General features: G+C 43.1%; 3 protein-coding genes across 4 annotated transcripts; 1 reads left to right on the top strand and 2 right to left on the bottom strand.

The window, feature by feature from the left end:
* Positions 1 to 18,043: 18,043 nt before the first annotated feature.
* On the top strand, positions 18,044 to 57,305 carry ap5z1 (adaptor related protein complex 5 subunit zeta 1). Of its 2 annotated transcripts, none has more exons than XM_055651035.1 (17): positions 18,044 to 18,185; positions 20,456 to 20,593; positions 20,996 to 21,182; positions 21,638 to 21,782; positions 23,772 to 23,881; positions 25,305 to 25,473; positions 27,978 to 28,118; positions 30,904 to 30,941; positions 31,879 to 32,041; positions 32,781 to 32,959; positions 33,948 to 34,090; positions 35,603 to 35,752; positions 37,338 to 37,449; positions 39,620 to 39,717; positions 40,276 to 40,408; positions 42,284 to 42,498; positions 57,010 to 57,305. In XM_055651035.1, exons 1-17 carry the CDS (start codon positions 18,142 to 18,144, stop codon positions 57,083 to 57,085), a joined length of 2,241 nt encoding a protein of 746 aa, XP_055507010.1. In that variant the 5' UTR covers positions 18,044 to 18,141; the 3' UTR covers positions 57,086 to 57,305. The 2 variants fall into 2 exon arrangements, with proteins under 2 accessions (XP_055507010.1, XP_055507009.1); XM_055651034.1 differs by lacking the exon at positions 57,010 to 57,305 and adding an exon at positions 43,879 to 44,571.
* Positions 45,809 to 92,426, bottom strand: LOC129706651 (ras-associating and dilute domain-containing protein-like). The gene is given in 16 exon segments (XM_055651033.1): positions 45,809 to 50,286; positions 50,794 to 50,933; positions 53,274 to 53,413; positions 54,515 to 54,914; positions 56,254 to 56,444; positions 58,336 to 58,486; positions 59,030 to 59,202; positions 62,232 to 62,469; positions 64,419 to 64,531; positions 70,396 to 70,553; positions 73,106 to 73,143; positions 73,986 to 74,675; positions 76,999 to 77,330; positions 85,827 to 86,182; positions 86,184 to 86,282; positions 92,284 to 92,426. Coding segments are annotated over 16 exon segments (3,324 nt in total). The 5' UTR covers positions 92,289 to 92,426; the 3' UTR covers positions 45,809 to 50,186.
* Positions 92,427 to 97,151: 4,725 nt separating this feature from the next.
* Positions 97,152 to 132,033, bottom strand: mmd2a (monocyte to macrophage differentiation-associated 2a). The gene is made up of 7 exons (XM_055651036.1): positions 131,903 to 132,033; positions 119,839 to 119,920; positions 112,991 to 113,151; positions 108,925 to 108,999; positions 106,399 to 106,500; positions 101,373 to 101,442; positions 97,152 to 99,113 (listed from the first exon to the last, which is right to left on the bottom strand). The coding sequence occupies exons 1-7, from the start codon at positions 131,977 to 131,979 to the stop codon at positions 98,925 to 98,927; spliced, it is 756 nt and encodes a 251-aa protein (XP_055507011.1). The 5' UTR covers positions 131,980 to 132,033; the 3' UTR covers positions 97,152 to 98,924.
* Positions 132,034 to 140,528: the final 8,495 nt, after the last annotated feature.

Raw genomic sequence — 140,528 nt, forward strand, 5'->3', positions numbered from 1 at the left:
AAACTGCATCCTCAGAGTGTGGCTCACTTGGTGAAGACTGCGTCCATTCTAACCAAGAAACATGGTTGTTTGGAGGTATAGACTGCAGTGGCTCTGTAAGATTGAAATTTATTTTAAAATGGGATAATTCCTACTACTGTTAAAGCCTACCTTTTGAGGGGGGTTTAAGTGGTCCTGACTCCCTGCACTTCGTGTCATTAACACAAAGATAATTATCACATCTTGTTGTTGTCAAAATGATATTGTTTCCCCACACTGAAACTGTTTTTTAAGTGCTTGCTTGCACCAAACTCTGAGAATTGTGCTTCACGAATCACTTTGTCAAACTTGGCAATGATGTTTTAAAACATTTTCAAACCATGTCATAGCCCACAAATGACTAGCAAAGCTAAATCTTAATTATTGATATTAAGTAGTGGCTCGTAAAATCAATGCTGTAATTGGGATCAGTGTCAATAGATGCGTTAGTTACCCATTGACATGAATATATTCTCAACGTTTCATTTGCTGAAAATGACCAAGATACCTAGCAGTGATTAGGTTTTAAAAAAAATGTGTAATAACAAATTATAGCAAACACAATCAAGTTATTTATATTGTTTGATTAAGTCTGGATTTAATCCCCGTATCAAATCTAATGGACATCTGTAATTGATCCAGATTCTTCATGAGATTAATTGGCTTTCAAATATGCATCATTGTGTGTTTTAAAAAAAAATTAAATATTCTGCTCTGTGGAAAGAAATCATATGGAAATATCTGAAGCCTTGAAATAGGTGTAACAAATTAGTTTGGACCCAATTGATCACAGTTTACTCTGCTCTGAGAACTTCTTGAGACCATAACTTGCTTACCATGTCAGAACCATTAATATTGTTGCCTAACAATGGCAAGCTGATCATTCGACCCAAGTTTGTGTTTATCCACTAAATTTCTTTTATACTCTTTTCTAAAGGTCGCATTTCAAAAAAAAAAAAGAATCTTGTTTTTACCCACTTTATACACCACATAATGTACTTTGTGCTACTGTTTATCCAGATCTGGGGCAAATTTGTAGGCATTTGTAATGTTGCCTGGAAAAGCATAACAAATGTAAATACGCAAGAGAAAATGATCTGTCAGAGACTTGTGCAGTAAATATTATAATTTGCTTTGGCAGACTGGAGCAACATTTGAAAGTAGTGAACATTTGCACCGTACCACCTCTCTGAAACTGCAGAAGCAAAGCTGCTTTTTATAGAAATTAAGTTTTATAAAACATTTTTATAAACTAGCCTTTTGTCAATTTTGAGGTATAATCTAAAACCAAATGGACTTGTTGTTCATCAGTCTGAAGAAGGGTCTCGAACCAAAACGACACCCATTCCTTCTCTCCTGAGATGCTGCCTGTCCCGCTGAGTTACTACAGCACTTTGTGTTTACCTTGCTGTTCATCTTCTCCATTTCTTCGTTCTTACGCAGTCACCTTGGTATCAAGGGTAACTTGCTGCCACTCTGGTTCTGTGGGTTGTGAGGGGGCTAATCAGGCTAATGTTGGAACCACAGACACGGCAGAAAATGCTTATGGGACAGGTAGGTAGGTAGGTAATTTCTAATGCAATATGCAGCTTCTGATGTTTTGCTGGGGGTTTGTGTACATCCAATCCATGGAGATACGGTTCTTAGTATCATCCTAATTGTTTTTTCCACATTGACCATAAGCTAGGCATTTCTTGAGTCAGTGGAGACATTGCATTTCTTCAAAGAGGCCTATTCCAACCTGTAAAATATTTTTATCCTACATCCTCCACCCATAATGGGGATGTGAACGACTCGGTAAAGTTTGATCCGACAGAAGTGGTCAAAATTAAAATTCCTTCGGGCCAGAACTGAGTAAATTTAAAACAAGTGGTTTAGGCAAACAGTGTCTTTGCAGGGCCTCCGTGGAGTTGCAATATATAAAGAAAACTATATGAAGGGTGCAGTGGAAATCTGTAATCCAAAGTGTAATACCTAATTTCAGAAATGTCCTTGTTCAAGTGAGCGGTGTTTGCATGTTTTACAGATGTACATAGAGGTTTGCCTTGTGTTAAAGTCCGATCCTTGTAATAGTTCTCCACTGTACGTGTGATGCCGGGCCTTTTTCCAAGGATTTTTCCTCTTTAAAACTAGTCATCCCAGAGAAGAACTTCTATAGATGTGTGGAGGGAGGGGAGGGAGGTGGGGGGAGGGGGTTAAAATCCTTTTCCCCATCAAAACATCTGGATCTGCAATATTTTTATTACCTCATTGAACTAGCGTCTTTTGCTCCTGTGCGATGCGACTTGATATGTCCATCCCCCAACTCTAATATCTTCATTAAATTCTGGAATTCCCATCTAAATCCTCTGGTTGTAAAGATATTTCAGAACATTGAATTAAATAAAGTTGATTAGAGGGATTTTAAAATCATTTAAAATTCATTGTCATCTTTTATCTGGGATTCATCAACTTTCAGAATACAAAATCAAAATTATTATTGGCCTATTTTTATTTTAAAACATTTATGTTGTAGCACTGCAGATTATACTTTAAATATCGATATGAATCATTAATATCATTTGTGAGAAATATGCAATGAAAATTAATAATACAAAACGATTAATGGAAGGAATGCTGTGTGTGCTTAAAATGTTGCAAATCAAAAGTGATGAGGTGAAATATTTTTCCTGAGTGTCCATTTTTGTTTATTCATACGAACTCCCTATAATCTCCACACGGTGCTCATCATTAGAGCTCCCATTTTGGTTTTGTAACCCTGTCGTTGCCAGTAATCATGCCCCCATCTTAATGTTTCAGTCAGCAAGCAGATTACTCTGACTGAACATCATGTTAATTTTTTAATATTCAGAATTCTAAATTCTTGCACCAGTCTGTTGGTTGCTATTCTTTAGGAAGATCATTTGTCTTTGCTACTAATACCTTTGGATAATACCAAGTCCAGTCATGCTATAGTAAAGAGCACAAAGTGCTGGAGTACCTCAGCGGGTCAGGTAGCATCTCTAGAGGATAGGTGACGTTTCAGGTCAGGACCCTATTTCAGATTGATTGTGATGGGGATGGTGGAGAAGGTACAGGAGAACTGGGATAATCTTGAGGTGACAGAGCCACTGCCAGCTCTTTAATATCTGTCGAGTTCCGTTCCCACTTGATGGTTCTTGGTCAGAATTCAGTACATTGAATGTACACCTAGTCCTACGAGGTGTACTCGTGAGAAGTGGAGAGAATGGGTGCCGAGGTCTAATCCTTTGAAGATGACGGGAGGAAGAAATTGTTGGGAGTATGCTTTTTTCAATCATTTTTATTGAATGTTTGAAATCAATATGGAAGAAAAATTTAATTCTGATTATTGCTCCACCACACCTCCACAGTCCCAGTTTTGTATTTTTGAGCTGGGGGAGGGAGCTGTTGTAGATATCTCACCATCCTGAGGAAGGCTTGGGCTTTTTGGCCTTATAAACTTCAGTCAAGCCCGCTCCATGGAATGGCAGCAGGGGAGTCCTCTGCTCTCTGTCCCCATGCATTTTCAAGGTCACTATATATATTTTTTTAAATCTGATATTTGATTTTTAAATCACAATAGGCATAATTTACGTATTAACTGATTTTCTCCATACACATTGTTAATGGTTGGAAAATAACTGACTTTTGTTAGTATGACTCCTTTGGTTCTTTTTATAAATCTTCATAATCGATCTCTTTCCTAACTAAACATTGCAGCTCATGCCGTGGTCTCATAGAAACATAGAAAATAGGTGCAGGAGTAGGCCATTCGGCCTTTTGAGCCTGCACCACCATTCAATATGATCATGGCTGATCATCCAACTCAGTATCCTGTACCTGCCTTCTCTCCATACCCCCTGATCCCTTTAGCCACAAGGGCCACATCTAACTCCCTCTTAAATATAGCCAATGAACTGTGGCAGAGAATTCCAGAGATTCACCACTCTCTGTGTGAAAAATGTTTTCCTCATCTCGGTCCTAAAAGATTTCCCCCTTATCCTTAAACTGGACTCCTTGTTCTGGACTTCCCCAACATCGGGAACAATCTACCCAAGTCTCATTGTGCTTCAGTCACTAAAGGTAAAAAAACTGGCAGTAGAGAAACATTTGTGAACAGTATCGCCCAGAAAAAATCCATGTGCTTTATCCTGTGGGCAAAATGGTAAACTTTGATGAATCATTTTCTATTGGTCTTTGTGCTCTGTCTCATGTTGCATCAGCTTAGTGTTGCAGATGTGTTGTGCAGTGCTGCAGTTTTCAAAGCGAGGATTGGGGCAGCACAGTGGTGCAGCAGTGGAGTTGCTGTCTTACAGCGTCAGAGACCCGGGTTCGATCCTGCTCACGGGTATAGAGTCTGTACGTTCTCCCTTTGACCATGTGGGGTTTTCTCCAGGTGCTCCGGTTTCCTCCCACACTCCAAAGACATCCAGATATATAGATTAATTGGCTCCCGTAAAATTGTCCCGAGAGTGTAGGATAGTGTTAGTGTACGGGGTGATCGCTGGTCTGTGCAAACTCGGTGGACTGAAGGGCCTGTCTCCCTAAAGTCAAAAAATTGGTGTCGGCTTTTTTCCTAGTATCTGATGGGGCAACGTGACCTTATGCATAACTAAAAGGCAACAGTTTTGCAGCAAAAAAGGGTACAGATGTAACTCAGCAGATCAGGCAGCATCTCTGCAGAACATGGAGAGGTGACATTTTGGGTCACATTTCTAAAGAAGGATCCTGCTCCAAAATGTCACCCATCCACATTCTCCAGAGATACTGCCTGATCTGCTGAGCTACTCCAGCACTTTGTATCTTTTTTTTTTGTAAACAGGCATCTGCAGTTCCTTGTGTCTCTGTTTTACAACCAAATACTTTGGACAATGTATCATGTTTCTGTTCATTTTGTCTTTGCTGTGTCGTCGAGCCATATATTGCCAGCAAGCTCCAAGGCAGAAGACAGGCTTGGTTCTATTTTTATGGCAAACTATTTCATTACCCTGGCATGAAATATCTCAGGAACACCTTACAATATTTATGTTGAGAAGAAGCAAATGGAGAAATGAGCTTGAGTAAAATATTGAAATCTTAAATTATGCATTAAAATTTGCAAGAAATCTTTTTTTTTTTAATTGTAATTGTTTAAAAGTTCTTAAATATCATTAAATTTGTTGCTGAAATGAGAAAGATACAATAAAACTGTAATAATCTAGCACCTTTAGACTAGCAAATTTACTAGACTATTGAATGTTACTCATAATAATACCCAAACATTTATTTTATTTCCTTTACATATTGTGCGGTTATGATCTCTGGTTTGCTTAAAGAGAGCTGGAAAGATGCCAGCAGCCGGACCCCAGTTCCGGCAACAAGCCTACCCAAGTTACTGACCCCTAATGTTCCATAACCCAGGCTGAGTCACTGCCGATCCCAGCCTCTGCCCAATATTCCCACTTGCATTGAGGGCCCTTGGCTGGAGTTTGGAACTAGTGAGTGAGGCAGAGGCTGGATTGTCGATATCTCTAAACAATTGGATGCCAGATTGTCAGAATCTGTCCCAAGGTGATCTTATGCAGTAGGAGAGAGGAACGGTTCTATCTCTCTCATCCTGTCGTTAAGGTAGAGTTACTCTGCCAAAATCGATCAATTGTGACAGGATTTTTAGAGGAGACATTTTGAAATGAGGTCACAGGAGTTCTATTAATAGGTGTCCTTGATATTACCATGAGCTTGGATATTTGAATTGTCTAGGAAAATAACTCTTCAAATTGGTTTCGATGTCAAAATTAAATATTGGACATTTGAACAGCAGCAGCATTTTGTAGCTGCAGAAAGAGCACTTTTTGTCAACCTCTTTGCTTCAAATCATATTAATGTCATTTCTCAATGTAGGAATATCCTCTGGCAATTCTGATTAAGAATTTTTTGTCAATGGAAATGTGTAACAGTTTGTGTTCCCCACTTGAACAGTTGGAAAGAAAATGTTCTGACGTTTTAGACACCAAATGTCCAGTAGAGCAGAATATTTGGCCTCTTGTTTGAAAGGCAATTAAATTAAATGGCAATCTCATCAAACCCATAAGCAACATGGTCTTCATCTGCACTAATCGGTTTATTATAAGTATAAAGCTGAAATAAAGTCAGAGGTTTTTCTTCAAATTTGCTGATTTGTTTTCAAAACAATGCCGTGGTTTAAAATTTGGTAGGAACTTGACATCAGTCAAAGGTACAGTTCTAAAGATTTGCAAATTCTTTAATAGCACGTAGCATTATTTTAGGATCATTGTATAATTGTAACATATAAAGCGTATACTAAATTTTCATAAATGCTAGGTAATGAAAGTAGAGATTGCCATCCAAAGAAGCAGCCTCTGCAAAATGGGTTAAAAGTTACCTGCTGGACAGTAATTATTATATGGTCACTTAATTATAGGTTTATTAAATGTAAAGTGATCTAAACTCCTTTGCTCACTGTGTGGGTCACCTTCAAGCATTTAATATAGTGCCGTAATGTGTGGAACTATAGATACAAATTTCTTTGAAGAATCTTTCATAGTATTTTTCTAAATAAAAATCCAAAATTAATGTATCTTCATTTCACGTTTGAAGGACAATAATATAAAAATAAATGTTTCGTTTTTTTTATGATTTAGTCCTTTCATAGCTGTGTGAAATGGAAAAGTAAATGCAAAACGTTCATTGCTGCTCTGACATCTGCCACAGACATTCTTACACAGATATTAAAAAGCTTTAAGGAAAAGACATCTTTCCATTGAGATTAAACCTGTCAAGTCTGTACTTTTAACATGGTGCTAGGGGCGTGGAATAAACAGCTGTAAAATCCAGTTGCAGAACCAGCCCCAGTTTAAATAATGCCGGGTAGAAAACTCAATATGAAAATACCTTTCAGTCTTGGAATTTCTCACAATTCTGCTGCTTAGTATATTTACAGCTGCTTTTAATGTACATTTCTGATTAGCTGATTGGAATTTTAGAACAATAGCAACCAGTTGTGGGCAATGCAGAAATACCGAGAGATCTTTATGCATGCATGTGTGTGTGTGTGTGTGTGAAAGAAACACATTAATGCAACTGAAGATGCAATGACACTCGAGTCTGAATTCGAAAACATTATTCGACTGGGTGGGCTAGTTTTAGGATCAGATACCTGGGTTGAAATTTCAGGTGAAATTTATTACCATTGCCTTCATAACTATGATGGAATGTAAAATAAAATTATAATTTCAGGTTGGATTGAAATTACATTATTTTTTACTGAATGCTGCTTTGGAGGATCCTTTAACAAATTGCCACAATGTAGTAGTAGTAGTAGTAGTAGTAGTAGTAGTAGTAATAATAGTAGTTAGCAGTAGTAATAATAGTAGAAGCAGTCAATGTTATGTACCAATGAAAAAGAATGTGATCCAAGATGTGGATATACTACACAAAAGTATTTAATTTTGTTTTTGACATAGGACACAATATTTTGCTCTCTCTCGTTCCCCCTCACCATATTCCCACAACTGCCGCCCACCCTCTACACCACCTTTACCAACTTCTATTAAAATTGTAATAACATTATGAATGAATTACATTCTTCTCATCCTGATCTGCTTTCTTCAGAATTCAAAGCTTTTACTTTGAACCTTATTTGTGGAACTTCGATTCAAAAGATCTGGAAGACTGAAAGTGAGCTATTAATTTTCTTTGCATGATTTGCATTCATGTATTTTACTGTAGGGACACTGTTTGTGACTCAATACTATTACACATATACAAGCGCACACTTTGTGATCTAAAAATGAAGCATTTCTCTGGGTTGTTTTTCTTTAAATAGTGGATTCAACAGCATCACCCATGTGCATTACTAATTCATGTTATGTGCACTATTCTGTACAAATAAATGCCCACATGCATTATCTACCTCCCAGTCACATATCATCCAACAATCAACAACCAGTTTTATTCGTCACATTGCACATAAAGTGCAAGTGAAATTAATTTGCCAGCAGCGGTACAACGATAAAGAACACACAAAAACACACGAAAAATTGAACACAAACATCCACCACAGCATTCATCACTGTGGTGGGAGGCACAAAATTTGGCCAGTCCTCCTCCATTTTCCCCCGTGGTCGAGACCTCAACCCTCCCCAGTACCTTCTTATCTGCAGAGAAGGCAGAACTACGCCACAGTTATGCTTTTCCACAATAAACTCTCTTTCAACTCCTTAATCATAGGTTATCGGGTAAATTCAGTTGAACCTCGCGTGCTTCAAGCATGGAATGAGACTGGGGACTTCTTGCTTTGCTGTTTAGTTCACCTCCTGGAAATGCAACGTTGCTGAATTTGTCTGGTTTTCCTGATTGTTTTCCACACACTATAAAATCTTACAATAGTTCATTCTCTCCTTTTCATCTCTCCGTATAGTATCAGCATATCTCATGTCACTTGAAGACAACATTAATTGGCATATTATTCCTCATCTTTTAACTGCAAACATCTTTTAACCCTATGAAAGGCAATGGTCAAATACAATCAGAATGAAGTAAAAACACAAAATAAATTAAACCTGGAAATGTGCAATAATTAAGACAAATGTTATTAAGAAAGAACAATGACTCAATTGGATGTAGCTTTTACAGGTTTCTGACCAAAAATTACAACCACGGTGAATTTTTTTGTATTGATAGACTGAAATAAAGAATGCTGAACAAGATAGAATGCAAAATGTTGATTATATAGCTTCATTTACGGTATTTCATTTCTGATTTCTAGCATCTGCAGTCTTTTGCTTTTGGTTGCTGAATGAAATATTTTGCAGGTTGTAAAACATGCTGAAAGTTAGTTTTCTTACATTAGAGGGAGAGAGAGGGGGTGGGGCAGGTTACAGCAAATAACTGCAAAATGGGTGAGGAATCCAGTCAAACTGTTGTCATAACCTTATTGTAAAACGTCTTAACTTATTTTAACCGATACTTTGTAGTCCAGTTATGATATGATGATCCCTTGCCTTTCACCAATGTATGTTTTTAGTAGTTCACAACAAATTAGAAGGCTTTAAACTATTTCCTTTATACAAGATCTCGAAGCTGCTAAATCCGAGTGATAGAATGGGATCACTATTTACCTTCTTTCCTTCCTCCTGTGCCACACAATGCAATAGCCACCGGACGGATATTAAACCAGTTTCATTATAGTTGTTGCAAATAATTGATTAAAGATGAGGCCATCTCTGTATGTATTTTATCAGACAGAATAGCTGCGAATAAAAATGCTTCTGTGTACCTCCAAGGGTTTAGAATATTCACAATTCCAGCTTGGATTTGTACTTGGCATCTTAATTTGAAATGTAATGTTTATCAGTATTGCACGGTTAATGCAATTCAGTAATAAAACAAAGGCCATTACAGGTTCTTAATGGGCCTCTTAGTGTCTGATTATAATTGTGGCATCCAGTAATCCCAATGTCTCTGGTAGGTGAATGAATCTCCCAAAGTGAAATTGACTCCAAAAGACACCCTCAACCCCTTTTCCGGTAAATGTGGACTGTATTTAGTTCCAGGTGGCATCTGGACCAGGTGCTGCTATCATGCTCCATATCTTAAAATAAATCATCAGTGATTGTCATATGTAGTGTACATAAAGAATGGCCATTTAGCCAGGCCACTGGAGAGTAGCCCCGACCTGTGGATCTATAGCCTAGTGGAGTCCCCACGAGAAGAGTAGCTACAACTGATGGGAGCAATACTAGTGAAGTAACCGGGAAGGAAGCAGTGCTTTCGTTACATGTAGAATCTGTAATCTAAGTTAAGAATGCGTTTATGTGGATGCTACACATAGCAATCGGGGAATATCCGTGCATTGTGTAAAAATCAAATTACACAGCTGAATGTAGTGATTAATTATGTGTAAAGCCTTTAAAAGTCTCAAGAAGTTGCACATGTTGTTTAGCAATTATCTGGTGAGGTGGAAATGTCTGAAATTCATACTTTGAATAATCATTTGCTTCGCTTCAATGGTATCATTTCATGCCCTGAAGTTATGGTGATATCCCAGAGTTTGCACAATGCACATTTAAATATTAGATTTAATTTTTGGAGAAATACCAAAATAATCATGAGATTGGCGTGAGGGTATCAGATCTCAAAAGTTGTGTCAAACTGGATAAAAATGTTGGGTTCTAGAGATTTCTCATTTCTTTTGGGGCAAGTCAGTAAAAACACTCTGCCTCCCCTTTCCATTCAGTTATTAAGGAAGCACATTCCCAACTATGCTTTTATATCAAGGGCTTGCGCAAGAACTTCACGAAATATTTTTACTTTATCTTGTACAGACTGAATATTATGAACTGCGTTAGAATTTTACTCTCTTCTCTGCAGCCTCTTTTAATTTGAAGAGATGAGGAATTTCACTTTGATGTAGGTAGCCAATAGCACTGACTTCTTACGTGGCACCTCAATGTGCAGCACTGTGGAAACGTATGGGGAAATCGAAGCAGCATTAACGGCAGGTAACAGTCACCTACCTGCATGTGGAACAATGGTCCGTGCAGGAGAGACACTACCAAACGTCAGAGGATCCCACTGACACAGCTTGGCACTTATTCCTCAACCATGTTTGAATTTAAGAATCCAATGGATCTATGGACGTGACAAGTAAAACTTTTTTTTTTAAAGAAAAACTTTCCGTGGATATATCTACATTTTACTCTGGATGTATGTTTAACTCGACTAAAGAAAGAGGAGCTATTCTGCTTTTTATCAACAACAATCTGAATGTGATTTTAATGTAACTGCGAGATGTTAATGACTGACGAAGTTTGAACATTTATTATTTTACGGAAAAACAAGCACTCTTTTTTTTCTTTTGAATATCATGTTTCTGTTCATGGTTATCCACAATATGAAAAAAAAATTGACTGCAAGACTGGAGGAGAAGTTTCCTGAGAGTCCCCTCAGCATCGGTTTTTAATGACCATTTAAAAAAAATATGTATTAAAGAGTAATCTTTACATGCCTTTTCTGTGGTTTGATTTCCTTTCTGTGGCACCAGGCATTTTGATGAACAAGGTTTGAATTGGCTGCTTAAGTGTAAGTGATGAACTAGTCTGAAATGTTGCAGTACCTCTAAAAAAAAAAACAACAAAAAACGGTAAAGAAAGCACTGTTTATGTCAGCAAGAGTAAATGCTGGGTTGATGTAATAATAAGTTGATTAACAGTTGACACCATTAAAGCTTTCTTGTTAAATAAAGCATTATTTTCATAGAATCATTGCAATATGGAGCCTAGATGGAGTATTTTCAGCCCCTTGTGTCCAAGTCAGTGATAAAGGACAAATGAGACAATATTACTTTGCAATACACGATTCCCCACTAAAATATGACAGCACAGATGCTCAGCAGGTGTGTTTCATGTCACCTTTACTGCCCTCTCAGGCAGTGAGTTCCAACCCTCAATCCTTGTCTTTCCACTGTGTCGGTGAAAAACTCCCTAACTGCACCCATTTCCTCAAATGCCTCTTGCCTTGCCAAGGAAAATGCACTTCCCAGCCTTTCAACCTCCTCTAGCTTATGGAAGGACTGTTCAGAAGCCTGACAACAGAAGAGAAGAGCTCACTGCTATTTTCCTATAATGGGATGACCACGATTGTACCATTTAATTATTTAGCTTTTGCTTTATACACTTGTAGCATGGTATCTCAATATGTTACGGCCTTGACCAAGAAGTTGTAATATTTATTATCCCCTCCTCATCTTGCCCTGATGCCTTGATGATTCTGGAGATCCAATTCTTTTAATATTATATGTAATTCTGCCTTGTTTGCCTGCCTCAAATCTATTTCCACGTGATCTTCACTTGACTTGCCTGACTAATCCATTGGTACTTCTTGCATTCTACTTCCTTCATCCGCTTCAACCACATAACCCTTTTGTTATATTAGATTTAAAAAATATCTTTTTAACCTAAATTATTGATATACAACCATGTGTAAAAATAAATCTCTGGTTTTGTCATTGAAGTATCTTCTATGCTTTGATACTATTTAACTTTGAAGCCCACATTTGTTAAATCCAATCTATAAATTGGCCTCGCCCTATTTAAGGATTTTCACGGCTAGTCAACTTTGTTCATTTGTCATAACTGTGCTAGATCTATGAATTATCACCCACAAAAAAAATGCTCTTCCATTGACACATTTCCGGTTACCTGGCTTCATTCCCTTAGACTGTTCCCTCCTTTATGGAGCTTGATGTGTACTGATGTTTTTAAAATGTTCTCTTGAATGTACTTCAAGAATTCTACACTCTGCCATTTATATTATTGCCAACATGAGTTTTATGTTAGAGTGGTGACATTCAATGTGTAGGAAGGAACTGCAGATGCTGGTTTACACTGACGATAGACACAAAATGCTGGAGAAACTCGGCGGAGCGGGCAGCATCTCTGGCGGGAAGGATTGGGTGACGTTTCGGGTCTCGACCTGACGCTTCACCTATTTCTTCTCTCCAAAGATGTTGCCTGTCCTGCCGAGTGACATTTTAATGCCCCATAGAATTCCCCTGTACACTTCCATGTCTGGCTGGGAATCAGTAAGCAGTACACTCCTGATAACGTGATATTGTGGCGGCTCCTAAGGGTCGTGCCATTATACTGCCGAACCCCTCGGCACAGGAGTGGTGCAGTCCGGAGGCGGCCCTCAGCCGGAGGGTTTAAAAGGCAGGGTTTGGGTGCCATCTTCCTCTGGTTTCGTCTTCCCTTCAACCGGGAGGAATACAATAAATGTGCTTCTCAAACACTGGACCTCGTGCCTCCTTTTGAGACCCACGCACCACAATATTTTTGTTTCTTGATTTAACTCAAATGGCCTCTTTCTAACAACCCCTCCTCATAAATCTAGTTATTTCTTTAACGAACACTAATACAATGTTGTAATTTGTCCTGCTATATAAAATCCCACATAAAAGCCCATTTTATTCTCATCAACTCCCCCCCCAAATTCCAACAGTCACCTGCATGTAAGGAGCCATTTACATGGTCCAATTAACCCCTACCAACCTGCACATCTTTGGGTTGTGGTAGGAGACTGGAGAACCCAGAGGAAACCATAGCTTTAAGGTGAGAGGCAAAGTTTAAACGAAATGTGTGGGGCATTTTTTATTTTTACACATAAGAGGGTGGTGGGTGCCTGTAACATACTGCCAGGGTTGGCTGTTGAAGGAGGTACATTAGTGGCATTTAAAAAACTTTTGGATAGGCACCTAGATATGGAGGGATATTGGTAATGTGCAGGTAAATAAGTGATGGTCTTGGCATCATGCTCGGCACTGACATTGTGGGCTGAATGACCTGTTCTTGTGCTGTACCGTTCTATGAAACCCACCCAGTCACAGGCAAAATGTGCAAACTCCACACAGACAGCACCTGAGGTCAGGGTCGAGAGGAACTGAGGCTGCACTTTGTCTCCAACACACACTTTACCGTTCTCCTTGCGACATCCACGTTAAGAGTGGCCCTTGCAGAAACTCACTGCAGCTGAGGAATCCTTATGCAACACACTCACAAATCAAAACATTATTGTACTTAGTGGTTTCCTGACTCAACTGAAATGTGTTGTGCAATCATGAATATGGACGTATCAATGAACCAAAGCACCACTATTATGCCCCTTCAAATATGTGGCAGCATTGAATAGGATCACAGTGTAGTTTATCTTCAATTATTTATATTTTACATTCTATCCTGATATCTAAAATTGCCAAAGACATTATTTCTATTTCTGTATGAACTTGACAATATGTGTAACATTGAAATTTCATTTCCCCCTTCCTTTGATAGCCTACTACACATTTGTTATTGCAGTCATAGACTCACACTTCCCCAAATATTTGTGGTTTTAACGTTAATTCGTTAATTTTTTTTCTTAGCTTTGAGCCTTTTGTAATAATTGTGAAGCGGTGAAGCCTCGCGGAAGAACTATGGAGGACCCGGCATGGGGGGGGGGGGGGGGACGACGACAAAAGGGGGAGCAGGTGTACTTTGTAACTTTGTCAGGGCCTTTGGTGTCTGCTATTTGTACACATTGGGTATGCAAGCAAAGAATTTCACTGCCTAGTCACATGTGACAATAAAGTATTCCTATTTTAATTATGGTCCACCCCAACAATTTTCTCAATCTTTCTCACCTCAATGCTGTAACACTCCCATCAAAAAAACTGCGCTTCAAGTTTAACTTTGAAGAACGTTGAAGTCTCCAATTTTACATTCCTTCCTCTGGCTTCACAATTTGCAACTGTTCAGCCTGTTTTAACCTCTGGCTTTTGTTCCAAGCATCTGCCTATCAACTCCCCCCCCCCCCGCCTGTATCTTACCGATTACCTGGAACACTTTGGCCCAATGCGTTACTGCAGCATTTTGGTTCCATCTTTGGTTTAAACCAGCATCTGCAGTCCCTTCCTACACAATTTGTCCTGCCTCGCCTCTCCCAGCTTTCTTCCCTCTCCCACTACAATCAATCTAAAGACGGGTTCCCACCTGAAACATTACCTATCCATGTTCTCTAGAGATGCAGCCTGACCTGCAGAATTACTCCAGCACTTTGAGTCCTTTTAGTTTGAAGAAGTTGACCATATGAGGATGGGTCTTGCACTCGATATTTGCAAGACGACAATGCACTGCCCTCTAACAATAAAGCCTCAGCACGAGACCTTAAGAAAGAGCATTTGAAGATCAACATAAAACTTGTCTTCTACTAGCCTCTCGTATAGAACTCTATATGAGAATTACAGCAGCATCTCAAGGCACTGATAATAAATCACCACTGCTAAATCTACAGGCTTCCCCAAATTTGCAGTAAGGATATTATTGTCTTCTCCCAAGCCAACATCCCCAGCATTATGGCCACAGTTCCCTCCGTTACATTGGAGGGTTCACTTCATTCACACGCAGCACAACTGCTCCTGAAACAGTTGCTTTATTGTGGGAGGTGAAAACTAGCCGACAAATAAAATAAATTCAAGGATCTACTTAAAACTTTTTTGAAGAAGTAACTCAGCAGGACTTCGGCCCAACGCAAATTGGAGGAACAGCACTTCATATTTTGCCTGGGCAGCTTACACCCCAGCGGTATGAATATTGACTTCTCTAATGTCAAGTAATCCTTGCTTTCCCTCTCTCCATCCCTCCCCCTTCCTAGTTCTCCAACCAATCTGACTGTTCCTCTGATTGAATGTTATCTCTATCTGCTTCGTTGTCACCTTCTCCTAACTACAAATGATCTATTTTACATTTTCCTTCATCACCATCCCTTTTGATGTCTCATTTTCACATCTAACACTTCCTTATCCCTGTGACTTCCTCTCCCCTACCTGAAGAAAAGTCTCGACCAGAGACGTCACCCATTCCTTCTCTCCAGAGATGCTGCCTGTCCCGCTGAGTTACTCCAGCATTTTGTGTTTATCTTTGGTGTAAATTTATTGTTGGGGGACATTGTTGTACAAGGGGAAGATTGGTAGAGTACCTTTATTGTTTTCCATGTATTTAGTGTGAGACCCATTATTTTCAGTGAAGAATCAGCAATGTCTTTGAGCTCAGCATCTGAAGATGGACATGCATGCTTGAGTGATGCTGCTTGATGACTCGAAGGTGCAGCAACCTTGGGTACGAAATGAAGATAAGAACGTTTCCCATTTGGAGGTGAGCTGCTTTACTGCAGGTGAGAACAATTGCAAACCTATAATCACCATAAATCTATTCAGGATCAAAAATATGTTCAAAACAAGAACTGCAAATTTCCACCGACATTCTCTGCGGCTACACATACATTCTTTCACGTTCTATTTTGTAATGTTCTCAAAAACCATAATTATACCCGGCACCCTTGCCACTCATGGGGTAATATCCCTTTCCACATTTGAGGTGTTTCTCTACCACAGCCTGCCCTTCAGTGTCCAGCAACGGAAGAACCCTATGCTGTGGTCCACTCCCACAGAGCCCTTGGCTTTCGTGCGTCCCTCAGCACGTACTCCTGCAGTCTGGAGCAAACCAATCGACAATATTCCCCAACGGAATCTCGCTCTGCTGGGAGGTCAACAAGGTTGAAGCCGACCATAGAGTGTCTTTCACCGAGTTGACCAATTGCACACCATGTTGGAGCCATGGTAACCTTGTGTGATGCCATTCCGCATTAATGTTGAGTCTGTCTTGGAGCCATTATTTGAAATCACACCTTGCACACAATGTGTGGAGATGATTTTCTATATTTCATTCAGAAAGTTACAATTTTTTCACCTCAGTCGTTCTATCTTCAAGATCTTAGTCCTTGTTTTTGTTTTCAAATTATTACTGAATGCCTCTCATCGAGTATATCTATTTACACTGCACCTGCTACATAATTTTTAAGTGGTTTGCAGCAGACCATGATCTGAGTCTAATCTGAAGTGAACTGAATTCACCTCAGAGAATCTAATTTTAACACCATTATTCATAATTTTGGGAATGTTCTATTCCAAAATTGTATACAAAAACAGGGATGTAATGCCGAGGCTCTATTGGGCGCTGGTCAGGCCGCATTAAGAATATTTTGGACACCGTATCTGAGAAAGGATGTACTGGAGAGGGTACATAGGAGGTTTACAAGAATGATCCCAGGAATGACTATGTTAATATATGATAAGTGTTTGACAGCACTGGGCCTATACTCGCTGGAGTTTAGAAGAATAAGGGGGGACCTTATTGAAATATACATAATAGTGAAAGGCTTGGATAGAGTGAATGTGGACATGATGTTTCCACTGGTGGGAGAGTCTAGGACTAGAGGTCAAAGCCTCAGAATTAAAGGAGATTAATTTAGGAAGGAGATGAGGGGTTTATTTAGTCAGAGGGTGGTGAATCAATTGATTCTTTTTTGCCGCTGAAGGCTGTGGAGGCCAAGTCAGTGGATATTTTTAAAGCAGAGATAGATAGGTGCTTGATTAGTACTGGTGTCAGAGGTTATGTGGAGAAGGCAGGAGAATGGGGTCAGGAGGGAGAGAAAGATCAGCCATGATTGAATGGTGGAGTAGACTTGATAGGCCGAATGGCCTAATTCTGCTCCTATCACATGATCTTATGAATCAAACTGAAGGATAAACTTTTTCACTATGCAAATGTCTGACTCGCTGAGCATTTCCAACATTTTCTGCGTCTTATTTTCAGCATTTTTCCGCACCTCAATTCATGTTAGTTTGGGCCTCAGCTTGAGGTTCCAATGACAAGTTTGTGGTTTTTATGAAGTTGAAACATAAAAAATACTGATCAATTATTTTAAAAATCTTTTTATTTAAATGTTTGCTTATGGGATTTTAAATAACACTGACTGTTTAATCCTTGAGCTCATTTTACCAGAATTTTTTTTTTTTTGCATTGATGGAAAATATTGTGGAACTGCAGATGATGGATACTTGAGGAAAAAACACAAAGTGCTGGAGGAACTCAAAGGGGCAGGCAGCAGCTGTGAGGGGGAATGGACAGATAACATTTTGACTTGGGATCCTTCTTTGGTAGGTTTAACCGGTGATGGTTAATGAAAAATCATGAGAGACCTTCCACCCCTGCAACAGACTGTTCCAGCCGCTACGGTCAGGCAAACGCCTCCGTTGCCATGCAGTGAGAACGGAGAGGTTGAGAAGGAGTTTCTTCCCAGAGGCAATTCGGACTGTAAACGCCTTTCTCACCAGGGACTAACTGTACAGAACGTTTTTCCTTCTATTATTTATTATGTAAAATAATATGTGTGTTATGATTGTGTTTATAATTTGTTTGGTTGTTTTGTTGTTCCGCGAGCATTGCCACTTTCATTTCACTGCACATCTCGTATGTGTATGTGACAAATAAACTTGACTTGACTTGACTTGATGGGGTGGTAGGGATAACAACCATCAATCATTGCTCACAGTTGCTGTGATTTGGCTGTGATTGCAAACTAAACTTGCTGGAGCTCTCTGGTGCAACTGGGGGCAGAACCTTTCGCGGGGAGAATTGCCTTCCAGCCGGAAGAGGAAGCGACACGGAAGAAAACAACGGGGGCGGTGCGCGGCCTCTCTCGTCCCCCCTCGAGTTTTGCCCGCGGTCCGGGGCCGAGGCCGAGGCGGCGATGATGTTCGGTTCCGCGGCGGAGAAGCTGCTCAAACAGGCCAGGTAATGGCGCCGGGCGCCGGGCTGTTGCTCAGCCATCCACGGCCCAGTCGTTTCACCAAAGACTTGCATTGGAGTAGCGCCTGCAACGTCCCAAGGCGCCTTGTTCTTCCAGCCAAAGAAACCAACAACTTGGCTCCTGGAACAGTACAGGAACAGGCCGTTCGGCCCACAATGTCGGTGCTAAACACGACCAAGTTAAACTCTTCCTCCTCCCAGCTGTTATATGGCAACTGAATCATCCTCCCAACAACTAGAGAGCGGCCCTGAGCTACAATCTACCTGATAGGAGACCCTTTGCTTGGACTTTATCTTGCACTAAACGTTATTCACGTTATTCCCTTCATCATGTGTCTGTACAGTGAGGACAGCTCGATTGTAATCATGTACTGTCTTTCGGCTGACTGGTTGGCAGAACCACAAAAGCTTTTCACTGTACCTCAGTACCACTGTACAATAAACTAAACTCCATTCATCCCTCTACCCCTGCATATCCATGTGTCAAGCAGTCCCTGAAACTCCATTATTATATCTGCCTGCAGCGTTCCAGGCACCCACCGTGTAAAAAAAAAACTTGCCCTGCACATCTCCTTTAATATTTGCCCCTCTTGTCTTAAAACTATGCCCTCTAGTCCTTTGATATTTCCACATATTTAGGGTGGCATAAGTGGTGCAGTGGTAGAGTTACTGACTTACAAAGAAAGAGACCAGGGTTCAATCCTGACTACGGATGCTGTCTGCACAGAGTTTGCATGTTCTCCCTGTGACTGCGTGGGTTTTCTTCAGGTGCTCTGGTTTCCTCTCATATTCCAAAGACGTGCAGGTTTGTTGGCTAAATTGTCCCTAGTAGGATAGTGTACATGGTGTTTTTTGGTCAGTGCGGACTCGGTGGGCTGAAGGGTCTGTTTCCACATTGTGTCTCTAACCTGAACTAAACCTTCTGGGGGAAAAGGTTCTGACTGTCTGCCCTACATCTCACCAATGTCAATGAATGGATCCTCTGCTTTGTTGATGTTGATGCCACTCATTATTACCTCGACTTGAGAGATCACCAGAGGCCTCATTACTGCAGATGCTCAAGGAAATGGCTTACGACCATCTTGACAAAGGTTACTGGGGGTGAACATCAACTGTTGGTTTTGCCAGAGACACCCCCATTCACCAAATACAATGCAAAAGTTAGAAGAGGTTCTGTGACATTTATGATCAAACATGAAAGATTCAGAATGCTGGAGTAATTCAGAGGGTCAGGCAGCACCTCTGGAGAACATGAATAGGTAATGTTTCGAGTCAGGACCCTTAGCCACAGTCCCGACCTGAAACATCACCTATCCATATTTTCCAGAGGTGTTGCCTGAACCGCTGAGTTATTGTGTCTTTTTTCTAAACCAGCATCTGCAGTTCCTTGTTTCTAAACATGAAAGATCATTGCAAGGTAAAGACTTATGAGATTGGTGGACAGATGATTGAAAAGACAGAAAACAGTAGGAATGAGTGGTTTAAATTCATGTCTTCAGATTGATGTGTAGAGTTATGTCAGTTGAAAGATGGAATTTGAGGTGTTGACTAATTCATTGTGTGCAATGATCTAGATTTAGGTTTATTAATGTCATGCGTTCGAAGGTACAGTGAAAAGATTTGTTCTGCATGTATCCAAACGGATCCGGTGAAAAATAAAGCCTTTCACTGCATCTCGGTACTACCTTAGAAAAAGAGACATAGAGCACAAAATTGTGCAATTTTATACCTTCAGCCATACTAATACAGATATTCCAACAAAAACCTTCAGGGGTACTTCTTCTTCTGTCGTGTGTCTTTTAGACCTGCAGCTCCGTTGAGGCGAGCTAAGCCAACGTGTCATCGTCCAGGTCAATCAGACCTCGTTCACCATTCGGTGGCCGGTGTTTGGGGCAACTGGTGACGATGTCTGTGTTGAGTCCCCACACTCGCAGGAGGCGCTGTCCACGAGGCCCCACCTCTTCATCACTACTCCATAGCGTCCGACGCCTGTCCTCAAGCAGTTGAGGGTTGTCCACTGCTTTCAGGGCAGGTTCTGGCCAGGGACGTCCATGGGGTCATTAATGTAATGGTGTAACCTAGATGGTTCCACTGGTCTCTCCATCTTGTCTTGACCCAGGCGGCCTTAGAAGCGTCAGCTGGTGTTGTGCAGGGGTACTTTATCACCAGTGAAGAGCAATCTGTTGAGCGAGTTTCTTCACTTGGCTTCACACCTCTTTTGCTTCTGTTAATGTCTGTGATCTGCTCTTTCTCAGGGAAATACAGGATGAAGACCTACAGAAATTCTGCACCCGCATCTCCACTCTCCTGCAGAGCAAGGAATATAATAACGAAGCTGTTGATTCTCTTCAGAAGTTGTTCCTCATTGTCTCTGCTACAAAATACAGCAGAAGGTAAGCATTTTTGTTCAAAGGAAGAGCATGAGGGGCCTTACCATCTATGAGAAGGCCAAGTTTATGTATTTTTTAGCTTAGTTTAACTCAACTTGAGTTTTGTGGTGACATTTACTTAAATAATTGGAAGAAGTAACAGGTGATGATATACGGGTAATATTCTCTAATACATTGATTATTTCAAGTTATCATTTGTGCATTGTATTTCCCAGTAACTTCAGACAAGCAGAAGTCACAATTTGTGCTTGCTGCTATTCGTGCAAGTTCCGAGAGATATGAGGTTTATGTTTTATGTCTGTTCTCAGCAGTTACGGGATGGAGTGCTTACAGAGGTGGTGTAATTAGTGTGTGGCATGTAACTGAGTAATATTTTAATGGACAATTTTTCTGTTTGATGCCCAGTCTGTCCAAAGATGTCCTGCAGAACCTCCACAGCACCCTTTGGTTCGTGAAGGCTCCACAGCCAGTTCTTGTCCTCTGCTCAGCCATTCTGCGAGAGGTGTTGCCATGTAATGCTTTGACTTATTCCTGTGAGGAGTTAAATGACATGAAGACCTTGAACCTTGTATCGGGTGTAATGCTGGCCCAGGTATGGAGCGGTTGGTTGCTTTTGTTTTGTTCTTTGCACACAGTAGTTTATTCACATTAGGTCAGGCAGCATCTCTGGAGAACGTGGATAAGGTGATATTTCGGTACGGGACCCTTCTTCAGTCCTGAGCTAAAACTAGGAATGTTACAACATTTTGAGATTTTAAAAATCAAGCCTGTAATTTATCCCATCAGATAAAGCATAAAAAGTTTAATTTGATACCTAATTCACTTTCATATAATCAGTATTAAAAAAGTTATGGTCATTTTCATACTCGGAAAAAGGTGCTGGAATCTTGAGCAAAAAATCAAAGTGCTGGAGGAACTCAACGGGTCAGGTAGCACCTGTGGAGGAAATAGACAGACGATCTTTCAGTTCTGTTTTGGCTTGTTTTAGCACAACCCACAACTTGGAAATGGAAGGAAGCTAACATTGGCATTGGATGTTTCCAATAGGGGAGTAGAAGTGCCGAAGTTGTGGCTGTGTGCAACCGTGTTCTCAAACTGCTGGAGAGTCGCCATGCTGAGAGTCAGGGAGCACGGCATCTCGTACCCGTCCTGTCCAAACTTCTCGATCTTGCACCTACAGTCCTCAACGAAGGTAAGTCATCAGTGCCTGGCAAAACTGTCATCATGTGCCATTATGTCGTTGCTTGATTATTCTTTTGTATCTTTGCCTGGACGCTTGGGTATTAAATCCTTGCTTCGTAAATGCTGCATTGAAGACTCTTTTTAGTTGCTGTTCAATTTCCAAATTAATTCTCTCTCTCACAAAGTAATGAAATGATGGATCGCAAATTATAAGTTATTACCAGAAGCCCAATAGAAAAGTACTGCTGCAATACAATGTTTTTTGATGCATATCTCAACGTTTCTCTGTATGGCTCCCTTTAGGTTGCAAGTATAAAACTCCAATAAAAGTTCAACCTCAAATGCACCATGCAACAAATTGCAACAGTAAAGGGTACCCTAACTTAATGTCAAATGCGTGTGATTTAATTTTATTCACAGGAAGACTAATTTGAAGGGATGTTCTTATGAATTGGAGAGCCTGTCTGTGTTAAACTGGATAATCTGCCCTCTATCCACTAATACTCCACCCTCTCCATTATTACTTTGTTTTGGCCTGAACCTATAAACTGGGGAAGAACGAACATTCTTGACATTATCTGGAGCAACATCGGTGGAGATCTGTGTAAATATTCATGTGAAGGGGGAGGTGGGGCTGTTGATTAATAACAAGATAATGATAGTTATTAAGATAAAATATTTATCCAATACAAAATACAATTCCCGGGGGAACTCAGCGGGTCAGGCAGCATCTGTGAAGGGAATAAGTTCATGAGTTACAGGAGCATAATTAGGCCATTTGGCCCATCAAGTCTACTCCGCCATTCAATCATGGCTAATCTATCTTTCCCTCTCAACCGCATTCTCCTGCCTCCTCCCCATAATACCTGACACCTTAACCAACCAAGAATCTGTTAATCTGTGCCTTAAAGGTACCCAATGACACAGCTATCTGTGGCAATGAATTCCACAGATTCGTCGCTTAAAGAAATCCCTTTTCATATCCTTCATGGATGAACAGATGATGTTTTGGATTGGGACCCTCTTCAGACACGTTAAAACATTGTCTATTTCCTCCACAGATGCTGTTGACCCACTGAGTTCCTCCAGCATTCTGTGTTTTGCTGAAGGTTAGGCCGATTAGGAAAAGGGGAGATGCAACGAGACCTGGGTGTCATGGTACACCAGTCATTAAAAGTAGACATGCAGGTGCAGCAGGCAGTGAAGAAAGCGAATGGTATGTTAGCATTCATAGCAAAAGGATTTGAGTATAGGAGCAGGGAGATTCTGCTGCAGTTGTACAGGGTCTTGGTGAGACCACACCTGGAGTATTGCATATAGTTTTGGTCTCCTAGTCTGAGGAAAGATATTCTTGCCATAGAGGGAGTACAGAGAAGGTTCACCAGACTGATTCCTGGGATGGCAGGACTTTCATATGAAGAAAGACTGGATAGACTCGGCTTGTACTCGCTAGAATTTAGAAGATTGAGGGGGGATTTTATAGAAACTTACAAAATTCTTAAGGGGTTGGACAGGCTAGATGCAGGAATATTGTTCCCGATGTTGGGGAAGTCCAGAACAAGGGGTCACAGTTTAAGGATAAGGGGGAAATCTTTTAGGACCGAGATGAGGAAAACATTTTTCACACAGAGAGGGGTGAATCTGTGGAATTCTCTGCCACAGAAGGTAGTTGAGGCCAGTTCATTGGCTATATTTAAGAGGGAGTTAGATGTGGCCCTTATGGCTAAAGGGATCAGGGGGTATGGAGAGAAGGCAGGTACAGGATACTGAGTTGGATGATCAGCCATGATCATATTGAATGGCGGTGCAGGCTCGAAGGGCCGAATGGCCTACTCCTGCACCCATTTTCTATGTTTCTATGTTGCAGCATCTGCAATTTCTTGTATCTCTCTTTTTCCAGTACAGACCGGTTCTAAAAAATGTAACTCCCGATGAAGTACTAGACACCGATGGACTCCATATCAGATTCACTCTGACCAGTTTTTCTTCTTTTCAACAGACCAGATAAATACCGTCAGTAGGAAGCTTGTTGACTGGCTGCGCTACGCGGGTACAGTACAGGGTCTTTCCCTTTCTTCAGGAGGGTTTTTTAGCCCACGATCACGGCAGGTAATGGAATGGTGCTATCAAGCTAGTGACAAATTGCTGTGAAACTCCAAAGAACTGAAAATGTTGTAAAATCTGAAATAAAAGTTGAAAATGCTGGAAACCGTCTACACATCAGGCAGCAGATACGGGAAAAGAACCAAGTCCAAGTGAGGTTATTGTCACGTGTCCCTGATAGGACAATGACATTCTTGCTTTGCTTAGCACACTGAACATAGTAGGCAAAATATATCAATGTGTCCATATACCACAATATAAATATATACACACATAAACAAATAAACTGATAAAGTGCAAATAGCAGATAATGGGCCACCAATAATCAGAGTTTTGTCCGAGCCAGGTTTAATAGCCTGATGGCTGTGGGGAAGTAGCTATTCCTGAATCTGGTTGTTGCAGTCTTCAGGCTCCTGTACCTTCTACCTGAAGGTAGCGGGGAGATGAGTGTGTGGCCAGGATGGTGTGGGTCTATGATGATACTGCCCGCCATTTTGAGACAGCGACTGCGATAAATCCCCTCGATGGAAGGATGGTCTTCCAGAGATAACATTTAAGTGTTAACAAGTCTTAAAAGACTTGGCTTGGACGAGTTGGGCCAAAGGGCCTGTTTCCGTGCGGCATAACTCTATGACTCTATTTCAGGTTTCAGCATCTGCAGCTTTTTAGTTTTTATTTACATAGCGGCATTCTTTGAGTGATATCTATTGACCACTGTCTAACCGCCCGTACCACAGCGCTATTTTAAGCAGTGCTTGTCCCTCATTTACATTGTATCCCCACAGCAATCGTGGTGGCCTTATCGGAGTATTTCCGTTGTCCTATCCATCTTTCCCCCAACCCTCTGCAATATAAAATTTCTCTTTCCCAGCCATGATGAAAGGCCTTTGACTTGATATATTAAATGTTTATTTTTCCATAGATGCTGCCTGACCTGATTGTTTACATCTTTTCTACCTGAATTGCTGCATTACACATTGCCACATTAAAGATCAGATTAGTACATTCTAGTGCATTTATTAACAAGACAATTATTGCTTGACATTTCCTTTAAAACTCCTTTTGATCATCCATTTAAGACAAATGTGTCCGTTATTCTGTTTGCTTTTCTCGGTTTCTTATTACTCAGTTGAGAAGATTGTCTCTCCAACATACTACGGGCAATTTACAGAGGTCAATTAACCTACAGAACCACATGACTTTTTGATGTGTGAAGAAACCAGAGCACCTGGAGAAAACCCACGTGGTCACATGGAGAATGTACAAATTCTACACAGACAGCACCCGAGGTCAGGGTTGAACCCGGGTCTCTGGCCCGGTGAGGCAGCAGCTCTACCAACTGATCTCTTCCTATCAATTGTCAGAAGATGGGGAGAGACTTGGCAATATCATTTCCATTTAACGTTGCTGTTTATTTTCTCTTGATCAGCCTGCCTCCATTTTGGAGGTAGATGGGGCAGTCACGGGTGACTTCTTCACCGTACTTTCCATTGGCCAATATTACACCGAGGACCAATGGCTGAACATGCATTCCTTCTCCATGATCAGGAAATGGCTGCGCTGGCACGAAGCAGGCGGCGTCTGCAACAGTGATACAGGTAGCTGGATTGTACCTCTGTGAATGGCATTGAATGTAAACCAAAACATGCACTGCAGATTTGTAAGACTCTGAAAAGAAAAAAAGATTGGTCCCAAGAAAGTCCCACACCCAGCCTACTTTTGTTGTCTTTGTATGCCGATTAGTTTAGTTTAGTGATACAGTGTGAAAACAGACCATTCGGCCCACCGAGTCCACGCCAGCCACTAGTTCTATCCTACACACTAGGGCCAATTGACAGAATCCTATTAACCTGCACCTCTTTGGAATGTGGGAGGAAACGAAGCACCCGGAGGAAACCCAAGGGAGAACGTACAAACTTAGTATAGACAGGACCTGTAGCTGTAAGGCAGCAACTCTACCCCTCCGCCACTGTGCCACCCTCCTCTAAGTATGTTCTATATTATGTCTTTGCATTTGGAGTAAAGGGCAGGAAAATCTAGGTGAGGCACACATGCCTTGTGATTTAATTGAATGGAGGAGATGGGCTGAATGGTCTTGTCCTGACGGTTGTGGACACTCCTGGTGGGAGTAGAAGGTTACTGCAGTTAGGGTCAGAATAATATGATACATTCTATATGTCACCATCTATGGCTTTTACCCAGAAATTTAAAATAAAAGCAAGCATGTTTCAAGTCTCACTGCTGTGTAGTTTGCACGGCAGTATTACAGAATTATTTGGCTGCAGCCAAATTAAGCACCACGGATGCTTAATTATGCATAGAGATGTTAATGTTTTCTCTTTAATTGCCACTCATAATGTTAACAGCGTTTGGAACTATTCTCACCTATAAAAAATGTCACAATGACTAGTGATCAGCAGTGAATAACTATTTGATTGTTCACAGATGTCTTTGACAAGTTTCCCAAAGGGACAATTCACAATATGAAAGATTCCTCTTTTGGTAATTAGATAAGTTCAACTCTTGTCAGCACCCACATCTACAGCCCGTAGCTTTGACTTGAGCACTGCAACATAGTTTTAACACGTTTTCCAAGTGCCTTTCTGCTTTGCCTCCTTGCACTCATTAACTCCATTTCTTCTTGTGATGCTCAGACGTCCCCATGAAAAGTTTGTTTTTCAAACTTTTTTCTGTCTGAATTGTGACTGTGAAGTTCACCTGCAATCCTATCAAATGGTGTTTGGTTTTGAAATGATCTTGCCGTTATGGTTTAATTCTGTCGTGAAGAGAAATTTGGGGTCCAAGTTCATAAATCCCAGAGAATGGGTAACACAGGTAGATAGGGTGGTAGAGAAGGCATAGGGTATGTTTGCCTTCATTAGTCGGGGTATTGAGTGTGTGAGTCAGGATGCAGCTTCCTCGGACTTTGGCTAGGCCGGCCCAATACGGGAATGATGTGGAGGCTTTGGAAAGGATGCAGAGGGCGTTCGCCAGAAAGATGCCTGGGTTAGGGGGTATTAGCTACAAGGAGAACTTGGACACACTTGGATAATTTTCTCTATAACACCAGAGGTCGAGGAGAGATCTAATAGAAGTATATATAATTATGGGAGGCATAGATAGGATGGACAGTAAGCACCTTTATCCACGAAGGAAATGTTACATATTAAAGGGCGTAGCTTTAAGGTGAGGGGTAAAGTTTAAAGATGTGCGGGCAAGTTTTTTTACGTAAGAGTGGTGGGTGCCTGAAACATGTGCTAGAGGTGGCGGTGGAGGCAGGTATGATAGTGGCAGTTAAGAGGGCGCATGGATATGCAGGGAATGGTGGGATATGGCTTATGTGCAGCAGATAAGAGTTGGTATTGGCATCTTGTTTGAAGGGCCTGTATCTTTATTGCACAGCTCTATGTTCTATATACCCATGTTTGGTGGGCCTTAAAAGAGCTAGAAAATATGAGTGTGCATGAACAATAGCGGGTGGATTTGTGGAAACCCCATGCTGTTTAATCCAAAGTGAATACTTTGTAACAAGAGTATAATGAGTTATTTTAAAATATGGACTTCAAGCCATTTTATTTGTTTTTTCATAGAAACATAGAAAATAGGTGCAGGAGGAGGCCATTCGGCCATCTGAGCCAGCACCGCCATTCATTGTGATCATGGCTGATCGTCCCCAATCAATAACCCGTGCCTGCCTTCTCCCCATATCGCTTGATACCACTAGCCCCTAGAGCTCTGTATAACTCCCCCTTAAATCCATTCAGTGACTTGGCCTCCACTGCCCTCTGTGGCAGGGAATTCCACAAATTCACAACTCTCTGGTTGAAAAAGTTTTTTCTCACCTCAGTCTTAAATGGCCTCCCTTTTATTCTAAGACTGTGGCCCTTGGTTCTGGACTCGCCCAACATTGGGAACATTTTTCCTGCATCTAGCTTGTCCAGTCCTTTTATAATTATTTTTGCTCTTATAAAAAGTTGTTACGCTTGTATTCACTGGCATCCTGCATTTGACCTTCCTGCTGGCACTAAGATTATTGATTTTCCTTCATCATTATTTCACCATAATTCACTGATGTTAATAATCACTGTAATCTGTCTTCCAGATGAACGGTCGGAGCTGGATAGCTCTATAATGTCGGTGGTTTCAGCTTCCTCAACATCCAGTCGCCTACTGGCTCCGAAGGAACGTCTGAGGGAGAAAACATTTGAATATTGCAACCGGTTAATTGAACAGTGTGATAGAAGTAGGTACAATTGATTGATCAATTAAAATATACAACATGGAAACAGGCCCTTCGACGCACTGAGTCCACGCCAACAATACACACCAGTTCCATATTATCCCACTTTTGTATCCACTCCCTACACACTAGAGACAATTTACAGAGGCCAATTAACCTACAACCCGCACGTCTTTGGGATGTGGGAGCTAACTGAAGCACCCGGAGGTAAACCACAGAGTCACAGGTGCAGTCTGTGTGGAGTTTGCATGTTCTCCCTGAAGTCAGGATTGAACACGTTGAATCTCTGGCGTTGTGAGGCATCAGCTCTACCAGATGTCCCACCCCAATATCAAGGAAAATATACTTTTCTCTCTATTTTAAACCTTCTCCCCTTGTTCTTTCTCCTCAGGCAATTACTCCACTTAAATACCATAATGGTTAGCAATCAGAAGTGAAAAAGCAATTTCACTTTTTAATAACTAAAATGCCCATAACACTCAGCAGGTCAGCCAGTGTCTTTAGGGAATGGAGATAGACACAAAAAGCTGGAGTAACTCAGCGGGACAGGCAGCATCTCTGCAGAGATGGAATGGGTGACGTTTTGGGTCGAGACCTTTCTTCAGACTGATGTCTGGGGAGGGGGCGGGACAGAGATAGAATGTAATCAGAGACAGTAAGACTGATGGGAGAACTAGGAAGGAGGAGGGGATGGAGAGAGAGGGAAAGCAAGGACAATTTTAAGTTAGAGAAGTCAATGTTCATACCACTGGGGTGTAAGCTGCCCAAGCGAAATATGAGGTGCTGTTCCTCCAATTTGCGCTGGGCATCACTCTGACAATGGAGGAGGCCCAGGACAGATTGGGAATGGGAGGGGGAGCTAACGTGCTGAGCCACTGGGAGATCAGGTAGGTTAAGACGGACTGAGCAGAGGTGTTCTGTGAAACTATCGTTTCATCGACGAGCCTGCGCTTGGTTTCATCGATGTACAGGAGTTGACACCTGGAACAGCGTATACAATAGATGACAGTAAAATGCAGAATAATATTTATTAACACACAAGAATTTACCACAGAGCAAGATTTTCATATAAAACCATACATCGCAGGAGATTGCATGAAACAACCTTACATGGGGAAGAGGGGAGCAAGTTGCTGCGCTTTTTAAATATGGCCATACTACATGAAATTAACAAAAAGAAAAATATAGTGTAAAACAATTGGATATTAGATTTTCCTTATGTATTCAACATGAATTCTTGGGTGATGTTTCGGGTCGAGATCCTTCTTCCCTCCAGTGACGCTGCCTGTCCTGCTGAGTTACTCCAGCATTTTGTGTCTATCTTCAGTTTAAACTAACATCTGCAATTCCTTCCTACACAACATGAATTCTTGTCAGATCCTGAAGCTCACTTGGAATCATGAATTTGTTATGGTGCAAGATTACACCAGATAAACATCTCTGTTATGAACAGTTTGTGGCAAATGAAAAAAAAAAAAGACTTTGTAAAATTTATTAAGGCATTGTTATTCGTGGTAGTAATCTGAAGAAGAGTTCCGACCTGAAATATCACCCATCCTTTTATTCCAGAGATAAATATGACCCGCTGGGCTACTCCAGCACTTTGTGTCTATCATTGTTATTCTTGGCACTGATTTTAAATGACCCCCACATCAGTCTGAAGAAGGGTCTCGACGAGAAACGTCACCTATTCCTTCGCTCCATGGATGTTGCCTCACCCGCTGAGTTTCTCCAGCATTTTTGTCCACCTTAAATAATGGTGCTTCATTTTACCTGAATCGTTATTGTTAATGGTTCGTTCTTTTCCCCATGAGGTGTTGATAGTTTTGCAAAGCATAGTGAGCAATTAAAGTCATTGTTAGCCCACATCTATGATTAGCACAGAATTCAATTCAATTTTTCCATTTTATTCCACTCTGTAGTAATTGGTATTTAGTGTGACATATAATTCCAAATGGATATGGAACTAAATTAAATGTCTGCAGTCAAGTAATCTTTAAAACTTGCAGTCGCTGCTGTAAGGTAACTAAACCACACTGGCACAAATTAATGGAGAGTAATGTATTGTCCATGTTATTGTTACTACTAGACATGCGCGTTAATGGCAGAGACATTGGGTACCGAATATTGAAATTGTGCCCGTCTAAAAGAAACTTAGCTCTCAATAAAAATGTATTGATAAAATAATCTCATTTAGTTGCTAATTTGAGTGACTTTATGCCTACAGAAAATATTTACCTCGTGTATGCAAGCACAATTGTAACACTTTCTTTCTGCCACTAGAGTGCGTAGAGAGCTTCCAATGAGTTTTTTCATTCCAGATTGGCACCAATTCTTTCACTTCCAATATACGATGCAAGATTTCTTTAGGCTTTTAGTGTGGCTGTTTTATTAGAATTATAACATCCTACCTCTAATTGGCCTTTGTTCCTTCTTGACATCGTCATTTTAAGATCCATATAAATCTGCCAACACTCTTGCCAATCTTCCAATCAATGTGGCACGGTGGCGCACCGGTAGAATTGCTGCCTTACAGAAATTAATCCTGACTACGGGTGCTGCCTGTACAAAGTTCCTACGCTCTCCCCTTCACCTGTGTGGGTTTTCTCCGGAATCTCCAAGTCTACTCTGCCATTCAATCAGTTGATCTATCTTTCCCTGTGAAGCCCATTCTCCTGCCTTCTCACCATAACCCCTGACACCTTTGCTAATCAAATATGACATGAACATCAGCAAATGTGACTTTGCGCGATAAGTGATGTAACATTATATTCTTTTCCTGCAACAGAAGCTCTCAAGAAATCCGATTCAGAACTTCAGAAAGCTGTAAGTAGTTAAAACAACATTGTTTCAAAATAAACGATAAAATGATAGACATCAGAGAATCCCTATTCTGTTTTATCTAGCATAAATAGTGTTTTATATTGCTGTGTTTCAACTCGAGGACATTCCAGGACATTGTCATCTTCACAATCTTTTGCTGTTTGTATTGAAAGCTACAATTGTAGTGTAGATAGACACAAAAAGCTGGAGTAACTCAGCGGGTGAGGCAACATCTCTGGAGAAAAGGAATAGGTGACGTTTCAGGCCGAGGCACCTTCTTGACCTGAACCGTCAACTATTCATTTTCTCCAACGATGCTGCCTGACCTGCTGTTACTCCAGCTTTTTGTGTCTGTCTTCGGTTTAAACCAGCATCTGCAGTTCCATCTCACACTTTACATGCAGAGTAATAGAATTTCACACCCTCCCCCCAATAATCTTAAAATGTATTAAGAATGCGTATCTGCCTAGGATTGATTGAAAGATACAACATGGAAACAGGCCCTTCGGCCCATTGAGTCCATGCCAACCTTCGATGAACACTAGTTTTATGTTATCCCACTTTCGCATTCAATCCCTGCACTCTAGGGGCAATTTAGAGAGGCCAATTAACCTACAAACCCGCACCGGGATGTGAACTGGAGGAGACCCACATGGCCATGGGGAGAGTGTGCAAATTCCACTCACGGTGCCCAAGGTCGGGATCGAACCTAGGCCTCTGGCACCGTGATAGTGAGGCAAGCAGCATTCCAGCAGTGCCACGGAACCACCATCAAATGTGTGTTTAAAGTGCCGTCCCAAAGCTGAATACCTGTATGTAACCATGGTCACCATCGGAAAACAAGACAAGTGCAGAAAATAAATCACATTCTTTACCTAATTTTCTTGTTAGATTTCTGCCTCGTTTGTCTCCGGCTGATTGCTCTTTATTTGTCTCCCAGTGCTTGATTGAAGCTGTGGCCTTGATGGACCTGATCTGTCGACATGATCCTCTCTTTGTGTATCGGGCCTTCCCTGTGGTCAAAGCCCTGTACAGTAGAATCAGTGCAGACTCTGGCTTTGCCAGAGTGCTTCTTCCCGTGGCTCAATTCTATCTGAATCACAGTAAGTCAACATGAATCCCCTTTGTCCTCCTCTGTTGAGTTCTAAATTTCTCCCAGTCCGGTTTGCTGCTTCATCTGGCCAATTTATATGCCTCTTCCTTGGGAGTTCATCCATGCGGTCTTTAAATCGTTGCCATTGCATCTCCACCGTCAACCCTTTAAGTATAATTTGCCAATCTATTCGAGCCAATTCCTATCTCATACCTTCAAAGTCTCCTTTATTCAAGTTCAGGACCCTAGTCTGTGAATTAACCATGTCACTCTCCATCCTAATGCAGAATTCCACCAAATGATGGTTACTGTTGCCCAAGGGGCTTTGCACAACAAGTTCGCTAACTAATCCTTCCCCATTACACAATACCCAGTCTAGGATGGCCTGCCCTCTAATAGGTTCCTCTACATATTGGTTTAAAAAACCATCCCATATATGTTCCAGGAAATCCTCCTCCTCAGCACTGCTATCAATTTGGTTGGCCCAATCTACGTGTACATTAAAGTCACCTCTGATAACTGCTGTACCTTTCCTGCTTGATGCTATCCCCAACCTCCCTACTGGTCGGTATACAACAACAAGCGTTTTCTGCCCTTGGCTATTTTGCAGTTCTACTCGTACCGATTCTACAACATCCAAGCTAATGTCCTTGTTATTGCAAGGGTTTGCCACAGGAGGCAGCATTGCCGATAAGGTAATGGTGCTGTCCCTTCATGAACATAGACTGAAGCAAAATGTTACATTTCAGGTGAGCTGGCAGCTGTGGATTCTGAGGCTGTTTACCGACAATTATTCACCAAGGTTCCCTCTGAACTCTATCAAGACCCGATGTTGGCATTTGAGTTTGTTCAGTTCTGCAGAGAAAATGCAAAAACACTCAGAGAGAGTGTTGCTATTTTCCACAAGAGCTTTCCAAATCTATTGAAGGTGAGATTTGATTGTAAGAAAAACTGATATGTTTTGAGTTTAGAGATACAGTGTGAGGACAGACCCTTTGGTTTAGCAAGTCCATGACAACTATCGATTATTCCTTGGCTCATCCATTCCCTACATAACACAGTACAGCAGAAGAACAGGACCTTCAGCCCACAATGTTTGACCTGAACATGATGCCAAGACCATCACTTACCTACCTGCCCATAACTCATATCCCTCCATTCCCTGCATATCCAAATGTTTATCCAAAAGTCCCTTAAATACCACAATTGTATCTGCATCCACTGGCAGCGTATTCCAGGCACCGAAATGTACAATAAACCAGCCCCGCACATCTCCTTTAAACCTTGCCCCTTTCACCTTAAAACTATGCCCGGTAGTATTTGATTTTTCCATCCTGGGATAAAAAGTTCTATCTGTCTCACCTATCCATGCCTCTCATAATTGTATATACTTCTATCAGGTCTTCCTGCAACCTTCGGAATGCCAGAGAAAACAATCCAAGTCTGTCCAATCTCTCCCTACTGCTGCCTGATCCAGACATTATTCTGGTAAAGCTCCGCTGCACCCTCCCTGAAGCCTCCACATCCTTCCTGTAATGGGCTGATCAAAACTGCATGCAATACTCCAAATGCAGCGTAACTAAAGTCCTATAGAGCTTCAGGGACAATTTATCTACAAACCTGCACGTCTTTGGGATGTTGGAGCACCTGGAGGAAACCCACGTGGTCACAGGGAGAACGTGCAAACTCCACACAAACAGCACTCGAGGTCAGGATCAAACCCTGGTCTCTGGTGCTGTGAGGCAGCAGCACTACCAGCTGCGTCATTGGTCCGCCGGTTTGTCTTTCTATATAGCCTTAGACTGTAATAAAAGCTACAGTAGCTCAGAGTGCTGGAGTTTATCACTGTGAGGTTATTGCTCAGTACTGCTACACTATAGACTTATGAACTCTTGTGTCCATCTCTTTCTAACCAGTTCCTAGCTTGGAACACGCCAGCCCTGTTCCCCGACTTCATCGAATTACTGCCAGATTTGGTTCATCCGGACACAGCAATTGAGATACTCCACTCTCTGCTGGATCTCCCCTGCGTGACAGCATCACTCGAGGTGCAGCTCAGGTACTGACCCGACTGCAGGTGACTCCTCTCCTAATAAAAAATACAAGGAGCTGCAGACCGGTTTACAAAATAGACACAAAACGCTGGAGTAACTCAGCAGGTCAGGCAGCATCTCTGGAGAGCATGGGTAGGTGATGTTTCGAGTCGAGACCCTTCTTCTGACTGATGTGGGGAGGGGGAGAAAGCTGGATGAGAGGAGGGGCAGGAAGTTTGACGATAATATGTGATCACAGGCGAGAGGTGGGGGGGGGGGGGGGGGATAGGAAGATGTTTGGATAAAGGGACAAAACAGATGTTTGAGATAAAGGATTGACAAAAGGAAGGAAGGTGTTGAAGGGGGAGGAAAAGGATTGAACTGTTGTGAGGTTGGGAACGGGGGGGGGGGGGGGGGGCCAGGAAGAAGGTTAGAGGTTACCTAAAATTGGAGAATTTAATTTTTAAACTGTTTGGTTGCAAACTATCCAAGTGGAATATGAGGTGCTTTAGTTTAGTTTAGAGATACAGCACGGAAACAGGCCCTTCAGCCCACCGAGTCCGCACTGACCAGTGTTCCCCGCACGTTAACAATATCCTACACACGCTAGGGACAATTTACACATACACTAAGCCAATTAACCTACAAACCTGTACGTCTATGGAGTGCGGGAGGAAATCGAAGATCTCGGAGAAAACCCACGCGGTCACAGGGAGAACGTACAAACACCTTAAAGACAGCACCCGTAGCCGGGATCGATCCGGCACTGCAAGTGCTGTAAGGCAGCAACTCTACCGCTACACCACTGTTCCTCTAGATAGCGTGTGGCCTCGCTCTGGCAACAGATGTGGCCCAGGACAGAAAGGTCAGTAGAGGAAGAGGGGAGTCAAAATGGTTAGCAACCGGGAGATCCAGCAGGCCTTGGCGGACTGCGCACGTGCTCAATGAAACGAGGCACCATAATATAAATATTAAATTCAGTTAGTAATGTCCTTGACAGTGGACCAATGACGAACCACTGATCATATTAATATTGATATGTGCCAACATTTTAGAAAATACTAAATATGAATTCTATGCCGAGAGCAGATCCAGAATGGTTTCTGCAAATTCTGTGACTAGAGGCAGGAAACATGTTCCCGGTGTTGGGGGAGTCCAGAACCAGGGGCCACAGTTTAAGAATAAGGAGTAAGTCATTTAGAACAGAGACGAGGAAACACCTTTTCTCACAGAGAGTGGTGAGTCTGTGGAATTCTCTGCCTCAGAGGGCGGTGGAGGCAGGTTCTCTGGATGCTTTCAAGAGAGAGCTAGATAGGACTCTTTAAAAATAGCGGAGTTGGGGAGATGGCAGGAACGGGGTACTGATTGGGGATGATCAGCCATGATCATATTGAATGGCGGTGCTGGCTCGAAGGGCCGAATGGCCTACTCCTGCTCCTATTGTCTACTGATTCATGTCTAGTTCCCCGTCTGTCATGTTACGGACCTTGAGTTTGAATGTTCGTTCATGTTCAGATGATTTGTTTTTTATCCTCTAGGGCAGTGTGCTCTTCAGTGACAGAGAAGCTGATGGTTGACCAAGGCAGAAAGGTGTGGAGCTCGGCAGAGGCATTCCTACATCCATACTACAGGAGCATGTTTTTTTACATCCTCCGTGTGGAGTCGGGAACAGGCGATACTATCGACAGGTACACAAAGCAAACTAGTACAGAGAACGGTCCAGGCCCTTTGGCCCACAATGTCTCTGCCAAACAAGATGCCAAGTTAAATTAATCTCCTCTGCCTGTACGTGATCAATATCCCTCCATTCCCTGTATATCCATATCTATCGAAATGCCTCTTAAATGCCATTATTTTATCTGCCTGCACCACCACCCATGGCAGTACGTTCCAGGCACTCACTACTCTATGAAAAATAACTTGCCCCACACATCTCCTTTACACTTTCATCCTTTAAGGTGCTTCTACATTTACACACAGTGGGGTCCATATATTTTAATCTCTGACAAAGCTATACCCACTAATCTTTGGCATTTCCACCTTGGGGGGCGGGGAGAGGTTCTGACTGTCTACCTCATCTATGCCTCACATACTTCTATCAAGTCTCCCTTCAACCCCTGACACTCCAGGGAAAATCATCCAAGTTTGTCCAACCTCTCCTGAGCTATATGGAAGGGTTGGGCAGGCTAGGACTTTATTCCTTGGAGTTCAGGAGGCTGAGAGCTCCTCTTATAGAGGTGTATAAAATCATGAGGGGAGTAGATAGGGTTTTATACAGAGTAGGGGACTCAAGAACCAGAGGAGATGGGATTAAGGTGAGAGGAGAAAACCCTGAGGGCTCACTTTTTCACTTAGATGGTGGTGGGTGTATGGAACAAGCTGCCAGAGGAGGTAGTTGAGGCTGGTACTATAACCACATTTAAAAGACATTTGTCAGGTACATGTATAGGAAGGGTTTAGAGGGATATGGGCTAACTGTGGGCAGATGGGACTGGTGCAGATGCATATTTGTTGGCATGGGCAAGTTGGACTGGAGGGACTGTTTCCACGTGACTGCGAGAGTGGTTGCAGCGTGGAACACTGCTGGGGAACTGCAGGCATTCCCACTGCACGGAAAACATATCTGCACGAGCACTTGAACAGCTGAGATAGAGCAGGATAAAGACCAAGTGTTGGTACATGGGATTAGTGACGTGAGGATCGTCATGGACATGGTGGGCTGAAGGGTCTGTGTCCGTGCTGTATGACCCTGTGACTGCGGAGCTGTTCCTTCCAGGGGTCACAGCTTAAGGATAAAGGGGAAATCCTTTAAAACCGAGATGAGAAAAACTTTTTTCACACAGAGAGTGGTGAATCTCTGGAACTCTGCCACAGAGGGTAGTTGAGGCCAGTTCCTTGGCTATATTTAAGAGGGAGTTAGATGTGGCCCTTGTGGCTAAGGGGATCAGAGGGTATGGAGAGAAGGCAGGTACGGGATACTGAGTTGGATGATCAGCCATGATCATATTAAATGGCGGTGCAGGCTCGAAGGGCCGAATGGCCTACTCTTGCACCTAATTTCTATGTTTCCATGTTTCCTCTGTACTGATTGTTTGTTTATTTGTTTCTATCCATCCATCCACCATCTAGCTGTGAACAAACTTTCTTTTGTTGTTTATTACGGGTTTTACAGAGTACTATCTTTACATAACTGTTGCATTGTTGCAAGTAAGAATGTTTTGGGACACATGGACATAAAACACTCGTGTCTCTTGGATACTTTTCCCTACACAGATTGAGCCAGCTTCACGAGGTTCTCTCGGACATGGCGAGGCGGCCTAGAGTCGTACAGTGCGCTCAGACGGTTCCCATCCTGTTGCAGGTTTACTTCAAAGTCGTCACTCAGGTACCAAAACATTGTTTCATCCATTGCCTTCGACACAGCAGTGCTGGCTCGAAGGGCCGAATGGTTTATTCCTGCACCTATTATCTATTGTTATTGCTCAGTTCACCCCGCTGCACTAACTCCAATTGAGAAAGTTATTTCAGTGAAACAGAGGCCACATCGGAAGCAATAGATGAGGTTGGAAAAGATGTGGGAATCGTTTTTTCTCGCCTGGAATGACGGCTGGGCGGATGTGAGGGAGGAGCTGAAGGGACATGTGTTACGTCTCCTGTGCTTGGGCAGGGGGAAGAGTTGGATGGGGAGGGGGTGGGTGACCCAAGGAGGTACTGAGAGAAAAGTCCCTGCTTAAAGCAAAAGGGTGTGGGAAGCAGAAGATGTAACTAGTGTTATTACAGTGGTGGGATCACATTGAAGGTGGCGGAAATGTTGGAGAATAATGTCGAACCTTGTGGGAAAACCTTCACCCGTATCTCCTCCGTTTCCCCCATATCTGTTCTTGCCTCCCTCTCCAAATAGAACAGAGTTCCCCAGGTCCCCACCCGTCTCAGTCACAGAGTCACAGCATCATGCAGCACAGACACAGATCCTTCAGCCCATCAGTCTCTGCATCCAACACATCCTTCTCCAACACACCAGTCCCTTTCCATCACAGCTGACTTTAACTCACCTCTCAAATAGGTTTATCAAACTTGTGTTGTAGGAACGTGGCTAATAAATACCAGCCTTGTCGGGGCATGTAGAGGCAATGAATGAAAACAAATCCTGTAATGGCAGTGAGTCAGTGTTCTTGCCTCAAACCAAATCCATTCACCTCAAAACTAATTAATAAGCACCAGGCTAACGCCACAATTTGATGTACAAACGTGCGCTCGTTATAGCGATGGATCTTGGCATAAACGTGCAGCATTCTCCACAGATGGTTGTTGAGAAAGGATGCTCAAATTTAAGTTGCATATTCAGCTAAACTTTGATTTAACACTGCAAGGCTTAAACCTCTGACGTACATAAGCAGCTGGACAGTGAGCTGACCTTTCTTCAATCTTAATGTTATAATCCACAGCATTTCCTCCTCTCCTAATTGTTTTCTGTTGAAGAACTGAGTTAACCTGGGCTAAGCATCTGTTTATGATCCCTGCTTGGTTTTCATTAAGCCTCCGGCTGGTCAGCTTTAGTGTAACCTGGCAGCCAGATGCATGAGACCACACCTGGAGTATTGTGTGCAGTTTTGGTCCCCTAATTTGTGGAAGGACATTCTTGCTATTGAGGTAGTGCAGCATAGGTTTACAAGGTTAATTCCTGGGATGGCGGGACTGTCATATGCTGAGAGAATGGAGCAGCTGGGCTTGTATACTCTGGAGTTTAGGATGAGAGGGGATCTTATTGAAATATATAAGATTATTATGAGTATTATTGTTTAATACTCATAATATTATGAGTATTATTTAAGAATAAGGGGTAAGCCATTTAGAACGGAGACGAGGAAACACTTTTTCTCACAGAGAGTTGTGAGTGTGTGGAATTCTCTGCCTCAGAGGGCGGTGCAGGCCGGTTCACTGGATACTTTCAAGAGTCAGCTAGATAGGGTTCTTAAAGATAGCGGAGTCAGGGGATATGGGGAGAAGGCAGGAACGGGGTACTGATTGGGGATGATCAGCCATGATCACATTGAATGGTGGTGCTGGCTCGAAGGGCCGAATGGCCTACTCCTGTTGTCTATTACCATTCCTCTTGTCACTTGCTTGCTGTTAACCCTACCTGTTGCTTCCGGCAACGGAGAGGTTTCTCTCCACTTTCCAACAACATAATTAACCATTGCTATGGAGTTCCGGAAAAGTTTGGTCTTCAAGATATGGTTAGGAAGTCTGGAGAAGGGTCCCGACCCAAAACATCATCCATCCCTTTTCTCCAGAGATGCTGCCTGACCCACTGAGTGACTCCAACACTGTGTCTATCTGTGATATAAACCAGCATCTGCAGCTCCTCGATTCTATTTCCCCTAGGAACATTTTTGACTCGTGCCGATAATTTATTGATGTTATTTTGTGTTCTGGGCAAACAGAATTGAGAGACTGAATCAAACTGTTGTCATCAATGCCTCGCCCATGTTCCTGCTTTCTCATGAATACATTGTAATGGCCGGGCATTGAGTGAACTTTCTCCCTGCTCTCAGTTTGCAGACGGACCACTGATTAACCAGCTGGCTCTGGTCATTCTGGAGCGAAGCAGCCTTCTGTACGACATCCCTGACTTCAAGGCTGAAGTTCAACGGTGAGCAGGACCTGGGGCTGACGCTGGTCTGTGTGGTGGTTGGGATTTAGAATGCTTCAAAATAAAATAAAACTACCGATGGTGGATATCTAACACAAAGGCATCAAATGGCAGTAAAAAGCCAGCAGTTCACCTTTGTGAACAGCTGGAGCCTGTGTGCTGAAAGCCCCCTCCATGTTCCAGGATTTTGACCTGTGGGTTTGCAGGTTAATTGGCTTCTGTAAATTGCTCCTAGTGTGTAGGGAGTGGATGAGAAAGTGGGATCACATAGAACTTGTGTGAATGGGTGATCGATGGTCGGCATGGTCTGTTCCCTTACTGTGTGTTTCCTGTGACTGTATGACTAAATAATGAGCAGGCGTTAAGTATTTGGATTCTCAAATGACTTGCATTAAAATACTGCACAATAAACATGTGACTTAGCAAATGTGACATTTGGGAACGTCATGATCCGTCAGGTAAAGGTTTCATTACATCAGGATTCATTATCACATCTACAGGTATAACTGGGCTATTGTTTATTTTTCTCTCTCTCTCTCTCTCTCTCCTTTTCCACAGGGTATTCAGTTCCCAGTTGATGGTGCTTTGTAAACGGCACCCAGCTCTCATTGTGGAACAGTCCAAAGAGCTGCTGGACTTCTGTGGAACAGTCAGCAATATCAAAAATAAAGAGGGCTTCTTCATTCATGTGGTAAGGAACTACAGGGGGCAAAATCACTCGTTGACCAGAGCATAGACACAAAACGCTGGAGTAACTCAGTGGGTCAGATAGCATCTCTGGAGAAAAGGACTAGGTGATATTTTAGGGTCATGGCCCTTCTTCAGAGTCGACCTGAAACATCACCTATTCCTTTTCTCCAGAGATGCTATCTGGCTGTCTGAGTAAAACCCCTGTCCCACGGTACTAGTTCATTCCAAGAGTTCTCCCGAGTTTGCCCTCGATTCGAACTCGGAGATTTACGGTAATGGCCACTCGTCGGTACTCGGGGCTCTCGTGGACATTTTTCAACATGTTGAAAAATCTTCACAAGTCTTCCCGTGTTTACCTGCCGTTAGCGAGTCTCCCCGAGTACCTGCCGTTAGCGTTATGAGCCGCTATGAGACGCCCCCGAGCTCCGACGTACCCGTTACGTTCATTCTCCATGCTTACCACGAGTTTGATTTTTTTTTAACTCGGGAGAGCTCTTGGAATGAACTCGTACAGTGGGACAGGGCTATTACTCCAGCCTTTTGTGTCTACCTTTGGTTTTAACCAGCATCTGCAGTTCCTTCCTGCACATCTGACCAGAGCATGTCATAATGTAAAACTAGAGCACGTTAGGATGAGCAGTGCCTTTAATGTCCTCTGGGCTGCAATGTCTCCTCAGCACATCCTCCCAGTCTACAGCTGTCCTTCACAAACTAGAACAAACACACAAAGTGCTGGAGTAACTCAGCAGGTCAGGCTGGAGAACATAGACAGGTGAGGGAAGAGCAGAGCTAAATATTCACGTCAGTGACTTCCCAACAAGCAGCTGTGTTGGTGCCAATTGAGAAAGCTCAACGTAGATTCACAGAGCTGTAGAGCATGGAAACAGGCCCTTCAGCCCACCTTGTTTGTGCCGACTAAGTTGGAATACGGGACTAGTCCTACTTTACTTTAGACTTTAGAGATACAGAACAGAGTGCAGAAACAGACCATTCGGCCCACCGAGTTTGTGCCAACCAGTGATCACCCCGTACACTAGTTCTATCCTACACTCCAGGGATAATTTTACCAAAGCCAATTAACCTACTTGCATGTCTTTAATGTGTGGGAGGAAACCGGAGCACCTGGAGAAAACCCACACAATCACAAACTCCATACGGAGAGCGTCGTAGTCGGGATTAAACCCGGTTCCTGCCGCTGTAAGACACCAACTCCACTGCTGCACCGCTGTGCTGTCCACATGTTGCCTAAATTTAACTCCTAGCCCTCAACCCGTCATACCTAGATATCTGTCCAAATGGTTTTTTTAAATCCATAATTGTATCACTCACTGAAAGTAAGCATGCAGGTACAGCAGGCAGTGAAGAAAGCTAATGGCATGTTGGCCTTCATAACAAGAGGAGTTGAGTATAGGAGCAAAGAGGTCCTTCTGCAGTTGTGCAGGGCACTAGTGAGACCACACCTGGAGTATTGTGTGCAGTTTTGGTCTCCAAATTTAATGAAGGACATTCTTGCTATTGAGGGAGTGCAGCGTAGGTTCACAAGGTTAATTCTTTACCCAGAGAGTTGTGAATCTGTGGAATTCTCTGCCGAAGGTGGTGGAGGCCAATTCTCTGGATGCTTTCAAGAGAGAGTTAGTTAGGGCTCTTAAAGATAGCGGAGTCAGGGGATATGGGGAGAAGGCAGGAACTGGGTACTGAATGATCAACCATGATCACAGTGAATGGCGGTGCTGGCTTGAAGGGCCGAATGGTCTACTCCTGCACCTATTGTCTATTGTCTACTCCTATAGCTTTCTCTAGCAGCTCATTCCCGGTACAGACTACCCTCTGAGTGAATACGTTTCCCCTGAGATCTCTCTTGGTTTTGTACTTTTAGGTCTGGGCCATAGGAGAGTACCTGTCCTTGTCTTATGACAGGCGCTGCACGGTCGAACAGATCACCAAGTTCTTTGAAGCCCTGGAAGCCGTGCTGTTTGAGATGATTCAGCTGCGATCCTCCACGGGCATCTTCAAGTTCTCACCTCGGGTTATCACCGTTCTCATGACAACGCTGGCAAAATTAGCGTCTCGAAGCCAAGACCTGATCCCCAGGTACACTCTCCGGTTCTTGTCGAGAGCAGAAAGAATGGGGTGGTGGGAGTTATTCTCCAAGTTAGAATGATTTAATCAGCAATGCACAGCTATTTTGACGGTTACATTATGTTTTAAATAAGAAGAAAGTGTTTGCACTGGCAGCTGAAGCAATAACCAAAGAGAGAGAGAAAGTCCTGGAGTTACTTGGTGGGTCGGGCAGCATCTCTAGGGAACATGGGGTCGGGACCCTTCTTCTGACTGTATAAGACAGCAGCTGCAGTTCCTTGTATCTCCTGGTAAAGTCTGCAGGCGTAAACAAATAGAGGGGAGGTGAAGGGTCTTGACCCGAAACATCACCCATTCCGTCTCTCCAGAGATGCTGCCTGTCCCACCGAGTTACTCCAGCTTTTTGTGTCTCATCTAGAGGGGGGGGGGGGGGGGGGGGGGGGGGGGGATGATGGATTTATTTGTGCAGCAGGTTGTTATGATGTGGAATATGCTATAGGTGAGCGGTGTGGAGCAGTGATTTTCAAAAATGGATCAGAATAATACTTGAAGGGAAAATATTCCAGATTCTGGGAAAATAAACAGAGAAACAGAACACAAGAAACTACAGATGCTGGAATCATGGGGAAAAAAAACACAAAGTGCTGGAGGAACTCAGCACCTCAGGCAGCATCTGTGGAAGGAATGGACAGATGCCATTTCAGTAGCAAACCCCTAATGTCAATTTTAGGTTAATAGCTCAGATATCTCAAGTGGAGTTATATTCTGAACCTTTCTTTAGATTTATAAATGTAAACATATTCATTTCATCCCTTTTGAATGTTATAAATGAATTATGTTTGTGTATGGCCATGTGCAGTAATGCCTCAACTAACTGGCCACATCAAGTTCATTTTAATTGGTTATTCCCCTTTACAATTTACCATAACACAAACAAACAAAGGCATGAAAATAACTTCAGTAACATAACTTCATAATGGGTTTATTGAAGGAAGGTTTAACTTGCTGATACACATCTTGTTTTGGAGTTGATGGATGTCTTTACCAGTTCGTCACAGAGATGATGTTTATTTGCACTTAAAGTTTTTTTTTGAAGGAAAAGGTAGACAAAAAAAGCTGGAGAAACTCAGCGGGACAGGCAGCATCTATGGAGCGAAGGAATAGGTGACGTTTTGGGTTGAGACCCTTCAGAATGATGTTCGGGGGTGGGGGGAAGAAAGGAAGGGGCGGAGACAGTGGGCTGTGGGAGAGCTGGGATGGGGAAGGAGGGATGGGTGAGCTGGGAAGGAAAATGTTGGTTTGTGACGATTTTGTGATGAAACCATTTGTTTTTGTTCAGTAAGCCGAGGAAAAAAAAATCTTCACTCACCCAGGGGTTTACTTTCTCTCCAGGGTCTCCCTGTTCCTGTCCAAGATGCGTCCATTTGTCCGGAGCGCTTTGATTTCCTCCTTGTACAGCGAGGATGATATTCAGGAAATCCTGGCCCGTGCCAATGAACTCAACAACCTGCTGAAAGCTCCAAATGTAGCACAGCTCATACTGGGACCCTCTGCAGACATTGCCAGCCCACGGTGGTACAAAGATACAAACGCTTCACTGCCCCTTACCATGCAGACTATTAGCAAGGTGCTGCAGAGAAATCCAGGACCCGGATTCCCTGCATAGGACATTTGGACATTTATACCGAAGATAAACACAAAATGCTGGATTAACTCAGTGCGACAGTCTGAAGAAGAGTCTTGACCCGAAACATCACCCATTCCTTCTGTCCAAAGATGCTGCCTGTCCCGCTCAGTTACTCCAGCAATTTGTGTCTATCTTTGGCCATATTAACGTTTGTGTCTGTGTGTGTGTGTGTCTGTGTGTGCGTGTGTGTTTCCTTTCCAAGTAAGTCAATTGTTTACATGGTCTTTGAGTTCTTCAAAATGTCTAGTAACAGGGATGCCAACTTTTCAAAGTTGTGGAGTGAAAGGCAGTGTGTGTGTGTTTAACAAGTTGACATGCCCTTTGTTTCTGTCTGGTTCACAGTTCTTTTTAAATTGTGAAAGATTTCCATTTGACACTTAAAATATATATTTTTTAAATTGTGTCAGAATCGTAATTGGATGTTCCGAATTTAAAAAGCACGTATCATAAATATAGATTTAGGTCACCCATTTATGTTTTCAAATCTATTCATCCTGCAGTTTCTTTTATTAAATATAAGAGAGCCAAAAATAGCTAGATGAACACATCCCACATCTCGAAGGAACACTGGAAATTGCTGCCATTTGCAGTCTCAGTTTAATCACCCTCAATTAGTTGGTGTGTATTCAAGAAACATTATACACATAAGCATGTGATTGATGCAATTTGTCCGTGCGTGCAAAATGAGAATTTAATTATATATTTCTGTGCAATCAATGGTTAATTACTATTACAGCCTGAGAGAATTTGCAAGATAATTGAGAAATAAACAATTTCTGTTAGACTTTCATAATTTGAGTTAGTGTCAGTGAAGCCTTCACGTGGCTGTATTCTTGGTGAACTCATGAAGTCTGCTCTAACAAGGTTACTTTTTCTTCTCTGCAATTAGACCCAGCATTTAAAAAGGGCACTAGTGTTGCTCTGTAAGTGCAGATTATTGATGCATGGCCATCCACTTTTATACCGTTTGTATTTTTCAGTGAGGTTACATATTGTTAATTTGTACCATACACCTGTTCCTTTATTATAAATGATTACTCCTTAAACGTGATTCACAGGCTAAATGTGAAGTGCTTATGAAGGATATCATTTGAGTCGACCTGCAAAATCGGGCATCAAAAATCACATCAGTATCAAGATCACGTACATTCCATATCTTGGCCTTGTTGCTTTTTGGAAGGGAATTATACTTAACAGCCAAATTACAATTTGTTTCCTTGTTTGAAATGCTTTCACTCTAAAGTCTAATGAGGGCTTCTGACCTGCAGGTTTGCGCAGAGTTTTCTCACAAGGTTGATTTTCTCTTTTCTATCAACACTGCCACCCCCACCAAACCCATTTGTCATGCCTTTGGTTACAAGTGCATACGTTTCCTTGGGAACCTCACCTGTATGTTTAGGTCTGAATTCTGATGAAGTTTCAATGGTCAACTTGTCAGTAGGAACAGGCGGAAGAACGTGCATACCATCCTGTACTGATTGCACTCTTAGCAGCCAAGGTCAGTATAATGTTTACAAGAGTAGGAATATTGATTTCTACTTTACATCCTTAAGGGGAACTGAGACCTACTGCATTGCCTCTGCACTCCCAGATCTTGGTCATGAATGGTAACCGAGTACCGACTAGCGCCCTCTGATCTTTTTCATCCTGCAATAGCTCTGTGGGTAACTACATAGCGATGATCCCACTGAATAAAAGTAATACTTATTATGAATAAAAGATGCTGATGAATCCATGAAAAGTAGTTTTTATTTTGCATATAATTTTTCAGAAATGTATACATTTATAGCTTATATTTGAAATATATTCTGAACATTCCTATGTCATTAAGTTACAAAATATATTATTTGAACAATACATATATTAACATTTAATAATGGAGGTATAATTAGTATCATAATACTGACAAACCTTGAATTGCAAAAAACTATTGAAAGTGTAGTGGGTGTGTTTTAAAACAGTTTTGATAAGCGCTTCACAAATTCAAAACTCAATGAGATCAGTCTTGTTAACAACCTACTCATTGCCTGAGAGTTTTAATTTTGATAATTTATCAGTCTGTCAACTATCCAGCTTTGGAATGAGATTGGTGATCAAAAATGTAAATTGCATCCTTGATGAATTTAACTTATGGCACTTGATTATCTGCAGAACATGCCGTCTTTGGATGAATTGTTCGTGAGATTAAATATAAAATAGTAATGCGACTTAAAACTAATTCTGTAGAATTACAGTTATATATTCACATTAACACTAATGTCCCTTTGTTCTTTTACATTTAGCTGTCATCGACACCTGCTGTCTAACTTCAATGTCGACACAAAAAACTGCAGACGCTGATATATATCAAAGATAGACACAAACTACTGGAGTAACTCAGCGGGTCGGGCAGCATCCCTGGAGGAAAAGAATAGATGACGTTTTTGGTCAGCAACCATTTGAAGAAGGGTCCTGACCCAAAACACCACCTAGCCTATTCCTCCAGAGATGCTGCCTACCTAACCTGCTGAGTTACTCCAGCATTTTGTGTTTACTTCAGGCTCATTATCTGATTGAAACATCTAATTTTTTTTTAGAGGAAAGAGGGTAATTGCATATTTTATTTTAAAACTGACAGTGTCTACGTGGCAATGTTCTAAAAATAACTCTAAATTAAATCTCTGCTTCCTGTATTAACTTTAAGCAGCTATCTGTCTTGTGTTTGTTAACTTTAAGCAGCTTTGTCTTGTGTTTGACCATCTGAACACAGAGCAGTGGGTGTGGAATTTATTTATAAGAATACTCAAAGCCTAGACCACCACCGCGTCAGCATAATAGTTCTAAACTAAGTACAAAACATTAAAAGTTGAAGTCAAAAGTTAAAAAAGATCTTTAAGAATAAGACAAGATGATTGTTTAACATGGTCTGTGTTCCTGCCCACAACAGTCATATTCCCAATGGGATGTGGGGGTGGGTCATGTAATTTTTCTGTTTGGCCAAAGCCCCCAACATCTTATGCAATTCTCAAATTTCTGGCAATATTTTAAGAAGCAGTTTCTTGGACAGAGCCTATTGGCACATCCAAGAACAGATGTGAAGAGAGTTATCTCTCAAACCTCATGTAAAATGAATTGCAGTACAACTACTGGTACTTTGTGGGCAAACTGACAAACATTGTCATAGGGGCAACACAATGGCACAGCAGATAGAGCTACTGCCTCACAGCACCAGAGACAAGGTTCTATCTTGACTCAACACCTGTCTGTGCAGAGTTTGCATGTTCTCCCAGTAACTGCGTGGGTTTCCTCTGGTTTCTCCCCACATCCCAAAGATGTGTGGGTTTGTAGGTTAATTGGCTTCTGTAAATTGCCCCTCGTGTATTGGGAGTAGATGAGAAAGTGGGATTACATAGAATTATGTTTCTTGGTCAGTGTGGGCTGAAGGGCCTGTTTCCATGTTGTATCTGTAATCTGTGACATTGTGTACACACCGCGAGCCAACTAATATCAGTGAACCGAATAGCCATCTAATTGTTTTGATTCTGTTAAAGGTGGGCTGACCTGATGACTTGGCAACAAGAGCAATCAAGAGAGAGTTGCTCTTAGGGCTAAAGGAATCAAGGGATATGGGGGAAAAGCCGGAACGGGATACTGATTTTTAGATGATCAGCCACGATCATATTGAATGGCGGACTGCTGCACCTATTTTTCCATGTTTCTATGTTTACTCAGCTCCAGCACACAGCACCTCTCTGACTGCACTCATGTCCTGAGAATTAATCTCAGTCTTCTAATTTCTCTCATTTGCTTTAGACAGACATAGATGTTGACCATTTGGCCCATCCAGTAGGTGCCAGCTGTCAGAACAATCTCATCAAATGAAGGGCAAAGGTTTGAATTCCAGAAGCAAAGAGTCTCTAACAGTGTCCCTCAAAACTTGTGCTGCCAAATCTTAATTGTACCTGCTGAAATTTACATAGAAAAGCCATTGACCTGAGAAGTAAACTCTCTGTCCATCGATGCAGCCTGGTCTGCTGGATATTTTCAGCATCTTCTCTTTAACACTGCTGATATTTTGTTTTGACAGGGAGAAACTTTGCAAGTACTCTTTAAAATGAATGCATGTGTTACCTCTGCACACCTCACATATGGTAAAGTATCACTTTATATAGGATTCTTAACACGTCTATCCTACTTCAACTGTTGTGGCAGGAGGGTTTATTCTAGTTGAAGCCCCACACTAACAGATTTAGGGCTGAGGGGAGAGAGATTGAATTTGATTTAAAACAGTAACATAAATCTTGTAATTATCTACATTTATTTAAGTAAAATGCATTTTAAAATTACTATTGTCAGGTGCCATAAATTGGCATTATGTTAATGTATAAGAATTTTAATTCTATCGTTATACTAGTAAAGGGCCTGACCCACTTTCACGACCTTTTTTATGCGTGGACATTATTCATCAGGCTAGAAAAACGCCCTGACCTACTTGATGCCACGAGTACCCACAACTAGAATCACGGCCTGCTACGACCTAACTATGACTTCCTACGACCTTGTGACGACCATGCTGCGAGTACGAGTCAAGGGCAAACCCGTCAGTGGTCGTGAAGGTGGGACAGGCCCTTAAATGTACAATTGACTTTATGTTTTACAAAACATGTAGTCTAATGTTGGAGCAACCATTAAATGTGGTACAGACTCACTGGAGCATTTCCCACTTTGGCCCTGGCTGACTAACTTGCTCCGTTAGAGTATTGATAGGGATTTGCTCCTACATCAGTAAAACCCTATAGATTACATGCAAATATTACACCAATCAAAGATATAACCCAAGCAGCCAGGCTCATTTGTCTAATATTTAAGAGGTTCTTAAAGCAGCAATTTTTAAATATATCTTTGGTCTAACATATTAATTTACATAATAATTGAAGATTTGGTTTCATTGATCAGCACAGCATGGATTGGGCACCTGAGCCAATTGCTATGATGGAGAAAGTTCTTGGTGAAACCAGATTCCAGTCAGTCCCAACTTTATTCAACGTTGGATTTTGTCAGGATACTTGTACTAAAATTGACCGACATTTACAAATGTAGGAAAATACTTTCTTGAACATGTTCCTAGGTTTTTAAAACAGTAATTGTTCGAGGTTCTTGGGGAATATTAAATTAGTGCAGCAGTGTAGAATGGGTAGCTAACTGAAAGACACTTTGCTGAATGATGTGCTATATTTAATGGACCCAGCTATCAGCCTCGTCTATGCAAATCCAACAGTGGGCAGAAATCCACAACCCTCTGATTGAAATCAGAAAGCTGATACTAGTGTAGTCTTAAGGGGCATGGTCTACAACTCTTATTGTCAGAGTTAATTTTTCCTTTGTTTCTTGCCACAGAAGGCTGTCGAGGCCAAGTGAATGGATATTTTTACAGCAGATAGATAAATTCTAGATTAGCGCGGGTGTCAGGGCTTATGGGGAGAAGCCAGGAGAATAGGGTTAGGAGCGAGAGGTAGCAGAGCCATGATTGAATGGTGGAGTAGATTTGATGGGCCGAATGGCCCACTTCAATCACATGACCTTTATTAGTTTAAATCTTAATTTTTCTTCGGCAGAACTCGGGAATCAAAGTTTCAACTGCATCCAGTTAGATCTCGAGTAACATTAAAAATAAATGGAATCTCTGATCACACATGTGACATTTGCTTGGCCTTTACTAACCTCCATTTTACAATTATTATCAGGTGGAGAGCATTGGTATATTTAGGACACCACTTAAATTTTCATATGTGGCATTTAAAAAAATAATCTCTTAATGATTTGAGGTGATTTTGAGCCTTTTGTGGTTGCTGGTTTTTAAATCATATTTGGACAAAAATGATTTTTTTTTTTGGAGAAATTACTTTGTATAAACTTGTAACATCCTAGGAGGGAAAGCAGGGGAACAGCTACAATACAATTCTTCACTGCCATTTGTCAACCACGTATCACTGAAACATGAAAGGATGATGAGGTAATGTCCAATACCTGAGAACTAACAGGACGAAGCACTGATCTTTTCAGCAATGAGGAAGTCTGACTTGGCAATGAGGAATCGTGGTCTCTCGCCTGCTGAGCGAATCAGGCTCACTGCACTGCAATCAGAAACAAGAAAATAGCCCCACAGTCAAGGATTCCTAGACTCCAACGTGTTTAAATATTACATCTCAGGCTAGGACTTTACTCCTACCTTGGAATGGAGGGTGGTGAGAAGTGACCTTACAGAGGTTGTACAAGACCAAGAGAGAATAGGGTAGATGCACAGTGTCCCTTACTCGGTGTAAGGGAATCAACAACCAGAAGACATAGGTTTAGGTGAGAGGGGAGAGATTTAATAGAAACCTGAGGGACAATTTTTTTATACACAGGTGGGTATATGGAATGAGCTGCTAGAGGAGGTAGTTGAGGGAGGTACTATAACAACATTTAAAAGACCTTTGAACAGGAAAGATTTAGAGGGATATGGGCAGATAGGACTAGCATAGATGGGGCATCTTGGTCGGCATGGGAAAGTTGGGCCTAAGGGCTGTTTCCATGCTGTTTGACTCAGTCAATGCAAGTATCATAAAGTTTTATTTGTTCAGATGGTTGTCAGTGATTACCTGTCATAATCTGCCCCAATTAAGCTGGTTCCATTTACTGCCAGGATCCTGTCCCCGATTCCCAGTCTCCCATCAGAGGCTGCCGGGCTGTCAGGCAGAAGGGTTCTGATGTAAATGCCGGGCGATTTTAAGGTTGTATGCTGCAGATAGATGAGAATACAAGGTCAAAATACACATAGATGTTCTTATTCAACACAAAGAGCTAGATTGGGCTCTTAAGAGCTAGATAGGGATCCTAAAAATAGCGGAGTCAGGGGATATGGGGAGAGGCAGGAACAGGGTACTGATTGGGGATGATCAGCCATGATGACGTTGAATGGCGGTGCTGGCTCGAAGGGCCAAATGGCTCTACTCCTGCACCTATTGTCTATAATTGAAGAAGGGTTCTGACCCTAAAGGTTGCCTATCCATGTTCTCAAGCTGCCTCACCTGCTGAGTTACTCCAGCACTTTGCCTTTTTTTGTCAACCAGCATCTGCAGTTCCATTGTATCCACAAATAGTTGCAGCGCACGTAGTTCATTGCACTCGCTCAAACTCAAGATTGGGAGTGCATAAAATAAGAATCTTAATTGCTAATGTCGCAGGTAGTCTCATCACAAAAGAATTTTTTTAATATTTTATATGGTAAGCAAAATTCATCTAACGATTAAGTAAAATAAACTGATTATAGAGTTTTTTGTCAATATATTCAATTAAATTTCAAACATATCTGCCGTACAAACCGACAGATCATTGCACCATGTTCAAGAAGGAACTGCAGATGCTGGAAAATCGAAGGTAGACAAAAATGCTGGAGGAACTCAGCGGGTGAGGCAGCATCTATGGATATACTTTTTTGGAGGAGGAGCCATCTTGGGGAACGGCTGCTAACCAGCAGCCGTCCGTTTAATCCATTTTTTTCAGTTTTTAGTAAGTCTTGTCTTTCGTTTGTAGGAGAAATGGACTTCTTAATGTGGGGGGAAGGAGGTAACCTTACTTCTAGGTCCCTACCTGGTCGGTGAGGCAGCTTTTTCTCCGGGCTGCCCGTCGACCCGTCCTCGTGGCCTACCAGCGGGCTTGGAGCGCCGTTTCCTGGCGGGGACCGCCCAGCACCTCGGCTTCGGTGGCGGCACAGCGCTGGAGCGCTATCGTGGTGCGGAGCGGGCGATGCCTTGCCTGGGTCGCCGCGCTGGATCGACGCGCTGGAGCTCCGGTGAGATGTGACCGCCGAGATCAACACCTCCGGGCTGCGGGTCTGCGGAGCGGAGCGGGCGGCGCCGACATTAACATCGGGAGCCTGGGAGCTCCAACCCGGTGCGTCCCTGTCGGCTTCGGAAGCCGACAATCCCCTGCTAGGAAGCAGCCGTTCCAGGTGGCCCAGTCGCTGTGAGGACTCTCCCAACGCCGGAGCAACTCCACCCGGCCAGAACGGCCAGGAACATCGGGCCTCCGTAGAGGCAATAGCGGTGGCCTCAAATAGGCCTGACTTCTGGGAGAACTGGGGTTGGGGACTGGACTTTGTGCGTTCCCCCACATTGGTAACCATTGTGGGGGGGATGATTTTTCTGTGTGTAGTTACTATGTTAGTCTGTGTCCAAGATGGCTGTCGGAAGGGAGAGTGTACGCTGGCGCGCTTTAGCTGCCGCTGCTCTCTCTTCACATTGTGTTTTTTGATTTTTTTTGATTTTGTGTCTTTGGAGCGATTTCTATCTTTAATTTGTATATTGATGATGTCCTTATTATTTATTTTTCTCCGACTATATGTTTTTTTCTCTTCTGTTTAATCTTTGTAAGGTGTCCTTGAGATTTGAAAGGCGCCCGAAAATAAAATTTATTATTATTATTATTATGGAGTGAAGGAAATAGGCAACGTTTCGGGCTGAAACCCAGAAGGGTTTCGGCCCGAAACGTTGCCTATTTCCTATTTCGTTGCCTATTTCCTTCGCTCCATAGATGCTGCCTCACCCGAGTTTCTCCAGATCACTGCCTGAGTTTCTCCAGATCATTGCACCATTGATTATAGAGTGATTTTGTGACTATAACAAAACAACTGGTTCTTTAGAACGGATGTTGATGATTCATTAGCTGCTTTTCTTCTCCACTGTCTGACATATTTCAAACATTTTCTGATACAAGGTGGCTTTCCATTTGATCCCAAAGTGGTCTTTTGACATTGAAGTTCTTTTTACAGTTGTCACTTGGGTGGAGGAAGCTGGAAATGGCTAAGACTGACTGTCAGCGACCGATTTACACTCTACCAGCTCACAGTGGCATGGGATCTTTACATCCATCAGAAAGAGCAAATGGGCTTTAACATCTTATCCTGAAGACTGTATCTCTGATGGGCAACATTTCCTCGGTACTGTACTGGAGTGTCAGTCTAAAGTTCTGCATTTAAGGTTCTGGAGTGCGATTTGAACTCTCATTCCAGAGTGAGAACGCTGTTTGCTGAGCGACTGCTGATACTATTGCTGGAGAAAGAATCATTCATCTAACTCACCAGTCCATCGATCAGTCCCATCCCTAAACCAACAGGTCCCCGCGGCAGCTCCACAACATATACGCAACAGAGATCATCATCACCAGAGCTCAGGCTCGAAGACGTTGGAGTCGGTAGATCATATGTCGCTGTTACTCTTCCTGGCAAAAACACAAATGCAGACAGACATTCACTTGGTGCCCTCAACAACTACAGGCCATGTTTATATCCAGTGGGCAGTGGCTTTCTTTGAATCTGGAGAAAATATTCTGAATTCGAATTTTCTCAACCTATCTTTGTAAGAACCAGACAGATTCCTGGGATGTCAGGACTGTTTTATGAAGAAAGGCTGGATAGACTAGGTTTATACTCTCTAGAATTTAGGAGATTGAGAGGGGATCTTATAGAAACTTACAAAATTCTTAAGGGGTTGGACAAGCTAGATGCAGGAAGATTGTTCCCGATGTGGGGAAGTCCAGGACAAGGGGTCACAGCTTAAGGATAAGGGGGAAATCCTTTAAAACCGAGATGAGAAGAACTTTTTTCACACAGAGAGTGGTGAATCTCTGGAACTCTCTGCCACAGAGGGTAGTTGAGGCCAGTTCATTGGCTATATTTAAGAGGGAGTTAGATGTGGCCCTTGTGGCTAAGGGGATCAGAGGGTATGGAGAGAAGGCAGGTATGGGATACTGAGTTGGATGATCAGCCATGATCATATTGAATGGCGGTGCAGGCTCGAAGGGCCGAATGGCCTACTCCTGCACCTAATTTCTATGTTTCGATCTCATCAACAAGATTTAAATCATCTCCCACATCCACAAACAATCCCCATTGTGACAGTCTCTCCAATAATATGTTCCTGATCCATTCAACTTATACAACATCCACCCAACTCACACTTGCCATTCTTGTGCCCAACTGATTTCTCCACCACTTCCTTAATGGCGGATAGATCAGATCTAAAGACCTGGGTGGGCATTCTAGGGTACAAGGCCAATTCTATCTCATTCAACCTTGTGCACAACAGCACTGTGTGGTACAACAAAACCATAACATCTACTCATTCATACTGTGCATGAGCCCACCATAATCTAAGGCAATGTTTTTTTTAAATGCTTATTGGTATTTTCACGATATGCTCAGTTTAATTTTGACTAAACCGTAGACCAAACCACCACACGGGATATTTAGAACTTCCATTTCCCAGGCGGTGCTTCATTCCCTCTGCAATATTGGATATTGTTGAGCATTCTTACAGTTACCTTCTCCCTCGTTGGCTCTGCTTCTGTGGTGGCCGTTTCTCCGTGAGTTTGGTGCAAGCCTACTATCTCCATTTGTCTGTACATGGTCAACATTCAATGGTGTATTTGGAGGAGTTAAGAGGCAGGAAGGGTCAGATGGCTGCACATTTTGCCCAGGGCCTCTGCGCCTCCCCTGGGCAGTCCGTGGATGCAGGTTGTGCTGTTTGTGGCAGGTACTGAAATCACCATTCGATCCACCGACCCAAGCAGTGCTCAACCTAGTTCCATCTATTTCTGCATCAAAATTATTACTGAGGTGATTGTTTTGGCCTGATTGTTGATCTAATATCTTGAGATTGGAAAATGTGGCTAAGTTGTCCGATGAAAACTCATGACAATTGTAGTAAACTGGAGATTCAGCCTGGAAAACACACAGTGGAAGAAATAAACCCATAGTTAGAGTAATCCACACAAATTCCTGAAAGGACACAAGAATGCAACCATCTTGATAGCTCTAATCCAAACAGATGAAGAAAAGTATTGGTGTTTTTAGCTCATTTCAAAAGCAGTCCAAACAACTGGAGAGCTAAGTACAAAAGGCAATTATTCCAGTTATGTGTAACCCACTATTTGACAAAAAAGATTGTTATGGTCATTCAAAATGAGAATTGTTTATCCAAGAACTACTCTATGCATGACCAGTTCTGATTTTCTCAGCTTTTTTTTTATCTCTTACTTTGATTACAAATATGATTAGGCACTTTATAAGGTCAATTAGGTTCATTAAATTACATAGGTTTGGTTCAAAACACAAAGCAGTATTTCATTTCCTGTTATCCAGAATGGAGATGAGGAGGAATTTCTTTAGCCAGAGGGTGGTGAATCTGTGGAATTCATTGCCACAGATGGCTGTGGAGGCCAAGACATTGGGTATATTTAAAGCAGAGAATGATTAGTAAGGCTGTCACAGATTATGGGGAGAAGGCAGGAGAATGGGATTGAGAGGGAAAATAGATCAGCCATGATTGAATGCTGGAGTAGACTTGATGGGCAGAATGGTCTAATTCTGCTCCTATGTCTTATGGTCATGTTCATATTTAGTGCTGATCTGTGTAGGAGTAAAACATCTTATGAGCAGGCGAATGATCATCCTTGTTGCTAGGCAGTGTATGTTTCTAGGGCAAAAAAAAAAAATCACTGGATAAATTGTTGTATCAAGCACCGCAATTAGATGAGTGTTGTCCATTTTTAAAAAAAAATAAAAAATAATAGGTGGCTATAAACACCGCCTGGTTTACTTGCCCAATTAAACAGCAATATGGAAAGGAACGCAAGGATGCTGCATTGGTATTGAGTTTGGGATACTGTTACTGAGGAAGCAGCAGAGCAGTAACCAAGCACGAGGGAAAGCAGCACAGGACAAGCTAGTCAACGTCAGGTTGTGGAGCTATAGAGATTGTTCCAAGTACAAATGCCTGACACCAGACCCCTGAGACAGGCACTCTGCTCTGAGCTCTGGTGGCATGGGACCGGTGCCTGCATTGTCACATGTTAGTCTTTGTGCTGATGTGTATCACTTAACCTTTCACTGTCCTAAATTCCATCTGTCGCTTGTCTATCCATTTAGCTGGCCTATGTTTCCTTGCAATCCCATACTATCTTCCTTACAGTTGGGCAATGTGTGTGAATACAAGAGAGTATCATACAGTGTAATCATTGTAGATGATAGCTACACGTTTGTCCTTTGGGCAACACTCTACCTGTAGTTCCTTGCTTATAGAACATCCATTGTTTGACTGGAACTTGGTGCGCAGACTCCAAAGAAAGTGGCGTATATACAACAGGTGCCTGTACAAGTTGTCCTCCACAGTCTCTGCATCCAGATCCACCTTAAAATTACTGGTGGGCAGCACCAGAGGAGGATACCTATGAAAACTCAGCAGAATGTCCTCTGTGGAGAAGAAAATATATGGGAGTTTGTCACAAATCTGATCTTATAGAGGTGTACAAGGTGTATGTACAGGTGTGATATAGAGGTGAGAGGAATAAGGAACGGGTAAACACACAAGCCCAGAGTAGGGGAATCGAGAACCAGAAGACATAGGTTTAAAGTGAGGGGGGGGAGGGGGAGGGGGCTGAGATTTAACGGTAACCTGCGGGGAGCATTTTACACACAAATGGTGGTGGGTGTAAGGAACAAGCTGCCGGAGGAGGTAGCTGAGGCAGGTACATGGATAGGGTAGGTTTGGAGGGATTTGGGACAAATGCAGGTAGGTGGGGTTTGTGTAGATGGGGCATGTTGGTCAGTGTGGGCAGTAGGCCAAAGGGCCTGTTTCCATGCTGTATGAATCTATGAAGAGGGGTGGGCGTGAACATAATTTCTATATTGGTTTTCAAGATATGGACATCTCAGCCAGGCTGGTGTTTATCCCTAATCTCCCTATAGACCTTTGTGCATGATATACACAATTTCTTCCAGAGACTCGATCTATTTTCCTTTTAACCTCCTCTTACAGTGTTCGGGAAATGGCCCAATGTGTCTTGGCCAAGCTGGTGGAAAATGACAGAGGGTCCAGAATTTATGGACACTGAATGAAGGAATTTGACAAAAGAACAAAAACAATAAAAGTGTTTCATTCAACGTGTGTTTAAAGTCTTGGATAGCTAGCTAGACTGCACTCAAACAAAGCCAGCACAATCATGGGTTGAATACTCCTCCTGTTGATCTGAGATTATGCAAGTACTGATCTATTTCAATAAAATGAATTTGAACAGAAATTCCTTTTGGAAAAAATCTATGAAACAAACCCTAAGAACTACGAGGTGATTTTGAAGTGATATTTACCACTAATGCACCAACGTATACATACTTGGCTAATAAAAAAAAAACAATTATTTAATTCAATTCTATTCAATCAGTACTGTAATTCTAAAAATCATTATCAACAAACACGTTTGGTAACAAGGTCGGGGTTAAAGGAGAAAGAGATAGCAGACAGTGATACAGTCATACAACTGTGCTATAAAATGCTTCTTACAGTAGTGAGGTTCACATTAGTTCTGGGAACAAATATAAACCAGACTGCTCCTCATTGCAACTTGACCTGGCACCATCTGAACCTGGAATGCTCCATAACAAATATCATCATTACAGACTGGTGGGTGCCAATTGTGATCTACATTGTGCAAATGGGAAAGGTGAGTAATGTCAGGAGTCACAGGGACTTACTGAAACCGACTAGGTGTAAGTGCACAAAGCCAGCATCAGGACTCTACACAGAGCTTCACTTCACTTCATATATTTTTATGAGCTAACAGGAGCAATAGATCAACATTCCAATCACTGGTCTCAGTTAGACACATAGTGTTGGAGTAACTCAGCGGGTCAGGAAGGATGATGACTTTTTGGATTGAAACCTTTCAGTGTGAAGAAGGGTTCCGACCTGAAATGTCACCTATCCTTTTTCTCCAGAGATGCTGCCAGACCCGCCCGAGTTATTCCAGCACTTTGTATATATCTTCGGTATAAACCAGCATCTGCATTTCTTTCCAACACACACTCCTCTCAGTTAAACAGGCTTGGGAATAGTCAGTCTATGGCCAGAATATCACTGGGTACACCAGCTACAGTAGACGTACTGCTGGGAAACAAGGAATCCTTCTTTTCATTTGCTTTTAAAAGTGTGCAAACATCCATTCCTTTCAGTGGAAGCAAACTATAATTTTGTACTGTGGCAACGGTAAATATTTCTGTGTGTCTATGGGTCAAACAAATCTCTGAAATGTGACTTTTTCTAATTAGCAGCACAGTTTATGCTTCTTTACAAAAACTTGAATCTTACCTGTTTTGTGCAATGTTTCCCCCTCTTCAGCACTTGTTTGTAATGCTGCTGCAGGGTCCACACCAGGTGCCACTTGGTGGTGTGTTAGTATGTGAAGGAGTTGTGATGGGGTTAAGGCATGGAACTCTCTCTGGAGACTACTCAAGCTGCACTGTAACAAGATGTGGCAAAGAATAAATGAACACACAGAGACTGTTGCTCAACACAGAGAGAGGGCGCTTGGGATAGTGGTTACTATCCTAGTATTACCGATAGTCATTATAATAATCTCTCCTGATAGCTCTGCATTGTTGCATTAACTTTATTCCCGCCTGGGAATATCTAAAAAAATCTTTGGAGGCTGGATGCACATCGGAATACGAGCTTGTAAAAGTCATATTTAACAAAAAGTCCAAACTAAAACATACGTTTATTCAATGGGAAACTGATACTAATGTAAGAATAAGCAAACTCCCTTCCGAAAGTTACAGAATTGTTCTCGATTAAGGTAATTTGGCGCATCAAACCTGTGCTTTGTCTTTGGAGAGTAATCCAGTGCTCTCCCTACCCCCCCTCCCCTCCCCCAACAATCTATCTGAAAAATGGTCCTGACAGAAACGTCACCAATTCATGTCCTTGAGATACTGCCCTACCTGCTGAGTTACTCCAGCACTCGGTGTCTTACAAGAGTAAGTCCGCTGATTGATTCCATTACCTGCATGAGAATAGAGGCCGGTATAGCCAGAAGCTTTATAGCACTGCTGAATTTGGAAAAAAATTCATCTGCGATGTTCCCCATTCCTTCATTTTGTATCCAGTCCAACAACAGGCGGAGACTGCCTTGCATCTGTTCCCCTTTTGACCAGTGGAAAAAACGGTGCCTTGAACCTGTGCAATGAAGAAACAAAGATAGATAATCGATTGTTACCTCTGGAGCCTCGCACTTTAACTGTATATTCCATGCATAAGTACAGTGAAATGGAATGTTTGTCTACTAAGCCTCCAGTGACAACATTATGGCAGAAATCACCTGGAAAGACTTGCAGAATTACATTATCTCACTCATGCCGATCTTCTACAATCTCATGGGGCAACCTTCTGATACATACAAGAGAATTTCCATTTTCCACACTGTTCATTTTAAAACTAGCCTGAAAAATATTGAGAGAATGAAGAGAATTTTACCCACCAGTATTAGGTGGTGTGGCTTTAAAATTGCTAATCTGACATGGAGGAAGAATTGAGGGAAGACTCAAAAAAGTATTTCCTATTTAGTAAAGGGATGTGAACATTTTTGATAACATGTTTTCATAATTATACGGTATATCCTAATAGAGGTATACACATCAATGTCTGAAAGTAATAAAGTCATTCTCAATTATCTGCAGCAGAATACAACAACACAAATCAACAATGCTTCTATTTAGTACAAGGAAAATCTAAAGAGAAAATGATCTGAGATGTTATGAATTCCCTTTCACTGAACTCAGTTGGCCAACTACACTTTTGCATATTGCAACATCAGTCCCAGCAGTTCTGAAACCCATCCAAAAATTCACAGATACCTCAATAACCTACAGGTAAGTTTTGATTTTTTTTAAATTATATCCCTTTACCAAATGATTACACCTCAAGTGCAAATCATTGAACGGCAAATGTAATTAACATAAGGTAGTTCAGCTGCCAGTTTTCAGCAAGGTTTAGTTTGGTGCAGTTCTCAGATTGAACTAATTAGCTGTTTTAGTTCTGAATCCATTTATAAGAAGATATTGAAGATTATTCAGGGTGGGGAAATGGGTATTTTCAGCTCAGCATTTAAGTGAAGAATGAGCTGAAAATAGTCTTAGGGTCATTGTCACTGGAAGCTTGGCCATTTGACCAACTTCAGCCATAATCAGAGATAATGTTCCATCACCTCTAACCAGAGCTTAAAACCAGACCAGTGCATTTCTTCACATTGCTTCAAATTTCCTATTCTGCTCACCATATAACATGCACATACAAGTTGAAATAAATAAACGTTGAATGTTCTGATACCATTGATCACATCTTTTTTGATTTTGACATATTTTTCCATAGGCAGCTGTTTATAATGTCCATGGATATTATAAAACTACAGTAGGGATTTGTCACTATTTTATTTTCCTATATAAATTCCCACAGCCCAGAGGATTGTCCCCCCTCCCTCTCCTCTGTGGACTAGTCTCAACACATTGTTGTGATGGTGCAAACGCACGACGACGCTACTTATTAAAGTAAGCCCATTGCAGGAGGGGATTTGGATTATATAAACCATTACAAATCGATTCCAATTCTGTCTTCACCAACAGCCTTGCACGTATTTCTCAGCAGGTGTCACGAAGTACAGTCATAATCTCCAGCAATATTTTTTTCTCTCCTCTTCCCCCCCAGGAAATGCTGAAGCTAACATTAGCACAATGATCCAAATGATTAATTAGGAACTGCTGAACTGATGCAGGGTGAGTATCCAACCCAAGACTTTCCTAGTTGGCGTGGTTTAGTCTACATTGTACAGCCCAATTTATCAGCTAAATCCCCGGGGCAACTGAAATTAATATTGCAGATAAATTATCAGATACAAGTTAAAAGCTGTGAACATTTTATTCTTTTCGGTCCCAAATTCCTCATATTGCCTTATGTCACAGGAAGCCACTAAGCCCATCGAGTCGAGGCCAACGTTCAGCTCTCAGACTTATTTCCTCGAAACCTAACCTCCATCACATGCTGTCCCAATGCTGACACCCAGCTACACCTGGGGTAATTTACAGTCGGCAAATTAATGTACCTGCGTGAGTTTGGGCGGTGGGGGTAAACTGGAGGAAACCCGCAGGTACTAAATCATATGTTTCATAGGTTTAAATAAAAAACATCTCACCAACAACATTATCAGGAGAGACGAAACACAGAAGCTCTTTTCTCTAGAAATGAATGACTAATAAGTGACCTGTGACAGGTCATTAAAATTATGAATGTGTTCAAACTGGTAGATATGGAGCTATTTCCACTTGTGCAGTAATTCAGGGGTCATCAATTTCAAGTAGTCACTAAAATGGATATTTTGTAAGGCAGGGATAGATAGATTCTTGATTAGTTAGGGTGTCAAGGGTTATGGGGAGAAGGCAGGAGAATGGGGTTAGGAGGGAGAGATAGATCAGCCATGGCAGAGTAGACTTGATGGGGCGAATGGCCCAATTCTGCTCCTATCACTTATGACCTTATGATATCATGTCTACAAAGCCATTAATGGGCTTGCCCCCACCTACATCAAAAGTCTGCTTACCCACCACACCACCTCCAGGTCCCTCAGATCGGCCGACTTGAACTTGAACTTGGACTTGAACGGTTACTGAATATCCCGCGGTCTAGGCATAAGCTCAGGGCGACCGTACCTTTGCGGTTGCAGCTCCTAGACTGTGGAACAACATCCCTCTTCCCATCAGAACTGCCCCCTCCATCGACTCTTTTAAGTCGAGACTTAAAACACATCTTTACTCTCAAGCCTTTCTTGACGTCCTCTGAGGGAGGGCTATATGTATGTATTTATGTATGAACTTAATCTATGAACCAATGTTGTATAACATTAGTACCTCCACCAATGTAAAGCACTTTGTTCAACGAGATTTGTTTTTTAAATGTGCTATAGAAATAAAAGTGACGACTTGACAAGGAATTCAATAATGAAAACATGAAGTTTGCCATCACATGGAACGGTTCAGGTGAAGCCAGGTATACGTACAAGAGGGAAATGAATAATAGGATGATGACGTGCATTGAGATGGAATAAGATGACAGGAATCTACTGAGACTATGGATCCCACACAGACTTTTGTTGCCGTAAGGCATGTTTCTGTGAAGGTCCATTTAATTTGTTTTGAAAGTTTCCTTGTTAAACTTACCCCTGTCCATCAGCAGATTGAAGAGGGAGGCATTGGAGAAAAAGAAAAGGTAAGCAAACATTTGTGTTGTGATTTCTGGGTGAATCTCATACTGGTGGAGGAGGTCCAGGGTGGTCTTGTATATCTGCATGATGTTACGAACTGCCTCTGGGACAGGAGACACATTCATCCAGGAATGTCCCCTCTCCGTCTGGAAGGGATTGCAGTCCAAGAAGGCAGGAAGTGCAACGTACAGCGACTGTAAAGCAAAAAGTAATGATATCAGTTTTGTTGAAGCCCAACATAAGCTGCTGGGTGCAAAATCTACACACAGGAAATCTGGTGTACAACAAAAAAGATGCAAGGTCACGGTGCTGGAGTAACACAGCAGGTCAGGCAACATCTCTGGGGAACATGGATAGATGAAGTTTTGGATCGGGACCATTCTTCCCAAGACCCAACCGGAAACATCTCCCATCCATGTTCTCCAGAGATGTTGACTGATCCGCCGAGTTACTCCAGCACTTTGTCTAGTTTTCTGAGTACAAATGATGCCTCATCAATATTCGAGTGGTAACCTGCAGCCGTGACTGTATAAAGCACTTTTATATGGTAAGCAGCAAATGACAATAGACAATAGGTGCAGGAGTAGGCCATTCGGCCCTTCGAGCCAGCACCGCCATTCAATGTGATCATGGCTGATCATCCCCAATCAGTATCCCGTTCCTGCCTTCTCCCCATATCCCTGACTCTGCTATCTTTAAGAGCCCTATCTAGCCCTATTGAGACCAAAGTTGGATGCTAAAACCAGACTCTCAACTGGCACAACCTATTGTTACCCTATCACCCTTAATCTCAGTGTTAGAATTCACTGTAGACAATATTAGCAGGTGAGGACATCAACTCATTTAAAGGATAATACCTGTATTAGAGAGTCTAGCAGAGGAAACCCCATAGAACTTTTTGAACATTTGTCCACTATTAATGGCAATAACAATTTCTAAATTATGGGCTCCATATCATTTGTCCTATAGTCATAAAACTCTTGTATATTAGAGCACTCATTTCAGAACGGATGCATATTTTATTTTATAGGCAACATTTATCATCAGAATGATTTACCATGTATTTCAATACCTAATGCCATACAATATATCTATGTTCAAAACGAAAATGAACCACAAAATATGATGATTTGGCATTGTATATTGCTTCAGTTATCACTGTAAAACAGAAAATCTGTGGGGTTTTTTCAGTTTACACACTAAAATGAACAGATGTCGTCCAACCTTCAGTGTCCAATTGCAGAATAATCTGGCCAAGCGTAGATTAACGCTACATATTACCTTGGCCTGCACAATGTCAGAGCCATGGTGAATAGATCTACCTGAAGGATAAAAGGAGTAGTTCCACTTCTGCACAGAAATTTGCTGCTGAATTTATCTCTTATGAGTGTCAGCACACAGCAAAGGGGCAACCCATTTTGAAATCGCTATTAAATTGTCCTGGATTGACAAAAGTGCTGGAGAAACTCAGCGGGTGCAACAGTATCTATGCAGCGAAGGAAATAGGTCAAAACCCTTCCTATTCTTTTAACTTTTCTATTGCGATCACCATCGCAATAAATTGCCTATTTATTTTTCTGAAGGTTTGATGATGAAATTATATTTCCATTTGTGAAAGAAGCCAAAACTAAGGGCAAAATCTAATAAACCCAGTCAGTCATTCTGGAGAATGTCTTTACCCAGAGATTGAAATAAAGACAGAAATATTGTAAATATTCACTAGGTCAGTACGTTTCTACAGAGAAAGAAACTGAGTGTGTGTGTTCCAGATTGAAGACCTTTCATCAGACCTGAAGCGTTACCTTTGTTTACTTTTTCTCCATAGATGCCATATGATCTGTCAAGTATCTACAGCATGTTCTATTTTATGTTATATTTAAACATATGGCATGAGATGACTCGTATAAGCAGCTCATGATGAACCTCACACTCATCTGCCTACCCTGCATGGTTTCCAACAGACGTTAACATTGCCTCCACTACCTGACTTCCCAAAACGGTTTGCTTGAGATGTACCAAAACTGACTAGAAGTGCATCGTACATCAAATTTCAGTCTAAACGCAAGTTCTACAGAGGCCAATTTTGTAACCAATATCTCAACCTGTTAATTGATAAAAAGGTGCATTTATCATCTAAACTAACCTTTGTGATGTAGTACACACATTGCTGGAATGAATGCATGATCAATTCTTCCAAAATAGTCATAACTTCTTCATTGAGTGAAATTGTGGATGAGAGCAATGATTCTTTGGAACCTAAAATTTAAAAAAAACAATTGATTAAGATTCAGTAGTAACTGGAAAGTATGTATTCCACTAAATTTGATTACTTTGTATATCCCTATATCCCTATATCCATGAGCTCAACGGATAGGACTTGTGTGTCCACACGTATCAAATACACAAATGAAGCAGGCCTCAAATATAGCGGCAGGTCACAACTAAAATATTACGGATGACGTCAGCATTAAATAACAGCCCGTGAGTCTGGGTCTGGGAACAAGGAGTTAGACTATTCCATCTTCTTCAAGATTATTCATGATTGTCAAAATCAACTCCTTCTCCCCATTCTGTTGTTGTTTGTTGTTTTTTTTGTTATTAGGATTGCAGGAGTAGGCCATTCGGCCCTTCGAGCCTGCACGCCATTCAATATGTCATGGCTACATCCAACTCAGTATCCCGTACCTGCCTTCTCTCCATACCCTCTGATCCCCTTAGCCACAAGGGCCACATCTAACTCCCTCTTAAATATAGCCAAGTTGAACTATGCCTCAACTATCGACAGCTCTGTGGCAGAGAGTTCCAGAGATAAACACCACTCATGTGTGAAAAAAAAAGTTCTTCTCATCTCATTTTTAAGGATTTCCCCCTTATCCTTAAGCTGTTTCCCCTTGTCCTGGACTTCCCCAACATCGGGAGCAATCTTCCTGCATCTAGCCTGTCCAACCCCTTAAGAATTTTGTAAGTTTCTATAAGATCCCCTCTCAATCTCCTAAATTCTAGAGAGTATAAACCAAGTCTATCCAGTCTTTCTTCATAAGACAGTCCTGACATCCCATGAATCAGTCTGGTGAACCGTCTCTGCACTCCCTCTATGGCAATAATGTCCTTCCTCAGAATTTGGAGACCAAAATAGTACGCAATATTCCAATTGTGGATCTCACCAATGATTCTTTGTACACCTGCATTTAAAAAAACCTCCCTGATTCCTAGTAACTCAAAGTCCTGTTTGCAATGAAAGCTAACATACCATTCGCTTTCTTTATATCCCTATATCCATGCCTACCTTCAATGGGACTGTATGTCCACACGTACCCAGGTCTCGCTGCATCTCCCCCTTTCCCAATCGGCCACCATAGATAATAGCTGCTTGCCCAAATAAATGGCAGGTCACAACTAAATCCACATGACGTACTGCATCTTAAAAATTTGCCCACTCACCCTGGGCCTGGGATCCAAGGACCTTGACGTCTCCTAGCATCTTCCTCACAGCTATTCATGTCCCCAGCTTAGTCCCCATTCCTTTCCACAGCCAGCATAGACTCTAGGATCTCCCTTCAACAGCCGTCACAGATAAACCCCAGGTGTTGTTACGATGCACTAGCATAATCAAGGACGAGTCACATCCCAGTCACTCTCTATTCTCCCCTCTCCTGTCAGATTCAGGGACAATTTCTTCCCAACTGTTAACAGGCAACTGAACCGTCCTATCACCAACTAGAGAGCGTTCTTGACCTACCATCTACCTTATTGGAGACCCTTGGACCAACATCAATCAGATTTTACTGGACTGTATCTTCCACTAAACATTATTCCCTTTATCCTGTATGTGTACACTGTGGACGATTGTAATCATGTATAGTATGTTCACTGACTGGATAACATACAACAAAAAGTTTTTCACAAATAGCTGGAGTACCTCAGCGGGACAGGCAGGATCTCTGGAGAGAAGGAATGAGTGACGTTTCGGGTCGAGACCCTTCTTCCGAAACGTCACCCATTCCTTCTTTCCAGAGATGCTGCCTGTCCCGCTGAGTTACTCCAGCTTCTTGTGTTTATCTTTGGTATACACCAGCATTTGCAGTTCCTTCTTACACAAAAAGCTTTTCACTTTATCTTGGTACAGTGAGATAATAATCTAAACTATTCCCATTAAGAATGTAGAGTTGATGTTCTGGGAGATCAAATGGGTTAAAAGAGCTTTGTCCATCTGGTCCAAACATTGCCATTTCTCTGAATTCCTTATGAATCTCTCCAACTGGTCTTTTCCCATCCCAAATGCTATACCACGTGTCGCTGTAGGTATTTTTGGAGACATTTGGATACACGGATATTTAACAACAGTTCCGAGCTTTACAGGGAAACAAAAAATGTTTTCACAGTAAAACGATGTCACAGAGGGGAAAAAAAAAGTTTCCATTGATTTTGTTTTGATGGTCAATATGATGTTTTTTTTGCAGCTTTCCCTGGCAAATGAAGAGTTTCTAGAAATAGCAGGCTGGAAACTCCAGTTAGGAAACCAAACCAGTTACCTTCTTCAAACAAAACTCTCTAGTAAACCAGACATTAAATGCACATCAATGCACATCAAAGTATAAAACAGCGATTATGATGCGAACATTTTTTATGTTCATAAGTTCTTGGAGCAGAATTAGGCCATTCGGCCCATCAAGTCTACTCCTCCATTCAATCATGGCTGATCTATCTCTCCCTCAACCCCATTCTTCTGCCTTTGCCCCATAGCCCCCGACACCCCGACTAATCAAGAATCTGTCAATCTTTGCCGTAAGCTTTTTGTGAAAATAGCTGGCATCTTCTGCTGATTATATAAATGAGATCCTGGTTGAATGGGTACTGATTTGCCGTTGCAGTATTAGATCATTCCAATATTTTAACAACGCTGATCATACATTTTTGACATACTATATAACATCAGATGTTTGAATGGTAAGAACTGAAATACTGTCAAAGCAAAATACATTTAAAGTCAGTTTACTTGAAGCCTGTCGCATCTTACAATTCATTAGCATTAGCCTTTTTATTTGCTTCTCTCTCTGTTTGGCTTGTAAGTGTAAAGGGACCTGAATTGCAATCCATTTCAATTTACAAAATTGCCCATAAATACCACTCATGCCGTATATCTCTCTTTATGCATGAATGAAATGGGAAGCATAAATGTCAACAGTGTTTCTCTGTTACTGAGTACGACATCTCAGGTCAGTGGAGGATATTTTGTGCACATGATTATTTATTAGTACTATTCATTTGTAGTGCTAATTGCATCAAATCTAACCCATCTCATTTCACTGACATTTTAATTCAATCTAAATCTGAAAACAAAAATCACAAGACCATTTAATGATGAGTTAATTAAATCTACGATAAATTCAAGAATCGCAGCATTTCTAAAGAATGGATATACAAAAGGTCTGTCACATCCAATGCTTTGTTTAATCATAGAGTACAGTGGGGTGGGAGATTGCAACCTTCACGTGGTCCGCCCTGTTTCGACGAATGCAATCAACCTGGCGTGCACAATCAAATAAGATCAAATAGAACAAGTTGTCCTACAACTTTAGGCTGTGCACGCCATACGCAAGAAGAAGAGTACAGTCATACCAACCAACCAGTCCCATCTACACTAATCTTACCTGCCTATGTTTGGCCTATATCCCTCTAAACCTAACCTATCCATGTACCCGTCTAAATGTTTGGTAAACATAGTGATAGTACCTGCCTCAACTACCTCCTCCGGCAGCTCATTTCATACATCCACCACCCTTAGCGTAAATAAGTTCCTATTAAATTTCCCCCCCTCATTTTAAACCCATGTCTTCTGGTTCTCAATTCTCCTAGTTTTGACAATCAATTTTTTTAAATGAAAAACTTTTAAATTCCTAAAATCAGTAAGCATAAATGGACATAGTTACTTGGACTGTAGATATCATTCAGAACAACTAAAATTCAGATATCATTAAAATTTTCTACGTTCTAAAATCCCCGAGCATTGTACTATATTTTGATTCTTAATTAACTAAAAGAAAACACAACTCAGTGAACTAACTTTATGTTGTTCATAGTTCTTCAACGTCGCACATATTTCCTCATATCAACAGCATATACACTGAATTTATTGCAATGGAACAGCAGAGGTCTCAGTAAATTTCTCTGTAGAAGCACTCAATCGTAACCTGAGAAAATTAGTGCCCCAATCTTTAAGATGAGTAGCTGTTCCGATATCATTGCTTCTTTCATATTAGTTTGATTGTGGAGTGCCTCTGAGATAGATTGTTAGAGCAGCTTGTAATGGAGCCTACCAGGGAGAAGCAATTCTTCATTTTTGTTGAATGTTGCGATAATCAAGCAGGAGAAATGTATACTTGGCAAACTCTAACTAATCTGTGTTATATAAAAGGGCTTTGGTTAAAACCCGTCGCAAATAATATCATCACGTAACTAATGTAGAAACATAGAAACATAGAAATTAGGTGCAGGAGTAGGCCATTCGGCCCTTCGAGCCTGACCGCTATTTAATATGATCATGGCTGATCATCCAACTCAGTATCCCGTACCTGCCTTCTCTCCATACCCTCTGATCCCCTTGGCCACAAGGGCCACATAACTCCCTCTTAAATATAGCCAAGCCCTTGCTACCTGTGGCAGAGAGTTCCAGAGCACTCTCTGTGTGAAAAAAGCTCTCCTCGTCTCGGTTTTAAAGGATTTCCCCCTTATCCTTAAGCTGTGACCCCTTGTCCTGGACTTCCCTAACATCGGGAACAATCTTCCTGCATCCAGCCTGTCCAACCCCTTAAGAATATTCATTGGTACTGACCTCATTATCAGAGTCTTAGCTCAAAGTGTCTTGCTAAGATTATACACTGCAAGCCCATGTTACCTGTGGACGGCAGGCTTCACCATGGTGAATAGAGGGAGAACATTCCAGAAACATTTATAGTTACTTCTTAGATAGACACAAAAAGCTGCAGTAACTCAGCAGGACCAGCAGCATCTCTGGAGAAGGAATGGGTGACGTTTTGGGTCGAGACCCTTCTTCAGACTGGTTAGGGATAAGGGAAACAAGAGCTATGGACGATGATGTGGAGAGATAAAGAACAATGAATTTTTGAATGCAAAAATGTTTGATATGCAAAAAAGTAATGATGCTAAGGGGAACAGGCCATTGTTAGCTCGTAGGGTGAAAAAGAGAAGCTTGTGCGATTTGGGTAGGGGAGGGATAGAGAGAGAGAGAGGGAATGCCGGGGCTACCTGAAGTGAGAGAAGTCAATATTCATACCACTGTGTTGTAAGCTGCCCAAGCAAAATATGATATGCTGTTCCTCCAATTTACTTCTTGTCTGTCTTGCACCATACTCGATTCCCATCTTTGACGAAACTCTTGGCCACCTTTCTGAATATCTTTTTTTTAGTTCAATACCTTCTTTCTCCGAATGCACCTTCGGATATTTTGCTACAGTCAAATTGTAACTAAACCATCTTTTTTAGAGACAATGCATACAAACAAACTCATAGAGAGAAACTCGGATGAACCCGGCTTTTTGCTGTCTGTTAATGTTCGTATGTCCCCAAACCTTTCAAAATATTTCTATCATACGCGTTAAAGTGCCATCCAACATTTCAATGTTTCCAAGTGCAGGAAACACTTCATCATATTTTTCTCACTGCGTTAGCCCCAGTAATTATCAACACCCAAATCTACAATAAAAACCTATATCTTTCATTTAAGAAACACTGCAAAGGCAATTGGAAATATAAATGGATTTGTCGATTCTTGTCTTCTGCATTCAACCAATGTTTTATGTTATATGTTCATTACAGCCAATTCTGCCTGTTGAAAGCTCAACAATTGTTCATCCCTACTTTTAACAAAACAATGCAATGCTAGTAAAAATCTCATGTGATTGCTTTTCATAATAAGACACAGTTCACCATTAACACAATGCTCTTTTTGTAGATATAAGGTGCTGAAATGCATGTAAATTAAATATTGCTGACCTCAACCTTTTGATGTATAAATGCTCACTTTAGAACCTAGTTTTCATACATCTCTGCATATCACTGCTATTAGCTTAACTTCTCATTGCTATTTGCAGAAAAAGTACCTTGTGCTTTCAGATCCTCAAATCCCTGTATATATCCTGGAACCTTCTGCTGGATGAAGTAAAGCAGCTCAATGGAATTGGACATCCAGAAGAAAATATGTTGCAGGTCTGGAACCAGGTCTGTAATTCTGACCAGAGGTTGCGAAAATGTATCCTGTCTGGAGTTTGGTGGGAGCAGGATGTAGAAACAACAGTGCAACAATAATTAATATTGAAGAAAGAACTGCAGATGCTGGAAAAATAATTAATAGGTCATTTTGATCCCAACATATGAAAGACAAAGCAGATGAGACCAAGATACTGCAAGTGGCAGAATGAAGAAAGAAGGAACTGCAGATGCTGGTTCACAAATAAGAGACACAAAGACCATAGATAGGTGACAAGTGATAAAGGAGATCAAATATGCAATGCCTATTCATCACAATAATGGACAATTATTCTCATGCCTTCAAGAGAATTGGAAAGACATGAATCAACAGAATGTATTTCCAGAGATACACAATGTTGGAATCTGGAGTGACAAACAATCTAATGAAAGCAGTCAGTGGATCGAACAGCATCTAAGGAACACTTGGCTGGTAAGGAATGGTTGATGTTTAGGGTAGATACCTTGCACCTGAAGAGCCAACTGTTCCTTTCCATCCAGGGATGCTGCTTGACCCGCTGAGATCCTCCAGCAGATTGTTTGATAGGGTACTTCCAGGATGTACTGTGATTTGGTGGTTTAGTTTAGTTGAGTTTAGTTAAGTTTAGTTTAGAGATACAGCATGGGTACAGGCCGTGGCCACCAGCAATCCCACCCATAGTCAGGATCAAACCTGGGTCTCTGGCGCTGTGAGGCAGCAACTCGACCGCTGCACCACTGTGCCGCCCGGAGATGTTGAATCTATAGTGGGAATTTATACTATTTTGTAGCCAGGGCCCAAATTGGTCTATCCTGGTTTGCTGAGATGATGATTACGCTGGATTTGGCAGCAATTATAATTTCTAATTAAATAACAATCAATAATAAGCGAGAGGTTATCACATGCAGGCACTCCATTGGGAATCTATTTTTATGAACTAATGAAGCAGCTAAGATTAAAGACTCTGGCTAAACCACTCTCAACAACGCAGTCTCATTCATCTAATTCTCTCTTTCATTATCCCTGTGGCCCCAGAACCTACTCTCCCTCATCTACCCATCAACTCCCATTTGATTCATTTTGCCAGTTAACTGCACCCAGGGCTAATTTACAAGTCAATTAGTCTATCAGCATGACTTTCGGGTGCAGGCAGACAAAAGGATAGTGGTAACCTGTGACTTTATCTTCAGAAAATTGGCAGAGTGGCACAGCGATAGGGTTACTGCCTTACAGCGCCAGAGACACAGTTACGATCCCGACTATGGGTGCTGTCCATACGGAGTTTGCACGTTCTCCCCATGACTGCGTTTTCTCCCGGTGCTTCATTTTCTTCCCATCTCCAAAGATGTGCTGATTTGTAGGTTAAGTGGCTTCTTTAAATTGTCCCTAGTGTGTAGGATAGAACTAGTGCATGGATAATCGCTGGTCGGCATAGATTCGCCTATTTCCTTGCTGTATCTCTAAAAGTAAACTAAAAATAACTAATTAAAAGTAAAATAGTATTAAACGTTCACTCCAATTCACATCAAAGGGTGTTTTTGCTAAACTTAACGTGAAAAAGTACATAATTCTTGTCATAAACCATAGTCATCTTTTGGCATTGCACAAGACATTTTTGAGGGATAGTTCCCTTTGCATTGGTAAGAATCAGAAGAACATTTGAATAATATTAATCTAATGATGACAGGAAAAGTGTCAGATTTCATCCATTTAAACCTAAATGTTGTGTTGTAAATAATTTACATCATTATTATTGTCACTGGGAGAATCTACAGACTGCAGACTGATCAGTTTGAGGAAGTGTCTTGACCCGAAACATCACCCATTCCTTCTCTCCAGTGGTGCTGCCTGTCCCGCTGAGTTGCTCCAGCATTTTGTGCAGGAGTAACCCAGACTGCACACAGACACCGCCCAAAGTCAGGATTGAACCTGGGTACCTGGAGCTGTGAGGCATCATTTTGCCATTCCACACGCAGGGTAGGGCAGGTCCTATCTCAAAGCGACATTACAATCGTAGTCAAAATGTACCTTTAATAAATCGATCTGAATGATAAATAGACATTGGGTTTAAGTAATTCAATTCCTATTCCACTGAAAATTAGATCTGAATATTTTAAGAAAAGTAATTAATTTTTTTGGGTTGCTTAATGACCCAAAAGTTTAGCTGCAGAAAATGAAAAGTGGAATTTTATCTGAAAGTTGTTTCCAACTCATATGAAGGAGTGACCTAACCGACAGGTTTTTCCTACAACTTAAATTGAAAAAAATACATAATGTATTTATTGTCTTAAAGTAATTTTTGGGTATCACATATGACATTTTTGAGAGAGAGTTTACTTGGCATTGGTAAGAATTAATACAGCATTTGTAATAATGGGCTATTGATAGCAGCTCAAGTATCAGATTTCATCCATTTAATATTATAAACTTAGATGCCGAGTTGTAAAGAATTTACATTATATGATATTTTCACAAATAAAAATAAAATTAAAATTAAATAATGCAACTTCACAAAATGCATAAAGACTCACAAAGACTGCTAAAATAAAGAATCATTGTGTGAACCAGTGTTTTATGGAACTTACTGTTGAGAATGCTTTTCAGCCAATTCTTTGGTTTTCCCCTGTGTAAAAAAGTATACCAATTAAACAAGGAACTGATCTGAATATGTCAAACATTAAGCACTTAGTCATTTGTCATTTTCAGTTATTTTGCTTTCCTGGGATAATTGCTACACCTATAACTGCAGTGGGAAGTGCTTCCACGTCACACATCTGTGAACAGCGAGCAGAACCACTGGTACATGGCTGAAGCCCACTGTAATAAAGTCATAGAGTGATACAGCACAGAAACAGGCTGCTCAGTCCAACTGAACCATGCCGACAAACATGCGCCAATCTAAGCTAGTCCCATTTTGCCCGTGTTTGGCCTATGTCCCTCTAAACCTTCACTATCCATGTACCTGTTCAAGTAAAGGCATGACATTATATTAATGAACAAAGGAGTGATGCATTGTTGAAGCCACCTAGTTTCTTAAACAAAGGGAATATTTCGCTTTTCACTACAGCAGCAGTATAGAAAGCTACATCACAAGAACAGACATTTCAGCCATGACACCTTGTGCCTTGAGCAGGTTAACATCTCTGGTCTGGGACCCTTAATAAGTTATCTCCTTTTGTGCATATGTGCTTGGAGATAATAATGACATAGTCAACAATTTGAAGTGTGAAGGGCTAATAGATCCCCAAGTGCTTGAAATTGATCCCCACTCTTCTCTTTCTTAAGAGACTTCTTAAATGTCTCTGTGACCAGCTTTAGGCCACTTGCCCTTACATCTCTGTGGGGGCTAGATTCCAAATCGTGACCACATAGAGGCATGTTGCTATTGAAATATTTAATTTAGCAAGGCATTTTATAAAAGCAAAAAGATATTGCAACTCAGACAATGGTGAACTCAGTACTGACCCATGCTATTCCTTGCATTCTATGCACAATCTTCAGAAGGAGCCTCATGAAATCACCTGACTGGAAGGTAGCAGCTGAATGCTGAATACACAGACAGAGCAGGCAGGCTGGAGTTAGCTTATGGTCATCTCCACCAGGTTCGATAAGAGTCAAGATTTTATCAATCAGCACATCTTCAAAGGCCCTTTCATATTCCAGATGCAGCTTCCTTTTTTGAACAGTGGTGTCTCTGTTTGCAGCCGAGATGGCATTTCTTTGCACGTTTGCTGAGCAGTTTTTAACAATGGAGCCACATGTCTTGCAAACAGGAATTCTCCGGCTACTCCTGTGGCCAGCAAAACACTGCAAATGTCTCAGCATTGAAAAGGTTTGAGCTGGCAGCTGTTTAGCAGCTAAAGGATCTTTGAAGAGAAAAATATAATGTTGTCCAAAACCAATCAGATCGCCATGCCTCAGTTCCGCTGGTCCTTCCACTGGTACACAGTTTACGATCGTGAAGGCATTTGGGAATGACTCCACGATGGTCTTTTCTTCAAGGTGACAACTTTGCTTTTTTGATTGTTTAAACCTTTTGATTTTGCAGTGCAGAGAAAGGATGTCGGGTGATGATAAGCAAATGTTGGGCTTTGTCGACGCAGTTTCTTGTCCTACTATTTGCTTCTCACGCTCCAGAGGATACACCAAACAATCCTGTAAAAACAGCATCTACAGGTTAGATATGTAGGGAGGAACTGCAGATGCTGGTTTAAACCGAAATACTGGAGTAACTCAGCGAGCCAGGCAACATCTCTGGAGAGAAGGAATAGGTGACGTTTCAGGTCGAGACCCTTCTTCAGACTGAGACTCAGGGGAGAGGGAGACGAGAGACAGACCATTCCCTTGATCATCGTTACTTTTTTGCATATCTTTCATTCCTTTGTTCCATATCTCTCTTTATCACCATTGATATCTCTCGTTTCCCTTTCCCCTGATTCTCAGTCTGAAGAAGGGTCTTGACCCGAAACATCACCCATTCCTTTTCTCCAGAGATGCTACCTAACTCGCTGAGTTACTCCAGCTTTTTGTGTCTATCTACATGTTTAACTGTTCAGTTTAAAAGACGAGTGCTACTGTTAAGAACAAGACTGCCAATTGAATTGCTGCAAAATATGTTTAATGACCCAAGGCATAGAAAACTCTTCCAACTAACTATCCAATCATTGTCACAAGGACATCAGCTGATCTAATGGTCTAAAATACATTACTTAAGTACATCCTGATTGTCATGACTATGCCTATAACTGTAATTCAAAACCTAATTTTCCATTTAAGCCAGCTTTATGAAATTGAACAAGGAATAGTTGATGGATCCAAATGTTGAATAAATTGTGCAGACTTTTAACAATTTATTCTTGCTGATTTATCATGATTGCACTAAAGTTAAACATCTTGTCGCTTACAGTTTTAGTGTTTTCTGTGATTCAGATGGTGACTCTCTAGCTTTGAGTCAAGAATAGAAATATAGAAAATAGGTGCAGGAGTAGGCCATTCGGCCCTTCGAGCCTGCACTGCCACTCAATATGATCATGGCTGATCATCCAACTCAGTATCCTGAACCTGCCTTCTCTCCATCCCCCCTGATTCCCTTTAGCCACAAGGGCCGCATCTAACTCCCTCTTAAACTCCTAACTGGCCTCAACTACCTTCTGTGGCAGAGAATTCCAGAGATTCACCACTCTCTGTGTGAAAAATGTTTTCCTCATCTCGGTCCTAAAAGATTTCCCCCTTATCCTTAAACTGTGACCCCTTGTTCTGGACTTCCCCAACATCGGGAACAATCTTCCTGCATCTTCCTGTCCAACCCCTTAAGAATTTTGTAAGTTTCTATAAGATCCCCTCTCAATCTCCTAAATTCTATTCACTCTATGTTCTATGTTCTATTCACTCCTGAAACCAGAGCACCAGTGCAGTCACAAGGTACAGGGTACAGGAGTCTGAAAACCATGACCTGCAGGTTCAAGAACAGCTTCCTCCCAACAACCATCTGGCTCTTGAACACAACACAACACTAACTAAACTATAAGGTAGATAAAAGTGCTGGATAAACTCAGCGAATGTAGCAGTATCTATGGAGCGTAGGAAATAGGCAACGTTTCGTCACGAAACGTTGCCCCTTTCCTTCGCTCCATAGATGCTGCTGCACCCACTCAGTTTCTCCAGCACTTTTGTCTACCTTCGATTTTCCAGCATCTGCAGTTGGTTCTTAAACACTAACTAAACTATGAACTGTCTCGGTTGAAACTATGAACTTCAAAACGTATCCGCACTAGCATTGGGGTTATTACTTTATTAATTTTGTTTATTTATTATGTTATCTATGAGTATTGGGGTTAGCAGGTATTTTATGCAATTTAAAACACTCTTGTCACTTTTTCTATTCTGATTAAGGTCCTTGGCCCAAAACATTGACTCTACTCAAAAAAAAGACACAAAATACTGGAGTTACTTAGCGGGACAGGCAGCATCTCTGAAGAACATGGATAGACAATGTTTCTAGTTGGGACTCCTCTTCGGACTGATTGTAGTTGGAGGGGGGGGGAGGGGGGGAGGGTTTGATTCATGGCAGGTGGTTGAACAAAGGCCAGAGATTAAAAGACAAAAGCTAGTGAGACAAGGAGAGGAGAGGCATGAAACATGAAGCGAGCAGAAGGAATGCAGTGGAAAGGGACTAAGAGGTAATGGGAAAGGGAGAAACAGCTGTTCTCCAGAGTTGCCACTGAGCTCCACTGAGTTACTGCAGCACTTTGTCTTTTTGTTTTGTAAACCAGCAGTTGCAGTTCCCCATGTCTACGTTGGCCCTGACCATCCCCCCACTTATGCTGCCTGACCTGCTGAGCAATTCCAACAGTCTCAGTTTTTGTCTTAGATCTCCATCCTCTGTAGTTTTTTCGCTCAAACTAATAAAGCTATTTTTCTAGTTCAAATGTAAAAATATTCTTTAAATGACATTGCAGGGAAGTTTTTTTGCTCTTACACTTTGTTGGTTATACCCCTGCAGAAGCAGAAGATGAGGGGCCTGGTAGCTTGCGTTAGAGTAACCGTCATGAAGGCTGGTTTCTTGCTTCTCTTTGCTGCTTCTGCTGTAGAGCTTCCCGCTTTTGCATTGACTATTCTTCTTCTTTCCAGACTGCCCGGGCAATGTGGAGTAAAGTCTCTGCTGCTCCTCCTCTTGGTTCCCAATGGCAGCGATGCTCGTCTCACTCACACTTTGCCTGAGAGGTGGTAATTTGTGCCTGTAGTCAGACATGGTTAAGTCTTTGCCTTTTGCACGGTGTCGCTGAAGTTTCCGTGCTTGAGCGTTAATATCTGCAAAGTATATATATTCTTTAAAACACAATCTTTTTTCAATTGTACACATTCCATTTCTGCAGATTCTGTCCTAGTGTTTCTTTTAATTACACCAATTATTATTATTAATAATATTATTATCATTATCTGCCGACTTGCTATCCATGGATTCACATACTCATGAAGTCAGCGGTGTATTGTTGGAGGTGTTGGTGGACACTGCACTTGTTTTGACAAGCTGAAAGTTGCAGAGAAATTGTTCATGGACAGCTTCACTAATTTATCAGCCGATAGCATTGTGGCAGATAACAAGAATCACAGATACCTCTTGAGTTATCACAGTGAACTCCTCGCAGGTAACAAGGACTTAGTATATAGGCACAAAAAGCTGGAGTACCTCAGCAGGTCAGGCAGCATCTCTGGAGAAAAGGAATAGGTGACGTTTCAGGTCGAGACGCTTCTTCGGACTCCAGTCTGAAGAAGGGTCTTGACCTGAAACGTCACCTATTCCTTTTGACCTGCTGAGTTACTCCAGCATTTTGTGTCTATCTTCGGTGTATACCAGCATCTGCAGTTTCTTACTACATATCTAGACCATGGCTTATCCTTCAGGTGAAATGATCGTGTAAAAGAATAATACATAGCTGCTAACAGCTTCACTGACTATTGCTCAAAATATATTAGAGAAATAGCCTCAAGGCCAAGTTTTCAAGCAAACTCCTTTTTTACCATAACCCAATAAGGACAAAATATGTATTCACACAAGACTGCATATTTTTAGCAGGGTCGATTTAATTTTAAAATGTGCATTCCATGAGAACCTACATTTATTTTTGACCTGATCCTCATCCATCACTATGACGTGTACAGCTATTTACAATCTAACAGATGCAGGCATGGCTGAATTTAATGATACTGACAGTTACTCACATTATTAGACAATTTCTGAATGGGATTTGCACCACAATTATAATGCCGACAATACCTAATGTCCATTAAAATTATTTAATAACATTTGCGATGTGATTGTGTCCACTAAATGGCACAATGACATTGTTACGACATGGGAGTTCTTTATCAAAGTGAATTTCAATCTCAACATTTTCATTGGGGAAACGAAGTGAAAATGTTTCCCACAGAGAAGGAGGGAAAAAAAACAACCTTGTCTGTTCTTGCTCAGTGCCAATGTGATGAATTCTCATCTCAATTAGGTTTAGTTCCAGGAGAAGGATGCATGGCCTACAGTGTTTGTGCTGGGGGTTGTCGGTAGGGGCTTAAATAAAATAAATAAGAACAAATAAGAAATGTTGCTTTGATAAAGAACTCCCATGTAGAGGTTTAGAGGGATCTGGGCCAAATGCAGGCGGGTGGGACTAGTTGGATGGGACATGCTGGTCGGTGTGGACAAGTTGGACCAAAGGACTGTTTCCACGCTGTATGACTCTATTTTTAAAGAAAATAAATAATAATGAAATATTTGTATGCAATGAGATTTGTCGGTCTACATGCATAATTATTAATTACCCGACCTTTTTCTTTCAATATTGAGTTACATTTATATGGTCATTATTATTTTGGGCATTACAATATAACAGGAGGTCAATAGGCATATTGATTCAGAACAAAGGTGTCAATTAGCGCATGGAGACAAGTTCAGATGAATGGTGAAACATTCAAGCTACAATGCATACACACACTTAACATTCAATATCATGAAAAGTGATAGGGCATGAAGCAATTTTACCAACTTAACTTCTCACTTGAGTTCAAGTAACAAACATGATGATATTCTGATGTGCGAGTCCAGATACCCACTCAGTAATTGTGTTGAACAATCAAAGAATCTCGTAAAATATTATTCCTTCATTCTTTCCAGAATTGAGGAATCTATAGTTCAGGCATCAGGGAGCTGTTTTGTATGTTACTGTTTTTTAATGCCATAATTCCAGGCATATTTGCCTGGAAACGAGCAAAGAAACAATCAAATATTCTGGGGAAAGTCCACCATTTGGCTCGGCACAGAACAAAGCAGCTTTAGTAACACTGCTGCACTCTTTCCCTCGTCAACTCCCACCTCTGTCAGGTCCCCGTTTTGCCGCTACAGACAAAATAGAGAAAAAGAACAGAGCATTGTGTTTAACTTTTAAGAAAAGTTGGAGCTGATACAAAAAGCAATCAAAAGCTGTGCAACTAGAATTTGTGAAGAAACACATCATAAATCTTGCTGCTGCTCAATGTTTAATTTAGTTTAGAGATACAGTACGGACACAGGGCCTTTGGTCCACCGAGTCCACACCAACCAGTGATCCCCGCACATTAACACTATCCTACCCTAGGGACATTTTTTACATTTCTCCCAAACCAATTAACCTACAAACCTGTACCTTTAGAGTAATTTACACTTTTGGATACATCTGGTGCATAGTTGAACACGGTTATTGACTGTGCAACTGTAAATTAGGATAATCAGTCAAAAATGTTGGAAATATGCATTTAGCAGGTCGTATGTGTGGAGACAGAAACAGACAGTCTTCATGTTTGACAATAAAGACCTTTCATCAGAATAATATTATTGAAAGTCTTTGACCTGAAACATTGTCTATTTTTTTTTTTCTATGGATGCAACTTGGCTTGTTAAATACATAGGTAATCAGGGAATGGAAGAATATGGATCTCATGCAGGCAGATGAAATGTGTTGTTGGCATCATGTTCGGTACAGACATTGTGGACTGAAGGGCCTGATCCTGTGCTGGGCTGTTCTATTTTAAAGCATTTTCTGTTTTTATTCCAGATTTCCAAAATTGATAGTATTTAGTTTTTTATTTTTTGTCAGCTCTTCTTTCTTTAATCTAAACGCATCACTGGTCGAGTGTCACATTGGCATGGGCTGTAGATTTGTTTTGCTCATTGGTTAGTTTACAGTGGGGCGTGTGATCGATTGGGACAATGATTTGGAATAACAATGAGGGATAAATATACAAAGAAAATGTTGACACAGGATGAGGGAGAAAAAAGGCATTTTGTAAACATTGAGGTTTAGGTTTTTTTCCTGCTGGTGGATTAGCTTCAGGGCAACTCTGCGATGGATCGTAAAGGGCGCAATTCTCTTTAAGAAGAGGGAGAGGTTGGATGAGAATGCCAAACTGTTTGTGCCTGGCTTGCCACCGGTGGAATGAAAGAAGTGGCGTTCTGCTGTAATTGATTAAAGAGCACTCAATCTCTGGTGCAGGGAGCAGTAGAAAAGAGTATTAGTGCCTCTCACTGCATTGCATCATCTTCAGGGTGCACTGCCAGCATCTGCATCACTTATGCTGCAGCAGAGGAGGGAGCAGGGATAAATACAGGGATAAATACTTGTTGAGTGAGATTACAAACTTCACTTGAAGGAAAGTCTGATGATGAGGAAATCAAAAACTATCAACAAGGTGGCACACAGTGGTGCAGCAGGTAGAGCGCAGGAGACCCGTGTTCGATCCTAACCTCGGGTGCTGTCTGTCTGGGAGGAGTTTACAAGTCCTCCCTGTGACTGCATGGAATTCCTCCGGGTGCTCTGGTTTCCTCCCACATCCTAAAGACGTGCAGGGTTGTAGGCTAACTGGCCTTTGTAAATTGCTGCTAATGTGTAGGGAGTGGATGTGAAAGTGGGATAACATAGAACCAGTAGACTTGGTGGGGGCATGCAGCTTCCATGCTGTATTATTCAATCAATCAATGCAGTAAGAGGTTTAATACAGACACAGAAATTGCAGGTGCCAGTTTACAAAAAAAGGACCAAGTACTGGAGTAAGTCAACAGGTGAAGCGGCACCTATGGAGGACATGGATAGGTGAGGTTTTGGGTCTGGAATGAACTCAGCAAGTTAACAATGCAAAGTGAAGCACTTCTATGCTGATCGATTAAATACCTTGTGGAACAATAACCAGTTTGTGGAGACACAAGAGACTGCTTGTGCTGGAGTCCGGACAAAACACACTGCTGCTGGAGGAACACTTCGATCTACAAACACAAACGTGTGTACATGCCCACACATACTTACAGTCCTCGTCCTGTTTCCTGTATCTCCCAGAAACCATTGCCCCAAAATGTCCTCTGCAAAAGTCATTTCAATTGTTACTTGTGCTTCATAAAGAGTAGAAACTGTCAGGAATGGAGGAAGGCCAATGAACAGGATGGAGAGGGGGATCTCCGGTGCTATGACTTGTCACTAGGAGGAGAAGGTTTCCTTCCTACTAGGCAGAGGGAGTTGAGGCAACTCACACTGTAAATCAATTTCTCAGTATTAAAAAACTCGAAGCGCAGATTATGCATGCAGTGTGTGAATAGTTTCCAATGGGTGTTGGATCTTTCATGTCTAATAATGCCTTTTTGTAAAATTAGTGGCCCTTTAAACAATGTCTAAAGTGGAACTTAACTGACTGTGCCCTTCATTTACACCGACTGCCAAATGATAAGTCTCCTCTGAATCTGGTGGCACCAACATGTACAAGAGAGACTTCAAATGCAGATTGCAGGACAAATGACTTCATTACTTTGGACAATTCAGATTAGTTAGTTTAGTTTATTGTCACGTGCCCCGAGGTACAGTGAAAAACGTTTTTGTTGCGTGCTATCCAGTCAGCAAAAAGACTGTACATGATTACAATCAGGCCACCCACAGTGTACTGATACAGTCTGTTCAGAATGCAAGATCCTGAGCCTTTCCATTTAATTTTCCATCTCACTCCTACTGCTAGCCATCTCTTTGTAGTTGCTTCCACAAGCCCCAATGTGCTTGAAGGACAGCAACTCATCTTGTCTGGCTGGGCAAGTTACAGCCTCGAGGACTCAAAATCAAATCAAAATTTCAAATAACCTGCTTCTTCTGTTAATATTGGAACTGACCCCTTCTGCTTTGAGGTTTACCAGCTGCAATATTAACACAGTTTGTCTCCCTCCACAGACATTCATAAATCTGCTGGGCATTTCTAACATTCTCCGACAGGTCTGACAGGTCTTAGGCTACAGTCTTTTCTATCATTTCACCCCTTTACTGTAGTGTTCTTTCTCTCTCTCCCCCCCCTCTGACCGATCTCATTAATCTATCCTCAAGACAGCTCTGTAAACAGCAGAATCACCTAGACAACTAACCGCAGAGATATTCCCTTTGTTCTTCTCATCCATCCCTCCCCCACTCTTTCTGTAACTTGTTTGTTCACTTTCACAGTTCTGATGAAGGTCTATGACTCAAAACTTTAATCTGTTTCTCCTTCCACATTTGCTACCCAGTGTTGAATGTTTCTGGCATTTATGTTTTTAATTTCAGATTTCCATCATCTGATTTTCAATATCCATACACTGGAAAAGTGTTAGTTCTGGCTGTGTGGCTCCTGATCAGAAATACACACTCCAATTTGGTACCGGTCAAGATTTCAAACTCACGAATAATTACTAACCTGGTTTATTCTGACTTGCATCATTACTGGAATAAATTTTGCTGAGAACACTAGCACAAAATGATCCAACTACTGGTTATAGACTGGTTATATAGCCAATTGCAAATTGTAAAATTTGCAAAACTGCTGACTACATGATATACTTGTAAAGCACTTTATCTTAATTAAATGACAAGTCTTTATTTTAAAATGGATCGGTTCATTAAATGCAACCCACAATTCTAAAGAACACAGAACAGCGCGAGAACTGGCCCTTCAGCCGACAATTATACCAAATAAACTGCAATCTTCCTGGACATGTTCCATATCCCTCAATTCCCTGCCTGCTCATGTCTGTTGAAATTCCTCGTGAACATTGCAACCATATCTGCTTCCACCACTTACCCAGCAGCATGTTGCAGGTATCTACTACTCAATGAGTAAAAAACTCCTTTAAACTTTCCTCCTCTCACCTGGAAGCCATGCCCTCTGATACTCTACATTTCACACCCTATGAAAAAGACTTTCTACCTTATGTCTCTCGTAATCTTATAAACTTCATCCCACCGCCTCCGACGTTCCAGAGAAAACAATCTAAGTTTGTCTAACCTCTTCTGATAGCTAATTCTCTTCAATCTAGGCAACATCACAATGGACCTACTCAGTACCTTGTCCAAAGCCTCGACATCCTTCCTGTAATGTGGCGGCAGACCACCATCATGGAGAATATCAAGTTTACAGAATGTGCCCCATCAGAATATCTCCTGGTCAATAATCCATTACACTGAGACCTACATGTTCCTTTTTGCACAAAGACCAACACATATCCTTCCTCCGCTCGGCAAGCACTGCTCTGTATACCTACAGATAATATACAAATACTTACCTTTGGTCACGATTGGTGAAAATGACAATTTGTTAAGGTTAATAAATACGATACTGACGGAAATATGATAAGTTAAAATCATGAGCGGCAAATATCTCACATACCAACTTTACCAAAACTGGCAGTATTTCAGCAACTAAAACACATACAAAAATGGAACTAAACAGTAAATTGCAGCTGAAAAAACATCGCTGTCACAGATGTCCCCAAGATCTATTTTCTTTCTCCATGCGTAATTCTGTACATTTAAGAAACAAAATGACAGGTAACCATTACTGACCAAAGCTTGTTCCACGCTTCAGGAAATGGCACAGTTCTTCCAGTAAAATATTCAGCAAGGTCTGAACAAAACCTTTAGCACGACATGATACCAGGAACAGTTTGAAATTGGTCTCATCGTTTACCAGGGGTTTGCTGGTTTCATGTGGAAGGTTTTATATGCTTTCGAAGTCTCAGGGACTGTCTCGGTTCATTTAATAAGTGCCTGGAATTCACAACCCAGAACTCCCTTCTGTTTATGCAGATTTTCCAATGAAAACAGATATTCCATACATGTACAAGACACCAAGGGACCAATAACATATTAAAGTTACTCATGCATTCTTTTTTAAGCACATCATTTTTAACATTGCTTTCAATTCATGGCTCATTGAGCTTTACAATATTATCCTATGGTTATTGTAATATAGATGAGCTATACTTGTTGCAGGACTGTTGGTTCAGAAGCAGCAGCAGAAATTATATTTATAAACCAACTGTGTGGGATTTTCATCCACTTGCATTCCTTTATTTCCCCGAGGGATATATTTGTCCGCATAGAACAAAAGATGTAGGATTTCTGAAGCGCAACCCTTCGGATATTGGGAAAATAGAGATGGAGTCAGAGAGCAGTAGAGCAGCACAGGGAGACTGGTGGGCAAAGAAAGGGCAGCTGAAACACTAAAGGGATAGGTTTGCATAGAAATCCTGGCTCTTTTTTTGGCACGTGAAGAGATCATGGTATTGTTCGCCCAATTCAACTGAGATTGCAGTTTTACTTTGTAATTCCTCTGTAATGGCGCAGGGGAGGTTTGATTTTACTCAGCAATGCTTCCATTATTAGGGAAGCAGATTGGGTGCGCCAATGTTTTCCGTTTTAATTTCACCCAGCTGTCCATTCACAGCATTAAAAGACATCTTCTACTATCGCAAGGGTTCCCAACCTGGGGTAAATTTACCACCTACCCAGGGGGTAAATGTGCTGATTCTGGATTTGTACATTTTTTTTCTCATTGACTGACTGTGTTTGGTTCTGGCATTAGTTGTTCATAAATAAGTGAAATAACTTTGTTATGTGCTATTAAAATTGCCAGGGGTAAAAGGGACAAAAAACAGTTGCGAACTCCTGTTCTATAGCAACACACCAGAGCAACGACAGTAACTGCAGGCAAGGGGAGGAATTATCATGTAAACCACCCCTAGACCAAAGATAGGCAGTATCTCAGGAGTGAAGGAAATGGGGAGAGAAATTTTCATATCTCTAGTTTCCCTCTCCCCTGACTCTCAGTCGGAAGTGGGGTCTCAATCTGATATGTCACCCATTCCTTCTCTCCAGAAATGCTGCCTGTCCCACTGGAGTTACTCCAGCATTTTGTCTCTATCCTCGGTGTAAACCAGCATTAGCAGTTCATTCCTACACATCCCTAGACCAACTTCCCCAAACCAACCTCCCTTCCATTGACTTCACGCTGCCTCGGCAAGGACACCAGCATAATCAAGGACCAGTCTCATCCCAGTCACTCCCTATTCTCCCCTCTCCAATCAGGCAAGAGGTACAGAAGTGTGATAACGCACACCTCCAGATTCAGGGACAGTTTATTCCCAGCGTCCTATTACCAATTAGAGAGTAGTCCTGAGCTGCCATTTGTCTAATTGAAGACCATCTTTAATCAGACTTTACCTTGCACGTAACATTATTCCCTTTATCCTGTACCAATACACTGTGGACGGCTTGATTGTAACCATGTACAGTCTTTCTGCTGACTGGACAGCATGCAACAGAAAACCTTTCACTGTACCTCGGACAATAAACTCAACTTCCTCTTCATGGCGACACACCAGATCATGTACAGGAAGATGAGATTAGTTTAACTTGGCATTATTATTTGCCGCAAACATTGTGGGCTGAAGGGTCCATTCCGGTGCTGTACTGTACTGTTATCTGTTCTATGCTGTACCTGCAGTTGTTGTGTCTTTCTCCTTGGAAGCCATGTCCTCCACCTCAGACTGCCTGCGGAGCTCAAATCTTCTGGCAAACCCCTCCTTAGGCTTCCAAAGATCCTGGAGGAGAAGTGGTTTCTCATTGTCCCCCAGTGGTCGGAGACACTCCGTTCGCCAGCGTTTGTCCAGCCCCTCAAACCTCCCAATGACATCACAGAGCAGGTACTCGCTGACAGACGTCTTACTCACAGAGTACCGCTCCAGGGCTTCTTTGACCAACTCCTGGGCACTAGAGCGTGGTGTGGCAAGGACACTTTTGTAGTTCGCGCCATTGCAGATATCGTTGCCAAAGATCTTAAGTATGCCCGGCGCATGTGAAGGATCGCCGCTGCCTTTTCAGTTTGCCTTTTGATGGCTGGGACATATTTGTTGTCAATTCATTAAACATGTTGTCAGATAAATGTGATCTGAAACTTGGAAAAAAAGAATTAATTGGAATGTTAGGAACTAACAGCCAGTGGTCAAATAAGATGATTAACTTAAAAAAATACAGTAAGCGAGCTGTCCAAAATGTGATTAGAGCACAGTGGTGCAGCAGTTGAGTTGTCTCACAGCGTGTGAGACCCAGGTTCAATCCTGACCACAGGTGCTGTCTGTACGGAGTTTGTACTTTCTCCCTCCCCTATGTGACCACACGGGTTTTCTCAAGGTGCTCCGGTTGCCTCCCACATGCCAAAGACCTACAGGCCTGTAGTTTAATTGGCTTTGGTAAAATTGTAAATTGTCTGTGTGTGTAGGATAGTGCTAGTGTGCTCGTTGGCCAGACTTGGTGGGCTGAAGGGCCTGCTTCTGCACTATATCTCTAAAGATTAAACCAATACAGTTAGAGAATGTTCATCTTAAATAGTGCTTTAGTGGAGAAGGAATAAATAATTGTCCCACATCCGATCATGTCCACACACATACTGCCACACTTGAATACTGCCGCACAGACATATACAGAGGCAATTGCAGTGTTCCTTTCATATTAAATAAAAGGATTATTATTGTCTTTCAGGCATAGATTGCCCTTAACCATGAGCTAGACAGCAGATAGTTGGGGTTCCACCTTAGGTTCACAGTCTAACATGGCAAGCTGAAGGTAATATTTCTCCTTATGAGCCCTGGGGCAGCTGAACTCAAAACCCAAGAAATCACAGAGGTGGCCATGAATTTACCTGCTACACAATGATCTTACAGCCTCCCATCAGCCTGCTCTCTCTTCTTGAAATGGATGTTCCGTCTCAGTTTATCTGCATGCACGCTGGCCGCTGCCCTCCAAGGCAGTGCACCAGAGTAGAGCCATTTAACATAGTACAGCCTGTTAGACAGATGGCCAAGTTTGGAGCAGTTATTCCCAGCTTTCCACAGGAGGTTGTTCAGAGGTGCAAAAGCAACACTTGCACTCCAGATGTGACATGCACATCTGCTGTAGTTGGCACCAACATTACAGTGGTATATTGATTTATCTAACTTCAAGTAACCCTTGCTTTCCCTCTCACTCTGTCCCGGCCCATTCCTAGTTCTCCGATTAGTTCTACTGTCCTCCTGATTAGACATACGTGTCACCTTCTCCTCAGCTAACAATGAACCATTCTACATTTCCTTATCATCGTAGGCTTTGATCGGTCCTTTTTTTTGCACCTAACCCTTCCATATCTCTATGTCTCCATCTCCTCTGACTCTCAATCTGAAGAAAGATCTCGACCTAAAACGTCACCCATTCCTTTTCTCTAGAGATGCTGCCTCTCCTGCTGAGTTACTCCAGCATTTTGTGTCTATCTTGGGTGTAAACCAGCATGTGCAGTTTCTTCCTACCCATTTCAACATTAAAGCAAATTTCAGATTGCATGGCCAATCCAGCACTGATCCCAGTCATTGCCTGAATCCCAGTCAGTCTGAAGAAGGGTCTCGACCCGAAACATCGCCTATGTCCTTCGCTCCATAGATGCTGCCTCACCCGCTGAGTTTCTCCAGCATTTTTGTCTACCAGTCACTGCCAATGTAACTATGTTGTTAACAAAAGCACTTCAAAATCTTTTGCAAATATTTTATGACCAAGATGATAACATGATATATAGACACACTGAACTTTTATCTCCCGTTCTGTATTATGCTTACAATATTCTGTTGTGCTGCAGCAAGCAAGACTTTCATTGTCCTATCTGGGACACATGACAATAAAAATCTCTTGACTCTTGAGGTTTTAGTAAATATCAGTCCTTCTTTGATACAATAAAACAACTCCACTCCAAAGACATACAGGTATGTAGGTTAATTGGCTTGGTGTATGTGTAAATTGTCCCTTGTGTGTGTAGGATAGTGTTAATGTGCAGGGATTGCTGGTCCGCACGGACTCGGACTAAACTAAACTGTGTGATTAACAATCCTAACCCAAGCAAAAGCTGCCATCTTCCAAACAAAAATGTAGTTGATAAAGAAATTAAAACACTGTATTTGTGTAAACCATCAGAAAACTAAGCCACAACTTGAAATAAAATTGGAGCAGTGTTCACAAGAATAGAAATTTAGGTCACTTAATTTTGAAAGTGTAGAGGCTTCCGTTAGGCAGTGGCTCACTCTCGGGAGGGTTCTTTCTTGTACTTTTTTCAGCTCTAAATTCTCCTGTTGTACCATCTTTATTGTCACATTTTTCTGGATAATTTTTGCCCTGATGTCATTTAAAATTAGCATTGTAGAGAATGCGCCTTGAAGTCAAATTTGCTTCGCCCTTCCCTTGCATATATGGGTACAAAATTAAAAACCTCAGTGTGTGTGTGTGTGTATATACACGGGCGCGCACACACAATATATACTGATTATTTTTCATTTATTATATTGTTTACAGAGTACTATGTTTACATATATGTGGTGTTGCTGAAAGTAAGGATTTCATTATATATACAGTGCCTTCCATAATGTTTGGGACAAAGAACCATCATTTAGTTATTTGCCTCTGCACTCCACAATTTGAGATTTGTAATAGAAAAAAAAAAATCACATGTGGTTAAAGTGCACATTGCAGGTTTTAATAAAGGCCATTTTTATACGTTTTGATTTCACCATGTAGAAATTACAGCTGTGTTTATACATAGTCCCCCCATTTCAGGGCATCACATTGTTTGGGACACAGCAATGTCATGTAAATTAAAGTAGTCATGTTTAGTATTTTGTTGCATATCCTTTGCATGCAATGACTGCTTGAAGTCAGCGATTCATGGACATCACCAGTTGCTGGGTGTCTACTCTGGTAATGTTCGACCAGGCCTGGATTGCAGCCATCTTTAGCTTATGCTTGTTTTAGAAACATAGAAAATAGGTGCAGGAGGAGGCCATTCGGCCCTTCGTGCCAGCACCGCCATTCATTGTGATCATAGCTGATCGTCCCCTATCAATAACCCGTGCTTGGGGGCTAGTCCTCTTCCGTTTTCTCTCCAGCATATAAAAGGCATGCTCAATTGGGTTCAGATCGGGTGATTGACTTGGCCACTGAAGAATTGACAATTTTTAGCTTTGAAAAACTACTTTGTTGCTTTAGCAGTATGTTTGGGATCATTGTCTTGCTGTAGAATGAACCCATCGATTCAATGAGTTTTGAGGCATTTGTTTGAACTTTAGCAGATAGGACGTGTCTATACACTTCAGAATTCATTATGCTACTGCCATCAGCAGTTGTATCATCAATGAAGATAAGTGCCAGTACCTTCAACACCAATACATGCCAGGCCATAACACCCCCACCACCGTGTTTCACAGATGAGGTGGTATGCTTTGGATCTTGGGCAGTTCCTTCTCTCCTCCATACTTTGCTGCCATCACTCTGATTTAAGTTAATCTTCATCTCATCTGTCCACAAGTCATTTTACCAGAACTGTTGTTGGTCTTAAGTACTTCTTGGCAAACTGTAACCCGGCCATACTATTTTTGCTGCTAACCAGTGGTTTACATCTTGCAGTGTAGCCTCTGTATTTCTGTTCATGAAGTCTTCTGCGGATAGTGGTCATTGACAAATCTACACCCGAAGAGTGTTTCTGATCTGTCAGACAGGTGTTTGGGGATTTTTCTTTATTATGGAGAGAATACTTCTGTCATCAGCTGTGGAGGTCTTCCTTGGCCTGACTGTACCTTTGCGATTAATAAGCTCACCAGTGCTCTTCCTTTCCTAATGATTGTCTAAATAGTTGATTTTGGTAAGCCTAAGGTTTGGCTGATGTCTCTAACGGTTTTATTCTTGTTTCTCAGTCTCATAATAGCTTCTTTGACTTTCATTGGCACAACTTTGGTCCTCATGTTGATAAACAGCAATAAAAGTTCCCAAATGTGATGGAAAGATTGGTGGAAAGACTAGGTGCTGAGAGCTTTCTTATATTTGCATTAAGAAGGCAATTAAACACACCGGAGCAATTACAAATGCCTGTGAAGCCATGTGTCCCAAACATTATGGTGCCCTGAAATGGGGGGGGGGGGGACTATGTATAAACACTGTAATTTATACATGGTGAAACCAAAATGCATAAAAATGGCCTTTAATAAAATCTGACAATGTGCACTTTAACCACATGTGATTTTTTTTCTGTTTATAAATCTCAAATTATGGCGTACAGAGGCAAATAAATAAATGGTGTGTCTTTGGCCCAAACATTATGGGGGGCACGGTATATGCATACATATACACACTTATATATTCATACATATATACATACGCATAAAACAAACAGACACTAAGTGTAAAAAGACAAAACCAAGTCTGTTGTACAGAGCTTATTTGGTGATTGGAATGTTTAACCTAACTATCACTGTATGTCGTTGTCACTTTCGGGCAGAGCACCAAGGCAAATTCCTTGTATGTGAATACTTGGCCAATAAACGTATTCATTCATTAATAGCCTGATGGCTGTAGGGAAGAAGCTGGTTTATATAAAAGAAAGGCACAAAATGTTGGAGTAAATTAGAGGGTCAGGCAGTATCTCTGCATGCAACTCATTCCTTCTCTCCAGAGATGCTGCCTGACCCACTGAGTTACTCCAGCACTTTGTGTCTATCTGCAGAGATGCTGCCTGTCCCGTTGAGTTACGCCAGCATTTTATGTCTGTCTGCAGAGATGCTGCCTGTCCTGCTGAGGAGGGCTGAGTTACTTCAGCACTTTGTGTCTGTCTTCGGTGTAAACCAGCATCTGCAGTTCCTTCCTACACACTTCCTCCACTCTCTGCTCAAGCTTATTTTAACGCAAAAAGCAAAATACACTGAGTGCTGGAGTAACTCAGTGGGCCAGGCAGCATCTCTGGAGAGAAGGAGCGGGATGCATGCATCCAGATACGCTGCCCGACCCGCTGAATTGCTCCAGCATTTTGTGCCTGTCTGCTCCACTGAATGACTCCAGCATCTTGTGTTTAAGAAGGAACTGCAGATGCTGGAAAATCGAAGGTAGACAAAAGTGCTGGAGAAACTCAGCGGGTGCAGCAGCATCTATGGAGCGAAGGAAATAGGCAACGTTTCGTCCCGAAACGTTGCCTATTTCCTTCGCTCCATAGATGCTGCTGCACCCGCGGAGTTTCTCCAGCACTTTAATCCAAAGATCTTACAGCAGAGCTCCGCTGTAGGATCTTTGCTTTTGTCTACCTTCGATTTGGTGTGCGTGTGTGCGTGTCTGTCTGCAGAGAGTGGTGGCGCGCGTCCCCGCGGCGGCTGCGGTTCGGGAGCGCGCACCGTCTCCCATAGCAACGGGCCAAGCCGTCCCTCTCCCAGGCCTCACACAAACCCTCTCCCCCCTTTATTATTATTCCCCCTTCATGGTGTCTGTGTGAATGTGATTAATCTCACTGTCAACTCGCCCTTTTTTCTGGTTTATTATGTAGTTTACAGTGCACCGTGTTTACACGTGCTGTGGCGCTGCTGCCTGGAGAATCACAACTGTTCTATATCTGGGACATTATTTATTGACCAAGAAAACACTCTCTTCACTCTGACCCGACCTAGTTTTATTTTTTCTTCCCTCACGTTTGTCGCTTTTTAAATTATTTTTGCATCTCTATTTGTTGCATAGGGGGGGGGATCTCCTCCAACTAAAATAAATAAACTATTGCCTTCGCTCCATAGATGCTGCTGCACCCACTGAGTTTCTCCAGTAATTTTGTGTACATTAAATAAACTATAGGCTGACTCCAGTGCATGTATTATTATTTTTGCATCTCTATTTGTTGCATAGGGGGGGATCTCCAACTAAAATAAATAAACTATTGCCTTCGCTCCATAGATGCTGCTGCACCCACTGAGTTTCTCCAGTAATTTTGTGTACCTTAAATAAACTATAGGCTGACTCCAGTGCATGTATTATTATTATTATACCCCATTCATTCAAACACACAAGCGTTCTCTCTCTCCCCCACACACACACACACAGCCACACTGTGCCTTCTTCACAAAGCCCCCACTCACCTCATTCTTTGCCTCTTGCTCCCTCTCCTCCAGGATACGTGTGGAGACGCGCCATCGCCCTCGCTTCATTCACCTCTCTATCTCCTCGCTGTCCAGGTGACCGAGTGATCATCCCGCCCCCGAGCGCTCACGGAAAGAGCCGAGCCGAGCCGAGCCGAGTGGGCCTTCGTCCACCTCCTCCTCCTCCTCCCCGCTCCACCTGTTCCCGGCGAGCGGGGGGGGGGGGGGGGGGGACGCTCACGCTCACGGAAAGAGCCGAGCGGCCGACACACGCCCTCTGCCGTCCGCTCCACCTGTTCCCGGAAAGAGCCGAGCCGAGCGCCGACACACGCCCTCTGCCGTCCGCTCCACCTGTTCCCGGAAAGAGCCGAGCCGAGCGCCGACACACGCCCTCTGCCGTCCGCTCCACCTGTTCCCGGAAAGAGCCGAGCGGCCCCCTCCCCCCCCCCCCGAGTGTTGACGGCAACCCTCGAACCAAGGAGCTGCCGAGCCGCAGCCTCACACCAGTGCTGCCACCTGCTGGTAGAAATGGTACCTGCACGAGAGGCCCTTCAGCCCATCCCGAACCCTTCCCATCGTTAGTTCAATGGTTCGATGCTTCTTTATTCTCACGTGTAGCTTTGGGGGATGGGGGGGGGGGGGGGTAATCCCATCGTTTTCCTTTCAATTGTTTATCTGATTATCTTTTATTGAAATTAACTTGCAATTTTTAGTTGATATGAGTAACCCAGCGGGTCAGGCAGCTTCTCCAAAGTACATGGGAAGGTGATGTTTTGGGTCAGGAACATGACCCCGAAAAGTCACCTATCCAGAGATGCTGCCTGGCTCCACTGATCTACTCTGCCACTTTGTGTCTTTTTCCCCCGGAGTTTGAATGTGCGCTTCAGTAACTCAAAGGAGTTTTGTTGAAGACGAAGTTTCGGGTTGGGACTTGACAATAGGTGCAGGAGTAGGCTATTCGGCCCTTCGAGCCAGCACCGTCATTCAATGTGATCATGGGTGATCATCCCCAATCATTGAGAAAGGTCCCGACCCAAAACATGACCTGTCCCTACCCTCTACTGATGTTGCCTGACCTGCTGAGTTCCTCCAGCACTTTGTGTTTGTGCTCTGACCTCACAATGCTAAGTTGAAGCTTAAATAGTCTCTCAATTGGATCAATTTACTGGAAAGAGCTAAAATCTGGAAAAATCTGGAAAAAAAAGAACTAGTCAGGAAGATATCATAATCCACCCAGCAAAGTTCTCTTCAAACGATTGCCGAATGATAGGCATCGTCAAGCATCAACTTTCTAGGTTATAATTAGTAAGTTCATTAATTGCTTTTGAAGCATGTTGGTTTCCATGAAAGGATGAATGTGTCAGAAATCTTTTCAGCAAACTTTTGACATTTGTGTTGGAGCTTGCTAACTGGTCTGTTGTTCAATCTATTTCCTTTCCATTGAAGGGCCAAATAATCCCTAATCCAGAACATGCCTCCAACAACCCATACAAACTTCTCCAGATGCACTGTAGAAAGCATACTGCCGGGTTGCATAACAGCTTGGTTTGGGATCGACTCTGTCCATGACTGCAAGAACCTGCAGAGTTCTGGATATAGACCTGTCCATCACACGGACCAGACTGCTCTATCTGCATCTCTTTTTAATTTTTTTAATTTTGAACAATATGTGCAGTAGTAGGGCAATTGGCCCTTCGTACCAACACCAACATTCAGTGTGATCATGGCTCATGATTGTGATCATCCACAATCAGTACCTCGCTCCTGCCTTCTCCCCATATCCCTTGATTCCGTTAGCCCTAAGAGCTCTATCTAACTCTTGTTGAATGCAACCATTAAAATCACCTCCACTGCCTTCTGAGGCAGAGAATTCCATAAATTCACATTCTATGTGAAAAAGTTTTTCCTCATCTCAGTTCTAAATGGCCCACCCCTTATTCTTAAACTGTGGCCCCTGGTTCTGGACTCCCCCACCATCGGGAACATGTTTTGTGCATCTAGCGTGTCCAATCCCTTAATAATTTTATATGTTTCTATAAGAACCCCTCTCATCCTAAATTCCAGTGAACACAAGCCCAGTCGCTCCATTCTTTCATCATATGACAGTCCCGCCATCCCGGGAATTAACCTCGTGAACCTACGCTGCACTCCCGCAATAGCAAGAATGTCCTTACTCAAAATAGCGGAGTAAAACGGCACATCTTGGGAAAGCATACACGGACTTTTCCTTCTTATGTCATATTTCTCTACCTGCTCCCATCGAGCAGTAGATACAGAAGCTTGAAAGCGCGCACCACCAGACTCTTCCCCCCTGTTATCAGATGGTCCTGCTATAAACTGTCCCAATTTTCCAATCTATCTCATTGGGAACATTGAACTTTTTCTCTGAAACTATTACTCTACAGAAACTATATTCTGCACTCTGGTATTTTTCTCTTCACATTACCCGTTGTACCTGAGTTTGGCTTGATTATATTCATGTATAATATTATCTAATTAGATTGGAAAGCATGCAAACCAAAGATTTTCACTGTAACTTGGTAAATGTGACAATGTAATAAATCTAAAGCTTTCTTCAATCACTCACATGACAACACAGTCCATAAGATGTTATATTTAATCTCCATATATTATTAGGAATAACAATTGAAATAATTATAAGTTATCTTGAATATAAAACGCACAAATAGCCAATTAACACATACATACATAGTCGCAGAATCATTTAATACATATTTTAATCAGATCTAGGATCAGTATCAAAGCTTCATTGGACGTGTACATCATGCAACGTTAACATTGAATAGTACAAAAGGGTAACAAGGCAGAGTGGAGATCTCTCCAAGTTATAGGCAGATCGGTTAGAAGTTCCTGAATTGAGTTAGACAGAACATTTTCCTTTATTCTTCTTTCTGGGCAGAATGAGGGGAATTCCCTTTCTTGGTATCAACAGCAGCAGGTTAACTACAATCCCCATAATGCACCACGTGTTGGTCCATGTATTGAGTAACCATAGACATTTCTGCAGAGCATTCTCTTGTCACGGTTTGAGGTGCAATTTGGTTATATAAAAACATCAATGCTGCACAAACATTATATATGTATCACCAACATTATTTTAAGGAAAGCACGTTGCAATTTCATTTTTCACATACACAATTCGTGCAAATGTGTACACAAACTTGCCAGGCCTCAACAAAACTTGGTTGAGACATTCAACAAAGTAAGATTGATAATATCAACTGAGTTCCTCCAGGAAGAATGGACTTAATCTCAGAATTGTCTGGATTAAACTATCGAATCTACTCCATGAAGTGGTATGGGACAGGATTTTGGCAACTTGGAGAATTCAACAATCTCTTTGTTAGTGGATTTTAAAACAATCTCACCCAGTTGACAAATTAAGTTAGAACTAACATACAGCAGGAATTTGTTAAAAAGTACAAAATAGTTGCATTTATAAAAAGATAATATCCTTGGCTGACTGGAAGATACTTGTACATACAGGAAATTTGGTTTCCCTCTGAATCAGACACTCTTAATTCTTTTTCCAAGTAACTAAATTAATTATTCCTTGGTAATTGGTAATTGCTCAGCCAGAGATTTATTTTCAAATGCCTTTGTGTGTTACTTCAAAGGAATTATTAACCTGTTTATTTTAAATGGGTTAATGACTGCATTAAAATAGTATGCAGAACAATTTAACATGAGAGGTTATTAACCTGCGCAACGTCAAGGAAAATGAAAGTCCCTGGGCATTTCATGAAACACTGAAAATAATACTGCATTACTAATACCTTATGTGATGCCAGCCTTAATTATAAAGCAAAATGATTATCTTACACTCTTTGGTCCCCTCTTCATCTCTAGTTTTTTCTACACCCATAATCCCAGTTTAAGAACAGCTTCTTCCCAATAACCAGCAGATTCTTGAACACTGCAAAGGACTACCTAAACTTTGAACGATGAACTGTTTTGGTTGCATTAAGGACTTTATAGCGGCGCCTGCTAGCGCACGCAGATATCGAACCCGGCGTTCGTGACTCGGGAGGAGCTGTTGTTTTTGCGCGTTTTTTCCCTTGCGCGCGTTAGTTCAGCGCTGACCACCGCTGTGGATAGACGTGTCTGAAAAGCCTGTATGCTGGATAGCGAACCTTTGAATAAAGATCTGTTGGAAACTCCAGTAGTTGTTTCTCAGACCATTAAAACTTCACCCATTTTGCTCTGAAATTGAGGTTTTTAAATTATTTATTTTTTTGTTTTGTTTATTATGATATCTATGAGTACTGTGTTTACAGGCCCATTATGCTGTTGCAAGTAAGAATTTAATTGTTCAATTCGGACATACGTTACAGGTCCACCACAAATGTTCCAGCAATAGGTGGTTCCAGCACATTTACAAACTGAACAAAATGACAAGAGCACCCTTCAAATCCACCCCTTCAAATGTGAGCCTAGGCCAGGTGAGGAGACCAATCTCAACCTCATCGGGACTTCCGCAGCCGATCGGCGGATTGAATTTGCCCCCCGGGGCTCTGGAGCTCCGGCCTGGCCAGAGCCGACAGATCCATTCCCTTGTTTAAGAGGGAACTGCAGATGCTGGAGAATCGAAGGTTACACAAAAAAGCTGGAGAAACTCAGCGGGTGCAGCAGCATCTATGGAGCGAGGGAAATAGGCAACGTTTCGGGCCTATTAACTTGCGTTAATCCTACATTAACCCCATTTTTATTCTCCCAACATATGCATCAACTCCCCTCATGTTTTACCTACACACCTGTATACTTGGGGTAATTTACCGTAGCTAATTAAACTACCAATCTATATTTCCTTCGCTCCATAGATGCTGCTGCACCCGCTGAGATCCATTCTCTTGGCCGACTTCCGAAGCCGGCTTTGCAGGTCGGGATCTGCCCCTCCCCCCCGCCGCCTGAGGCCGTGATCTCTGTTAGTCTGCCAAAAGGGATAATACTGCAAGGCTCTGGAACCAAGAGTGCCGGAAAATCAGTGGTGAACCTCACCAGAAGGAACTGCAGATGCTGGTTTAAAGTGAAGATAGACACAAAATGCTGGAGTAACGCAGCGGGACAGGCAGCATCGCTGGAGAGAAGGAATTGGCGGCGTTTCGGGTCAAGATACTTCTTCAAACGTCTTGACTTGACTCTTGAGGTTATTAGTCTTATTAGGAAGAGGCCTAAAGCCGTGTGTGGTAACTGCTCGGAATGCTTGAAATCTATTTAAAGCCAGTATGGAATTGGACGGCTGCTCCTGAGATGCAGAACCGATGAATGCTATGGGTAATGGGTCTAAAGAAGACCAATTTCATGATCATAGAGAGATAGAGCACGGAAACAGGCCCTCAAGCCTTCTGAGACCACGGGCATCAACTTGCGTTAATCCTACATTAATCCCATTTTTATTCTCCCAACATATGCATCAACTCCCCTCGTGTTTTACCTACACACCTGTATATTTGGGGCAATTTACCGTAGCTAATTAAACTACCAATCTATATGATTTTGAGCCTCTGATGTGGAAGGAAACTGGAGCACCAGGAAAGTACCCAGTGTGCACACACCACGCAGAGAGTGCCCGAGCTCAGCATTGAACCTGGGACTCCAGGGCTGTGGGGCAGTGATTCTGTCTTCTACAATATCGTTTTTCTCCAGTCCTGCAGTTTCCTGAAGCCGGATGTCACATATTTGCCAACCATTCTACCAAAGTAATTCAACTACATTCTGCACTCTGAATGTTCCCCTTTTCCCTCCTTACTGTACTTGAATTTGACTTGATTATATTTACGTATAGTGTTATCTGATTTAGTTTAGCTTAGACATACAGCATGGGAGCAGACCCTTTGGCCCACCATGCCCATGCCAACTAGTGAGCACCCGTTCATACTACCCAATTTTCTCATCCTCTCCCTACATTTGAGGCAGTTTACAGAGGCCAGTTAACCTACAAACCCACACGTCATTGAGGTGTGGGAGGAAACTGGAGCACCTGGAAGAAACCCACGTGGTCACAGGGAGAATGTGCAAACTCCACACAGACAGCGCCTGAGGTCAGGATTGAACCTGGGTTTCTGGCGCTGTGAGTCAGCAGCTCTTACGACTGCACCACTGCGCTGACCTATTGACTGGATAGCATGCAAAATAAAGCTTTTCACTGTACCTCGATACAAGCAACAATAATTAACCTAAATAAGATACTTCCATGGGTTTTCAACCTTTCAAGTTTCAAGCGAATCCCTCTCATAATGAGCTTCATAATTAATACAGACCCTTCTAGAAAATAGGATCTACACTTGCACTCTTTTTACAGAAAAATATCATTTAAGATGTAACTGTATCTAACAGAAGACACAGCCAATAATAAGCCAATGCTGTGCAGCTCTGATAACGAGTGCAGTCACGTTAACACTGATATTTGTTCATGTGGAGATGTTTGTGAATTTAATACTGGCCATGGTTCTGGTAGTTCGGTGCTAAGAGGTAGGTGAAGAGTCATGGACAATCTGGCAGTGACCTTCACTCATCGATTGCATGGCCCAGAGATTGTTGCAACGTCTGGTTGTTGTTGCCGTGGTTTGTCCCGCAGGTAATGTCCATCACAGGTCACCATCTGACCACATGGGATGTCTTCATCTCCAGGACTGCGGGCGGTATAGGTACCTCCAGATGGCGTAGTAATGGATCCCTGCTCCGATCGCCACAAAGAGGTGCCAGATTGCGTGCGCAAATGGAATCCGCCCGTCGCTCTTGAAGAACAACATTCCCAGGGAGTAGAAGAAACCACCCACCAGTAGTTCAAATTGTCCTTCAGTGTTAGGCTGACTCAAGAGAACAAAAAAAACACCTTTATTTCAATAAACCATTTTGTTAACGGAACAGTATAGCACAGGAACAGGCCCTTCGGCCCACAATGTCCACGCTCAATGTGATGCCAAGTTAAGCTAATCCCCTCTGCCTGCACGTGATCCATATTCTTCAAATCTCAACATATCCATGTGCCTATCCAAAAGCCTCTTAAATGCCTCTATCGTATTTACCTCCACCGTCACCCCTGGCAGTGTGTTACAGACACCCACCACTCTCTGTGTAAAAAAAATTGCCCCACACATCTCTTTTAAAACGTTGCCCCTGTCACCTTAAAGTTACACCCTCTGGACTTTGCATTTCCACTCTGGGAAATATATTCTAACTGTCTACAAAGATAAACACAAAGAGCTGGAGTAACTCAGCGGGTTAGGCAGTATCTCTGGAGAAAATGAATGGGTGACGTTTTGGGTTGGAACCCTTCTTCAGACATTTGTGCCGAGCATTGTTATAAACCAGCATCTGCAGTTCTTTGTTTCTAACTGTCTACAATATCTATACCTCTCATAATTTTATATACTTCTATCAGGTCTCCACTCAGCCTCCGACCTTTCAGAGATAACAATCCAAGTCTGTCCAACCTCTCCTTATATCTAATACTCACTAATCCAAGCAATTCCTTGTCAATATTGCATGCACCTTTGTAGGAGAAGCAGATGTAATTTATAAATTAGCACCTTGGCAACAGTCCCCTCACCAAACGTCAAAGAACATCAACAGTTTTCATGAACAGGCGCAAAACAATTTACAAAGTAGTTTTAAATTATAATTTCTGTTGCAATTTCAAGAAATAACGCATCATTTTGGGCACAGCATGCTCCCATGAGTAGGAATCACTTAATAATTTGATCATTCATTTTAATTCGGAGCTAAATGAGAAATGGATAACATGTTTTAAAGACAAATATATATATAGTATTAAAAAAATCCATTTCTGACTGGTTCCTCTGGAGGCTTCGACAACCATTCAATGTTTTAAAATTAAGAAACAATTGTGCCTCAATTCTCGCCTTTGTGTTTGTGGACTGAAGTCTCAGTTAAGAAGCCTGAGTAAATTGTCACAGTGGACACTCCAACACCATCTGCCATTTGGAGTATTCTGTACAATTCCACTACAGGAAGAGTGTGGGCGTTTGCAGAATGTTGTCTGGATTAGTGGGTATTAGCTACAAGGAAAGATTGAAGAAACTTGGATTATTTTCTCTAGAATACCGGAGGTTGAAAGGAGATATGATAGATGTTGAGGCATAGATAACATAGAAACATAGAAAATAGGTGCAGGAGGAGGTCATTCAGCCCTTCGAGCCAGCACCGCCATTCATTGTGATCATGGCTGATCGCCCCCTATCAATAACCCAAGCCAGCCTTCTCCCCCTATCCCTCGACTCCACTAGCCCCTAGAGCTCTTTCTAACTCTCTCTTAAATCCATCCAGTGACTTGGCCTCCACTGCCCTCTGTGGCAGAGAATTCCATAAATTCACAACTCTCCGTTTTTTCTCACCTCAGTCTTAAATGACCTCCCCTTTATTCTAAGATTGTGGCACCTGGTTCTGGACGCGCCCAACATTAGGAACATTTTTCCTTCATCGAGCTTGTCCAGTCCTTTTATAATTTTGTATGTTTCTATAAGATCCCCCTCATCCTTCTAAACTCCAGTGAATACAAGCCTAGTCTTTTCAATCTTTCCTCATATGACAGTCGTGCCATCCCAGGGATCAATCTCGTGAACCTACGCTGCACTGCCTCAATCACAAGGATGTCCTTCCTCAAATTAGGAGACCAAAACTGTACACAATACTCCAGATGTGGTCTCACCAGAGCCCTATACAACTGCAGAAGAAGGTCCAAAGGGTGGAAATGTCAAAGACTAGTGGACTTATCTTTACGGTGAGAGGGGGAAAGTTTAATGGAGCCGAGCAGTGTGAGTTTCTTTACACATAGTGAGGAAGGTGTGTAGAATGCGGTGCCAGGGGTGGTGGTGGTGGAGGTGCCATGATAGTGGCATTTAAGAGGCTTTTAGATGGATATGCAAGGAATGGAGAGATATGGATCACGTGCTGGCAGATGAGGTTTGTTTATCTTGACATCATGTTACACATGGACATTGTGGGTCGAAGGACATTGTGGGCGTCACTGCATGAGAAAGATAAATAAATAGACAAAGTATTGAAAATACCGTCACACCGAATGGAGCAGTTTTGGAACTTCTTACCATGGAGAGAATGACGAGTGCGGGAAAGATGCCCATCACCATGTAGCAGATCATTTCCACGATTTTGTACCTGCAAAGTGGCCAGAGGGACAGGGATGGGATGGAGAGAATTTTGAGAATTAATATATTGGGTACATCAAGAGTGAACTTAGGCACCATGTAGTTGCTGTAACATCATTTAAACCACTTTTGAACAAGTACATGGATAGGGAAAGTTTAGAGGGATAAGGGCCAAATGTGGGATGGTGGGACTAGCATTATATCTTTGTCGGCATGGGGAAGTTGGGCTGAAGGGCCTGTTTCCATGCTGTATGACTCATGATTATGATCACCTTCCTGCAACTTTTAATTCAGTATCTTGATTAAACAACATAAAGTTTGTAAATGGACCAACTAAAGGAGGAAGAGGTTCAAAGGGAAAGTGGGTCATAGTAGATTGAAAAATCAGATGAAGGCCAGAGTACCTCCAATTCAATGGGACTTTAGAACAGGCGATCTTTCTCATTCTCACTCTCCCAGTCAACTAAGGATAGAGCAAGCTCCAGGATGCTGCCTGTCCCGCTCAGTTACTCTAGCATTGTGAGTCTATCTAAAGGCATTGATTACAGGCAATGCAAAAATCACAAAGCACAACGTCCAATAATGAAGAAAATGAATGAACGTGATAAAACAGGTTGTAATAATATTGGAGTATAGGGGTGAAGAAAGTTGAAAGAGGATTTACTGATGGTGGAGTTTTATGTTTTGCTATTCATGAGGAAGCTGATGACGCACTGACATTTAGATGATTTGTTAGGTGGCAAGAGCATGTTTTATATCGAGGAATGTTAAATTCAGGCTGATTGTAACCACGGTCCATTAACCTCGGATGGGCAGCATTAAAATGGCTCCATCAAAATATGAAACAAAATAATTTGCACAAACAAATGGAAAATGTTTTTTTTATAACGTCTTGGAATTCGAATACAAATTGGACTGTGATCGATCGAGATTGTTATTGCTGAAAAGGAATTAGCCTGAAGATTGTCCTCTCGCACAGTTCAAAGGGAGAGCAGGACCTCCACAATACAAAGGATATGTGCGGGGCAAGGTTTTTTTTGCACACAGAGGGCGTTGAGTGCCTGGATTGTGCTGGTGGTGGTGGAGGTAGATACGATAGTGGACTTACAAGACTTTGAGGCACATGATATGCAGAGAAAGGAGTGACATGGATTATGTGTAGGTAGATAGATTTGGTCTTGGCATCATGTTCAGCATGGACATTGTGGGCCGAAGGGCCTGTTCCTGTGCTGTACTGTTCTATGTTCTATATCAGTGGTTCCCAACCTTTTTTAGCTCATGGCCCCCTTGGGATCTTTTAATTTTTCTGTGACCCCCCCCCCACCGACATTATTAGCGGAACAAAAGTACTTCAATATTATAATACCTTCCATAAAAATATCAGTGTCTATTAATTGCACATATATTCTCTTTTATTCTATTCCACAAACATCAAAAATATTTTGTGGGTTCAATAAAACAACCATTTATGATCATACATTAAAAATATATTTCAACTACATAGATTTAAATTTATTAGAAGTGAAATTTAGGAGGCAACAGGGTGGTAGCTTAGCCGATAGCCCCCTTAATCCCCAAATTTTTCTGTGGCCCCCCTGAAATTTGCCATGGTTATGGCCCCAGGTTGGGAATCACTGTTCTATATAATACACAATAGTGTGTGGCCATTACTGATTGTGCTTGGTTGTAACTGTGATAGTGTCGCATTATCACAAATTGATAATAAACTATTGCAGCACTGATTGAACACAAACTCAAAACCGACGCTAGGGTCGGGTGAGCGGGTGTACGGGAGGGCAGTGGGATATATCTCCCCTTCTTTCACTTCTTCGTTAGTTCTGGGGTTTTTCTTTTTTCTTTTTCGCGGCTTTCTCGAAATTCTTTCTTTTTCTTTTTCTTTTCTTCTTTCTTTCCCTTTCTTCCTTTTTTCTGATTTAGTTATTAGTTTATAAAATGTTAAAAGTGAAGCAGTACGAAAATTGTTATGTCAATTACTTTCTCCTTGTACAATTGCTTCTAATAAAATAAATATTTACAAAAAAAACGACTGCAGCACAGCCACTAGGTTGTGTGTGGAGAAAATCTATTTACATTTTGCATTCAATAACTTCAAGAGTTCGGAGTCAAGAACGTTTAATTATTATATGTACTGACAACGGAACAAGGAAATTCTTGCTTGCAGCAGCAATAACAGGCCTGGGGTTTCTCCAGTTGCTCCGGTTTCCTCCCACACTCCAACAATGTACAGGTTTGTAGGTTAATTGGCTTTGTTGCTTATACCGGAGCACCCAGAGAAAACCCACGCAGGTCACGGGGAGAACGTACAAACTCTGTAATGAAAGCACCCGTAGTCCGGATCAAACCCGGGTTTCTGGTGCTTGTGAGGCACCAACCCTACCGCTGTACCACCCTTTATGTTATTAAATCTAGGACAGTACGATCTACATATTAATGTTTTCTGATCGATGTTGTTTACTTTTTATTCTCCTAGTCATGTCATCACAAATGGAAGTATTTTTGAGGTAGTAGTATTTACCGAAGCTTAAAAAATATTTTTTTTCCATCAAAATAATGAGGTGAACTGAACATTCTTGGAACATGCAAGAGGTTCCTATTAGGAAGATGTACTGGGCTGTGTTAAATACTGTTCTCAGACTAGCCTCCAGGGGGCAGAGTAGGCTTAACATTCAGTAAAACAGAGTACTGGAGGAACTCAGCGGGTCAGGCAGCATCTGTGGAGGTAATGGATGGAAGGCTTTTCAGATCGGGACCCTTATTCAGACTGATTCTGAAGAGCCGTTAGTCTGTGGAATAGTGTCAACCTGTAACATCACCGGTCCATTCCTTCTGAACCTTCAGTATTTTGTAGTCGGCAGGGCAGTACTCTGCATATCGCCAACTTGGACAATTTTACATTTTATCAAGCCAATTAATCAAGCCAATTAAACTACAAACTTGTACGTCTTTCGAGTGTGGGAGGAAACCGAAGATCTCGTAGAAAACCCACGCAGGTCACGCGGGGAAAATACAAACTCCATACAGACAGCACCCGTAGTCAGGATCGAACCTGGGTCTCTGGCGCTGCATTTTTGCTGTAAGGCAGCAACTCTACCGCTGTGCCACCGTGACTGATTCCCTCCACAGATCAACGTCATAACATCACAAGATCATGTGATAGGAGCCATTCGGCCCATCAAGTCTACTCCGCCATTCAATCATGGCTGATCTATCTCTCCCTCCTAACCCCATTCTCCTGTCTTCTCCCCATAACCCCAGACACCCATACTAATCAAGAATCTATCTATCTCTGTTTTAAATATATCCACCAACTTTGTCTCCACAACCTTCTGTGGCAAAGATTCACCACCATCAAGAGTCTAAAGAGAGAGAATCAAGAATTTACCATCTGTGGCAATATAGGACCAGTGAAATTATAACTTGCATCATCAGCATTACAAGCCTGTACACAATACATTTAGGTAACATCTGATAAACAAAAAAGATGAAATTAATAACCTCAGTTATAATATTCAATCCAACAGCATGAATATTGAATCGACAATAGACAATAGGTGCAGAAGTAGGCCATTCGGCCCTTCGAGCCAGCACTGCCATGCAATGTGATCATGGCTGATCATCCACAATCAGTACCCCTTCCTGCCTTTTCTTCATATCCCTTGAAGAGCACTATCTAGCTCTCTCTTGAAAGTATCCAGACAATGGGCCTCGTCCCATTTTTTGTCCCGTCCCCCTGCCCCCACCCCACCTCTACTTTCAGTGTGGAGGGTTCTGACGTGAAACATCACCTCAAGTCAAGTCAAGTTTATTTGTCACATACACATACGAAATGTGCAGTGAAATGAAAGTGGCAATGCTTTTTCTCCAGAGATGCTGCCTGATCTGCGCCCCCAACCCCTCCCCCTCCCCTTCCATCTAAATCACCTCCTCTGGCTTCACATTTCATGTTGCTTCACCCATGATCTCACAACCTTTTGTCTTTTCATCCCTGGTCTTTGACCACTCGTCGTCTGGCAGTCTAATCCCCCCCCCCCCCTCCTCATTCCCCCCCCCCCCCCCCCCCCCCCCCCCCCCCCCCCCCCCCCCCCCCCTCCATCTAAATCACCTCCTCTGGCTTCACATTTCATGTTGCTTCACCCATGATCTCACAACCTTTTGTCTTTTCATCCCTAGTCTTTGGCCACTCGTCTAGATGGCAGTGTAAACCCCCCCCCCCCGTCACCTGTATCCCCACCTATCACTTGTATGTGTTTTTTTCCAGCTCCAACGTTTTACCCCCTACTTCATCTGACAAGCATCTCTAAGACGTCTGTGACACTTTGACTTACCAGAAATTGGTAAAACCATTCCCTGCAAACTTCAGAAATACTTTATCCATCCATCTGCCAATGAAATCCACCCTCCGCCACCTCCAGTTTAAATTCTATTTGGAATATTTTGGAGGACCCAGAACCAAGAACCAAGTCCTCTCACCTGTATCCACCCATCACTTACCAGACTTTGTCCCGTTCCCCCCCCCCCAATCTTTTTTTCCCAGCTTTCTCCCCCCCACTACAATCTCTGAAAAATGATCCTGACCCAAAACATTGTCTATCCATCCATGCCCTCCAGAGATGCTGCCTGACTCACACAGTTACTCCAGCACTTTGTGTTTTGCTCAAGATTCCAACATCTGCACTTTCTTGTGACCCCAGCCTTAACAGTCAGTGTGTGCTTCTGGGCGGTTTTTGAAAAACACTCTGTTCCTGGAAGTAGATATATAATGTGATGTGTGGATAAGCGGGCTGGAGGTGGCGTAACCCATATCTCACCCTCTGTTCGCCTAGATTAGTGCCATGAAACTGCTACTGCCAGCTTTAACAAGACTCACCAACACCATGGTGAGTACATCCCTCCCACTATTTTCTCTGCACCCTCTACTTCACATTCAGTTGGTCGAGTTACTCACCTTTCGTGAAACAGAAATACATAGAGAGTCCCCACACAGGCCATTATCCAAATGATCCAACGCATGTGAGATGCCCATGGGCCCAGCTCCCGTAGATTCAGCCTGTTGAACGAAACAGTAGTAGAGTCATACAGCATGGAAACAGGCCGCTCGGCCCAACTAGACCGTGCTGGCCAAGATGCCCCATCTAAGCTAGTCCCATTTCCCTTCATTTAGCCCATATTCCCCCTAAACCTTCCTATTTATATACCTGTCCAAAATGCCTATTAAATGTCAGAAGTTATGGGGAGAAGGCAGGAGAATGGAGTTAGGAGGGAGAGACAGATCACCCTCTGTGTGAAAAGGTTGCCATTCAGCTTCCTCATTCTTCTTTAGTTTAGAAGAAGAAGGGTTCTGCCCAGAAACGTCACTTATCTATTTTTTCCAGAGATGCTGCCTGACCCGCTGAGTTACTGCCAGCATTTTATGTCTATGTTCGATGTAAACCAGCATCTGCAGCTGCTCCCTGCACCTCCAGCTTGCTCGTGTTTGCAAGAACAAGTGAACTAATGTCACTTCCAAAGACATAATTCTCCCAGGAAAAATTAGGAATATTCCCCTTGGTCTTAAAATAACGTGAAGCTGGCACTGATTATAGGTGTCCGAGGTTATGGGGAGAAGGCGGGAGAATGGGGTTAGGAGGGAGAGATGGATCAGCCATGATTGAATGGCAGAGTAGACTTGATGGGCTGAATGGCCTAATTCTACACCTATCCCTTATGACTACGTTGGAGTGAATGGGGTTAATGTACTCTGTCCCAATGGCCTTGCTGATGCCACAGTCATATCCCAGGAGGGAAAAAGCTAGGTTTTTTCCAATTAGACTTCTTCATTTGTAAACTCATGAGGAGAAATTCATCCCTGAGCAATAAAATAAACCATCAGGCAAACCACAAATTTTCAGCAGCAAGGTATAGAGCAAACTTAAATCCCGCAACCTGCTAAATTTAGCAATTTAATTCATAACTGCATTACCTAGGAGACCAAGGTATTAAAGCCGTCCGGGTAATTCATGAAAGTGGAAAAATAAGAAAGGATTATTACTGTAAATTTAAAGCAATTGCCGATGTGGTCTTGAACCCACACATAAATTAGCTGAATAAATAACACAAGATAGACACAAAGTGCTGGAGTAACTCAGCGGGTCAGGCAGCATCTCCGGAGAAAATGGATCGGTGACGTTTCGGGTTGGGATGTCTGAAGAAGGGTCCCGACCCAGAATGTCAACTATCCATTTTCTCCAGAGATGCTGCCTGACCCGCTGAATTACTTCAGTACTTTGTGTCGATCTTCTGTATATACCAAAGCATCCGCAATTCCTTTTTACACTTAATAACTGTTTTTGGTAGGTAATTCTCTTGGAAACTTATTTAAAGTCACATTTTGAGGATAAATGTTCCTTCTGAATAAATCACACAAAAGTGAGAGAAAAAAAAAAGTTGACACTCGACATAAAGCTGTATGCAAAGTAAGAAGGGCCTCGACCCAAAACGTCGTCTATTCCTTCTCTCCATAGATGCTGCCTCACCCGCTGAGTTTCTCCAGCATTTTTTGTAAACCAATTGTTCTCATCCGTATTTACTGAGGAGAAGATCACTGAAGCTAAGGAATTAGATTGTGATGTCTGAGATCAGATATGAGTTACTGAAGAGAAGCAATTGAAGGATTTAATGTGTATCAAAATAGATAAATCCCCATGGCCTGAACAAGTACTTCCTGTGGGAAGTAACTGTTGTATTGTTCCAGGACCTTATGGTCTTCTGACGAGATGGAACTAATTGGGGGCGGCACACTAGTGCAGCAGGTGAAACATCTGCCTCACAGCACCGGGGACCCAGGTTCGATTCTGACCTCGGGTGCTGTCTGCGGGGAGTTTGCACGTTCTCCCTGTGACTGCGTGGGTTTTTTCTCAGGTGCAGACACAAAATGCTGGAGTAACTCAGCGGGCGACGCCGCATCTCTGGAGAGGAGGAATGGGTTACGTTTCGGGTCGAGACCCTTCTTCAGACTGATGTCGGGACAAAGATAGATTGTAGGCGGAGACAGTAAGTGGTGGGAGAACTGGGAAGGGGGAGGGGGATGGAGAGAGAGGGAAAGCAAGTTAGAGAAGCCAATGTTCATACCGCTGGGGTGTAAACTACCCAAGCGAAATATGAGGTGCTGTTCCTCCCAATTTGCGCTGGGCCTCTCTCTGACAATGGAGGAGGCCCAGGACAGAAAGACCAGATTGGGAATGGGAAATTCCTCGGGTGTTCCATTTTCTCCCACCTCCCCCAAAATGTGCGGGTTTGTAGATCAATAGGCTTCTGCACATTTCCCCTCAGTGTGTAAGGAGCGAGTGGAGAATATTGGTTAACAGAACTAGTGTGAACGGGTGATTTGCTCAAGATTCTAGCATCTGTACTTTCATCCGCCTCTACGTCGATGCCATCTGTTTGTCTCATTATCGCCCTTATAGTCACAACCTTTAGTTCTTTGTTCACTCACCAGGGGGCATACGAGGCAGCGATGAAGAAATAGATCACCATTCTGTCGAACATGTGGAAGCAGTGCTCCGTTGTTCTGGAGAAAGAAAGAAGATAATTGTGCAGAATTCCTCTGTGTGTCGTCCACAAACAAAGTTTAGATAAGCATTGTTTTGCTTCACAAAAAATGAGTAGGACATCGTCCCTCTAAATGTAATCCTAGCTCAGCACAGAGGCGTTCCAATGCTTCCAATTAAAACGGGTGTAATCAGAACTGTCCCTACTGCTGAAAACCCCCTAAATGGGTCAGACTCTTTTGTATAATAATTACGCTCGTCTTCTAAATTCAACACACACAAAATGATAGGGCTAGATAGGGCTCTTAAAAATAGCGGAGTCAGGGGATATGGGGAGAAGGCAGGAACTGATTGGGGATGATCAGCCATGATCACATTGAATGGCAGTGCTGTCTCGAAGGGCCGAATGGCCTACTCCTGCACCTATTGCCTATTGTCTATTGACTATTGTCTAAAATGCTGGAGAAACTCAACGGTTCAGGCAGCGTCTCTGGAGAACATGGAGAGGTGACGTTTCGGGTTTCCGATTCGAAATGCCGCCTATCCATGTTCTCCAGGGATGCTGCCTGACCCGTTGAGTTACTCCAGCATTTTGTGTCTGTCTTCGGTATAAACCAGCGCCTGCAGTTCCTCGTTATTACACACCCACACAATGATGTTGCCAGGACTTGAGGGCCGGAGTGATAGAGAGAGTTTGAGCAGGCTAGGACTTTATTCCTTGGAGCACAGGAGGCTGAGGGATGATCTTATCAAGGTGTACAAAATCATGAAGGGATTAGATAGCTAGGGTGACTGTACAGGGTCTGTTACCCAGAGTTGGGGAATCAAGAACCAGAGGACTTAGGTTTAAGGTAAGAGGGGAAATGTTTCATAGGGACCTGGGGTGGATCCTTTTCCACAGAGGGTGGAGGTTATTGGGATCAGCTGCCAGAGGAGGTAGTTGAGGCAGGTACTATAACGTTTAAGAGACATTTGGACAGGTACATGGATTGGAAAAATTTACAGGGTGGTGAATCTGTGGAATTCTTTGCCACAGAAGGCTGTGGAGGACAACCCAGTGGAAATACATAAGGCGGAGATAGATAGACTCTTGATTAGTACGGGTGTCAGAGGTTATGAGGAGAAAGCAGGAGAATAGGGTTATGAGGGAGAGATATATCAGCCATGACTGAATGGCAGAGTGGACTTGATGGGCCGAACGGCCTAATTCTACTCCTATCACTTATGATCTTATGAAAAGCTTGGAGAGACTTGGGGTAAACACAAGGCAGGTAGGACTGGTGCAGAGGGGCATGTTGGTCGGCGTGGGCAAGTTGGGCCTGTTTCCGTGCTGTATGACACTATTACACGCACATCCACACACACACAAACATGCATATGCATAAATTAACACACACACACTCATCTCCACACACATCCACACACCCAAAACATACGTGCATACACAAACACACACACAAACCCTCACCACACACATCTAACACGTTCATGCACACACACACACACAAACACACACACACACAAACAAACACACACACACAAACATACACACACAGACCAATTAGGTTGTGGAAAGAACGGTGAAAAAGAAAAACATTTGAATTTCCCTTTTTTTAAAAGACACAATATGACATTACTGCCTGGTCCACTGCCAACTCAGTATTCACATGGAGGATATTACTCGTCCTATTTACATAAAGCCAGCCGTTGCCTAGCAACATTATTCTGGTCTATTTAGACGTTGTTGGTGGTTTATGCTTCATATTTAATTAATCAACTGACAGGTGGCAGAATATCAACAAATTGAAAACCCAGTGTCTGGCACCGGCCAAAGAAACGATGTTCACTAATGTGTTAATGGTATTGTTAATGTGACCAAGATTCTGGCCCCTCTCTCCCACCACGATGCTCGGGACATGCTAGGTCTGGGAATGCAGAAGGATGGAATTCCCCACTCTCCCCACTCTTCAGGATAACCCCAGAGGAACGTCCTCCCTTAATAACGTTCCATCGAGATAAATCTGAAGGACGGCCCTGACCCAAAACGTCACCCGTCCTTTTCCTGCAGATTCTCTCTGACCCACTGAGTTACTCCAGCACTTTGTGTCCATCTAAGACTCAAAGCCTATTCAACAGTGAATTGGCGGTAGCATTGTGAAGGTCTGACTGGGGTGAATCCAGATTGGAAAAGAATGGGGCGATGAGAAGAGATTAGTTTATTTTGGCATCAGGTTTGGCACAGACATTGTTGGCCGAAGGATCTGTTTCTGTGTTGTACTGTTCTACGTCTTATGAAAGGATGATGTCCCTGTATACTAGGTCCATAGTTCCTCTGAAAGCGAAAACGACACAAAGTGCTGGAGTAACTCAGTGGGTCAGGCAACATCTCTGGAGAACATGGATCGGAGAGGTTTCGGGGACCGGACCCTTCCGAAATGGTTCTTCAAAGACGCTGCCTGACCTGCTGAGTTACTCCAGCATTCTGTGACTGCTTGCCTCACTTCATGTCAGATGTTCACTGCAGGAAGGACAACAACTCCAGCCCAGCCCACCCACCCAGCCGACTGACAAGATTGCAGACTTCTTCATACTGAAGAAACCAAGTGCAGATCACTTCACAGAACACTTCGATTCTAATGCCCCTGTCCCACTTGGGAAACCTGAACGGAAACCTCAGGAGACTTGGCGCGGAACCCAAGGTTTCCGTGCGGTTCCCGGAGGTTGCAGGTAGGGATGGTCGCATATGAAGTTAAACATGAAGCCCATGTAACTGCTTTTGATCTTATGACCTGCCACACGACCGTCCTCCAATTAACGTTTAATTTCAACAATTTTAGATAACCAACCCGACGAGGGTGGCGGGAGCCTGGAACGCACTGGCAGAAGTGCTGGTTTAGTTTTAGTTTAGTTTAGAGATACAGCACGGAAACAGGCCCTTCGGCCCACCGTGTCCGCGCCGACCAGCGACCCCCCCGCACACGAACACCCACTGGGGACAATTGTTTTACATTTACACCAAGCCAATTAACCTACAAACCTGCGCGTCTTTGGAGTGTGGGAGGAAACCGAAGATCTCGGAGAAAACCCACGCAGGTCACGGGGAGAACGTGCAAACTCCGTACAGACAGCACCCGCAGTCAGGATCGAACCCGGGTCTCCGGCGCTGCATTCGCTGTAAGGCAGCAACTCTACCGCTGCGCCACCGTGACTGCCCTAAGCAACGTCTAAGAAGCTTTTGGATGGACCCATGGAAATGCGGGGAATGGAGGAATATTGATCACGTGCATGCGGATATGAGTTTGTCATGGCATCGCGCTTGGCACAATCATTGTGGGCCGAAGGGCCTGTTCCTGTGCTGTACTGTGCTATGATCTGACTTGAAACTCTGTATCAGTCTCCACAGTTGTTGCTTGACCTGCTGAACCTATCTCTATGGAAGATTACCAGTACATGCAGAGCTTTGTGTGTTTCCGATAAGCACTTGACATCTCTATCACTGGTTATCTTTCTCCTGTTTAATCCTCCCCGCTCTCTGTTATCATCCAACTCCATCTATTTAAATTCCCCAGGAAGGTTGCCCCACCTTGCCCCCTCTCCCAACCCCCTCCAATGTGCTGGTGTAGCTCAGCGGGTCAGGCTGCATCTCTGGAGAACATGGAGAGGTGACGTTCAACCCAGGCACAAAATGTCATCTATCCATACTTGGTTTTGTCCTGCCCCACCTCTCTTCCAGATTTCACCTCTCCACTACAATAAGTCTGAAGAAGGGTCCCGACCCGAAACGTCACCTATCCATTTTCTCCTGAGATGCTGACTTTTCGCCTGACCTGCTGACTTTGGTTTTTTAGTGCAAGATTCCAACAACTGCAGTTCTTGTAGCTATGCTGATTCTGTGCCCGATTCTGCTGTCTGGTTGTAGATTGATCCTGTACCTTGATTCCAACCTCCACTAAATATACACGCCCTCCTGGCACACTGGAACCCGGATCAAACCTGCTGTACGTCACTTACCGCAAATGGCTTTTCTTCCAGGAGATGGTGTGAAAGACAGTGGAGACGATAAAAAGACCACTCAGTCCGAACCCATAGATCCATGCTGTGATCACCTCCCACTGATCATCGGAAAGGCCGTAGAGGATGGAACTGCCGAGTATACTGGGGATGATCCACAACTGAAAGCAAAAAGCATGTGGACTCAGGACACCGCATTCATAAATAACACGTGGCAGCGATGGCCAAGGTTTAGTTCAGAGATACATCGCGGAAACAGGCCCTTCGGCCCACCGGGTCCGTGCCGACCAGCGATCCCCACACACTAACACCATCCTACACCCACTAGGAACAATTTTTACATTTACCAAGACAATTAACCTACAAACCTGTACGTTTTTGGTGTTCGGGAGGAAACCGAAGATCTCGGAGAAAACCCACGCAGGTCACGGGGAGAACGTACAAACACCGTACAGACAGCACCCGCGGTCGGGATCGAACCCGGGACTCCGGCGCTGCATTCGCTTTAAGGCAGCAACTGTACCGCTGCGCCACCGTAACCGCTTGTTGGAATAAAAGCTCTTTGTATTAAAATAAAGGTGCTGTCAATATCATGTGTGTGTAGCCCTTAGTGCCAGCTTCACACCACATGATGAGGTGCTGCAGAAATTACCTATCGCACTACCCCTTGTCTTTTCACCTCCGTCTTTTGTCCAACCATCTGCAATGAACCCTCGCCCCCCCCCCCCCCCCCCCCCCCACCCCCCACCTCCCCCTCCACACCTGTATCCACCTATCACTTGCCAGGCAGGATAAACACAAAGTGCTGGAGTAATTCATTTCGGGTCGAGACCAGACTTTGGCCTGCCCCCACCTCATTTGCAACCTTTCTCTCCCCATCCGATGACCACAGTCTGAAGCAGCCTCCCGACCCACAGCGTCACCTCTCCATGTTCTCCAGGCGTGCTGCCTGACCCGCTGCGTTACTCAATAACCTGGTGTCCATTTTTTGTAAACCAGCATGTGCTGTTCCTTGTTTGTTACCGAAGATAGGCACAAAAAGCCGGAGTAACTCAGCGGGACAGGCAGCATCTCTGGAGAGAAGGAATGGGTGACGTTTCGAGTCGAGACCCTTCTTCACACCCGCTCCGCTGTTGCCCGGCTGAGTGGAACTGTTCTTGACTGGTGCTTACTGAAACTGAAGCCTGAAATTCAGCAGCAGTTGATTCCCATTTCGGTACCTGTACCACCATCTGCAGTGACTCTGTCTGTCCCTGCCCCCCCCCCCCCCCCAGCCAGCTGATCCAAGTCACAGCAACACCATGTGAAAAAATGTAATGTACTGATGAAACCCAACCACTTCTCTTGATTTCTCCAGAAAGCTCAAATTGTCAAACTGCTTGTTTTACATCCAGTAGTAGATGAGTAGCAATTTCATTTCTTCTGCAGAGATGACTGAAGCTATAATCATAATCATTGTTCCCCAGTTACTGACTCTGGCAACCGATACCTACTTATCTGATCTGCTTATATCCTTGGTGTCCTATTTATCTTGAAGACAAATTGTCAATCATATTTCCATGCTATTGACAATGAAACCTATTTCTCTCGTCGTAACTTCACGCTAGAGGCAGGAAACATGTTCCCGATGTTGGGGGAGTCCAGACCCCAGGGGCCACAGTTTAAGAATAAGGGGTAAGCCATTTAGAACGGAGATGAGGAAACACTTTTTCACTCAGAGAGTTGTGAGTCTGTGGAATTCGCTGCCTCAGAGGGCGGTGGAGGCGGGTTCTCTGGATACTTTCAAGAGAGAGCTAGATAGGGCTCTTAAAGATAGCGGAGTCAGGGGATATGGGGAGAAGGCAGGAACGGGGTACCGATTGGGGATGATCAGCCACGATCACATTGAATGGCGGTGCTGGCTTGAAGGGCTGAACGGCCTACTCCTACATCTATTATCTATTAAGATGTACCAGAACATGAAGGGCATGGATAAAGTGAACAGTCAAAGTCTTTTTCCCCATGATAGAGGAATCTAAAACAATAGGACAGAGGCTTAAGGTTTAATTTAGTTTATGGTTAGTTTGGTTCAGTTACATAGCGTGGAAACAGGTACTTGGGCCCACAGAGTCCGTGCCGAACAATGATCACCCTTCCACTAACACCGTCCTACAATCCAGGTACAATTTACAGAAGCCAATCACCCTACAAATCTGTATGTCTTTGGAGCGTGGGAGAAAACCGGAGCACCCGGAGAAAACCCGCGCAGGTCACAGGGAGAATGTACACACTCCGTACAGACAGCACCCGAGGTCAGGAGCGAACCTGAGATCTCTGGCGCTTTAAGACATCAACTCTACCACTGTGCCACCGTGCCATGAGAGAAGAAAGATTGGAATGGGACCTCAGGGGCAAGGTTTTCACTCAGATTGTAGTCCGTATCTGGAATGAGTTGACAGAGGAAACTTTCGAAGCGTATGCACAGACAATTTTTGGATAGATGTATGGAGTGGAAAGGTTTAGAAGGCTATGGGCCAAATGCAGGCAAATGGGACTAGTCTAATACGCCAACTTGGTTGGCATGGACCAAGGTGGGATAAAGGGCTTGTTCCAGTGTTGTATAACTGCAACTTTATGTCAGGTTATTTACTTGTGATCAATTTATAGTTTCTGTTTTTTGTGTGGATCTGGATTAAGATTTTCAATTAAAGATTATTTTAACTGGGTCAGAAGATAAACCCACAATACATCAGTTATACTACACCTCTCTGCAATAAGAGATGGGTTCTCAGGTACCGGTCACCAGGGATTCCAACTGTTGAGACACACCTGGTATTGACTATTCTATCTGGTCCACGTGAGTATATTTTGAGGAAGGACATTCTCGCTATTGAGGGAGTGCAGCGTAGGTTTATAAGGTTAATTCCCGGGATGGCGGGAATGTCATATGCTGAGAGAATGGAGCAGCTGGGCTTGTACACTCTGGAGTTTAGAAGGATGAGAGGATATCTCATTGGAACATATAAGATTGTTAAGGGTTTGGACACGCTAGAGGCAGGAAACATGTTCCCGATGTTGGGGTAGTCCAGAACCAGGGCCACAGTTTAAGAATAAGGAGTAAGCCGTTTAGAACGGAGACGAGGAAACACTTTTGAGTGGTGAGTGTGTGGAATTCTCTGCCTCAGAGGGCGGTGGAGGCGGGTTCTTTGGATGCTTTCAAGAGCGCTAGATAGGGCTCTTAAAAATAGTGGAGTCAGGGGATATGGGGAGAAGGCAGGAACGGGGTACTGATTGAGGATGATCAGCCATGATCACATTGAATGGCGGTCGGTGCTGGCTCGAAAGGCCAAATGGCGTTGCTGGCTCAAGGCCAAGTCTGAGATGCTTTCCTCAAGGACATTTGGACTGTTAGTTAATATTTGCTTGTTATCTCGATAAACAACAGGCAAAACGAGCTCAGAAGCGCTGGGAGAGTCATGCTCATGGTGTTTCGGTAGTTCCTGTGGTCCTGGCTCTTGTGAGTTACTGAAGCCTGCTGTAATGGCCCCATTAACAAAACCGTGTGGACAATCCATGCAATGAACCAGTGAAGAAGGGTTACGACCCAAAGCGTCACCTAGTCTTTACCTCCAGGGATGCTGCTTGAGCCACTGAGTTACTCCAGCATTTTGTGTCTATCTACAGTATAAACCAGCATCTGCAGTTCCTTCCCACAAATGCAATAAACTGTAGCTTGAGTTGTTTTTTCCCTGAGTATCTATCAATTCCTAGGTTTCATTAATCAGGTCGACCCAGCCTCTAACTCTCCTGGTCTTTCCACGTCTCTATGGAGATGCTTGTCCAAAATCTAGCGATCAGAAATGTACTCGGTCTATGTACAATCTCAGTCCATGTACACTTTGAACTTGAAGGGGACATGATGTTGCAGGAAATTTGCTGATTCTTGTGTACTGCCTTGGTATAATCTAGAGTAAGGGGCCTGTCCCACTTAGGCGACTCTTTAAGGGCCTGTCCAACTTGGCGATTTTTTTCGGCAACTGCCGGCATCATTGACTGACGTATATGGTCACAGAAAAAAAAATTTAAAGCTTCGCAACATATTTTTGGCACTGCTGGATTTTGAAATGTTCAAAATCTTTTGGCGACATGGATATGACGCTGGCAGTCGCCGAAAAAAATCGCCAAGTTGGACAGGCCCTTCAGGCAGCTGCCAGGGACTAGTTTTAATGGGATTCACCTACAACACCTGGCGACAACCCACGACAGCAAAAATTGTTGCCACTTTCGCCGAAGAATTTTCGACATGTTGAAGATTTTGCGGCAGTCGCCTGTAGTCGCCCAAAGAAATCGCCCAAGTGGGACAGACCCACAACTGAGTCATGCAGCATGGAGACAGGCCCTTTTGGCCCAAATTGCCCATGCTGACCAAGAGACCAAAGAACTTGTCAGTGTTGTAAATGAGGAAGTGTGAATGGGGTAAGTGGTCCTCAGCTTTGAGATGCTGGGAAGTTTTGACCTAAAAGAGAAAATTAACAAAAGGACGTGTGATAATGTTCTATTTTAATTTATTTGATTACCTGGTGAAAAATAAAATTAGACACCAAGACAGAAAGGAGGCACAGGCTTCTGTTTGTCAACTGACGTGACCCAAACCGACATTTGGAACAGTTTAGTTTAGACAATAGACAACAGGTGCAGGAGTAGGCCATTCGGCCCTTTGAGGGAGCACTGCCATTCAATGTGATCATGACTGATCATCCCCAATCAATACCCCGTTTAGAGATACAACGTGAAAATAGGCCCTTCGATCCACCGAGACCACGCCGACCATCGATCACCCATTCACACCTGGTCTATGTTATCCCATTTTCTCATCCACTCCCTACACACTGAGGGTCATTTACAGAGGGCCAATTAACCTGTAAACCCGCACGGCTTTGGAATGTGGGAGGAAACAGGAGCACCAGGAGGAAATCCACGCGGTCACACAGGGAGAACGTGCAAGCTCTACGCATACAGCAGCGGAGGTCAGGATGGAACCTCGATCACTGCGCCTGGTGCTGTGAGGCAGCGGTTTTACCCCAGCGGCACTGTGCCGCCCACTGTTGCAAGTTTCCTTTGACCATTACCATTGCACACCCTCAATTCCACAGCAAGACATTGGCTACGATCTAATTACAAACCGGAACGGTGATAGACAGCGGACTAGGCAACATTATAATCCCTATACTGTTAATGGCCTGCTGCTTATTCTCTTAAACTCTATCTTGTATCAACTCGCTAAAGATAATCCACCTGATTAATATTAAATCAGCTGATTTACTTGTGATTTTAAATAGAGCAGCACTCTTCCAGAGGATAATAAATTATTCAGTTGTAATATTGTTCAGAATTCTGATGTGCAAACAGCTGTCAGATGGGAAACAGTGTCATTCAAATGTGAAATGTATGCATTATTATTCGGTCATATACAGAATCAGTCTAGGATATGTCACTGAATGAGATTTTATAGTTTAGAGATACAACGCAGATTCAGGCAACTTCGGCTCACTGAGTCCGCATCAACCAGCGATCCCTCCCCCACCCAAGTCACATCAGCATCTCACCTTCCCCTGACTATTCTGAAGAAGGATCTCGAACCGAAACGTCACCCATTCCTTCTCTCCAGAGATGCTGCCTGTCCCGCTGAGTTACTCCAGCATTTAGTGTCTATCTTCGTCTTAAACGAAACCACTTCCCCATTGCTGACGTTGGACTTTGTCTCTGAAACTATTGCAATGTAACGTGGAGAACAATATTCTGCACTCTAAGTAAACTGCAAATGTCAGCCCCCGCCTCTCATGCCAGGTTTTGTGGTTATATATTGACATTAACTTGTAATGAATCAAAACACTGCTGATTTATATTGTTTGGTCTGGTGTAGTTTAGTTTAGATACAGCATGGAAACAGCCCCTTCAGCCCACCGAGTCCACGCTGACCACAAGTTTACACTAGTTCGATGTTACTCCACTTTCTCATTCACCTCCTACAGACTAGGGGCAATTTACAGAGGCCGATTTTCCTACAAACCCGCACGTCCTTGGGATTTGGGAGGAAACCGGAGCATCAGGAGGAAACCCATGTGGTCACATGGAGAACATGCAAACTCCACACTAACAGTACCTGAGGCCAGGATTGAACCTGGGTCTCTGGCACTTCGAGGCAGTGGCTCTAGAGCTGCGCCACTGTGCCGCCCTGTAAGGGCTCAGAGAGAAGTGATATTTTAATGTAAAATTCTCAACCTTGTTATAAAATTCCCTTTTCAAACATATTACTGATTTAATCTTTTAGAAGACATTCGTAGAATCATAGGGTGATACAGTGTGGAAACAGGCCATTCGGCCCAACTTGCCCACATCGGCCAACATGTCCCAACTAAACGAGTCCCAACTGCCTGGGTTTGGTCCATATCCCTCCAAACCTGTCCTATCCATGTACCTGTCTAACTGTTTCTTAAACGTTGGGATAGTCCCAGCCTCAACTACCTGCTCTGGCAGCTTGTTCCATACACCCGCCACCCTTTGTGTGAAAAAGTTACCCTTCAGATTCCTATTCAATCTATTTCCCCTTCACCTTAAACCTATGTCCTCTGGTCCTCGATTCCCCTACTCTGGGCACGAGACTCTGTGCATCTACCCAATCCATTCCTCTCACGATTTTATACACTTCAATAAGATCATCAAAGATTACAATTCAGTGAACTGATCTGAAGAAAGATCCCTACCCGAAACGTCACCATCCTTTTTCTCCAGAGATGCTGCCTGACCTGCTGAGTTACTCCAGCGCTCTGTGTCTATCTTCAGTGAATGTAATATGTCCCGATACTCACTGCATGTGTGAAACAATTGGCTGCATGTTCATACTCCGTAGGTTCATATCTCCGATGGGCGGGGACTCTGTTATTCATAAACCTGTAAAGAAAAAATTATATTTTGATCTGTGAATCATCTCATATCCATGTCCTTCCCCCATCCCTTGTCGCCAATGGGCTGTTATCCTTGCAATGGGCACCAAGACATGTATTCTCTCCATCTCGTACAGGGAAACAGAGCAATGGCAAAGCTGTACCATAATCACATGTTTCCAGAGCTCACCCCGTCTGTTATTGCAACAAACGGCACGGTGGCACAGCTGGTAGAACTGCTGCTTTACAGCACCAGAGACCCAGGGATTAGAACAGCTGTCAGGGGTTATAGGGAGAAGGCAGAAGGGGCAGGGATTAACCATGATTGAGTGGCGAAGTGGACTCGATGGGCTGAATGGCTTAACTCTACTCCCATAACTTGTGAACCCCAGTTTGATCCCCACCCTGAGAGCTGTCTGTGTGGAGTTTGCACGTTCTCCCTCTGACCACATTGGTTTGTTCCCAGTGCTCCAGTTTCCTCCTACATCCCAAAAACGTGGGTTAATTGGCCCTGGTGTGTAGGTGAGTCGATGACAAAGTGGGATAACATAGAACTAGTGTGTTTAAGAAGGAACTTCAGATGCTGGAAAATCGAAGGTAGACAAAAGTGCTGGAGAAACTCAGCGGGTGCGGCAGCATCTATGGAGTGAAGGAAATAGGCAACGTTTCCGGCCGAAACCCTTTGGATTCATTGGAGGTTGGTCTTGGAGGGGAGGATGCTGCTCAAACGGTGGAGCATCTTGGACAATACAGCTCACCTCCTCCATGGCACACTGGTCAACCTGAGGAGCACCTTCAGCAACAGACTGGTTCCACCAAGATGCAGCACAGAACGCCACAGGAGATCCTTCCTCCCTGTGGCTATCAAACTGTACAACTTCTCCCCCTTCTGTCGTTGGGTAGACTGAGACTGAGTGACTCCCCCCCTCCACCCCAATCCGTGGACATCCCCAATCCTTTCCACTTGTCACTTTAATTTCATGTTTCATGTATTTTTGTGTTTTTATGACTGTTGGCAGATCATTTTCCCTCCTGGGATAAATAGAGTTTTATCGTATCGCATCGTAGATGAATCAGACAACCTGTTATAACAATATAAAATCAGCTTTTTAAAAATGTTCAATTTCTATGCTATTAAATAACACCTATTAAAAATTAACCTGTTTTTTTTTTTCACTATTGGCCATGACCTGAGTATACGTGGGGATTGGCACTGAACAGGTTAAACATTTGATTAAAAACCTGGTTTTTAACTTTGTAGACTGTGTTCTGTCACATATAAACAGCACTGGCTGTAATGAACATAAGGTGTTGTCCTGCCCTGCTCGTTAGCGCGTATTCTTGGCTGCTGATCTCTTCCCCCTCCCTCCCTCTCTTCCCCCCTTGTTTAATCTTGGCAGGCAGCGGCCCAGCTTGTCTGGAGTAAGGCAGCACAAAGGAGGGCGTGCTGGCTGCTAAACTCTGCCTGGCACCCATCAGAGTGGTGCAGAGAGTAAAATGTCAATACTGTGACGTACTCTCAGCCACGAGGCTGAGTGACTCCTACAGCTCATGTGGTGGGTCTGGAGCTGTGAATGGGGTGAACAGGGGGATAAGCCTCGCCTTTGGTCTTAGCTGTTGAGGGTCGCCGCGCGGAAACAGGCCCTTCGGCCCACTGCGTCCGTGCCGACCAGCATTCACCCCATTAACTAGTTCCATCCTACAGCTTAGGGACAAGTTAACCTACAAACCCAAACTCTTTCGAGTGTGGATCCTGGGCTAAATGTCCTGAATGTTTACCCAATCAACGTATCCACCCTGAATATCGATCATCCCTTCACACTAATTCTATGTTATCCCACTTTCTCATTCACTCCCTGCACACCAGGGGCAATTTGTGGAGAAAAAAGATGGCTTATCCCGAAATGTCCCCCATTTAGAAAGGAGACGAGGAAACACTTTTTCTCACAGAGAGTAGTGAGTCTGTGGAATTCTCTGCCTCAGAGGGCGGTGGAGGCGGGTTCTCTGGATGCTTTCAAGAGAGAGCTAGATAGGGCTCTTAAAAATTGCGGAGTCAGGGGATCTGGGGAGAAGGCAGGAATGGGGTACTGATTATGGATGATCAGCCATGATCACATTGAATGGAGGTGCTGGTGCAAAGGGCCGAATGGCCTACTCCTGCACCTATTGTCTATTGTATATTGAGGCGTGGTGAGAACGGCCTTATCCCACCTCACTCCCCCTGCACTGAGGCAACTTAAAATGAGAATCTGCAGAAGGAATGTCCAGGAATAGTGAGAGCAAAGTGAAAGGCAGCCAAAAATAACGAATTGAGAAATAAGAGATGATAGATAGGCTCAGCAGTCGGGACTTGAGAGGGGAAAGATCAGGTAAACAGGTTAAAGTCCCAACGAATGTTAACACAATTATTACATCATTTCCCATTTTGCCAAAACACAAGTTGTGTTTCAATGACCAAAGTGCCCCTGAAGTAAGCAGGTTCATAGTAAGTTCACAACCTCCAGAAGTGAAGTGCCCAGATGCCACAACTACAGGCAGCCCTCTATGCAACCGATCTACATTCTGATCACATTGCACTTCCCCGATATATTCAATACAAAGGATGTAAAACTGTTGTATCCCAGCCCCTCAATCTGCTCCACCGTTGCCTGGCAACCGCCTTAAAACCGTGCTTCAGTTTCATTCGAGATCCTAGTTATTTTGTTCCATCGTTTCACTCAAGTGTGTAAAATAAAATCCGGATTTACCACGATTGTTGCCATAGGAACCAGCATAAGGTGATTTTGTTTCTTCACGTTTTTTTTTAATATACCGCTTTTTTTGTGTGTAGCTGGATTCTACGGGTGCTGAGTGATTTGCAGCTTGGGTTAAACTGACTTTTGTGGGATGATACAATTCAATAAATCGTCTGTTTGATATCTGTCTGAAATGGCAAGACCCCATGTCCTGGGCATCCCTCTTCTCTCTCTGAGACACTCTTGTGGGATGCAGAGAAGATCGTCCAGAATTGCAGACCACACTTGTACAGCAGTGGTTCGCTGGAACCAGCTTGCTTCTTTGACCTCTCCTAATACCTCCCAAGAGTGACACTGTCAAATTTTGTTTGATTACTTCCGGTGATGTGGTGTGGGGTGCTTTACAATGTTGAAACCAATAACAAGTGCAGGCTATCGTCGCTGATTTCACATGATGTATCGCAAGAAGAAATAAAAGAGGCATTATACTGCGGACAGCCACTATGGACATGTTTAACCTCATCCTAAACAGATGCGGTTTTATCTGAAGAAGGGTCTCGACCGGAAAAACGTCACCCATTCCTTCTCTCCAGAGATGCAGCCTGTCCCGCTGAGTTACTCCAGCATTTTGTGTCTGCCTGCTTTATTTATCCTAGTTAATACTCCCTCCTCATCCATTTAGAATTGCTTTAAATTCTGAGCCAGCTGCTTTAGATTATTAAAGGAATGATGTTTCTAGATGCCTCTTACTCTAAAAATCATGATGGCAAGGGGTATGTGAAATGACCAGTCATTAAACCTCACCTACAGTCATACAGTTCCGTAACAGGCCCTTCGGCCCAACTCGTCCATGCTGACAAAGATGCCCCATCTAAGCTAGTCCCATTTGCCCGTTTCTGGTTCATATCTCGACTACCACCTTCAGCAGCTCATTCCATAAACCCAACACCCTTGGTTGTGTTAACTCCAGAAATGAAACATAGAGCAGAACAGCACAGGAACATGCCTTTGGCCCACAATGTCTGTGCAGAACACTATGCCAAGCTCAACTAATCTCCTCCTGCACATATCCATATCCCTCCATTCCTTGCATATCCACGTGCCTCAAAAGTCCCTTAAACCCCACTATCATAGTTACCAGTGCGTTCCAGGTATTCACCATTCTCTGTGTAAAAAAAAAACAACTTGCCCTGCACATCTCCTTTAAACTTTGCCCCTGATGTTTGACAGGGGAATGTGCGGAATGAAAGATGAATTACAAGGATACGAGTCCACACAGATCATCGATCAACCGCTCACACTAGTTCTATGTTGTCCCACTTTCTCATCCACTCCCTGCACATTAGGGGGGGCGATTAACGGAGGCCAATTAACCTACAAATCCACACATCTTGGGGACGTGGGAGGAAACAGGAGCACCCGGAGAAAATCCACGCGGTCACAGGGAGAACATGCAACCTCCACACAGACAGCAGCCGCGGGCGGGCAAGATCAAACCCAGATCTGTGGTGTTTGTGAGACGGCAGATCTACCAGCTGCCCGACACCACCCTGGCCACGCTCTCGTTTCGGTACTATCATGGGGACGAAGGTACAGGATCCTGGAAACCGTGACCTCCAGGTTCAAGAACAGGTGCTTCCAGGCAACTATCAGCCTCTTGAACATGACCCCACACAACCATGCTGACCTTGACCTTCTATGGACTGCATCTTCAGTTGCACTGTGGACTTCGATGTTTGTGTTACTATGGTTACCGAGTATTACCGGTAGTAATTTATTGTTGTTTTTTATTGTTATGCATTATCTGTGTATTATTGCGTATGTGGCGGGCTTGTTAAGCTCCAGCAAGTAAGAATTTTATTGTCCCACTCTCGGTAATTATGACAATTAAACACTCCAAACTCTTGGCTTACAATTTTCCGAAAATGCAGACACTAGGTAGTAAATAGGGCAACACAGACGATATTATGAGCTATTCCGGCCTAACTCTGATCTCTCTCAGATGGCTATCCTAATCCAGTTACTAATGCCAGCAAATTAAGTTGTCATAAGGATTTTTTTTAAAAGGCTTTCTGATCAGTACAGGCGCTGATGTATTTTTCTCTTATAAGATCTTGTTGCTTCTAAATCCTTATTACCACAACGTAATGGATGAAACATCTGTGATTTGTAAACCAGACTGTCATAACAATTTATCTGAATCTCCTTTCAGGGTTTGAATTATTAAGCAAGGAAGCAAACATGCATCATGGAACGGAGGCCCAGTGACCTGCTATTCACCAGAATAACATTACTCAGCTGGACACCGTACAACAGGAAGACATATTTCTCCAAAACACTCCCTAATGTAAAGCACTGATGTGTTATTTGTGACTTCTGGCCGCGGGCGCGGAACTGACTTTAACATTGCGGAGCAAGGCGATCCCTTGCCGGGGGTCGCCGGTGGTGGAGCTCCATCCAGCGGGGCCTGCGGTCTCCGAAGCCGCGGTCTCCGGTAGGAAGCGGCCGATTCGGAAAGTCCAAGCCGCAGAGTGTGTTCCACCGTCCCGGCGTCGGAGTTCCAATCATCCCGGCGTGAACAAAGAGAAAATGACTGAACTTTATTGCCTTCCATCACAGTGGGAACCGTTGGTTCCACTGTGGTGAATGTTTTCATTAAGCTCTATTGTATATCGTGTTATTTTTATTCGTATGGCTGCATGGCAACTCAAATTTCACTGTGACAATAAATGTGCACATGGACGTGACTCCTGCCATATTCTGAAGCCCTGTAATCAGCATCAAAGATGTTCCACCATCTTCTCTTCTCCGCTATTCCGACGATCCTCTCTGCCCTGCCAATGTGCATGATGCAGCTCTAGAAGACTTTGTGTGTAGGAAGGAACTGCAGATGCTGGTTTACACCGAAGATAGACACCAAATGCTGGAGTAACCCAGCACGTCGGGCAGCATCGGTGGCCTTATTACAGGAAGGACGTGGAGGCTTTCGAGATGGGTCAGTGCGTACCTCTGGCTGTGTCACTGCTGTGACAGAAAACCATCTAGTGCCTTTCAGAACGGCAGGTAGTAACTAGTGGGGTGCCGCAAGGCTCGGTGCTGGGGCCACAGCTATTTAACATTATGTAACATGAGAAAATTTGCAGACGACACAAAACTTGGTGAACTGTGAAGTGTGAACTGTGAAGAGGATGCTATGAGGATGCAGGGTGACTTGGACAGGTTGGGTGAGTGGGAAGATGCAGTATAATGTGGATAAATGTGAGGTTATCCACGTTGGTGGCATGAACAAGGATTATCGGAATGTTGGCAATGATTAGGAAATGGGGAAGTGCAACGAGACCTGGGTGTTCTTGTACATCAGTCACTGAAAGTAAGCAGTTCAAGAAGGAACTGCAGATGCTGGAAAATCGAAGGTACACAAAAATGCTGGAGAAACTCAGCGGGTGCAGCAGCATCTGGAGCATCTCTGAAGAAGGGTTTTCGGCTCGAAACGTTACCTATCTCCTTCACTCCATAGATGCTGCTGCACCCGCTGAGTTTCTCCAGCATTTTTGTGTACCTACTGAAAGTAAGCATGCAGGTACAGCAGGCAGTGAAGAAAGCTAATAGCATGTTGGCCTGCATAACCAGAGGATTTGAGTAGGAGCAAAGAGGTCCTTCTGCAGTTGTACAGTGCACTGGTGAGACCACACCTGAAGTATTGTGTGCAGTTTTGGTCTCCTCATTTGAGGAAGGACATTCTTGCTTTTGAGGGAATGCACCGTAGGTTCATGAGGTTAATTCCCGGGATGGCGGGAGTGCCAAATGATGAAAGAATGGAGCGACTGGGCTTGTATTCACTGGAATTTAGAAGGATGAGAGGGTATCTTATAGAAGCATATAAATTTATTAATGGATTGGACATGCCAGATGCAGGAAACATGTTCCCAATGTTGGAGGAGTCCAGAACCAGGGGCCACAGTTTAAGAACAAGGGCTATACCATTTAGAACTGAGATGAGGAAAAACCTTTTCACCCAGAGAGTTGTGAATTTGTGGAATTCTCTGCCTCAGAAGGCAGTGGAGGCCGATTCACTAGATGCATTCAAAAGAGAGTTAGATAGAGCTCTGTTTGAGGAAGAACTGCAGATGTTGGTAAAATCAAAAGTAGACACAAAATGCTGGGGAAACTCAGCGGGTAAGGCAGCATCTCAGCGGGTAAGGCAGGATGCTCCTCAGCTTCTTCCCACAGGCTATAAGACTGCTAAATGGACTTTGCCCCCTGCCAAGTATCGCGCACAAACCCCCACACTGCAGCAGAGCCACTGTGTGCCGCTGCCGGTCGGAACGGCTGTTGAATGTTTAGTAGAGTGTTAAATTTGTTCATGATACATGTATTTTTTTTATTTCTATTTATTTTTCATGCACACTGAATGGACACTGGTTGAGCAACGTTTTTTTGTTTCCTCTGGGTATGCGAATACTCAGGAAATGACAATAAAGATATACAATACAATATACAATACAATACAATACAACAATCTATGGAGAGAAGGAATTGCCGACATTTCGGGTCGAGACCCTTCTTCAGGTCTTAGGGCTAGTGGAATCAAAAGATATGGGGGAGAAGATAGGAACGGGGTACAGATTGTGAAAGGTCAGCCACGATCACATTGAATGGCGGTGCTGGCTCGAACGGCAAAATGGCCTAATCCTGCACCTATTTTCTATGTATCTATGCCTATAGACCAGTAACTTTAATTTCAATGTTCTCAAGAGCATGTCTCGTTAAGAGCCCATATCTGCCTGCACATAATCCATATCCCTCCATTCCCTGCATATCCATGTGGCTGTCTAAAAGACTCTTAAGGGCCTGTCCCACGAGCATGCGACTGCATGCGGCAAGCGCGACCTAACGTGGTCGCTTGAGCCGTACGGCCTCGCGGGGCCGGTCCCACTTCGATCGCCGGAGCCGTATGGAGTTGTGCGGAGCTGGTCCCAGCATAGCACGGGGCTCCGATAAACCGTGGACTTTGCTCGAGCTTCACGTCACTCACTTGACCTCAGCCCGGTTTGGTCGTGCTCGCCGCATGCAGTCGCACGCTGGTGGGACCGGCCCTGTACGGGGATAACTCGACCCCCGCTTCCGGTTTGGTCGCGCTTGCCACATGCAGTCGCATGCTTGTGGGACAGGCCCTTTAAACACCACTATTGTATCTGTATCCATCACCACCCCCCAGCAACACATTATAGGCACTCACCACCTTCTGGGCAAAAAAAACCTGTCCTGCACATCTCCTTTAAACTTTGCCCCTTTAATAATAATAAATAACACATTTTATTTACGGGCACCTTTCAAGAGTCTCAAGGACACCTTTCACCTTAAAGACAGGACTTCCAGTATTTGCTATTTCCATCCTGGGGTTAAATGTTCTGAATGTCTACCCTATCAATGCCTCTCATAGTTTTATATAATTCTAACAGGTCTCTCCTCAACCTCTGGTGTCCCAGGGAAAACAATCTAAATCTGTCCAACCTCTCCCTGTAGCAATGACCATCTATCCAGGCATCATTCTGATTTAAGACCGACCTGAAACGCCCCCTATTCCTTTTCTCCAGAGATGCTGCCTGAATGGCTGAGTTACTCCAGCATTTTGTGTCCATCAGTCTGGTAAACCTCTCCAAAGCCTCAGCGCCCTTCCTAATGTGTTTTTTTTGCTGGAGATTCCCGAATCTCCACTGCAAAATCTCCTAGCGATCTGCACGCTTCCCCTTCGGTCCGAAGAAGGGTCCTGACCCAAAACGTCATCTGCTCATTTCCCTGCACTTATGCCGAGTTTCTCTAGCAGTTTTCCTGCTCAACATTCCAGCATTTTACCTCTATTTCAAGCAGGTTTATAGCACAGGTTTGGCGTCATTGTATATCAGAAAGAGTTCACATTGAAGCTATCTCTTCTCCATTCCAATGACTTGCCTTTAACTGCTGATGAAATGGAGCCACATTGAAACGAGGTTGGCTGCAAATCAAATGGCGATCTTATGACTGAGCCTGTAAAGTTTGTGGACAGTCTGCCTGCCCTTAATGATATTCCTAGCTTTCTCCATCATTAGCTGCAAGTCCATTTACATCTACTTACAAACCGAAATAAATCACTTCCTTCTTCATGAAGGCAACTTTGTGTTTTGATTGAGCTTTGCATTTATGTTGACTGTCTTTGAACACCTTCAATTGTCCAAAGGATTTCCTCTCCCTGTTGCTACATTTAGGAATATCATCGAGACTGCACAAACAATGCTGTACTTCCCGAATCATCTGACTTGCAGTTGCGTTATCATAAGACATAAGTAATAGGAGCAGAATTAGGCCATTCGGCCCATCAAGTCCATTCCTCCATTCAATCACAGCTGATCGATCTCTCCCCCTTAACTCCATTCTCCGCCTTCTCTCCGTAACCTCTGATGCCCGTACTAATCAAGAATTGGTGGATTGTTTAAGAAAGAACTGCCGATGCTGTAAAAATCGAAGGGAGACAAAAATGCTGGAGAAACTCAGGGGGTGAGGCAGCATCTATGGAGCGAAGGAATAGGTGACGTTTCGGGTCAAGACCCTTCTTCAGACTGATGTGGGGGGGGGGGGGGAGGGGAAATAAAGGAAGAGGCGGAGACAGTGGACTGTGGGAGTGCTCATCTCCCATCCTTGGGCTCCTCAATTCCTTTCATTCTCCCTTTTTTCCCTCCTCCCTCCACCCAACCCCCCCCCCCCTCGGCTTTACATTTCACTCCCCCTCTTCTCTCCTGATCTGACACACCTTTGTCTCCTTTTCACCTCCAGTCTTTGTCACTTACATCTACCCATCTACCCCCCCCCCCCCCCCATCTGTATTCACCTATCACTTTGCCAGGCTTTGACTCCCCCCCCCCCCCCCTTCACAATCCCTAATTTCCAGCCCTCTGCACCCCCCACCCATCCACTCCAATCAGTAGACAATAGACAATAGGTGCAGGAGTAGGCCATTCGGCCCTTCTTCGAGCCAGCACCGCCATTCAATGTGATCAGGGCTGATCATCCACAATCAATACCCCGTTCCTGCCTTCTCCCCATATCCCCGCTATTTTTAAGAGCCCTATCTAGCTCTCTCTTGAAAGCATCCAGAGAACCCGCCTCCACCGCCCTCTGGGGCAGAGAACTCCACAGACTCACCACTCTCTGTGAGAAAAAGTGTTTCCTCGTCTCTGTTCTAAATGGCTTACACCTTATCCTTAAACTGTGGCCCCTGGTTTTTGGACTCCCCCAAAATCGGGAACATGTTTCCTGCCTCTAGCGTGTCCAAACCCTTAACAATCTTGAGCTGGCAGCACAGTGATGCAGCTGCCTCACCCACCGCACCAGAGACCCAGGTTCGATCCTGACCTCGGTTGCCGTCTGAGTGGAGTTTGCACGTTCTCCCTGTGACCGCGTGGGTTTCCTCCGGGGTGCTTGAGTTTCCTCCCACATCCCAAAGACGTGTGGGTTTTTTTGGTCTCTGCAAATTGTCCCGAGTGGATGAGAAAGTGGGATAACTTAGAACTAGTGTGAGCGGGTGAACGATGATCGGTGTGGGCTCGGTGGGCTGAAGAGCCAGTTTCCACGCGGTATCTCTAAACTAAACTGAACTGCATGTCGCTCATTATTAGTCAGGTTATGCAAGAACATCACTGTCTGTTCTAGTTATAGTTATTATAGAGAGTAATGGCCAGAAACAGACCAGATGCTTATATAATCTACACAACACAAGAGGTGGGTGGGTGTTCAATCTGTTATTGACCTGCATTGATCAGTTGAACGGGGCAGATTGGGACAAAATGCAGGGTTGGCGCATAAGATGCTTAGATCTACTTTTAAGGTGCAGATGGGGATATAGCTCGCAGACTTAACCTCTGAGTTACAAGTAGTTACAACTTTTTCTTTTTTTTTTTTTTTGTCTTCCCCAGTTATGTACTATGTTTACATATTCACATATTGTGTTGTGCTGCAGCAAGTAAGAATTTCATCCGGGACATATGACAATAAAACACTCTTGACTCTTGAGATGTGGCATTTCAATGGCCACATATGCAACTGCATGGTGACATTCTTTTTGCATATTTACACATGTGGGCACCGCCATGTTTTTGGCGCCAAGTCTAACGTCTGGCCCGCCTGTACGCTCGGAGTACCGGAGCCGTTCTCCAATCCCTACCTACCTCCATCACCTTCAACCAGCTCAGCTCACGAACCGATGTCCCTCTCCTCACCCGGCATTCTTTGTGTCCCGTGGGAGGTCTCCTGCCCCCTCCCCCTCTCTGTATACACAGGAACAGTTGCTCACCACATACAGGTGGGCATCTGGCCTTTGATGCATTTCATCACTGACCTCTACACCTAATAGCTCTTTGTTCTGCTCAACTGCCGTACGTTAGTTGCCCAAGTCAGTGTTTTCCTCTTTATTTTCTTCCCTGCTAAAATTCAAACAGCATAGGTGGCATTTCTGCACTTAATTAACTATTCTGATCTATGTACTAAACACAAAGTGCTGGAGGAACTCAGCGGGCCAGAGGGGATCTCATTGAAACATATAAGATTGTCAAGGGTTTGAGTAAACCTTCAAGGGTCTCGACCCAAAACATCACCCATTCCTTCTCTCCAGAGAAGCTGCCTCACCTGCAGAGTTACTCTGGCATTTTGTGCCTATCTGTGTATTTGTGAGCATGTGTATATTTACACACACACTGAACTTTTTTGTCCTCTCTAGTTTATTATATTGTTTACAGTGTAGTACGTTTACATATTCTGTTGTGCTGCTGCAAGTAAGAATTTAATTGTTCTATCTGGGACATGTGACAATAAAACACCCTTGACTCTCGACTCAACAAGATCTGGAGTGATCTGCCAGAGGAGGTGGGGGTGGTGGCAGAAACAGTGACATATAAAAAACCCCATCTGGATCAGTATTTGAATGAGTAAAGGAATCGAGGGATACGAATTGGTATAGATGGGAAAGATGGTCAGCATGGACGCAGTGGGCCGAATGGCCCGTTTCTCTGCTGTGCAACACTATAACTATATAAATTGGTTTTTTTTTGTTAAAATAGCTAAAATAGCCCAGAAAAAAATCCTACATTAAATAAGGATTAGGGAATGGTGCAAAACACCTTTAAAGTTGCCAACATGCAAATTGTCAAAAAAAAAGTCACAATTTAAATCGGATCTACACAAAACACACGTCCATTTCTTTAAATTCACAAATTAAATCTTACCTTGTAAAATTGGTTTTGAGATTTGTTTTCACCATTTTTTCGGGAGGTGGGGAGTTTTTGTTCCACGCGATCAGCATCGGTGGTCTGTGCGAGCTATCCCTTGTCCAACATACCTGATCAGAGAGGCGAGAGCCAGAGGCAGGCGCTGTCTGATCCCACCGCACCCAGGTTCGAGAGTTCGATGCCGGCTCCTGCCTTCAGACACCGCAGCTACTCCCCAACTCCAGTTCACCCGCTCTCCGGCATCTCACCCGCAACACCTCGCCCCGGCAAATGTTAACAGTTTAAGAAATTCTGTCGGAGCGACAAGAACAGCCATCTCCTTATCTTTGATTCGGACAACTGGCCCAGATTGCCGGCGCTTCGAAGCATCGCCTTTGTGTCAACGGCTGGGAAACACAAAAGTAACCAAATGACTACTAGCGGTAACAACATTAGCAAGGCTGTCCTGAAAAATGCTGCATTACTTTAAAATGCAAATCTATTGCGAGTCTCCCAGAATTTGTGTGCACTTACCATCTACAACTGAGTGTGAAAAACGGTAACAAATATGCAACAGTTTCCCGGAAAATGTTGCGAGAAATCTGGTGACACACACAATGGGATTCAGTCGCGTTGTTGCGTTTGGTTACATCTTCCAATGGAACCTACTTGTTGTTTGTTTCAAGGAAGAAACCAGCACATGTCGATGTTAATCCGGAAGTATTGTGTGTATCTCGTGCCTGCGGGGACATCATTTCTTCCTGCGAATTTACAACAAATGGGTCTATTTAAATAACAGTTCCTCAAACAGAAACACAGCGACGGCGGCACAGAATAGGTCAGGAATAATCCACCAGGATGCCTGGCGGTGGGACACATCAATCGCGTCAGACTTTCCGCCTTGCTTTTGTTGGGATACTTACTCTTCGTTTCCTTCCTCTTAAATGAATAACAATGGGCAGACGACATGAAATGTGTTTAAAGACCAAAACTACATCTCGTTCTATGGCATTCCCATTCAAATGCAGCGCCGCTGAGGAGCCTAGTCCTTTAAATTAAAACACTTGGATTGTTCCCACCTTTTCAGTTTCGGCAACAATTGCGAATTGTTTGGTTGGATTTAACACAAACCAAGAATCGCAAACATCCATTAAATGATAGTCAAACGTGTTGCCTAGTTGGTATTGTATCATATGCCTGGTATACATATATGATATGTGTATCAATGGCGCACTCTTGTACAAGATTTGAGCTGAACTGATTTAAAGATGTTACAATTTTGCATTTCACGGGCTGGCTTTACAAAGTCTTGGCTTTTGAAAGCACTTTATTACCCAATCCAGTGAGGGTTGTACTATAATAAACTAGTTTGGGTCAGGTACAGTCCTCGAAAACATGAATTCATATATTGTATCTATATTTCATTAAGTTGATTTAGAAAACAAATCCTCGCTTTTCCCCACCTCCAACGTCCATGCCACACACGGCGGAGGTTTGTCTCTCTTACATTAGTTGTGGTTTACTCTGGATACTTAGGGACCTGCTCCAAGCTGTTCTCAACTGCCTCCTAGTGGCTCATCACAAAACTGCAGGAGGACACTTTGCAGAGAGTTGGCCAACGGCGGCAAAGAGCAAAAGGACACAAAGTGCTGGAGTAACTCAGCGGCTCAGGCAGCATGTCTGGAGAACAATAGACCATAGACAATAGGTGCAGGAGTAGACCATTTGGTCCTTTGAGCCAGCACCGCCATTCACTGTGATCATGGCTGATCATCCACATTCATTCAGTTCCTGCCTTCTCCCCATATCCCCCGACTCCACTATCTTTAAGAGCTCCATCTAACTCTCTCTTGAAAGCATCCAGATAATTGGTCTCCACTGCCTTCTGAGGCAGAGAATTCCACAGATTCACAACTCTCTGGGTAAAAAGGTTTTCCCTCATCTCCGTTCAAAATGGCCTACCCCTCATTCTTAAACAGTGGCCCCTGGTTCTGGACTCCCCCAACATCGGGAACATGTTTCCTGTCTCTAGTGTATCCAAACCCTTAATAATCTTGCATGTTTCAATAAGATCCCCTCTCAACCTTTTAAATTCTCGAGTATACAAGCCCAGGCACTCCATTCTATCAACATACGACAGTCCCGCCATCCCGGGAATTAACCTCGTAAACCTACGCTGCACTCCCTCTATAGCAAGAATGTCCTTCCTAAAACTTGGAGATCAAAACTACACACAATACTCCAGGTGTGGTCTCACTAGGGCCCCCTACAGCTGCAGAAGGACCTCTTTGCTCCTATACTCAACTCCTCTTATTATGAAGGCCAACATGCCATTAACTTTCTTCACTGCCTGCTGTACCTGCATGCTTACTTTCAGTGAGTGATGAACAAGGACCCCCAGATCCCGTTGTACGTCCCATTTTTCCCAACTGTACACCATTCAGATAATAATCTGCCTTCCTGTTTTTGCCACCAAAGTGGATGACCTCACATTTATCCACATTAAACTGCATCTACCGTGCATCCGCCCACTCACCCAATCTGTCCAATTCACCCTGCATTCTCACAGCATCCTCCTCACAGTTCACACTGCCACCCAGATTTGTGTTATCTGCAAATTTGCTGATGTTACTTTGAATCTCTTCATCTAAATCATTGATGTATATTGTAAATAGCTGCGGTCCCAGCACTGAGCCTTGTGGTACATCACTAGTCACTGCCTGCCATTCTGAAAGGGACCCGTTAATCCCTAATCTTTATTTCCTGTTTGCCAATCAATGTTCTATCCATGAAAATTGGTTGGCAGACAGGAAACAAAGAGTAGGGATAGGTGATGTTTCGTGTCGGGACCCAACTCTAACCTTTAGTTGGGGAGGTCATGTTACAGTTGTATAAGACGTTGGTGAGACCACATTTAGAATATTGTGTTTAAGAGGGAACTGCAGATGCTGGAGAATCGAAGGTTACACAAAAAAGCTGGAGAAACTCAGCGGGTGCAGCAGCATCTATGGAGCGAAGGAAATAGGCAACGTTTCGGGCCGAAACCCTTCTTCAGAATATTGTGTTTGGTTCCTGTTATAGGAAGGACATTGTCAAGCTTGAAAGGTTTCAGAAAAGATTTACGAGGATGTTGCCAGGACTAGAGGGTGTGAGCTATAGGGAGAGGTTGAGTAGGCTGGGTCTCTATTCCATGGAGCGCAGGAGGATGAGGGGAGATCTTATAGATGTATACAAATCACGAGAGGAATAGATCGGGTAGATGCAGAGTCTTTTCCCCAGAGTTGGGGAATCGAGGACCAGAGGACATAGGTTCAAGGTGAAGGGGAATTGGTAGGAATCCGAGGGGTAACTTTTTCACTCAAAGGGTGGTGGGTGTATGGAACAAGCTGCCAGAGGAGGCAGTTGAGGCTGGGACTATCCCATCATTTAAGAAACAGTTAGACAGGTACATGGATAGGACGGGTTTGGAGGGATATGGACCAAGCGCAGGCAAGCAGGACTAGTGTAGATGGTACATTGTTGGCCGGTGTGGGTGAGTTGCGCTGAAGGGCCTGTTTCTACACTGTATCACTCTATGGCAGTCTATCAAGCCTCCATTTGTTCTGGTATTTTATTTTGTTCACATGTTTAAACTATAATGTTTTATTCTTAATGTTTTATTCTTAATGGTTTACTGTATGCCGTGTTGTTACTTGCGAGCAGAGCACCAAGGCAAATTCCTTGTATGTGTACATACTTGGCCAATAAACTTATTCATTCTTTCAATCTTCAGACACCGGGATTGTTGGAAATGGGAGAAGGGGTCATCACTGGGAAGAGAGGATTCCTTTCTACGGAAAAAGGCCCGGATGCAGAGATGACGGAAGAAGAGCACTGCGCCATTGTGGGACCAGAACTCGTTGGAGTGTGGCCTGGAGTTGGTCTGAAGATGGATCCTGACCTGAAACGTCACCTTATCCACGTTCTCCAGAGATGCTGTCTGACCCGCTGAGTTACTCCAGCACTTTGTGCCCTTTTTTGTAGACCAGAACCTGCAGTTTTTTGTTTCTGCATAGTGGGAACCTGCGAAAGAGAGAGTAACCATGACTACCAGAAGAATGATTGGCTACTCGCTGGAGTGTCATCGCCAAACAAGATGCCAAATTAAACTAAACTCCTCCGCCCGCATGTGAGCAATATCCCGCTCTTCCCTTGCACATCCATCAACCCAACTCATCTATGCCGACCAAGTTGGCCCTAGTCCCATTTGTCCACGTTTGATCCATATCCCACTAAACCATTTTATTCATGTACCTGTCCAAATGTCCTTTAAATTATATAGTTTCTGCCTCAACCACCTCTTCTGGCAGCTCGTTCCATACGCCCAGCACTCTGTATGAAAAGGTTGCCCCTCAGTTTCCAATTGAATCTTTCCCCCTTCATCTTAAACCAATGTCCTCTTGCCCTAGACACTCTTACATGCCACAATCGTATCTGCCTCCACCACCGCTCCTGGCAGCGTGTTCCAGGCACTCACCCGCAACTTCCTTAAGTCACCCTCTAACCTTAATGCTATGCCTCTAGTCTTTGGCATTTCCACCCTGGGAAAATGGTACTGACTGTCTACCCTATCTATGCCTCTCAACATTTTTATACACTTCTATCAGGTGGTTGTTGATTGTGTCATCTAGAGATGTACAAATTGGCTGCTGTTTTTAATGTCAATTACCATACTCCATTGGCCAAAGAATGTTTGTCTTTATTAAGCCTCGAGGTTGAGGAAAGTATTTACGACTGCAAATCACTTGCAGTTTTCTATTTTAGCTTTCTGTCTATTCCATTAAATGTGAATGTTAAACTCATCCAAAGCTATGAAGAGATTCTCTCTCCTCAACATCATTTCAGAATGTTCTCAGAGGGGAAGAGATAAATAGAATCGTGATTAATACGGGTGTCAGGGGTTATGGGAAGAAGGCAGGAGAATAGAGTTCGGAGAGAGAGATAGATCAGCCATGGTTGAATGGCAGAGTAGACGATGGGCCGAATGGCCTAATTCTGCTCCTATCACTTATGACCTTATGACCTTAGGAACCTGGGCGCCAACTTTTTCACAAAGGGTGGTGGGTATATGGAGCGAGCTTCTGGAGGAGGTAGTTGATGCAGGAACTATCACAACATTTAGAAGTCATTTAGACAAGTACATGAATAGAAAATGTTTAACAGGATAGAGGCCAAATGCAGGCAGGTGGGACTAGTGTAGATGGGGGCTGTTGGTGGTGTGGGGAGTTGGGCCAAAGGGCCTTTTTCCATGCTGTAAGACTCTATGACCCTAAATGATTACCAGATTGTGCAATAAAATGTGTAGGCAGGAACTGCAGATTCTGGTTTATATCAAAGATGGACACAATATAGTGGAGTAACTCAGCGGGTCAGGCAGCTTCTCTGGAGAAAAGGAATAGGTGACGTTACCAGTTGAGGCCCATTAATTGTTGGCCATTGAGGAACAAATGATGAGCAGCGTACCAGGGAGAACTGCCCTGCATTTTGTTGAAATAATGTCACATTATCTTTGACATTCGGCAGAGGATGCACCTGAGAGTTCTGTATGCTTGATAGACAATACAACTAAAATCCCTTAGTACTGCACAAAATGACACCTTAAACTTAGCGCTCCAATTGCCTCTGCCTTGCGTATCAAATCCCTATCCACCTATCACTTGCCAGACTTTGTCCCGCCACTCACCTCTCTTTTCTAGCTTTCTCCCCAGTCTGAAGAAGAGTCTTGATCCGAAACATTGATGGTCCATTCCCTCCACAGATGCTGCCTGACCCGCTGATGGGCCTGTCCCACTTGCCGATTTTCTAGGCAACTGCCGGTGACCGTCATAGTCCTAGCAGGTGGTTGAGTAACCGGCGCCAACCTACGTCATCCTGGTGACAACCTACGACAGAACCTACATCAGGAGAAGTCAAGCTACGCTCATTGGCGTCAAACCCACTGTTGCCGAAAAAATGTCAACATGTTTGCGCGACAGAGGAGACTGCTCCCGGCAACCACCGGCGAACATGTGGTGACAAACTAGTCTAAACATCGCCTAAAACATCGCCTAAGTGGGACAGGCCCATGGGTTCCTCCAGCACTGTGTTTTTTGTGTAGATCTGGTCAAAGACTTAGCCTACTCCACCAATTACAAACCATACATAGGAGCTTGCTCTCAGCATGTTTGATAGCTGTCTTTTTCAGGTGAATACTATTTTGATCTCTGTGGGTGGATGACCATTAAGTATACATTAAAAGCTTTGTTTTTTTTTGGGGAGTGATAACTTCAAAGAAATTTGGAGTATTATCTTCATAAGATCATGTGATAGGAGCAGAATTTGGCCATTCGGCCCATCAAGTCTACTCCGCCATTAAATTGTGGCTGATCTATCTCTCCCTCCTAACCCCATTGTCCTGCCTTCTCTCCATAACCCCTGACACCCATACTAATCAAGAATCTATCTATCTCTGTTTAAAAATATCCATTGAATTGGCATCCACAGCCTTCTGTGGCAATGATTAACAAAAGGTGCAGGTGTAGGCCATTCAGCCCTTCAAACCAGCACCGACATTCAATGTGATCATGGCTGATTATCCACAATCAATACCCCGTTCCTGCCTTCTCCCTATATCACCTGACTCCGCTATCTTTAAGAGCCCTATCTATCTCTCTCTTGAAAGTATCTAGAGAACCGGCCTCCACTGCTGGTTCTCTAGATATTCTAGAATTCCCTGCCTGAGGCAGGGAATTCCACAGACTCACCACTCTCTGTGTGTAAAAGTTTTTCCTCATCTCCGTTCGAAATGGCTTTCCCATTATTCTTAAACTGTGGCCCCTGGTTCTGGACTCCCCCAACATCGGGAACATCTTTCCTGCCCCTAGCTTGTCCAACCCCCTAATAATCTTATATGATTCAATAAGATTCCCTCTCATCCTTGTAAATTTCAGAGTATCCAAGCCCAGCCACTCCAGTCTCTCAGCATGTGACAGTCCCGCCATCCCAGGAATTAACCTCGTGAACCTACGCTGCACTCCCTCAATAGCAAGAATGTCCTTCCTCAAATTTGGAGACCAAAACTGCACACAATACTCCAGGTGTGGTCGGACATCAGCAGGAGGACATCTTTGCTCCTATACTCAACTCCTCTTGTTATGAAGGCCAACATGCCATTCGCTTTCTTCACTGCCTGCTGTACCTGCATGTTTTCAGTGAATGATGAAAAAGAACCCTCAGATCCCATTGCCCCCTTCTACTTGATGCCCTGCCAACTGTTTTTGCTACCCACCTCACATTGATGCCATTTAGATAACATCTGCCATCTTCTCTGTTCTAGTTGCTACCAAAGTGGTCAACCTCACATTTACCCCACTAAAGAAGGTGCATCTACATCATTGCCATGCAGCCCTAAGATTTTTGCCTCCACCACAGTGAGGAGGTGTTTGGAGGACTCACTGTGGTGGATGTTAATTTGTGTTTATTGTTGTTTATTATTGTATTATTGTATGTATGACTGCAGGCACGAATTTTCGTTCAGACCATAAGGTCTGAATGACAATAAAGGAATTCAATTCAATTCAATTCAATTCAATTGCGTCTAATATTATGATAGGATATTGAACCTTGTCCAAATGTTCAATTAGTTTGGAACTTAGGATACTATTTACACATTTTACTATCTTTGCCCATGCTTTGCACTTCTATTTTAGTTTTTACTTCAGTTATTTCCTTTTTTCTCTTATAGCTCAGGCCAGTAATATTTAATAGCTGGAGCAGTTTGATTTGATTTTTCAGTATAGAAGTTCTCTCTTCTGCCACTTGATGGTGTCGGTTAGTTCCATTTGACATAAGAACATAGCTTAGTTTGGTTTAGAGATACAGCGCGGAAACAGGCCCTTCGACCCACTGAGTCCGCACCGACCTGCGATCCCCGCACGAAATCAAGGGATAAGGGGAAAAAGCCGGAACGGAGTACTGATTTTAGAAGATCAGCCATGATCATATTGAATGGCGGCGCTGGCTTGAAGGGCCGAATGGCTGACTTCTGCACCTATTTTTCTATGTTTCTATCCATATACCCCCATTCCCAGCATATTCATGTGCCTATCTAATAGTCTTTTAAATGCCTATAGATAAACTATCGTATCTTCCTCCATAACCACTCCTGCCAGTGCTTTCCAGACACCCACCACTCTCTGTGTAAAATACCTGCCCCGCACATCTCCTTTAACCTCTCACCTTAAAGCCATGCGCTGTAGTGTTTGACATTTCCAGTATGGGAGTAAGGTTCTGACTGTCTACCCTGTTGATACCTCTCATTTTTATATACCTATCAAGTCTTCCCTGAGCCTCAGATGTTCCAGAGTAAAATATCCAAATTTGGGTGGGGAGTAAGGGGAGAGTGAGGAGGGAAAGATAGAGGGTGGTAGAGAGACAGGGAGAAGATGGGGGGGGGGGGGGGGGGGGGGAGGAGGGGGGGGGGGGGGGAGAGGGGGGGGGGGGTAGAGGGGAAGAGGGGAGAGAGAGGGGAGATGGAGAGAGGGAGGGATAGAAAGAGAGGGAGGGATAGGAAGAGAGGGAGGGAAGGAGAGAGGGATAAAAAGAGAGAGGGTAGTAAAGATAAAAA

Source organism: Leucoraja erinacea, chromosome 20 (genome assembly GCF_028641065.1).
Source record: "Leucoraja erinacea ecotype New England chromosome 20, Leri_hhj_1, whole genome shotgun sequence".
NCBI lineage: Eukaryota > Metazoa > Chordata > Chondrichthyes > Rajiformes > Rajidae > Leucoraja > Leucoraja erinaceus.

Coding starts and splice junctions, on each gene's coding strand:
- ap5z1 (XM_055651034.1), top strand. CDS start 18,142: ATGATGTTCGGTTCCGCGGCGGAGAAGCTGCTCAAACAGGCCAG. Junction 25,474..27,977: donor CGTCTGCAACAGTGATACAG/GTAGCTGGATTG, acceptor TCTGTCTTCCAG/ATGAACGGTCGGAGCTGGAT. Junction 32,042..32,780: donor TCAATTCTATCTGAATCACA/GTAAGTCAACAT, acceptor GTTACATTTCAG/GTGAGCTGGCAGCTGTGGAT.
- mmd2a (XM_055651036.1), bottom strand. CDS start 131,979: ATGCTGATCGCGTGGAACAAAAACTCCCCACCTCCCGAAAAAATGGTG. Junction 113,152..119,838: donor CCAATTGTTTCACACATGCA/GTGAGTATCGGG, acceptor TTTTGCTTTCAG/TTGTGGATCATCCCCAGTAT. Junction 99,114..101,372: donor CACTCGTCATTCTCTCCATG/GTAAGAAGTTCC, acceptor CTCTTGAGTCAG/CCTAACACTGAAGGACAATT.